The 129,028-nt window shown below is 42.2% G+C and overlaps 2 protein-coding genes across 5 annotated transcripts in view; both read right to left on the reverse strand.

Annotated features, from left to right (window-relative positions):
• The window catches only part of LOC134538061 (leucine-rich repeat protein soc-2 homolog), a 14,732-nt gene extending 2,917 nt beyond the window's left edge, over positions 1–11,815 (reverse strand). Inside the window, exons 1-6 of one of the 2 annotated variants that reach the window (XM_063379046.1) lie at positions 11,751–11,815; positions 9,050–10,342; positions 7,967–8,122; positions 5,426–5,561; positions 3,321–3,408; positions 1,619–1,701 (exon numbers count right to left, since the gene is read on the reverse strand). In XM_063379046.1, the coding sequence (XP_063235116.1) occupies positions 1,619–1,701; positions 3,321–3,408; positions 5,426–5,561; positions 7,967–8,122; positions 9,050–10,327 (1,741 nt within the window). In that variant the 5' untranslated portion in view covers positions 10,328–10,342; positions 11,751–11,815. Of the gene's footprint in view, positions 1–1,618; positions 1,702–3,320; positions 3,409–5,425; positions 5,562–7,966; positions 8,123–9,049; positions 10,343–11,666 lie in introns of both variants that reach the window. The other variant, XM_063379045.1, reaches the window with a different exon arrangement.
• A 2,831-nt stretch (positions 11,816–14,646) lies between these two features.
• Positions 14,647–111,522, reverse strand: LOC134538062 (protein dimmed-like). Of its 3 annotated transcripts, XM_063379048.1 has the most exons (7): positions 111,373–111,522; positions 84,126–84,198; positions 77,739–77,866; positions 24,878–25,060; positions 22,730–22,941; positions 21,711–21,847; positions 14,647–20,995 (listed from the first exon to the last, which is right to left on the reverse strand). In XM_063379048.1, exons 4-7 carry the CDS (start codon positions 25,047–25,049, stop codon positions 20,839–20,841), a joined length of 678 nt encoding a protein of 225 aa, XP_063235118.1. In that variant the 5' UTR covers positions 25,050–25,060; positions 77,739–77,866; positions 84,126–84,198; positions 111,373–111,522; the 3' UTR covers positions 14,647–20,838. The 3 variants fall into 3 exon arrangements, 2 of the variants coding, with proteins under 2 accessions (XP_063235118.1, XP_063235117.1); XM_063379047.1 differs by lacking the exons at positions 77,739–77,866; positions 84,126–84,198; positions 111,373–111,522 and adding an exon at positions 73,828–74,011; XR_010076082.1 differs by lacking the exons at positions 14,647–20,995; positions 21,711–21,847; positions 22,730–22,941; positions 24,878–25,060 and adding an exon at positions 74,004–74,044.
• Positions 111,523–129,028: the final 17,506 nt, after the last annotated feature.

Genomic DNA, 129,028 nt, shown 5'->3' on the forward strand with positions numbered 1-129,028 from the left:
CATATTTACACTTTTACTTCAGGTTATTCACTCCTCTTATACTAATTACAATGGCCCCACACTTACTCTGCAATATTACCAACATAATTACAGCGAATTTCCATTTGATTCCGGCAATTTAAGTCACTTATACGTTTGCAAATATTGCTTCAAGGAGCAAGTCCCAACGTCTAGTGTCGTAGACAAATGCAGAAAGTAAGCTCCTACTGTTAGAACATAGTAGTGGATATTTCGTAACTACAATCTATTAAAACATCATTTTGTCCATTGTACAACATTTCCTTTTTTTTTTTTGGAGTCCATGGTATAATTCAATTTATTTAATTTTTTCTTCTGAAACTGGTAAGTGATACAAAACAAATTAATAGCTGTTTATTACATGTTTAATATGTATAAAATTTGAATTTTCATTTGAGGATGAGATTCATTCCACTACTGTTTGGGGATGTAAGTGAAATAACTTTGATTATTTGGTTTGTGTTTCAAATGCTGAATATACCATTTTTATCTGCCAATGGGTCACACATTTTACTAATATTTTTTTGTTTAGTAAATGTAGTGCGAACCTTATGTGAGTTTTTCATTTTGGGTGAAAAAAAATTAACATTGCACTGTGCGGTTGAATATGTGCTTACATAACTAAGACACAGTGCATTTTATTTTATGAAAATAAACTCTTTTCGAAGTAATATTTTAACTAAATATAAGGGTAATTGAAGTCACTATAGTAACACATGTAGCAAATCATGGCTTTTACCACAAAGAAGTTTTTTCCACATGTTCCACGTGTTTTTATGTTACAATTATATTCAAGAGAAACATTATTCACACAATTACCAACCTTAAACCTTCTTTCTCAAAAAACAGCTACATCAGCCTCACAAAACAATAAAAAAAAGTCTTTTAAATTATTTATACAATGGGGAATTTTGATTTAGTACAATTTCTTGTATATACACCATTGCAGTTTTGCACTGTTTGTCTTGGGTAAAATTCATAAATGCAAAATAAGAAATTAAACAAATAGAAAAAAAAAACCTAAATCAGCTGATGTCAAACATCTGTTTTTCGCAAATGTTCTGCCATAGGAAACCTACGGTGTTCGTCAGTGTTGGTCATCAATGTGTTGTCCATATCTGTTTTGGTCACCATTGTGTTCGTATACTTGCTGTGTTATCCGGTTTTTTTTGTTGTTTGTCTGCATTTACTGTTATTTTAAAACTGCCACGTGTTTGTTAGCCTACTATGTTCGCCTGTGCTGTTATTATTTTTTTCATAATTGAATGTAATCCATGGAATTCTTGTTTAGGTTGAATGTGTTCATCTGTGCTTTCATCGAAGTGTTGACCATAATACCTGTTTAGGTTCATCGTTTAGTTTATCTGTTTGTCATCAGCTGATTTAAGTTTGTTTTCTGTGGGTTTATGTTTCCATTTTTTTCTTTTAATTTTTTTTTCTTGCATTTATAAATTTTCCCCATGACAAACAGTGCAAAACTGCAATGGAGTATGTCCAAGAAATTGTATTAAATTTAAATAATGCTTGGCAACATTTGCCATACTGTTCAACTGTTATAACACCCACACACAATGCTGCGTGTGCATGTGCATTGCTGTACCTAGGAAAACTCTCTCATTGGGATCAAAGTTGTCGTCTGCTTCCGCATCATCGCCCCAGCACGAAGGCTCGCTGCTGTCTTGCCTGGAAAAAATAAAACATGGAGAGCGTGCTTTACTTCATTAGGAATACTGCACTGTAGAAGGAAGGAGCAAACATGCTTACTGTAAGCATATGGAGTGTACAAACAACTTTAGATGTTTTTTACAAACAAAGCTCGAGGTGACAACACAATGTTTGTTAGTTTGAATATCGGGTAAAACCATAGGGTGAAAAGGATACAGTCAACCCTGTTGACTGCTTAAGTTATACTTCTGGTCACATCACCACTGAAAAGCAAGCAAGAACCCAATGAAAGCACTCTCTCTTTTAAAACTTCCATTTCTTTAAAATGCACCGTCAATCTAACAACTATCAAAATTCCAATATACCTAAAACTATTTATTTAGCTGTGCCTTTAATTAAAGTAAATACCATAAAGACAATGGAAAATTATACTATTATATTTTAAAACAGAAAAAATAACTTATAAGTTATAACATGAGATAATATTTTTTATAAATACTTAATGGTTATCAAATCAAGTATAAAATTGTTCAAGATCTAATAAATGGTTTAGCATCCTCCCTAGACAAAACATACATATGCCATTGTGACTTTCCACTAACATCACCTTTGCAGCTGCTCAACACGTGTGTCCTGCAATGTAACTGTACCTCTCATCGCTAGCACTGGAGCTGCTCAGGTTCTTTGCATATTAATATACTTTCATGTTATTTGAATGATTCTTGCAATGATGAAGAATGATTTAACATAATTTCATCGGAAAAAAACCCTTGCTGGTCTACGCTGGTTGTCACAGAAAAACCTGAAGTATGGACATCAAAGATGAACACATCAACCAAGGACAAGCCAATAGCAGCAGACGTCACACGTCTCGTCGTCATCTGTCTACTGTGTACGTCTGATCTATAATTTTTTATGTCTAAATTCCTTCCCCGGAACCACAGGGGCCGTCTAGGCACATAAGACATAACACTTGATATTAGCTGATACTGGCTTGTTCACTAAGTTTAGAATATGTTTTCATTAAGCCTGTGCAAATCTTCAACTTCAACTAAGCAAATCAATCAAAGCTTTTTTTCAAAATTTGATTGGACTTGCCAGGAAATTTGCTATTTGTATTGTGTATGTTTTCTTGAATAAAGTTGGTTACTCAAAATAAAAGAAAAGAAGGCACTCTGTTTGCATTTATGAATGCTCAATATTAATGATATATATGGTTATTTTATAATATTTATTAAATTATGTTAAATATAGGGCCCAATTGGTTAAATCAGTTCAAGCATTACAAATGTTAAATTTTTTTTTACTTCAATCCTATGTTTTATAAAATAGGTGTAAAACAACTTCGACGAGAACAATATTAAAAACTTGATTTGACTTCATGACTATTTTACACATTCAATTTGATATTCGCTTTGCGTAGTATTCATCTTAGCTGTCCGTTCCTGAGGTTTCCCCATGACAACATGGGTAACCCAGCAAAGGCATGATTCCACGAAGCTATTTCAAATCAGTATACAAGGATTAGCAACACGCGAAGTTGCCTACTCTCACCTCCTTGTTAACACCTCTGGACCTACTGGCCACTGTGTACTTGCAGTTCACAAGAGGTATAGAGTTGCTACGTAATGCCGTACCTGATGATAGCTGTAGCAGGAGCAGGATCAGGATCTTGGAACGTCTCTGAACAATCTGAACTTGAAATCCTATCAAAATCTTCATTACCTAAAAAAAATATATATAAATTTTTACAAACCAATTACCTTGCTCACAACATGCTACAGATAATGGAAACTATAAATATCCCAGAATAATTCTTCATTTAACATTAAGTGTTCTGTGAAAAATCCTGACTTAAAATTATGTAAGTTTTTTTAAAACTTGGTTATTAAGATGCAAAACATTTTTTTTTTGTAAATATTTTAAATATTCTGCCCAGATATTTAATAAAAACACAATTATTTGAAAAGATTTAAAAACAGGAAACACTACGGAACTCTCAAAAACAAAAAATGTTTAAATCACAATTTTCTCAAATTCGAACCTCGAGTTCGAATCTCAGAGAATGCCTTGGATAAAACTTCAAAATCTAGATTACATATTTTTTTTAATTAAAAAAAAAATAAAAAATTCTAACCTTTAAATGGTTGTTCCATGAACTAAGTTTCTACAATCAACACATAATTTACTTTTATTTATATAATTACATGTTAAAAACACAATATTTTTAATAAACGGCAATAGGATAAGTATGAAGGAAAAAAATAACAAACTTCAGAGGTTATCAGTGTCAAATTTATTAATTTGCTTTTTTCTTTTAATATGTTTCTTCTAATCTTTTCCCTCGAATATTGAATCCTACGAATACTAAGGATTTGAGGATCTGATTTACCTATCCCTAGTTTAAATCTTTCCCAATTATAAAGCACAGGTAGTTTGAATCATCACAATATGTCAGAGCCAGTAAAGGACATACATAAATACAGGCCTGTTGATATCTGTCTCGTGAGGTGTAACTGTATCGTGAGTGACTCAGCAAATAGCAGGAATCATTTCCCATTCATATTTAGCCTCCTTGTTTATCACTATTCGTATCATACCTATTTTAACACCCTTCATCCTTACAAATAGAGGTCTGGGAGTATTAAAAAAATAATAGATATTCGTAATACATATAATATTCGATATTCATGAATAATTTGAAAATTGATTCAACATTTCAAATTTATATATATATATACACACACACACATATATAAATTTGCTACCAATGTCAAATTTATTTACAAAAAAGGTGATTTATTGAGAAAATTAGATTTATTTCTGCAACATCATTCACACATATTTTTATATTTAACAAATAATAATTATGATTTAAAATTAACAACATTCTTTTTTAAGTATATAACAAGATCAATAAAACAACTTTGGAACTTAAAATTCAAGGTTTAAAAAAATGCAATACCATTTTTATTTTTAAATTTCTTTAATATGTATTACACTTGTTATAGTTCTATGTATATTACTTCCTTTTTTTATTTTACTGTATTTTAGATCTTTTTTCCTTGGACTCCTGTTGTGAAGTGAGAAAAAAAAATTACTATGTTAAAATTTTATTACAAAACAATATTTGTTACTCATGAATACACATGAATATTTTATTCAAAATTTGATTAGAATAAAAACAACAGTATTCTCGGAAGCTTACTTAGGTACAAGTTTTCTAGTTTTTTTTTTTTGTTAACTCCGTATAACCTTTGGCATGATATATCTGCTAATTTTTTTTTTTTAACTTACACCTTAAAACTACTACAGATAGAAATATAGATAGTTTAAACTAAAGCCAATTCATGTCCCTGCCAAATTTAATTTGAGGCTGTATATGCTAAGAGCAGTTAAACTAAATAAATTTTCTGACATGCTAAAACCATAATGTGCTTTATGTGAAAATGAATGCACAAATTAAATTAATGTACATTTAACAATAAAGACTATTATCATAATCAATAACAAGGTTTTAAATTTATTTCTAATTTTTTTTTTTCCTGTCGCTGGCTACATCCTCCAAGAGGCTGCGAACAGACAGACTCTACTGGCTTAAATGATGCCCGTCCAAGAAAACAAAAAGACACTACATAACTGTTTATTACATTTTCATAAATGATTAAGAAAGGTGGTACCACACCACAAAAGTACACAAAATTCAATCAGACAGTACCCTACAATACTAACTCCTACATACCACTGTCATCAAAGCAATCAGGATCATTCTTCTTCAGTTTCGCCCCATCAACTCGGTGCATCAAACTCTTCGAGAGTTTCAATCTGAGGTTGGCTTTCAGCTCTTGGTAATTCCCAAAAATTCTATCAGCAATTGTCTGTAATTTCACATACTTAAGTTTACAAACAGGAAATTCAGCTAAAAAATTCATACAGTACTGCAGTAACTAATCGGTAGGAACAAGATTATACGATGAATTGCAGGTAAAACAGAAATAACACCCAAAAACAAGACAATATAACATGTAGCAAGTTAATACACCATTCAGCACCAAAATGTAACCAAAAACATGAATCAATTAGCAATTTGATATAAATTAACTAAAATTACAAAAAAAAAAAAATATCTTGTATTATGGTTAATCCATTAGATATAATATTATAATTTATGTAACATGAATTTTGTACCAGAATGTATGACCTAAATGGATTGAAAAGAAATTAATTATATTGTTTTATCTTGAAACTCTTACATTAGCCAAACGTTTTTACATTATGACAGCACATGTTTCAAACACACAAAAATTTGCCAATTTATTTCTATTTTTTTGAGTAATTCTGCTCATTATTATTACTATTATCATCATTAATACTAATGATTTCACTGTAGATGTGCATCAGGTGTCAATAAAAATAAGATTATTTTGGTGAAATAAGTATTTAGAAATATTTTATTTTCATATTTCCCTAGTAATTAGTACATGTATGAACACAACAGATATGTGGTCTATCAAAAGTGCATTAATTTTATGTAGATGGCATGCACCACTGTCCTCACAAAGACAACAGATAATTAAAAAGGATAAACTTCTAGCGGCACGCAGTTGGATCACAGAAGTCAATACCACCCTAGCGGTGGTTAGACCCGGGAACGTCTTTCATGGCAAGCCTTATTATTATTAGGTGGCTGAGACCAAAATTATTTTAAGTAAAATTGGACAAATTTGTAAATAAACTATAACAAATTTCTTTAGTGCCAAAGAGCCAAGTGAAATTACATAACCTATAAAATTAATTCAAACTACTGTATACTTATTCTACTTAAAAAAAAGTTTTCAGAAGGTGATTTTAATGCTTATTTAATGAAAACAAGTGGATATCTACATCCATGGTCTTGCAAAACTACCACCACCATAGAAAACAGAAAACTTCACCCGCCCCTTCCCAAAAAAAAATATATTGGATTTATTGACAGTGGGTTGCAAAATCATTAAGTTATATCCACTTTAAGAATTTTTTATTACTATCCAACACATTTTATAGCTTTAACACAATAATTTACTCAAAAATTAAAATAATCTGTGAATAAGTGAGAATTTTTTTCAAGTGCTAGTTGTCTGAAAACACGATAATTATGAATTCTCTGCATCCTATTGCCACTCAGATCAGACTGATGCACTGTAGTAATAACCTTCTGGTGTCAACGTTTGTTTATGTGTTTTTTTTTTTTTTTAAAAAATAAAACCCTCGACTGCATGAAATACTAAAAAACTGTGGCTTTTCGTTAATGAACATGAAAATTTGTGAATAAAATCATTTACAAAGAAAATTTGCAAGCGATTCGTGCGGGTCAAAAACCACGAGATATCATATTTAATCTGCAATAAAAAGTTAGAATTCATTTCCCACCATTTGATAGCGACTGTAATTTGTCGCAGTTTCGAGAGTCGCGATTTTTTTACGGGTCTCCAGTGATAAGTGTCTGAGCTCCTACTTGCATATTAAAACTAATTTAATGAAACAACTTATCATGTGTCACATTTCTGTGCAATTATGTGTATTCTGGTTATTACACCTCCATAATAGACCAGGAAGATTCAAAAAGATTAATTTTATATATTCTACGATATAATCAGGGATAAATTATTTTTAAATTAATAGATAAGAATATTTAATATGCGTGCAACTAACAACATTTATAGATAAGACACTATTCTTTTTTTTTGACGTGACGTCTAATAAATCGATGAACGCTGGCTGCACGCTCGAAAAAGTGTCTCGTTGCGCATTGTCCCGTTACGCTCATTGTACGCTTGCGCCGCATCTATCTCTCTTCCACTCGATTGGAACAACCATCGATTTGACTTTTTCGAGGCACATTAAACTTGAAACACTCCCATTCGTTTCCAACTTATTCTATCATCGTCCTATCCTTAACAGAATAACACAGATTGGAAGAAGTTAAATAGCAAACATGTATAAAAGTTATAGTTAAAATAATCTCTTCGTTAAAGTAATAAACATATTTGAATTAATGAGTGCAAATAAAAGTAAATTTATCAATTAAATTGTAGATTTCATTTTACTCCTTCTTTGTATCCATACAAAATAGTGATAATTCAATAAAAATGATTCAATTTTATTCATTAAAGTATGCAATCATTTCATCAATGTTTTCTTATGACGTCACGTTTAAACTATCGTCCGTAAACCAACTTTACAGACAGCCAATTTTCTAATTTCAAAAATCACCCTCCACACATGGAGACACGCGTGTCCGCACCTCGTCGTCCGTGCTGACGAAGTTCAGCTCCAAGTCGACGGCCCGCAGCGAGGGCAGGTCCCCGAGGCACGCGGGGACCTCGCCCAGGAGGTTGTCGTACAGGTCCAGCAACACGAGCGTCCGCAGGCCGGCGAAGCTCTCCGGCAGCACTCGCAGCTGCAACCACCGTCGCCCACAAGCACACTTCGACACCGGCCACCACCTGCCTCATCCGTGTGCTCATCTGCAGTCGAAGGAAAAACCTTATCTGATAGGCACAACATACACAATCGGGCATGTGTCGTTTTGCCTAAAGGCATTTTGCCTAATTTTAGGCAAAATGCCGTTTAGGCAAAATGCAGTTAGGCAAAACGCAGTTATGCAAATCGCTGTTAGGCAAACCGCTGATAGGCAAAATAACGTTAGGTTAGGTTAGCTTAGGCAAAACGCCGTTAGGTTAGGTTAGCTTAGGCAAAACGCCATTAGGCAAATCGCCATTAGCAAAATGCCATTAGGCACTTCGCCGTTAGGCAAAACGAGGTTTTGTCATCATAGTAACATTTTAGGCAAAACGCAGTTAGGCAAAACGCCGTTAGGCAAATCGCCGTTAGGCAAAATGCCTTTAGGAGAAATGACTTTAGGCAAATCGCCTGTTACTCACACAATCACCATACACCAACAAAACAACAACACAGGACAAAGGACAAACAAGGACAGCACAACCAGCTATCAAATATTACAATGATAAAATTTAAATTAAAACTAAAAACAAGTTATAACTATGTCATATTAAAACAAATCAAAAGAATAAATATAATATAAAAGAGAACGAGTGAATATATATGCAAGTTTATTTTTTCAAGCAAGATAAATAAAAAGTTTATAAAACGCTATAAATCTAAAGCACTGTCAGGTTGGATGAATTAGTAAAAATAACAAACAGAATATAAGTTGTAATAAGATAATGCTTATTCAGTTAATTTCCAGGTTTTTGTAATTATTCCTAACTACACCCTTTGATATAGCCGACTCCTAACTATTCCTTTCTCTGGCCAGAGACTGAAGAGGCACTCGTCTGAACAACGTGGATACAGACATACCAACCTTGTTCCCCTGGAGCCACAACTCCTCAAGGGACGCCAGCGTGCCGATGTCGCCCGGCAGGGAATCCAGCTGATTCCTCGCCAGGACGCACCGCCGGAGGCTCCTCAGCCGGCAGAAGGACGCGGGCAGGAAGGACAGCTCGTTGCCGCCGAGGTCCAACACCTCCAGGGCCACCGCCCCCTTGAGGTCCTCGGGGAACTCGGTGAGCCCCACGTTGCAGATGGCGAGCTGCCTGAGGTTGGTGCTGAGGCCCAGCTGGCCCGGCGGCAGGGCCCAGATGGCGTTCCCGCTCCCGGGCCCCCGCCCCGCGTCGTTGCCCAGGTCCAGCACCTCCAGCCCCCGCAGGCCGTGGAGGAAGGTGAGCGCGGGAGCGGCCAGCCTGCAGCCGCGCAGCCGCAGGGACCTGAGCAGTTGCTTGCGCAGGTACTTGACGCCCGTGTCGAACGACGACGAGGTCCTCGCGCCGGCCTCCATCCCGGGGTTGTGGCTCAGGTCCAGCTCCTGCAGCCACATGCAGTGGTCCTCCAGCAACCAGCCGGGGAACACGGCCAGGCGGTTGCGGCTCAGGTCCAGCCGCACCAGCCTGCTGCAGCACGCCAGCGGCCCGTCGAAGCGGGCCAGGCGGTTTCGCGACAGGCCCAGCCGCACCAGGTTCCTCAGGCCCCGCACGCACTCCGGCAGCTGCCCCAGGCCGTTGCCGGAGACGTCCAGCGTGTGCAACGCTCGCGCCTCCTCCAACGAAGGCGGGAGCGTCTGGAGACCGTTTGTCGACAGATCCAACACTTCCAGAGTCCTGAGCTGACCGACGTCGTCTGGCAATTCGGACAGGCGGTTCTCGGAGACATTTAAAACCCTCAAATGTTTCAGACTGAAAATTGTAGTCGGAAGTTCACTTAGCTTGTTCCCGCTTAAATTTAGAATTCTTAGGCATTGCAATGAGGAAAAAACACTTTCTGATATTGAAGTTAAATTATTACAAGAAACGTTCAGCGTTAGAAGTGTCTGTAAAGCATTTAATTCGGTAGGTAGCTGCTCCAGAGAATTTCCTATTAGGTTCAAATCTGTTACATTTTTTAGTTTAGAATATGTGACTTTTTCTAACGCTTTTAAACCCTCGTTACAGGAACCTCCCGCTCTACTCTGGATCTCTTGTTCACTCCCAAATAGGACTGAAAGCTTTGGTCTTGCTACACCGTTAACAGCTTTTGTTTTGCACAATAACGCTTCATGGCCATCTTCATCAGTCAAGTTCTTGCTCTTATCCATCATCCACTTCATCACAAACAAATTGCACTGAAAAATAAAAGGAAAATACATTAGTTTCGACCTGTAGCATAAGAAAAAAATTAACTCTCTGAAAAAAAAAAATTTTTTTTTAGTGATGTTACAAGAATAAACCGTCTAGCAATAATTTAAAGGTAACAATTTTTTTTGGAATAAAAGTTTTCCTCTCAAATGACTGGGCTGTCTGGACAATCAGAGTGATCTTTTACTTTACTTATTTTGATTTTGGCTTCTTTCGAAAAGAGGGCACCATTTTTGATCAATTTATGTTCAACTTCTCAGTTTATGCTCGAAAGATGTTATAATATTCATACAGCTTCTCGACCGAGTATTTTTTTGCAGAAATATTGGCTATGTTGTTAAACTGCTGCAGCTTTCTGACTTGCCAACATTACCAGCCACAGCTTTTCCGCAACTTATTAATAAAAATCTGAAAATACTTCTGAATATTGAAGGCGTTCCACTATTAACCTTGTAAACAGTGTTTCTATATTCTCACTGTTTTCTGAGAAATTGCCATTTGTGGGTCACATTAGATAGCTATGCAGTGAAGCAGCCATCGCCATGTTGTGCTTTAATAGAGTTGCCAATTATTTTACTACAGAAAAGCTGTGACGTAAGAATATTACACAGTTGTCATGCTGGAGAAGCGTATCTAACCCCCCAAAAATAAATAAATACAAATTTCCCAACTATATTTTTACTTCCTGACTTATTTTCGAGTCATTCTTTAAGAGGGCGTTGTGATACTTCAAATGGTAAAACATTTTAACAATTAGTTTTGTTAAGTATGCTAAAATTAGCATTAAATCATGAGAACAGTTGGTTAGGTAAGGTTAACTACATTTGAAATACCTAACATACCAAATAAAGTCCTCGAATTTTAAAGTATTTTTAATGCAGCTTACCTAGCCTAACCAACCCCTACACTATTTTGAACTATTTTATAAGTAGCTACCGAACAACCATTCACACAGTATCACATTCAAAAAAATAACCTGATATTACATGTTTAAATGGTAAACTATAGTTAAAATACTATAAGAGTCACAACATCCTCAAAAAATGATTAGAAAACATATAAGAAATTTTTTTTTTTTTTTTTTTTTAAATTTCTCTGTAAAAGAAGTCTTTCCTGTAATGCGTAAATTTATATTTAAATTTTAATAAATATTTAATTTTTGCACAGTAAAATTTTTGTATTACGAGTATTTTATGTTTACAAGAGAGCAAGATTAATAAACTAAGGTTATGTACACCTAACATTTGCACAAATTACAGAGTATTCTAAAAATTAAATTGAAATATTACACATAAAATATTTTATACAAACCAATTATTTTTCATTCACGCCTCCTTTTTATTTAAAGGTATGAAACAATATTTCAACATTTCTTAAATAAAACATTCATTTCACCTCAGTTCAAAACATGCTCATGTTCCCATTCCAAATCGTTGTTCGTTGTGTATAACAAGGTTATCCAACATCATTACACAAAATGTTTATATATAATTTTAAAGTTACTTGAGAAAAATTTTTTGCTATATTTTAATATTTTATTTCGTAAGAAAATAGTTTGTCTATGATTTGAAGCTAATGTAAAAGTGGGGCTGTTATTATAATTTGTAATATGTAACTGTATAAAAATAATGGAGAGCTTGCTGTAGAATATTTAACACAAGATGGCGGATGCATTAATTTTCAATTGATTTGAATTATTTTGGACAGGACGTCCAGCCTTTTTCTGCAGTGCTGATGAAACTTTTGTTGTTACTGAGGACGCCAACTAACTTAATATGTGGGCCTGTGAGTTATTCCACAGGTAAAGCACGAACACATACTCTGGGTGTGATGTCGCCACGTGGCCAGCAGACAGCAAGTGTTGGCACGACATAAATACCCCCAGCTGTTATAGCCAATAGGGACGCAATTATAACTGAATGGTTATAACTATTCACTACATAATTACTAATGAATTTATCCTCGTAATATTGTTTTTATTCGCACATACGTCTTTAGTACATGGTGCTGTTCGTTATATGCCTGTTTAATCCTTGAGCTGTGGATCAGCGCTGCATGCTTTACATAGGTACTTGTTATGTGCTTGTTACTATATAGCATCTTTAAATGGTAAACTCGTTGAGGGCCCTATGGCATTAGTTTATGACTAAATTTACAGGTGTCAGTGGCATGCTGCATTGAATGGAAAATTGGTGAGAGATTTAAGTAGAACATTTACTGCGGTGCGTGGCCTGACGAGACATACTGACGCCGACTGCCAATGCTCCCTCTGGTCGCATTGGCCACTGTCCCTTGTCGACGCTCCACCAGGACATGTGTGGCGAACACTCCGTACATGCAGTGTAGTTGAGTGTCTCGAACGGACCGCGTTGCCGATGTGTCGATAGACGCCTACACGACTTCAACTTTAACACCTGTATCACTCCACTGGGTATGGTTGTATCCTTTCGCTTGTATGTAATTTTCAATGTGTTTTAATTAATGTATTTTTTTTACATTTTAATAACAATTTAATACCTAATGAAAGTTTTGTTCATGGTGAGAATACATCTAATGATTGGCCTGATTCGCTTCCTCCACTTTATGCACTTCACGTGCAAAGTGACCCCGGGCGGCGCGTCGGACACGCTCGTGCACCACGGAGTCGCGGTAAATGGTTAGGCGGTGTTCAACCAATTTTTAAGGTAAATGTTATGATATGAAGCCACTAACAGAACCAGCTCCTCTCTGGAAAATGGAAAGGAAGTGAGTCGCTGGAAGTTACAGTAGGTACTGACTTTCAGGAGAATACTCATAGACAGTGCAAAATGCCGTAAGACGCAAAACATACAGCGATAGCTAATATGAAATTAGATTTTACACTCACAATAAAAAAAAACAGAGAAAGAGCAAAATTATGAAACTCCTTCACCCTACTAGGAAATTCACATAACATATGCAATCCCATGCCTAAAGGCCCCTACACACGACCATTAGGGAACATTGATGTAAGCCAGTGGGTTTTCTCGGGGTAGTCTCACTTCTCTGTTAATGGTTCATTCTCATTTAATCATCCTGGGGGAGTGAGAGGTGGAGAGGGATCGGTACAGGTAGGGAGCAATGAAGCTGGTCCTAACTGGTTATTTTTGATGTGAGGGGTCTAGGAAGACTATGTGAGTGGGCACGGGTTGGGAAGGAGTGTAAACTGACAATCCTTTTTGTGTTGGAAAAAATGTACCCAGAACTAATTTGCTCCCCCTACTTACATGGTAATGATGAAACCCAATAATTTATTTCCTTTTTGGGTCAGCTGAACTTCCCTAGATTAACTGACAAGTGCTCAACATGTTGGTCAAAATTATCTAAAGGTATTCAAATATCTTCCAAATAGATAATTTATAATTTATATTTATAATTTATATTGAAAATGTGGAAAATATTGTGAACATAAATTAACACCGAGGGGTACACATAACCATTCCCAAGGGGTGGATGCTGGATACAAAACACATTTATGAAATTATGAATTGAGGTCGAGAATAGATTATTAAAGAACGATGCTTTGCCAGAATTTGCACCACAGTGTCTAACCTTTGTTTTTATTGTTTACCAAAAATCCCAGGTTTGCGTAGTCAGATCTAGAAGAGTTAATAATTTCACTGGTTAATATATTTTAAGTAAATGATTTAAATGCTTCGAGTGGGGACAGAACTCACTTATATAGAGCGAACTAAATAGGACAATCATTTGTGACCCTAACTTGCTGCAGCAAAAAACATACAACAACGGGTGGTTTTGACATATTTATAACTAGACTATCATTTTTTTGAATATATTTTGTAGCTTGTAAAATGTATGGTTCGAACCAAGTATTCCGGATTAGATTACATAGGTGTTTTATCGTCAAATATTTTTACTCAATATTTTATTTTAAATAAATTATTATTATTTTCAAAATTGAGTAATACAATATGGCGGCCGGAACATCACTCAATGTTACGGACCCTAGCTTCAGCTCCACGACCCGGTTCCATTTTAGAACAGGACAAATTTTACTGCTCACGCTCTAAAAGAAGCATACACAGAATTTCATTTCATAAAGTAGCGGGGAGGGGGGGGGGGGGGAGAGAGAGAGAGAGAGAGAGAAGTGATAGAAAAACATTGGCCACTATTTGCTTTCAAATTATTTCCTTTTGTTGATGGAATAAAATATATTTTTTAAGTATTTTTGTGGGGGCTATACCCCCGCCGCCCAACCCCCTTCTGGTACGCCCCTATTCTCTAATTACTTAAACAACAAACCGATTAGTCCTAGAGTCCAGTGTTGGTGTCCGAGCAGGTGTGTTATGGTGTGTTGGTAGAAAAAGGGGGAAGGGAAGGGGGCAAATAAAACTTATTGTATATACTTTGATGTAGAGGTGGTTATACAGAAGTTCCTTCTTAAATTTTGTAAATTTTATGTTCATTTTTTGACTTTGCTGGATTTTATATTAGTAAATTGTATAATCAGGACAATATAATACACGCACACAAAATATTATTTGACAGAACTTAGACGTATCATGTAGGCCCATGAGATACAGAAATATCCTCCCCCCCCCAACTCTTATTCACCAAAACCATCCTCCTTTAACAAATAGTTGAATCTACCACTTCCTTAAACCTCACTTGCTGTTTCACCCTTAAGGCCTGCTCATTAGAGGACCTGACCCTTAAATCTGGACTGCGATATGGTAGATGTGGTTGGATGGTTCTCGTCTGGAATCCATATTTTCAGTTAAGTTATACATTAGTTTTATATCCTGAATTATACATATACATTCATTATAGCCCACGATAAAAAAAAGTTTCACTAACTCTTCCGATTTTGTAAAGCCAAAATTAATTCCAGAACTCTTCAAATTGAGCGGTTCAGTTCGTTCCAACGTCTGGAAAACTTCTTTAGGTGAAATTACAAGAAAAACAGAAAAGTTATTTGGCAATGATTAGTCCAGAATACAGGGAAAGATAGAGGAAGAGGCACACTGGGGAAAGCGTACTGGAAATTAAAACAAATGTTTTTTTTTTCCATATGATTTATTCTTCCCACAATTTAATCATTGTACATGACAGTGATTCATAAATTTTCTCTTCGACTATTTTTTTTTCAACTTAACAAGACCACAACAGTATACAAAAGTACTCAGTACTTACTTCAAATGTAATATATGTTTCTGAGGAATGATTATAATGATATGTATGGTTTTCCTCTTAAAATGATTACGTATTATTCCAAAATATTTAAACTATGAATATAAAATATATTATTATATCATCAACAAGATGTATCTATAAGTTATTGAACAAGACACTTTTTGACTTTCAAGGTAATTGTAACTAAAACTTAGTTTTTGGACTACATAAAATATCACATTCAATACAGTTACTCGATTCTTAGCAAGATTGAAAGAAATCCACAATAACACCACTAACTACAAGCCGTGTTGAGAAATTTCGCTTGAGATAAACAAAGAATTTAGGCGAAAATCCACAGTTTGTGGATTAACGATATTTTGAAAGTATTGTTCCCAAGCTTTTCATGTTTAAATTACTGTTGATACCTATAACAAATACGCCACGCATCCAGCCACGCGATTTACAACTTGACTGCATCCGTCCGTCAGAATCTAAAACTGTTTGAGTAACTCTTCGTGACCTTGAAGCAACGCTTACAGTTAGTTGACACTACAAAAATTTATAACTGGGGCATTCTTTTAATGTACACAATGTATTTTCTCAAAATAAGTGCTGCCAACAATTCATGTTTTTATTTTTTCTCTCGGAGATTCGTATAGATGTTGTTTGCTATTCATGTCTTGCTTTTGCACGTATTGTTTTCAGCATTTCCTCGGAAACTCCAGAGTCGTGATTGAAATTGTTTGGACGTGAGTTTTAAGAACCGCAATGTCATTACACGGGACATCTGGACGACCTGTACAGGCAACACAGGACTCTGTTCTGGTGACAATTGACTGCCGCGGCCAGAAACATGGATGTCATCCCTCCGTCTGCCCGTCAAGAGCTAAGAGCCTGCCAAGCTTCTGACGGACGGGCGGATAGAGATTTTCGGGCCATCTGATTGGCTGCGGGTCACGTGACGGACGGAGACGACGGCGACTAACGTTCTCGATGGCGGCGTAATGTTAAGTCACCACCGCACTTTTTTATTTTAGAGCGAACAAAAATTTAAGTTATCTAACGAGGTTTCCTGGTGTGTGGGTATTAGCGGCGCTAAGCTAAGATTATCTACTCAATGATGCAGTTCCGTCGCAGAAAAATTTTTTCTTCGCGGACTGTTCGTAGCACAAACTATAGTTTATCTGAAGATCGTTAGTGTGATGGTAACCTTGCAGTTCTTGTAGTGTTCACGGCACAGAGACAGTTGTGGAACACTCAAGTTCGAGTCGACTCGATACAGGGTCGTAGCCAGGATTTTTGATAAGGTGCGCTCCGGTACAACAATTGTATCATATTTAATGAGCGAAATTTTATTCATGGTTTAAGTTTAAAAGAAAATTGATTGCCACACAAAAATCTCAGGGACTAGTAGACGATTAGAACTTCAACGTTTACACACACAAATTTAAGTAATGATTTTACTTGAGAAAAGAAAATGAACATTTTATATTTTTGTTTTTATTTAAATGTTTTTAATACTTTGCCGTTCAGCCAATTGATTTATTATTTAATAAAACATTATGTTTAATTTTTAAAAACGTATCTCCAAAATAAGGGCGTTTCAAACTTTTTTTATCGTTTAATATCCTTATATTATGTAGTTGAATAGTTGTTTATTAACGTAAGGCACATTGGAGGGAATTATAATTTTTCACGACGTTACTAATGAGTGACTCATGAAGTTAATAATCGTGTAATCGTGTATGGGAAATTTCAAAAGACTACTTTCGAAAAATGTGAATATTTCTTTATTAAAAAATAAATAAATAATCGACTACTGTAGCGTAAAAAAATACATTTAAATAGATTCAAAACATTTTCAAGCAATCTGAAGATAATAGTCCAACATACTTGGAACTGGTAATATAATTTTCAGTAACTGCCTTAGCTCAAATTTAAAATAGCTATATAGACCAGTACTAATATCAGGAGTATGCTAAGGGATTTTCTGTTCGACGCATTGTCTGTATGATGCATTGCTGTACTTACTGGATTGTTCAGTAAATGTATTTGAAGGGTTGACCCAACATAAAACACAACTATAAATAAATAAATAAAAAGAATCTTTGTTTGCTAACTCCTATGATGGCTATTTTATAATTTTTAACATCGTTTGATACATATTTCTAGAGGTGACTTAATAAAAAAACTAAATTAATGCTTATTTTTGGCGCATTTCACATCCATTCGAGAAAATGAAGAACTTTATTAAAAAGATTTTCAAATTATATTTTAATACATAACATTAAAATTTTAATAAAATGCAAGTTAAATGAATAAATAATTAATCAAAGAAATTTATAGCATGGATGATATTTTTATTACAAAAATAAAAATTTAAAACAAACCAACACAAATATAAATAATTGTTGGAACAAGTACCGAAAACTTAAATAAATTACTTCCTGTGGTATGTATTATAAAAATACATAAATCATTTCATATATCACGCAAGATTCCAGTTAGTACAATTGGGCTTTTAGTATTAGCTTTTCTTGTAATCAAGTAATAGACACATATTTGAAACAGGAGTCCCCTTTTAAAATATGACTTCTGGCAACCTAATTATTGGTACACATCAGTAAAAGTGTTTACAGTGACAGTTCCAAATTATTCTCAAGAAAATAAAGTCAGAACGCATTCCAGAAGCATTTAACACTAAGTGGGACACGTAATTCGAAAATATGTACAGTAATAAATTTTTTTGTGTCAATTTAACTTTTGGAAAAATAACATGTAAAACGTCTATTTTGCTGAAACTGTGTGTTGAGCTTACAAACTATATTTTGAATAAGTACATTTTTAAAGGTCAGGAACACTTTACATTTGAAAATCATTGTTGCTTAGTGATAAAAAATCAAAATAAATTAACACGCAATTATGAAAAGTAGGGCAGCATTAATAGTTGCGTTATGTACCTGTATTGCCTTGCTTGCATACAAACTTTTTTTTTAGTTTTAAATGTGAGATGACTATTTAATCTGAATCATTGTCAACGTTTTCAAATGAAAATTAACATCGTGCAGCACCGTTTGGTATCTTCGCAATTAAGTGACTCACTGCGAAGCAAACTCGTGCTGTGACTATGGAAACTTGCCCGCATCTTGAAGGATGCTCTCTCACACACACTATGTATGGCATCATCAGTTCCCTTGTTAGTTTAGAGGCAGCCACTCGCAACCGTTGGAAGACACAACAGCAACCTAGTCCAACGCTAAACACAATATAAAACGAACACATAATTATAACAAGTATTTAAGTACATTTTTATGCAATGAGAATCAACCTCACGATCCACATATTGACACTGAAATGTGAACTTAAATTGTACGTGGTAACTGTGTAATAGTGTAAATACTGTACAGTAGGCACATAAAATCTTCACAAACATTACAATGTCACACTGTGGGTTTAAACTGAATTACTTCAAAGTAGTTAACCAAACCAGGAGAACCAGTATTTTAAACTTATAAGTTTATAACAGACGTATTCATACCACAAACGAATTGCGTCCTTTATATGTGCAAATGCAAAGTTTTTAAACCTTAAACCGCCCCCGAAAGCAATTATTTCAGCAGAAGGAAGTTAGCTAGCACTCCACTGTGTTGCGTATGAAACATCCAACAAGCCTAAGTATCACGTAGCCTACATGTCTAAAATAAACTTAACGCAGAAAAAAAGGCACTTATGGTAATATATTTTTTAAATGGATGTCCTTTTATGCGCACAGTTTTCTATTTATATAAAAGCAGACTTTATTTAAGTATTCCACATATTAAGTTTTTTTTTTTTTTTTCATAATTTATAGTAAGTCGTCTTGTCAACCATTTCAAACAGGCATTAAAAGAGTTCTGTTGAAAAACGTTTCACCTATCAGGAAAGCACAAGATCATGTCATCAATGTTGTAGTATGTAAAGAGACCTAATGCACGAAGAAATGGAAAAAAATAATCTAAAAGCTTACTCATAATTCCAGATTGAGTGAATGATAATGCGTCATTCTTTGCGTTCAAAAATAGCTGCACGTTATTTTAGGGCTTAAAAAATTGTTTTAGTCCATTATTTAATTTTGGTTTCTTCGTTATAAAAGCTTTCTTCCAGTAGTGTGTCTATGTTTGTAATCTCACTACATGAAATAAAAGTTTTAATATGAGTATTTTGAGTGCATTATTAAAAATTCATTTTAATATGATAGTCCAAAGAAATTTAATTATTTATTTTTAAAATCAGTCTTACTAGTTTAACGCTGTGCAGCCATATTCATACAAATTATTCGGCTCCAACTTCATGTTTCAAATCCTTCAAGGCGGGCACACGCATCACTTCCCAAACACCTGTCCTCATGCAGCGCAGCGACGCGACAGTCGTGAGTAGAATAACACGAGTGTTTCGGGCGCACCGGGCAAGTTGTAACACGCTCACTTCACGGGTCCGAGGAAGAAGCGGCTAACGTCCGACGCTCCAAGTTCTCCTGATACAAGCTGTTGTGTAGCGTAGCGATGAGTCAGCCGTGAGTAGAAGAACACGAGTGTTTCGGGCGCACCAGGCAAGTTGCAAAGCGCTCACTTCACGGGTCCGAGGAAGAAGCGGCTAACGTCCGACGCTCTAAGTTCTCCTGATACAAGCTGTTGTGTAGCGTAGCGATGAGTCAGCCGTGAGTAGAAGAACACGAGTGTTTCGGGCGCACCAGGCAAGTTGCAAAACGTTCACTTCACGGGTCCAAGGAAGCAGCGGCTAACGTCCGACGCTCCAAGTTCTCCTGATACAAGCTGTTTTGTAGCGCAGCGATGAGTCAGCCGTGAGTAGAAGAACACGAGTGTTTCGGGCGCACCAGGCAAGTTGCAAAACGTTCACTTCACGGGTCCAAGGAAGCAGCGGCTAACGTCCGACGCTCCAAGTTCTCCTGATACAAGCTGTTTTGTAGCGCAGCGATGAGTCAGCCGTGAGTAGAAGAATACGAGTGTTTCTGGCGCACCAGGCAAGTTGAAACACGCTCACTACACCGGCCCCAGGAAGAAGCGGCTAACGTCCGACGCTCCATGTTCTCCTGATACAAGCTGTTGCATAGCGCAGCGATGAGTCAGCCGTGAGTAGAAGAATACGAGTGTTTCTGGCACACCAGGCAAGTTGCAACATGCTCACTACACCGGCCCCAGGAAGAAGCGGCTAACGTCCGACGCTCCAAGTTCTCCTGAAAAAAGCTGTTTTGTAGCGCAGCGATGAGTCAGCCGTGAGTAGAAGAACACGAGTGTTTCGGGCGCACCAGGCAAGTCGCGACACCCTCCTCTCACAGGTCCGAGGAAGAAGCGGCTAACGTCCGACGCTCCAGGTTCTCCTGATACAGGTTGTTGTTGTTGGGCTCCAGGTCCTCCTCCGCGCCCTGCTCGCCGCCGCTCAGGTTGCCGCTCGAGCTGGCGTTCGAGCCACAGTCCACGTCCAGGAATCTGCCAGCAACGAGCAGAGAGAAACATGACGACCTTCCACCTTGGCGTTTCAACTACAAAAGTCTTATAGCAAGAATGTTTATTTTTAGTTGAAATTTTGTTGAAAAAGTAAGCATTCATATTGTTTTAAGATAACTTGAAGCATAATATTATTTATCTTACATAATTTTGCTATAAATATTGAATACTTAATATTCGAATACTCTTAATCTTTGCTGTAGAATATACAGATTATTACTAATTTTTTGAACAAGTGTACAAATACACAAACACAAATAATTCATTTATGCTGTAATTGGATGAATTAAGCCTATGCCCAAATGTTTATTAAATAAATTAAGTACTTATTAAAATATAACTATACATTAATTATTCATGCATTGTTTTTGGTATCAAAATTAAAAACTGTCTGCCATTCTAGTGAAAATAATAAGACACAAAGAAAAAGCTGACACAAAGCAAATCAAGCGTGTACCAAATATTGATTATTTTACTTTTCACAGTGTGAAAATTGGTGTCATGGTATGACCATATTATAATTAAATCTGAACCAAAGAGGGAAAATGTCTAGATCATAAGAATTTATAAACTTGCCAAATACCTTGGACCAACAAGGCAAGCCAAGCCACTCGACCAAGTGGTCGGGCCAGGCATCAAAAGGCAAAAGCTACAAAAAGCTAGGCAGTGTTTCCAGTGAAGCTCTCCAGGAACTCACGTGTATGGCTTCTCCTCCCCGCGCATCTCGCATATGACGTTGGTGAGCGCCATGATGTAGTTCTTGGCGAGGGTGAGCGTCTCGATCTTGGACAGCTTGCGCTCCATCTTCACGTGCGGGATCACCTCCCTCAGTTGCTGCATCACAATCATAACTGTCACACATCGACCTTTGTAACGAAAACGTGCCACTAAACGAGGGTATTGTGGACATTAATTACATTTTTAAAAAAAGAGTGTTAAGTTATACCAGATTATAAAAACACTGTTTGGATTTGGTATCAAAATGAGACAGAAGAAAAATTACTTAAAAACAGCTTACTCCACCAATACAATAATTAGCTGATCAGCAAGGTATCTTGAAAACATTAAAAAAATCATAATATTTTAACAGTTATTGTTACATACTAGCTTAAAAAACTAAAACCATCTATTTCTCTACAACAACAAAAAAAAAGTAGCCAGTGAAAATAAATAGAATGAATTAAGACTTGCCTCGAACACATCCTAGAGCAAGTGGACACCATGCAACCCCGTTCATTGCTTTCCAGCCTGTGGCTTTTGGTTGTTGGTGAGGTTAGGATGGTGTTGCACTCACCTCGAATGCATCGTTCAGCGAGTGCAAATCCATGTGACTCTGCTTGTTTTCTCCAGCATATGTAGTTGTGTGGTTGGTGAAATGAGTCAACAGGTGTCAAACTCACCTCGAAAGCATTGTCCGGAGAGTGCATCCTCATGTTCTCCGCTCGTTGCTCTCCATCCTATAAAGGTCATGCTACTGGTGATGCTAGGCAGGTGTTGCACTGACCTCGAATGCATCGTTCAGCGAGTTCATTCCCATGTGCCCTTGCTTGTTTCCTCCAGCATGTGGAGTTGTGTGGTTGGTGAAATGAGACAACAGGTGTCAAACTCACCTCGAAAGCATTGTCCGGAGAGTGCATCCCCATGTTCCCCGCTCGTTGCTCTCCATCCTGTAAAGGTCATGCTGCTGGTGAGGTGAGAATGGTGTTGCACTCTCACCTCGAACGCATCGTTCAGCGAGTGCATCCTCATGCGCTCCCGCTCGTTGCTCTCCAGCCTGCGGAGGTTGCGCTCGCGCGCCGAGACGCCCGACTTGCGGCGGCGACCGCTGCTGGAGCCGCCCCCGCTGCCTCCGCCGCACTTCCTCTTGGCACGTGGCTGCTTGCTGCGTGAGAGCGACGGGCCCTCGCTGCCCGAGCTGTCCGAGCAGTCTGCGACACACAACACACACATTCTACTGTGCCATTCACACATAACACGTGGTCAACTTGATACTTTGTTACAAGTCCACACATTGTCTTATATTATGAACAAAAAGATACTATCTATTTTTATGTCATCTAAAGCCTTATGAAATAATAATATTCATGAACTAAAGCTTATATTGTCTACTAAGTAAATTGTACATTAATAAATTATTATTGTAATAAAAAATTCAACTGTAAGAAGTAAATTGCAAGGTGTTTGTACCAAACATATATGAAGAAACATATTCTTGCAAATACACTTTTTATAGTTTAAAGTAATTGTTTTAGAACAAATTAGGGAACATGCTTAAATACTACAATTTGGCTGTGTCTTTTTTTTGCCTTCATAACTCAAACACAGTCTTCTTTTCTGCTTCCTGACACACCCATGTTAGCCATGGCCTGTGACGTTTTAGAACACTCTTAAATTTGGACTGTTTCTCTATTGGGAGGATTTAGTATTAAAGTTGTTTTTGCAATTTAAAATCCTTTGAGAAAGTTGCTCTATACTGTATAGCCTCCTGACTGAATGCCACACTTGAACTCGGTCGTCGCTTGTGGGATGTGAGGGGGCGAGGTCACGGGCGAGAGGCTCACGCATGCTTGAGGACATTGCTGCGCCTTGCAGTGTCTGCACTTTCTGCCCTAGTCCCTGGAGTACAGAGCATGATAGTAACCAGCATGCTGACAGCTCTTCTTCGCAAGATGACCAAGAGAGCAAGAAGAAATGACGGTCTCACCTTGCAGCACCTTGCAGTGTATGCCCTAGTCCCTGGAGTCCAGAGCGTGATAGTAACCAGCATGCAGACAGCTCTTCAGTTCCACTCGCAAGGTGACAAGCACGGAGTCCAAGAGAGCAAGAGTACATGAAGGATATCACCTTGCTACGCCTTGCAGTGTCTGCCCTAGTCCCTGGAGCTCAGAGCATGATAGTAACCAGCATGCTGACAGTCTTCTTCACAAGATGACCAAGAGAGCAAGAGGAAATGACGGTCTCACCTTGCTATGCCTTGCAGTGTCTGCCCTAGTCCCTGGAGTACAGAGCATGATAGTAACCAGCATGCTGACAGCTCTTCTTCGCAAGATGACCAAGAGATCAAGAGGAAATGATGGTCTCACCTTGCAGCACCTTGAAGTGTATGCCCTAGTCCCTGGAGTCCAGAGCGTGATAGTAACCAGCGTGCTGACAGCTCTTCTTCGCAAGATGACCAAGAGATCAAGAGGAAATGATGGTCTCACCTTGCAGCACCTTGAAGTGTATGCCCTAGTCCCTGGAGTCCAGAGCGTGATAGTAACCAGCGTGCTGACAGATCTTCAGTTACACTCGCAAGGTGACAAGCACGGAGTCCAAGAGAGCAAAAGGACATGACGGTCTCACCTTGCTGCGCCTTGCAGTGACTGCCCTAGTCCCTGGAGCATAGAGCTTGATAGTAACCAGCATGCAGACAGCTCTTCAGTTCCACTCGCAAAGGTGACAAGCACGGAGTCCAAGAGAGCAAGAGGACATGAAGTATATCACCTTGCTACGCCTTGCAGTGTCTGCCCTAGTCCCTGGAGCTCAGAGCATGATAGTAACCAGCATGCTGACAGCTCTTCTTCACAAGATGACCAAGAGAGCAAGAGGAAATGACGGTCTCACCTTGCTACGCCTTGCAGTGTCTGCCCTAGTCCCTGGAGCTCAGAGCATGATAGTAACCAGCATGCTGACAGTCTTCTTCGCAAGATGATCAAGAGAGCAAGAAGAAATGACGGTCTCACCTTGCTACGCCTTGCAGTGTCTGCCCTAGTCCCTGGAGCCCAGAGCCTGATAGTAATGAGTATGTTGACAGCTCTTCATCAGTTCCACTCGCAAGGAGACAAGCAAGGAGTCCAAGAGAGCAAGAGGACATGACGGTCTCACCTTGCTGCGCCTTGCAGTGGCCGCGCTTGCCGCCCGAGTCCTCGGAGCACAGGAGCATGTCATCGACCTCCAGCTCCTCGTCGTCCTCGGGCCAGAAGGCCGACCTGTTGTCCAGGTCGGGGCTGCTGCTGGAGCCCTCCTCCGAGCCCGACATCCTCTCAGTGGAGCGCATCGCCGCGCCGTCTGCAACCACAGTCACCCCTGCTTGCACGGCCCGTGCTACTGCTCTGGATGTACCCTCAACCAGTTCACTGTGGAGGATGTCTTATTTCTGACTTTTGTAACTTGGTATATATTTATTGGAAACCCTTCAATAATGAAAGAAAGAAAAAAAACGGGGTTGTCTGTAAAGTCGGTTTACGGACGATAATTTTACGTGATAACGTCATAAGAAAAATTTGATGAAAAATTGCATACTTTTTAATCTTCAAATATTATTTACAGTTTTTGCAAAATTTAATTTAAATAATTTGTTTGAATATAATCACGAACAATTAGTTTAAAAGCCCGCCTTAACCTGTTTGACATTATAGAATGTTTGCTCGTACGGTGGTTGGCCGGATCTTGCATGCTCGGCTCAGGCGGAACGTGTAAATGAGTCATGCTTTTTTCGTGCTTGCAGCCGGCGTTCATCGATTTATGAGACGTTACCACGCCAAAAAAAAAAGCTTTTATTTAATATGGAAAGTAATCACGATGCTATAAAATATTTAAACATTAACCAAAAAATAACAAGTATTTCATACATTTGAAATATGGATATTTCGCGTGATACGAGATTGTACCACTAGAATAGGTAAAATTTTTGATATGTGTGTAATAATATGATCTGCAAACCTTTTCTTTTTGACGTGACAACGTCTAATAAATAGATGAGCGCCGGCTACACGCACGAAAAAGTGTCCCGCTACGCACATGTTCCGTTACGCTGTGTCCCGTTACGCTCATTGTACGCTTGCGCCGCACCGACAGAAGTGAAAACTTAAAACTTTGTTTATGAATGTGTAATATGAAATAATTTCTACGTCAAATGTACGTAAGAAAATGAATCTGAGTACTAGTATAATTTCAAGTATTTATTCTTTTATTATTAAAAAAAAGTAGCATCTGTTGGTGAGTGCAGTAATAATAGGTTATGTTAGATATTTGATTACAGTTTATTTATATGAAAACTTGTTCATAATTATATTTAAACTTTATAGCTAAACGCGAGTTTTTAAAATTAATTACATGTCATCTACACGTGAACTGTTTCGTCGACTGTTTACAAAGTGAAGTGAAAAGTTAATGTTTTCATAGCTTATGACAACAACAATTTCGGCAATAAAGGTTAATAATTATTATTCTTGCATTTTAAAAATCTGATCACTAGTATAATTCCAAGTATTTATTCTTTTATTATTAAAATAAAAATGATTCAATTTTATTCATAAAAGTATGCAATCATTTCACCAGTGTTTTGTTATGACGTTGTCACGTTAAACTATCGTCCGTAAACCGACTTTACAGACAAACTTTTTTTAAAAATAATACACTAATTATTACTAAGTCTGATTTAAATTTTCGTGCATGAATGCGGTCGAGGCTCGTGGCAGAGATCACGCGCGCGTCTCCATGGCGCAACTGGACACGAGCAGATAGCCGCGCGCCCGTGCGCCGGCTGCCCAGTGTCCACTTCCTGCTCGTGTTACACGCCGTGTTTACCACTCGGCCACATGGAGGCACGTAGCCCGCGACCAGCCGGCCTGCTGACTGCTGCCGCCACCGTCTTACCCAGGCCATAACACTAGGTGGCGTGCCCTTGGCTACTGCCAGGAGTTCATGTCTAACGATTATTCTGAAAAAACACTCGTTCTAGACTTTTGTATACATCGTTAACTATTAAAAGTTATATTGTTTTTATTTTATTTTACATTTTTTTTAAAACCATATAATCACGTGAAGTAGCTTGGCTTCTGGGTTGTAGCCATTTCCTTGGCGAATAATGCATCGACATTGCAGTCGCCATCATCAGGGAGCAGTTACCTGCTGATGATGGCGACTGTTTGGTCAAAACCTATTCGTATTTTCGACTTTCGTTTTTTGTATTAAAATTTTAAATACCGTTATGTGTTTTCAGTTGTTATTGAAATTACAAGGTTAAGGCACAAACTATGTGTGCTGCTACCTTGTGTAAATCGCATCCACCATTTATTTATTTTTTGCCGAATCACAATCGGTTGCAGGGACTCGTGTCGTTCCAACCCCGCCAATAGAAAAGTTTCTCAACTTTCCTCGACACTGCTGCTACCTGTTGTCGCTCTTATGAAAATTCAGTTAAAATAACGAGATACGGATGCAGGACTACTAATCCTCCCTCAACGTGTCATTAGATGCTTTCGTAAACAGACCTCACTCGGGTGTCTCGAGCAGTTTCCAGAGCGCTTTGTTTCCTTGGGGTATCGTCACAGCGAGGTCTCCACAGGCGACGGCGAACAGCGACAAACACAGGAGATACTGGGACAGGAATCGTTCATGCTACAGTGTAGATTGTTGGGAGGTTTCCCCCTTCTTTTGTTTTGTCGACGCAGAGCTCCTGGGAAAACGCCATCTACCGCCCTAAAGGCCCAATGGGCATGGGAGACAGACACGCCGTTTCAGTGCAACCGGGAAAGCCGTCAAGAGACTCCGCTATGACGAAAGGCCGGGGACACCCATCCCAGCATCACCACCACTGGGGTGCCGTCACAACTTAGAAACACACAGCTTAGAAACACATAACTTAGAAACACACAAGATAGTATCTTCTAAGTTATGTCTGTTCTAAGTTGTGTGTTTCTAAGTTATGACGTTTCTAAGTTGTGTGGTTCTGCGTTGCGTGTTAGAAGTTATGACAGTTCTAAGTTGTGAGTTTCTAACTTGTGATAGTCCTAAGTTATACTTTCTAAGTTATGATGTTTCTAAGTTGTGTGATTCTACGTTGTATGTTCCTAAGTTATGCGTTTCTTAGTTATGATCGTTCTAACGTACGACAGTTCTATGTTACGTGGATTTTTTCGAGGTTTATAAGTTATTACTGTTCTATGTTGTGTGTTTCTAAGTTATGTGTGGTTCCCAACACCACTTAGGACACTCTAGCTCCCGCGGCTGACCTGACAGCTGACCGCGTCCTCAGCCCCAAGACCTCGTCAGTGCTGCTGGCGTCCACCCCGATCCACCACGTCACACCCAGGGAGGCTGTCCGCCCTCTCCTAGCCGTCCAGGCCAGCACCGGAGCTGCGGCGTCAGCTCTTCTCTGGTCAGGGAACACTCCACCACTGCCGAGTGCGAGTCCTGACCAATCAGATCCCGCACCGACGAGACTCCGCCCTCTTCAAGGATCACCAACCTGTCCTGGCACCTGCGGCTCGCGGCGGTGGGCATGCGTCGTTTTGCCTAAAGGCGTTTTGCCTAATTTTAGGCAAAACTCCGTTTAGCAAAACGCCGTTAGGCATAACGCCATTGGCCAAATAGGAGTTAGGCAAAACACCGTTAGGCATAACGCCGTTAGGCATAACGCCGTTGGCCAAATAGGAGTTAGGCAAAACGCCGTTAGGAAAAACGCCGTTAAGCAATACGAGGCAATACGTTAAGCATAACGAGGTTTTGTCATCATAGTAACATTTTAGGCAAAACGCCGTTAGCCAAAACGCCGTTTGGCAAATCTTAGTTAGGCAAAACGCCGTTAAACAAATCACCGTTAGGCAGAACTCCGTTAGGGAAAACGTCGTTAGGCAAAACGCCTTTAGGCGAAATAACTTTAGGCAAATCGCCGTAACGAATTCATGTTTAGGCAAACCGCCTTTAGGCAAATCGCCTGTTACTCGCGGCGGTCTGTCTGCTGAAGCAAAGCGACTCCTCGAATGCGAGGCGCACCCCGACTACAGCCATTCCGCGCCCGAAACGGCCGAGGGCGCGCCCGGACCTTCCCTTTGACCTCTGACCTTTGGTCGTTTCCACGGCGAACCAAGGCTTTTGGACCGAAAGGCCCCAAAACCCTCAGAAATAACCCAGAATCGCACCTGCTGCCGCCCTCAATGTCAAAAAAAAATAGTTTGTACTTGGTATCAGGAGCATCTTTGGATAGTCAGTTGCCAACGATATCACTTGTAAAACTGCAAATGGAACAAATGCTCTGCCTTGCAATTATGCAAGTGATGTCGTTGGCGACTGAGTTTCCAAAGACTATCCTTGTGAAAGAACTAAAAAAAATTTTTTTTACAGTGTTCCGATTCAGCCTGTTCACCATTTTCCGGTCCCCATGCCTGGGGCTGGTTCACGCTCGGCTGGGCGCTGTCTCGTGCCACGAGGCAGAGGGACTCTGTGTCTGTGGACCTGTCCGGTCCTGTCTCCGGTACCAGAGCCAGCAGCAGCCCGGCGTGGCCTGGAGAAGGCGCGGGACACTCCAGCCTGGACTCTCCAGGAACCAGCACGTCACACCTCCCGTCACTGGCTTCAACAGCCTGCACGTTAAACAAACATTTCTTGCAACCAAAAGAAGAAAAAAATAGTAATTTTTCTTACACGTTGCAAAAAAAATGAATAAAGGTTACGTGGTGCAAAAAAAGAAAAGATTTACAGTGTGAGTTTTACTAAAAACCCAACATTTCAATTAATTAAACAGTCGTACGACTGTCGCCACTCGGAAGTAAAAGGTTATTCGTCTTCCAGGGAGTTTGTTTTTTGTTCGTGCTGGTCTCCTCACTTCCCGCGCAACAGACAATGGTGGGCAGACACACGGGAGGACTATGTTGCTGTCCGGTGAATCATCGCACCTGGGAAACCCGCCAGAGTGCCTGATCGGGCGGAGTTTTTAGCGAGGCGAATGCACCAATTTTTTTTTTCCAAACCTAACTAACACTAAGTGTATTTTGGAGGGGTCCGGGTTAGGGAGGGACCTAGGTGCGTCTCAGGCGGAAGCCTATACGCCTGGTCATGCTGGGATTAGCCATGCAGGGAGAGGGTCGCATGCATCATGTGCTAGGAGGGGATTGGCCAGCCATGGCAGCGATTGGCGCCATGACTAACTCCCCTCATTCTTAAATCTAGACTATAACTAGAGATAGGTTGGGCCCAGGTAAAACCTGCATAGACACAGGGAAAACCCTGGGCACATTCATGCGGGATGCAAATTGGCATGCATTACGTGTAGGAATTGACAGGAGACAGAGGATGGTCTGGATGAAGTGTTTGACAGAGTAGAAAAGAGTCTACCATGCGGGAATTGGGTACTTGGACTCGTGGTCCGCTTTGCTATTTGTCCAGTACTGGATTTAGTGACCAGGGACGCAAGCGCCCCTGGTGGTGAGTGGTTACAAATGCACCAGGTCCGCGGTAGTGCAGCGAAGTGGGGCGAAGTGGGGCGAAGTGGGGCGAAGTGGGGCGAAGTGGGGCGCGGCACAGATACCGCACCGAGTGCGCGCATTTTCGCGGGTGCTTGCGAAACTCTGAACCGCCTCCAGGGTCTTTTCAGCACAGCACATCAATGTGATGCCATGCCTTGTTATTGATAGTGAAACAAAAGTTGGTGTTTAGCAATGATTTTTTTTTCTGTCAGATTGACTACATCTGTAATAATACTTACTTTCAATAGACACGATTATATGTAATAAAGTTCGCAGGCTTTCACGGCCATTGTCTGAAGTAGCTTGGCTTCTGGGTTGTAGCCGTGTCCTTGGGGAATAATTCACCGACGTTTTGGTGAATTCTAATTATAATATTTATTATTTGATTTATTTTTCCAATTTCGTCATTTCAAATTAACAATTTATTGACATTGATTTGATTTCAGTTTATTTCTATAACTAATTGTTCGTAATTATATGTAAACAAATTATTTAAATTAAATGTGCAAAAACTGTAAATAATATTTAAAAATTAAAAAGTATGCAATTTTCCATCAATGTTTTCTTATGACGTTATCACGTAAAATTATCGTCCGTAAACCGACTTGACAGGAAACCCCTTTTTAAATAATGAAAATGAATATTTATTCTTACTATTATGTTAAATTATTTATTAAATCATATTGTAATAATTTATAATGCAAATAAATATACATAAGGGAACATAACCTCTCTTATTTTAACACATTTGTAAATACACTTGAAAAAGTTTATAAATACAATATATGTCACTAATATTCACAATAAATAAATGATTTTAATTATATGGACCAAATCACTAAATTATATTATTTAAAAGCACATATATAATTTTTAAACTTGTACGCAAGCCTTTATTCATCCTGTGAAAGTTTCGTTGCATGGCGTGCGCGCACCGTAAGAATACGCTCTCGTTTGTTCTGTCATAGCGCACCTGCAGAAGTGTGACTTGAATACAAAGACATGACAGACCAGGAAGTACCCACTCTCTGCGAGACGAAGTAAAGTTAGGAGTGCTGTCATAACTTAGAAACACGCAAATTAGAAACACACAACTTAGAAACACACAACTCAGAAACACACAACTTAGAAACACATAACTTAGAATTTTCTAAGTGATGACGTTTCTAAGTTGTGTGGTTCTGCGTTGCGTGTTTCTAAGTTACGTGTTTCTAAGTTATGATAGTTCTAAGTTGTGTGTTTCTAAGTTGTGACAGTTCTAAGTTGTGACTTTCTAAGTCATGTGGTGTTCCCGTAAAGGTATACCTGGGCCCAACGTGGCCCACGCGAGGGCCAGTCGCTCCCGCCAGCATCCTTCAAGGCCGCCAGCATCGTGCATCTGACCCCCCGCGGAGAAGAACAAACGCTAATTACGTAAAGAGGACAGGGGAAATACCCTCCGCGCAGTCCAATGGCAAGTCAATAACAGTGACGTCTTCTTCCACGGAAACAACAGTTCCAGGTACCTACTGAGGTCGAGCTACAGCACAGCTCTGAGTCTCTAGCGGCTACAGTCATATCACACACACACACACACAAACACACACATACGGTCAGCCTGCGGTTGCTGTTGACGTTGGATGTATCTCGTTTCATCGTAGACTATGGAGGAAAGTTTTGGAAGTTGAAGTTGCACTTTTAGTTGGGAAAAAAAAAACAGAAACAAAGCAACCAAAGATAATATTAACAAAGATAGCTGCTAAGACACTCAGCTGATGGAATGAATGATTGTTTGGACTGGCAGTTCGGACTGGCGAGAGGCTGTTCCCACACACGGCAGTTGGCGAGAGGCTGTTCCCACACACGGCAGTTTGGCGAGAGGCTGTTCCCACACACGGCAGTTTGGCGAGAGGCTGTTCCCACACACGGCAGTTGGCGAGAGGCTGTTCCCACACACGGCAGTTGGCGAGAGGCTGTTCCCACACACGGCAGTTGGCGAGAGGCTGTTCCCACACACGGCAGTTGGCGAGAGGCTGTTCCCACACACGGCAGTTGGCGAGAGGCTGTTCCCACACACGGCAGTTGGCGAGAGGCTGTTCCCACACACGGCAGTTGGCGAGAGGCTGTTCCCACACACGGCAGTTGGCGAGAGGCTGTTCCCACACACGGCAGTTGGCGAGAGGCTGTTCCCACACACGGCAGTTGGCGAGAGGCTGTTCCCACACACGGCAGTTGGCGAGAGGCTGTTCCCACACACGGCAGTTGGCGAGAGGCTGTTCCCACACACGGCAGTTGGCGAGAGGCTGTTCCCACACACGGCAGTTGGCGAGAGGCTGTTCCCACACACGGCAGTTGGCGAGAGGCTGTTCCCACACACGGCAGTTGGCGAGAGGTTGTTCCCACACACGGCAGTTGGCGAGAGGCTGTTCCCACACACGGCAGTTGGCGAGAGGCTGTTCCCACACACGGCAGTTGGCGAGAGGCTGTTCCCACACACGGCAGTTGGCGAGAGGCTGTTCCCACACACGGCAGTTGGCGAGAGGCTGTTCCCACACACGGCAGTTGGCGAGAGGCTGTTCCCACACACGGCAGTTGGCGAGAGGCTGTTCCCACACACGGCAGTTGGCGAGAGGCTGTTCCCACACACGGCAGTTGGCGAGAGGCTGTTCCCACACACGGCAGTTGGCGAGAGGCTGTTCCCACACACGGCAGTTGGCGAGAGGCTGTTCCCACACACGGCAGTTGGCGAGAGGCTGTTCCCACACACGGCAGTTGGCGAGAGGCTGTTCCCACACACGGCAGTTGGCGAGAGGCTGTTCCCACACACGGCAGTTGGCGAGAGGCTGTTCCCACACACGGCAGTTGGCGAGAGGCTGTTCCCACACACGGCAGTTGGCGAGAGGCTGTTCCCACACACGGCAGTTGGCGAGAGGCTGTTCCCACACACGGCAGTTGGCGAGAGGCTGTTCCCACACACGGCAGTTGGCGAGAGGCTGTTCCCACACACGGCAGTTGGCGAGAGGCTGTTCCCACACACGGCAGTTGGCGAGAGGCTGTTCCCACACACGGCAGTTGGCGAGAGGCTGTTCCCACACACGGCAGTTGGCGAGAGGCTGTTCCCACACACGGCAGTTGGCGAGAGGCTGTTCCCACACACGGCAGTTGGCGAGAGGCTGTTCCCACACACGGCAGTTGGCGAGAGGCTGTTCCCACACACGGCAGTTGGCGAGAGGCTGTTCCCACACACGGCAGTTGGCGAGAGGCTGTTCCCACACACGGCAGTTGGCGAGAGGCTGTTCCCACACACGGCAGTTGGCGAGAGGCTGTTCCCACACACGGCAGTTGGCGAGAGGCTGTTCCCACACACGGCAGTTGGCGAGAGGCTGTTCCCACACACGGCAGTTGGCGAGAGGCTGTTCCCACACACGGCAGTTGGCGAGAGGCTGTTCCCACACACGGCAGTTGGCGAGAGGCTGTTCCCACACACGGCAGTTGGCGAGAGGCTGTTCCCACACACGGCAGTTGGCGAGAGGCTGTTCCCACACACGGCAGTTGGCGAGAGGCTGTTCCCACACACGGCAGTTGGCGAGAGGCTGTTCCCACACACGGCAGTTGGCGAGAGGCTGTTCCCACACACGGCAGTTGGCGAGAGGCTGTTCCCACACACGGCAGTTGGCGAGAGGCTGTTCCCACACACGGCAGTTGGCGAGAGGCTGTTCCCACACACGGCAGTTGGCGAGAGGCTGTTCCCACACACGGCAGTTGGCGAGAGGCTGTTCCCACACACGGCAGTTGGCGAGAGGCTGTTCCCACACACGGCAGTTGGCGAGAGGCTGTTCCCACACACGGCAGTTGGCGAGAGGCTGTTCCCACACACGGCAGTTGGCGAGAGGCTGTTCCCACACACGGCAGTTGGCGAGAGGCTGTTCCCACACACGGCAGTTGGCGAGAGGCTGTTCCCACACACGGCAGTTGGCGAGAGGCTGTTCCCACACACGGCAGTTGGCGAGAGGCTGTTCCCACACACGGCAGTTGGCGAGAGGCTGTTCCCACACACGGCAGTTGGCGAGAGGCTGTTCCCACACACGGCAGTTGGCGAGAGGCTGTTCCCACACACGGCAGTTGGCGAGAGGCTGTTCCCACACACGGCAGTTGGCGAGAGGCTGTTCCCACACACGGCAGTTGGCGAGAGGCTGTTCCCACACACGGCAGTTGGCGAGAGGCTGTTCCCACACACGGCAGTTGGCGAGAGGCTGTTCCCACACACGGCAGTTGGCGAGAGGCTGTTCCCACACACGGCAGTTGGCGAGAGGCTGTTCCCACACACGGCAGTTGGCGAGAGGCTGTTCCCACACACGGCAGTTGGCGAGAGGCTGTTCCCACACACGGCAGTTGGCGAGAGGCTGTTCCCACACACGGCAGTTGGCGAGAGGCTGTTCCCACACACGGCAGTTGGCGAGAGGCTGTTCCCACACACGGCAGTTGGCGAGAGGCTGTTCCCACACACGGCAGTTGGCGAGAGGCTGTTCCCACACACGGCAGTTGGCGAGAGGCTGTTCCCACACACGGCAGTTGGCGAGAGGCTGTTCCCACACACGGCAGTTGGCGAGAGGCTGTTCCCACACACGGCAGTTGGCGAGAGGCTGTTCCCACACACGGCAGTTGGCGAGAGGCTGTTCCCACACACGGCAGTTGGCGAGAGGCTGTTCCCACACACGGCAGTTGGCGAGAGGCTGTTCCCACACACGGCAGTTGGCGAGAGGCTGTTCCCACACACGGCAGTTGGCGAGAGGCTGTTCCCACACACGGCAGTTGGCGAGAGGCTGTTCCCACACACGGCAGTTGGCGAGAGGCTGTTCCCACACACGGCAGTTGGCGAGAGGCTGTTCCCACACACGGCAGTTGGCGAGAGGCTGTTCCCACACACGGCAGTTGGCGAGAGGCTGTTCCCACACACGGCAGTTGGCGAGAGGCTGTTCCCACACACGGCAGTTGGCGAGAGGCTGTTCCCACACACGGCAGTTGGCGAGAGGCTGTTCCCACACACGGCAGTTGGCGAGAGGCTGTTCCCACACACGGCAGTTGGCGAGAGGCTGTTCCCACACACGGCAGTTGGCGAGAGGCTGTTCCCACACACGGCAGTTGGCGAGAGGCTGTTCCCACACACGGCAGTTGGCGAGAGGCTGTTCCCACACACGGCAGTTGGCGAGAGGCTGTTCCCACACACGGCAGTTGGCGAGAGGCTGTTCCCACACACGGCAGTTGGCGAGAGGCTGTTCCCACACACGGCAGTTGGCGAGAGGCTGTTCCCACACACGGCAGTTGGCGAGAGGCTGTTCCCACACACGGCAGTTGGCGAGAGGCTGTTCCCACACACGGCAGTTGGCGAGAGGCTGTTCCCACACACGGCAGTTGGCGAGAGGCTGTTCCCACACACGGCAGTTGGCGAGAGGCTGTTCCCACACACGGCAGTTGGCGAGAGGCTGTTCCCACACACGGCAGTTGGCGAGAGGCTGTTCCCACACACGGCAGTTGGCGAGAGGCTGTTCCCACACACGGCAGTTGGCGAGAGGCTGTTCCCACACACGGCAGTTGGCGAGAGGCTGTTCCCACACACGGCAGTTGGCGAGAGGCTGTTCCCACACACGGCAGTTGGCGAGAGGCTGTTCCCACACACGGCAGTTGGCGAGAGGCTGTTCCCACACACGGCAGTTGGCGAGAGGCTGTTCCCACACACGGCAGTTGGCGAGAGGCTGTTCCCACACACGGCAGTTGGCGAGAGGCTGTTCCCACACACGGCAGTTGGCGAGAGGCTGTTCCCACACACGGCAGTTGGCGAGAGGCTGTTCCCACACACGGCAGTTGGCGAGAGGCTGTTCCCACACACGGCAGTTGGCGAGAGGCTGTTCCCACACACGGCAGTTGGCGAGAGGCTGTTCCCACACACGGCAGTTGGCGAGAGGCTGTTCCCACACACGGCAGTTGGCGAGAGGCTGTTCCCACACACGGCAGTTGGCGAGAGGCTGTTCCCACACACGGCAGTTGGCGAGAGGCTGTTCCCACACACGGCAGTTGGCGAGAGGCTGTTCCCACACACGGCAGTTGGCGAGAGGCTGTTCCCACACACGGCAGTTGGCGAGAGGCTGTTCCCACACACGGCAGTTGGCGAGAGGCTGTTCCCACACACGGCAGTTGGCGAGAGGCTGTTCCCACACACGGCAGTTGGCGAGAGGCTGTTCCCACACACGGCAGTTGGCGAGAGGCTGTTCCCACACACGGCAGTTGGCGAGAGGCTGTTCCCACACACGGCAGTTGGCGAGAGGCTGTTCCCACACACGGCAGTTGGCGAGAGGCTGTTCCCACACACGGCAGTTTGGACTGAGGGCTCTCGAGCGCTCAGTCCATATTTAACACAATAATATAACTATACAATTAATATTTACCCCCAGAATGACTCAATAGTGGTTCTTGTAAGTAATAATCAAACATTTACTGCACCCAGATAACCGCATTTTGGTTAAGCGCAGTAAAATAATTCTTAGATAAATGTACTGGTTTCGGTATTTGTAAGGAAATCTTACAATTATCCACCTGATGCATGATTAAAATCTAAGAAAATCGTACGTCGTACTTAAAAATGGCTGATAAACTCGCACAACAGAACGTTTTTATGAAATACAACAGTTTAATTTGTAAATTACCCGCTACAATTGAATGGCCCGCACAGAAAGTGGAATGCAAATAACACAATAGTGCGCGCTACAACTGTACATAGCTGTACATAGCTGTACGCAGCTTTTCATAGCTGTACAAAGCTAGTGTACTGAGATAAAGCACACGATCGGCACTCAGGAATTATGGGAGATCACATAACCCCAGCGCATGCGCCGAGCATACATGCAGCCAACAAGGGCGAGAGCACGCACCTTTATGTCAGTGCACTTCTACAAAGAAGGAAATTTTTTTTTTTATGTGTTCCGATGATTAGGGACCGGAAAAATTCGCGGGTTCAATGACCTGTAGGATGAACTCCATAGTTCTACGTACACTCGGTCAAATGCCACCCACTCATTGACTGCTGTCTTGTGAGACGTTCCAGCGTAGCAGCCTGTGATTCGATAAAGCTTTGATGGTTGGGTGTTTCTCACTGGCCCAGAGTCATCCAGGTGAGTTGTGAACCAATATCAGAGGCAGCGCTGAGGTATAAAGATTTGTATTTTAGCCTATCGCGAAATGAATTCGTGAATTGTTCCGGTTCTACAGATAACTGTCGAGTCCATATCCTTAACTCATCTTTACTGAAAAGACGTACATTCAGCAAAATTCCAAATGGTTCAGATTAGCGAGAATGTATTGTAGCAGTTGTGGACTACAGACTGGCATGTTTCATCATCATTGCCTATCCATATCTTTGTATTGTGGTATTTCATTGGCTAGGGACACAATTTTTTTTTTTCGTGGAATAAAAAAAATCGAATGGCTCATTAGACTGCAATAAAGTATGCCCGCGGCCGTCTGCATGAGAAGACATTGCCCTATTTGAACTGAATTCGCGAATTTTTCCGGTCTCTTAGATATGAGTTATGCCTTGACAGGCCAACAATTGGGATAAGTAGTTGACGAACCCGAGATGGCGGGGCCTGACCCTCCTCAAGAGGATGGGCGAGGGGGAGGGACAGAGGCGCAGAGGTCAGTGCTCGGCTCCGGGAGAGACACTAGTCCAGTAAGAGGGGGAAGGGGGGCTGTCCTTCTCCTCCTCTCCCCACTGATCCTCGGCGTATCCTTTCACCCACACCTCGCTCGGTCTCCGTTCCGCCGGCTCCACCGCGAGCTGTCCCTCCGTGGGACCTTTGAATATATATACTGTATAGAAGTCGCCAGCCCAGGTTAACATTTCTAATACGGTTTTGAGGTAGTTGGTTAATTCACCGCCGCAATCGCCACCATCTCTAGGGCATCGACTTGTGGTGGTCCCTAGCGGACAAGTGTCCAACTCTTCAAACACCCCTTCCACCTCCTGATGAACGACCTTGAGCTGCAGTGAATGATAGGTGGAGGGGGGGGGGGGGTGCGGGGAATGACAGCGGGCGACAGTGCTGCGCTCTTAACGTGTAAATAACAACCTAAGACGATACAGGGCGTTACGGCAGCGCACTGCAGCGGCGAAGTTCCCAAGCTGCTCATCATACGCTTCCGAAAAACGTAGAGTAAATCCTATCCACTCGCGACTTCTATACAGTGTATATATATATATATATATATATATATATATATATATATATATTCAAAGGTGGGACGGACAACTGCCTGTCGGTCAGCAGGCTCGTGGGGGCGCCGTACGCCGTCACTAGTGACAACTGGGGTCGGGCCGGTCGAATACTCGAATACCACCAAAGCCTTGGTATTCGAAGGATTCGATATTCGAGGAAAAAAGATTCCAGGGAAAACATTAGAGGAAATTAAGACCTAAAAAAAAAAAATTAAAACTGATAACTAGAGACCCGGAAATTTCGCGGATTCATTAAGTCGCAAGCTAGAATGCAAACCTCCACACTGTCGCACTGTGTTCATGATTGGACCACAGTTATCTGTACACGACCCTCTACGACCGTGAGCCAACAACGCCCAGCTAGGAGAGAAGTAAGCGAATCAGGTAGAGCCAAATAACAAGGATAAAAATGTTCTAGCTAAGAAATCAACCAATGGGAAAGTTAACATGGGTCGAGCACACCTATAACTTTGAATTCTATCCTGAGGCCAGTTAAATCCGCGAAATTTCCGGGACTCTACTGATAACTAGAGACCTGAAAAATTCGCGGATTCATTCGGTGATGGGCTAGAATTCAAACACATATATACCTCTTAGATAATTTTGCTATTGCCGTACTGTTCATCTGGACGAATCTCAACCAGTTATAAACCCCCCCAACCAAAGAAGGGTCGAATCACAGACAAACCAGCTGAGACGACTTACAAGTCGGCAGCCAATGAACTTGCGGTTTTTTACCGAGTGTACAGGGGTATGTGCAGTCTATCCTGCAGGCCATCGAAACCGCGAATTTTGCAGGACTCTACTGATAACCTCTGAAGTTTACTAGGTTAATTTTATTCTGAATACCTATCCTGTCACAATTCCCCCAGGTATTAATTATACTTTTAACATTTAGTAAAATTTCAATACCTTTTTTTTTATTCTGTAAACTTAACCTGTGAAACATAAATCTAAAGGTAGAATGCTTCAACGCCATAGTTGATTTTTTTTTTCATTTATTGTACATTATTATTTTTTTTTTTTACCCTCGACACCTTGATTCGGATTCGAGGGGTGTATTCGCGGTATTCTTTGGGATTCGAATTTGAGATAAAGATTCGAGAAAATTGGGATATGAACCATCAGTAATCACAATCAGTTTTCTATAATTTTAATTTTACTATATGTTGATTTTTTAAGACCATAAAAATGTGTCTATTGATATCATTATGGCAGTTGTAGTCATTCATAACAACCCCCCCCCCCCCCTACCCTTAACAGTGCTAAAAACCAATTATTATTTCACAGGAGAAACTATTTGTAGTATTCGGTCACTATTAATAAACAAGATATTTCATTAAATTATATAGTATGCTCGAATGGAGGAAAAAATAGATATTAAAAGACATAAAAAATGCGTGGCTTAAACGGCTGAAACCAATATGACGTCTTTCAGTTACGTCTCTTTTAGAAGTAAAAACTGAATACTATCAGATAATGCTTTTAATGAAATACAACAAGAAAATGTATTTCTAAAACTCTAATTCCAATTTTTTTTGCAAAATACAATCTTTCAGATATATTTAAATAAATTTTCATTACATTACTAGATGTGGCAGCCACGCGTCACTGTGGTTCAGTCGGGTTAAATGAAAAAGAAATAAAAGAGGAAGCACACGTTTCTAATATGTTTAATTTCACATTATTGAAGTGAAATTTCTTTGGTCGCGATGAGAATAAAATTTCAATTACAATTTCAAGGCCAAATTTTAATGCATCGTTTTCGTGAAACATTTTTTTTTTTTGAAAAAAAAATTGACGCCAAAGAGATATAAAGCAATCAGTGAACTACTCTCGGAGATTTAAGACTGTGTACAAACATCACAATAGACCAATTTTTTTAATGCAGTCAGATGAACGGGCTAGAAGTTAATGCGATGGAGTGCCATCTAGTGGTGAGTTATAGCACAATGGATATCGCGAAAATATTCTCCGTGTTCAAATATCTATGTATACCAATTTTCTTGGCGATCGGTTGAACGGCATAGAAGTTGATGCGCTGCAGTGCCATCTAGCAGCGAGTTCAAGTAAAATAAATAGCATAAAAACCTCCTCCACGAAAAAAAAAACACTTCGATGTGCCAACTTTCATGGCGATCGGTCAAACGGTTTCGGAGTTTATCTACGTCATGCATAAATATCAACATCCTACTATGTAGATAAAGTTGTGTCTGAAACTGTTGGGCTTTATGGCAGTAAAGCACGCTGAAACAGACAGCGCTAATGGCAGGAACAGTGCGCTGGAAAGAGAGAGTAATGTCCATTCAAACAAAGACTGCCAATTAAGGACGAGACAGCGCATGTCTGCGCCTCGGCGCCGCAGCTCGCGCTGTGCCGAGGATGTCCTAGAGTCCCCCCCTGTGTCGGCGAAGGCGCCCTGCCTTTACGTCCAATCCCTCGACTGTTATAACCATGCGTTACTCGCTCAACGCACTCGCGAATGCAAATGTCCCGTTGGTGAAACCTTTTTTCCTTGAGCGTTAGTGATAGCAACATTTAGTCCCAATTAATTTGTCGATTAGGCATCGAACGAGTGAAAAACCTATGTCAACGAACGGCTAGTGATGATAAGATAATGCGGAGAATACTGTTTCGGACAAAGCAGGAATTATTCTTGCGTAGCTTGGAAAGCTTTTTTTTGTACATAATTAATAATGTTCAACAGCGATCATTCGCTCTGTTGCACAAGATAAAATATATTTCCGATACGCACACTCCATATACACGTGATAACGATGTCACATTTCATAACCTAGATTATTCTTATCAATGTCGTGCGTTTAAGTTAGTTTTGAACATTGAGCGACCACTGGTAATATCAGACGGCGCAACCGGTAGCACGTGTTGCAGATATGCAGAAGCGATTGGGCACTGGAGGAGCACACCGAGAAAACTCACATCCTTCGCCAAGAGTCGCCGAGGCAGGAACGAGTCTGCCGGCAACTCGCTGGGCGAGTGCGGCCCGACTTCCTCTCGCTCGCCTAGCAGTTCACGTGCAGTCGAATCTCGTGCCACAATATGCCATTAAACTCTACAACTGAGGGCACTGAGGCTACGCTATGATACTACAACACAACACTGTTTATACCACAGATAAACGTCCCTCAGGTATCACTTAAAAACATGCAAGAAACTAATTAGGCTTTTCTCTGACTATTTATTTTTTAAATAATTTATCTATGTTGCAATTTTTGAAAAGGATTAAAGAAAATACAGCATAGTGGTCTATTTCACAATTCACTTTCTTAATTTCTTGTTATATTTAACGCAATCTTGCATAATACCGTTTTACAGTGTGTATGGCCATGCACTAATACATCTACAAAAAAAATAAATGCTTTCTCAGTCTTTGGTGTTGGCAGACTGAAGAATGACTTTTTTCAGGATTTAAATAATTTTCCCCCTGACTTTGCCTGACTTTTCCCCGTCTCTCCAGAGTGTGCGGTCACAGGGAGTGTCACGTGACCTCGCTGTCTCGGCACCTGGCGGCGAAAACAGCCTCGTCAGGGCTTATCGCGGTCCGTCAGCCGAGTGGACCGCTGATACAACCTCCGCCGCGCCGCTTTCCCCCGGTCGCGCGTAAACACTGGTCCTTCTGTCCAGGGGCTGGCTGGCAGCCCGGCGGGAAACAACCAGTGCCACCCAAAACAATGCGGACAGCAATGTCCAAGCCCCCAACCCCCCCCCCCCCCCCCCGCATGGTAGACTCTTTTCTACTCTGCCCAACTCTTCTTCCAGATACATCCTTCTGTTCTCCCGTAAGCCTCCTGCTTGATATTAATGCATTAAATTTTGCATCCCGCATGTCAGAGCCCAGGGTTTTCCCTGTGTCTATGCAGGTTTTACTTGGGCCCAACTTATCTAGTTTTAGTCTAGTATAGTCGGTGAGGGGAGTTAGTCATGGCGCCGATCTCTGCCATGGCTGGCCAATCCCCCTCCTAGCACACGGTGCATGCTACCCCTCCTGCATGGCTAATACCCTGTACGTGTAGAGCGATGGAAGCAGCAGACACGATTAGTGAAATGTTCCATGCGATGCGTCTACGTTTACGTGATCCGTCTCCGTTTACGTGCCATTGTAAAACGGGCCTTAGACATATGTGATCTAGTTCCTCTGTTTTCGATTTAAAATAAAACATGCAGGTGAAGTAGAATTATAAACAAAATAAATGCAGCAAATGAACAATAATAACTGTCTTCAGCGCATTGATTAAATTAAGTTATGTTGCGAAATATGTTGTTATAAGTGTGGTTATAATGTGATATATTGTTTTTTTTTTTACAAGTGTACAAACTACACTTGTCACACACAACTGAAACATTTACTTGTTAGTGGCAGGTTTTGAAAACCTATGTAAAATGCCTGTTCGTAATAACTTGAGATTACATGAGATTATTATTTTCACTTGATAATAACATTACTTTTAACTTTGTGAAATAAGCTGCAAGTTGGGACTGGGTTTACGTTAACCACAACAACCACGATATGAGACAAAGCTGTTCGTAGGTTCTGCAACTGAGGCGTACCAACCATAGCAACGTTGAGAACATGAAGGCGTACCAACTATAGCAACGTCGAGACATGAACACAGGTTATCGAACAACCTCTTATTTAATATCAGAGTAACTGTATCCCGGCGTAAGAGCACGAACAGGAAACAAGTTTCGCAGAAAATATTTTTTTCCCCATGAGGTTTGTATCATTTTCAAGGCCATTTCTCTGTTATTTATAGTCTTAAGTGATTAATATTTTTTGAACGTAGGGTTAAGTGGTTCATACATTATGATAATCTAATAAATGTTGCTGTACTGATATCGGAAGCAAGTTTTTCTGCTTCGGCTCGGTGTGATTCGTCACCAAGTCGCTAGGGCGTGGCCAGACGTCGAACTTCCCCGCCATTGGCGCCGATTAGACACAATTCGTTTTGTCGATGTTGTCGTTTATGCAGATAAAAACACTTTCCAAGCACCTCGGTATGCCCATTTTAAATTATGTTATAGGCCCATTTTAAAGTAATCAACAATGTAGGCCTAGTAGTTATTTCAAAACAGTATTTAATTAAATTACTATTTGCCCGTTTACATTTGCCCCCTCCTTTTTTTCAAAACATAGTTATTTATATAGCAAGCTTTTCATATAGCGAGATACACAGCTATTAACTCGGGTCTCTATATTTTGACGCCAACCTGGCCGTTTAAAAATATATTTAAATAAATATAAAAACTCTATTAAAATAACACTATTTGGAACTAAATACATTTTCAAATACCATTTAACTCATTGATAAGATAAAGGTAAAATAAAAGGCTGCCCACTGCAAAACGCTAGTGATGCGCGCATTATTAAAATCAAATACATATTATAGCTGCATCTTGTTCACACATGTAATTTCCTGGAGGTTAAGTGGGCAAATGCTATTTGCAAACCCTTGTACATCTTGCACTAAGTGACGAAATGAACGTTTTTATATGGTCAGTGACTTGCAAGCTTGCTTCCACGACGTCAAACTGGGAAACTTCAAGAAGTATAAATTTAAAAATAATAAATGTGATGGCAATATTGTTTCTTTGGTATTCCAATCGTAATCTACCATTACAAAAATATCCCTGTCTTCTAAAGACGCAGCGACTTGTTAATTTCTGTCCTGACCTGGGTGCATGTGACACGGCTCACAGCAGCAGTGCCCAGCAGCTGACAGCTGACAGATGACAACTGACAGGGCCGCAGAGCAACTGACAGAGCCACGCCACCGGCAGTGCCCAGCAGCTGACAGCTGACAACTGACAGAGCAGCGCCGCCACGGCACTGGGGAAAGCAGGGAAAGTGCGCACTGGACCGCTTCTGAACGAAGGATGGGAGAGAAAAAAATGTATCGCTGCAGAAAACAAAGTGTGGCTTCGCGGAGCGGCGGGCGCGCCGACCGCTTCGTGCGGATGGAAAGCTGCTAGAAACACTGCACCGACTGCTTTCTCTTCATCTTTCTCTTGCACTCGGCGAGTTCCTCCGCCATTTCGACTCCGCCTCCGCATCCCCCACCCCCCTCTCGATTGTCTGCGACGGACGTGATGGAGACTGAAAACTGTATCGCCACCAAGTCATCGCCAGCTGGAAGACATGACTAATCCGCTGTCTGTCACTGTGTTGTTCCCAGGCTGTTCCCTGTTCTTGTTGCAACTGTGTCTGTCTGTGCAGTGATGTTGTTCCGATCCCTCCAACGGATAACTCTCTGCTGTCCATGCATTTAACATTTACGCCTCGGCTGATTCTGGCCTATTTTGTCTGTGTTTGGTTATCGATCTTTTCTTGGTCCGTTCTTAAGTTTTTCTCTATTACTAGAGGCCGGAAAAATTCACGATTTCAAAGACCTGTAGGATTAACTCCATAGTTCTACGTACACTCGGTAAAATGCCACCCACCCACTCATTGGCTGCTGCCTTGTGAGACGTTCCAGCGTAGCAGCCTGTGATTCGATAAAGCTTTGGTTGGGTGTTTTTCATTGGCCCAGAGTCACCCAGGTGAGTGGTGAGCCAATAGCAGAGGCAGCACTGAGGTATAACGATTTGTATTTTAGCCTATCGCGAAATGAATTCGCGAATTTTTCCGGTCTCTATCTATGACATGAAAGCGTATGTCCAAAAGGGTGGTTGTACGTTGTATGCTGTCCTTATTTTGGCCTGCATGCATGCAATAGGCAGAAAACTTTAAAATATACAGAAAGTTTTCCACAATATACGTTTTTGACATGAAACACATTTCACATTCACTCTTTTGCAAGTGCAGGCAGGCTTTCCTTAATGAGGGGCTTCTTAATTAAAAGAGCCCCCCCCCCCCTCCCTTCTCCACCGTATCAACGCCCTAGGCACGAATAATCTAAAGAACGCAGCCATAAAATGTACTAAAGTTGTATTGTAGAGTTTTGATGTTTAAAAATTAGCTATATATATTAAAAAAAGGACGAGATAAATTGACTGGGAACTAATGTTTAGAGTCCCGGAAATTTCGCGGATTCAACTGGCCTCAGGATAGAATTCAAAGTTATAGGTGTGCTCGACCCATGCTTACTTTCCCATTGGTTGATTTCTTAGCGAGAACATTTTTATCCTTGCTATTTGGCACTACCTGATTTTGCTTACTTCTCTCCTAGCTGGACATCGTTGGCTCACGGTCGTAGAGGGGCGTGTCCAGATAACTGCGGTCCAATCATGAACACATTGCGACAGTGTGGAGGTTTGCATTCTAGCTTGCGACTTAATGAATCCGCGAAATTTCCGTGGCTCTACTAATGTTCGCTCGATGCGCGCGTGTGCTGGAGAGAGAACAAGAGGAAGGATTCCACGCGACACAGGAGTGGTGGAGTCGGCGCAGGACGCTGGCCAATCAGAGCGTGCGTGGCGGGGGCGGGCCCAAGGGTTCTATACAGTGTCCCACGCTCAGTGCGCAGTTCGCATCTCCCGCTCACGGTGTCTGCTATAGCGCGCCTCGCAGTCAGATACTCACGCAGCACAGGCGTTTTATACTTAACTTTATGATCTAAAAAAAACATATATTTTAAAAGGAAAATTCGGACTTATTTAATCTAGAGCATACTTTGATAATCTTTAAATATTACTAAACTGAAAGCCTCCACTAGGTTTCATCAGTTTTATAGCATAAAAAATGTTCTATATACTTTAATATTATAAACTTTAACTCTGATGACCAAAGTATTATTGAAATGTATTTTTATATTAGCATTAGCGACCGACTGTCTCACACAGTTTGTCCTGTAATTAAATAAAAAATAGTGTTAATATTTGATATTTTTTTACAGGCTGTAATATTAGTGTTAAAATACACTATTTTATGGTCTAAGAAAATTCTGCAAATAGTAAAATTAAAACCTGTTATAATTATCGATCAATGTGCAATTCAAAAATCAAGGAGTTTTTAAAGATCTCTTTACTTCATCATCTTTACCGCTATCAAGGGGTAGAAAACGATTTGTAATACCACAAAATACATCAAGAAAATAACAATGTTCAATAATTAATGAACAAAAAATATTTCGTGGGTTAGTTCAATGTTTACAGATAAGCCCTTACTGTCTAAAATTTTCTCTGGAGCATAAATCTAACCCAAGCATAGTGTCAATATGAAATTTAAAGCCATAACATTTAATTTTATCACAAATTATATTTACTGTATACGTTCAAATTAAAACAGTAAAACACACATTTTTAGTTGAAAGATGAGCTACAAATATATATAAAAAAATTAATCCAGTTGCCTTAAGTTTTCTAATTGTGTTGTTTGCTGCGACGTAAAAATTAAAATACCTGCTTTTGTCCATTTCTTGCAATTTACCAGTTTTTTTTTTCTGAGGAGCTTTCAAGGAATCTTAGTGAAATTAATTTAAGGACTTTCAAGGGCCCGTGTTTAACGTACGACAAATTAAGGATATTAAGGAGGTGTATGAACCCTGGGGGAATATCCCGGGGGCAGGGGGGCCAGGCCCCTCTGTAACTAACAAGTCCCGCACTGAGGGGGGCACTTGCAAATGCGTGACTTAGAAACGGGTTGAATGACAGAACTATGTCTGCACGGGATGCCTACAGGATGCATGCCGCCCACAACGCGGGTACTCGCCGGTGCTGCTACTGGCGCCCCTGGCGGCCGCAGCGCGAGACACAGCCAGTGGTTGCGACACCCCGGGTGCAGACACAGCTTTCTCTTTGCTCCGTATCGCCGGCGCTACCACGGCCCGGCTGCGGGCTCGCTACTGGACCGGTCTGCATGCGGGCGGCCGCCCCTCCCGCTCGCTACTCGCCGGTAGCTACTCGCTACTCGCTACTCGCTACTGCTGCACCCCGCCAGTCCCCTGTAGTCCGATGCCTCGTCTCATCGACATATCACAACTTTCACCCTTGATTTTATAGTACTTATTCTTGGTATTATCTCTGAAAGATTTGTGCAATGAGAGTGCATGACTTGATATTATAAGCTTATGGACATACGCCATTGCTAAGAACATGTATGTCTGTAGAAGAAAACTACAAAAACCAAAAGAAAAAAAACACAAATTAAGCAAAAATTGCTGTTGTCAACAGGATATATACACCACATAATATTCCATAACAGGAATATGGTCAATAAACAAAGAAAAACAAAGAAAAATGGACTAAGAGTACGAACCCCCCCCCCCTCCCCCCGACGACAAATGAGTAATTAAACCCCCAAAAAAATTCAGCACAACAGTCGAAACGAAACAATAACACAACAAAACGAAAAGCTTACATCAAGTCACTTATTCTTGGTATGTGTAAGCTTTTATAATGCTACTAGATAATGCCCGGCATGCGTTGCAATGCCTCAATCAATTTTTTTAATTTATTAATAATGTAATTTTTTGAACGTATACTAAGCATCTCTCTTTATCTCTCTAATTCTCTATATCTCTCTATATATCTTTCTACATATATATCTCTATATATCTTTCTAGCGGACCCAACAGACATTGTCCTGCCCAAATGTACTTTTTGTGAGATATGTATATGGCGGTATTTCTACGCTGGACATTTTGTATCTTCTCATTATACATACCCCTCCTCTTGGGCACGCCACTGCAGTTACCAAAAACCTTTCCCATGGTTACGCAGAAGGCAACAACAATGCAAAAGCCCGTTGCCATGGAGGCTAATTATCAACAATGCTTAGTTTTTTTGCTTTTAAAGCGTGTTTTTTTAGTTTTTTCTTAACTCAGAATCGAGATAATATCCAATTGTGAATCCAAACCATCCTCGAATCCCCGTGAACTCACACACACAATTTCATCAAAATCGGTCCAGCCGTCTAGGAGGAGTTCAGTGACATACACACGCACACAAGAAATATATATATATATAAAGATTACCTAAAATAAATTTTTTAGCCCCTACCTGCAAAAATAGAATTGTTTTTTTGCTAACATTTACAAAATTATAATATAAAGTAAAAAAAATTTTAACCAATGAACATCTTAAAGATGCTTTTGAGACTAAGAGTCAAATTAAATATCGTTGCCTATAATGGAATACTTATACAGTAAGGGTGTAGAATCGATGTGTTACTATGCACATATTTCCGATTTTTTTTCTTTCGATTGTATCAGAACATAATAAAAGTATAATAAAAATTACCGTACATAAAATAGGTATAGATAGTAAAACATCGATATTTTGTCTGAAAAAAAAATATGTTTCCGATATATATCGATACATCTGCTGGCCGGAGGGCACGCGCCTAGCTATCGATGCGTGGTGAACGACCAGTAGACCACCAAGTAAGGCCCAAGTGCGAAGGCACGACATGAGTTCTTGGGAGTCATTCAGCAACACTGCTCATGTGCAATGTTTCAGAGAGCTTATGCGTCATCAGGCTTATTCCCGACTGCGATCAAGCCAAGCCCCGACAATAGGTGCGTGAAACAGCGACTCGCCTAAGCCAGCGCCGACCTCAAGTCACGTGCGAGCCACTCACCCCTCCCTCATCAACCTCATCTAGTTGTTTTCCTCACGTTTCTCAGATGTATTTAATAACGACTCTGTTTTGCTCTTTTCTTGTCAGTTTCTTTGTGTTCCCGAGTCCCGGTCTTAAGAACTGGAAGGATCCGGCTAACTTCCCCAACTTCCCGCCGCCTCTTGCTGGCGCTGCTACAGTCTCTCTCAGGAATGTGCCCCCACGCGCCAGCTACCGCGAACAATTAATAAAGCAATTGTTTTGCTTTTATATTTTTTTCTTCCAATTAATATTACACATTTATATAAATAATAATTAAATGCTCGTTCAAAATCTTAAACCTCCGAAAGTTCTTCACATATCGCTTTGAAAATTTTGACACAACGTTAGATTTAAAATACACTGGTTCATATGACTGCAGTTTTAAATGCACCACAAGACAACTTAGTGGCGGCATGGGTTCCGTTAGTCATGTGACCATTTTTGAACACGTCAACATCACTCAAAACAGCTGTTTAGACGTTGCCAAGAAAATATTAAATAACTTTATTTCTGAAATCAACAGTTAGACTTTATCTCACCAGAGATGTATTTTCCACCAAAATGTTGTTCAAAATGTTGTGGATATGTTTATACAAAACCCTTTGAAACATTAACGCCAATAAAACCCTGATTTAATGTTTAAATATACATGTCTGCGTTAATATTTGTTATTAAGAGTAGGTAATGGCTAGAGACCGGAAAAATTCGCGCTTTCTATGACCTCTACGATAGACTCCACAACCCTCTACATACTCAGGCAAATGCCACTTGTTTATTGGCTATTGACTCGTGACACTTATCAACTGGGACGCTTGCGATTCGATACTTTTTTGGTTGAAGGTTTCCCATTGGCTAAAAGTCCTTCAGATAAACTGTAAGCCAATCACGGAAGCAATATAAATGTACAGATGTTTTGATTCTAGCATGTCGTGAAATGAATCCGCGAATTTTTCCGGTCTCTAGTAATGGCGCAAACAAGAGTGTTAGCAACAATGATAAATCTCAGCTGAAATGTTGGCACGAAAGCAACGTGGTACTTTGTAACCATGCAATCAGCATTCGTTTCACGACCTGTTGGGGGGAAAAAGGGGTACAAGAGGGCGTAACTGGGGACGCGTTAGCGTCGGAAGTGTTAGTCTGCAATGCTAATGAGCGCCGTGCAGGCGTCTGTGGAGCGGCGAGCGCACGCACCAGCCTCGGGCCGCACGTCACGCGATCCGGAACACGCTGTCGAGGGCCCCACTCGCTCGGTCCACGTCACGTCTGAACGATCAGCAGCGGTGACCAGGGCAGTTTCACTATCATAAAGTTTAGTCTAATGTTCACGAAAGTGACTATACACGGGTTTATGTTTCTACCCGCGGGTCCGCCATCTTTGTGACACATTTCTGTTCATCGAAATCCGTTCCATTTTCACGAACTCACACCTACCGAATGCCGTACTCCGAGAGCTAAGGTGTTTGCGCGTCAGAAAGATAGCAACCATCTCTCGTCTTTCCGGAGAACTGTCACAACTGAAGGAAAAAACTGTAGGAACTGGGCGAAAAACTGAACTGCGGCTACAAACGCTCACTTAAGTCATTAGTAGAGACTGGAAAAATTCGCGAGTTCAATGACCTCCAGGATAGACTCCGCGATCCTCTGCCTACTTGGACAAACGGCGCCTGTTCATTGGGTGCTGAATTTTGAGGCGTCTCAAGTGGGTAACTTGTGATTGGATACTTCATTGATTGATGGTCTCTGATTGGCGTAGAGTCCTACATGTTAACAGTGCAACAAATAGCAGAAGCAGCACAGCGGTATAATTATTTGAATTTTAGCATATCACGAAATGAACCCGCGAATTTTTCCGGTCTCTAGTCATTAGTTCAGTTTATTCTTCGGTTCATGATTTAGGTACCCTGATAAACTGAGCTTGTATGGGACCCTTTATAAACTACAGTTAAATTTATGGATTTTTCAATGAAGAATGAAGCGTTCTTTGTTGCTCAAGACAACCCGTTCTTCGCAGAAACTACACCGAGTTCCGGATGTTTGAGTTCTGAGTTACATCTTCAACAAGTTTTTTTTTTTTTAATAATTTGCAATAAATTGAAATCGTTCATAACCAGGTTTATATCTTTGACTAAGCTATGAATTGATGCAACGTGTCTTTTGAGTTACACATCTTTGAAATAATTTTGAAAATCCCTGCAAGGCGCACCCCTTGTTTATTGGCCTACGATAAGACCAAGATATCAATAAATAAGTGGAAACACGGAAATTTCGCGTATTCTTTTGTTCGCAAGGTAAACTGTAAACATGTTCACATATCTACAGTAATAAACAATATGAGAGTGGAGGATAAATTTAACTGTGAATTTCAGACTGACATCAAATGAATCCACGAAATTTCTGAAAAATTATTTCCAGACCATCTGTGGGTTAAAACTTTGCCGCGTTGTCAGTGCCTCGTGGCTGGCTGGGGTTACTCCTAGCACATGTCTGCTGTCAACCCACCAATCACAGCCAACCTGTGTCCTGAATGGCCCGGCTAGACAGGGCAATTACTTCTCTTGCAATCACAAGGGAACAATCGTTAGCACGGGCATACCTCATTGCAGTCTAATGAGCCATTAGTAGAGACCGGAAAAATTCGCAAAATCATTTCGCGATAGGCTAAAATACAAATAGTTATACCTCAGTGCTGCCTCTGCTATTGGTTCACAATTCACCTGGATGTCTCTGGGCCAATGAGAAACACCCAACCTAAGGCTTTATCGAATCACAGGCTGCTACTTTGGGACGTCTCACAAGACAGCAGCCAATGAGTGGGTGACATTTGACCGAGTGTACGTAGAACTATGGAGTTCATCCTACAGGTCATTGAACCCGCGAATTTTTCCGGTCCCTAGCCATTAGATATTTTTATTCCCCGAAAAATATGTGCCCCTAGCCACTGAAATACCACAATACAAAGATATGGATAGGCAATGTAGTCCACAACTGCTACAATACGTTCTCGCTAATCTGAACCGTTTGGATTTATGGCTGAATGCAGGTGCGTCTTCTCAGTAGAGATGAGTTGAGGATATGGACTCGACAGCCAGGCTGTGTGGTACACGAGTGCTGTCTAGGAGACGGCCGCCAGGAGACGGCCGCCAGGAGACGGCCGCCAGGAGACGGCCGCGCCGGGTGACGCCTGGGATCAACGTCTCGTCGGTCGAGGGCGGAGCCGGGGAGCACGAGGAGGAGGGGTGGGGGTGTATTAGCATGCCGGTCGTGTCGGAATGCCGCGCCGCGATTGGCCGCGCGGAGGCGCCCGAAACCCGGGGCGTGCAGTCACCCCGCGGAGAGAGCGCTGATCGGGGGCGGCGATACGGGAGGCGGCGGGAGGCGGCGGGAGGCGGCGCTGTCACGTGGCGGACTGGGGCAGGCCCAGGGACCACCCCCCCCCCCGGTCCACAGAGCCGCGACCTCGGCGACGCAGCTTCGACTCCCGGCGCGGTAGCAGCGCAGCCGTGGCTCAACACTTGAGTCGCACGGGTTACCCAGCCCGCTCTGACACGCCAACAGCGAGTTTTATTTTAATTTTATGTTTCTTTTTTTTTAATCTACAAAAGTACCGTTTGACCAAGGACCAGTTGTTAATAATCACGCGTCTTTAATACACCTACAAAAATCCTTTTATATCCTAATTATTGATTTATTTAGTACTTACCTAATTTTGATAAACAAACAAGCGAAATTACCACTATTAACATTGATTTCACTCACATTGCACTTCTGGCCTGCGTGCCTGGTGATATGACCGTGATTGTTGGATAACCTCTGACATGCTGTCTTCTGTTCAAGTGGCACGCACATCGTGCAGGCATGCGTCCTGGAGTTCCTGAACTCTGCGCTGAAGGCGCGAGGTGTGCCCGATGAAGGAGGGACGCGCGTTGTTGCCGGCCCCGACCCGGGTCTAGACCCTGAAGGACTTGCCCGCTCCGCGTCTGCCGCCCCATCGCCTGGGCGCGCTCGGGTTACGGTTCTTCTCGTAAGTTGAAGTCTCCGCTCGCACGCAGACAACTGCAGGACCCGCCGGCAGCCTGCGGGCGGCGCTGACACCCGGAACTGTTTCGGCCGCTCTTCGTCGACAGATACACGTCTTCACGATCTTCTACACCTGCGACCCACGACCTGCAGTGTCCGAGAAGTGGTTCATCACTAGTACCAACATTTTGGCGTCTCTGTTGAAAGGTTTCGTGGGCGCACTGAAAACCATTTGTCAGGCGAATACTTACGACGTTTACATCTGCGTGCAGTTTAAACTGCCGTTCATTCACTTACCGATTGTCTCTATAGTCACGAGCCCGAGCTTTTTTTAACGCAATGTTATCAGTATCTTATCTTACTGGGCGGAGTTGTGGCGCAGAACAGTATTATCGAGCCTTGGTAGTGCCTGCAATGCTTTACTGACACTGGTGCATATGTGTCGCTATGTGGCGTTTCGGGACGGATTACTTTCATGTCGCGACGACTTCCGTTTGTGCTTGACGTGACGTACTGCCAAGATCGCAGTGAGTTCCTGACCACTTGTTGACAGACTCCACTGTTCGTGTGTCTTCGGCAGTGAACCGTGTAGGGATGGAACGATGTGTATTCCAGGTTCAGTAGATCGATAACCTGGTATCGATATTTTAGTGCCGATATTTTTTATACAGATATTTTGTTCCACTATCTAATTTGAATAAATTATATTTTTTAAGTAAAAAAATATATTAAAATTATCTGTAGATAAATTTGGCAGAAAAAAAAAATAAAATGTGGACCGAAGGCTTTGGAAAGGACCAATTATATTTAAAATGAGGGGGAAAAGGGAAATATCGAAGTTCATAGGTTGGTAACTTGAAGCATTGCAATGCAGTGACAGGTCGCTGTTGGTCAAGGGCAGTGACGTGGAAGCAGATACGTGGACGTGTGTCTAGTAACTATTTTATATTCGTATATTCCCTTTTGCTAGAAAGAGCTTAACTTGGCATTAGGTAATCCCTTTATATTAGCTTAGATGTGTCAAGAACTCAATATAACATAAGCTTAAATAATAATTTTACAAAGTAAAACATGGGTAAAAGTTTGTATACTATAATAGATCGATATATCGAATATATATTTTTTCAGACCGATATTTTATTAGTATCAATATAATTCGATCAATAAGTTATATCGAAAGACCGAGACATCAATGTGTTGAATAGTTTTACCCTCCCCAGAACTGTGCCGAGCAACGGGCTGAATGCGGGGGGGGGGGGGGGGGGGGAGGGGGGGGGGGGACTTCGAAGCGCGAACCTCGACCTCTGGGGCTAGTCTAACTCGCATGGAAATCAGGAGCAAGGTCACCAACATCTACGACAAAACCTAAGGAGCTGTTGTCACTAAATTACAAACCTGTGCTATTAGTCCATGACCAACAAAAAACATCGATTTCCTTTCCAAAAGTAAAATTTAATCAACAAGCAAACATAACTAAATTTAAGACATCAAAATTAATTTAAAAATAAACAAGGCTGAAATATACAAATTTAACCTTAACTTTAACTTGATCTTAACATATGCATATCAGATTCGTTCTGTTACCTATTCTTTCGAGAGAATACATGTTAGATACAATTAAATCTGCATGATATTGCATTGGTACAAAAGTTTCAAATATAAATACCAAATATGTGACTGCATAGATTAATAAATTAACTACATTTTATACCCACTCATGAACCGATGATTCTAGTTTTTCTACTTGCACATTGCCTTACTGGAAATCCCATAATCTCTACAATTGCACAAAACATCTTTAAAAAAAAAAGGAAGAAGACTACAAAATTTAGAACAATAAAGCATACAACTTTGGTTTTAAGTAATTACGTGTTGAAAACAAAAAGAGGAATATGAAATATATAATAGTGTTATGCAAAACAATAAATGTGACCGCGGGAGTGTTGCGTGCACCGCGCACACACCACAATCACCTTGCAGGTTGGCAACACTGCCTCCGTGGCCGCAGGCATTCCGTCACGCCCTGCCCCTCGCGCAGCTAGGTGCTCCGGGAAGCTGTTCTCGCTGGCGGTATGGCGTGCTCCCGATAAGCAGTGCGCGCGCAGACACGCGCTCATTTGCTCCCCGGAAACCCCGCTCCCCCCCGCGCGCACGCCCAGGAAGCGGTTACTGGCCGTAATCACACGCGTCGCGAGGAAATGAGGAAGGACTTTTGCAACCGTCAAGAGTTGGGCAATGTCAACAATAAACCGTCAACAATTATTACAATGCAGCTCAGCTCACCAATGTCAAACCAACTTGCGCTTGCCAAAATATTAGCAGTATCCAACATATAAGTATCCTGTCAGAGATGACTTATACCTGATAGAGTATCCAACATATAAGCATCCTATCAGAGATGACTTACACCTGACAAAACACACGCGTAAAATCTTGGGCATGGCGGTCGCCCTCCACAACAATTGCAAATCATACAGATTTGAGCCCATGGTTTCTTTAATCGATAAGTTTTAGATAATGTAAATTGTCTAAATCGAAATACAAATTCAATTGGAAAAAAAAAATCACTGTGCGTAAACACATTTCAGAGTTTCCCAAGAAAAATATAGTAAACAAAAATATAAAATTAAAAAAAAAACACCACCAACGAACTAATTTAACCATCTTTCGAAAGAAAAAAAATCCTGACGTACATTTGAGAAAACATTTCTGATCGGACAGCGTGGCGTGTCCCTCGTGATTGGTCGCGCTGCGCCGCGGCGTCCCACGTGATTGGTCAGACTCGCGGTAGTTAGACCTCGCGCGGGCCTCCAGCAGCCTTGGCATTTGCGCCGCGGGGGAACCAGTTTGTGCCGGCCAATGGCTGCAGGGCGGCGCACCGCTAGGCCCTGGCTGGAGGCCTCTGGAGCGGCGAGCAGTCTCCCGGCTCCGGGGGTTTCATGTACCATTCACACTCTTCTCACCCGCGCTCAGCTTTCCGTAAACATGCCCCACTCGGACATCTTGAATCGAGTGATTCAACTCTCGGGAGTGGAGCACTCGATGGCGCGAGAGGGGCGAGAAGAAAGCGGTAATAACTTAAGAGAGTCATAAAATAATGAGTCTCTTGGATGTCTTTTCGTCGTCATGTTTGTTACAATTCTGAACCTCCATTGCGTTCTTTATCGTTTATGGAGGTGCCAAGATTCGCTTCAAACGCGCGCAGCCACTACATACCCCCCCCCCCCCCCCCGCCGCCTTTTTTTAAAAAATTTGATTAGTATTTTCTGAATAGGGGTTTCAAAATTAAGTAATTGCGGCATAAATAGTTTATTTAAAAAAAAATCTACATTGTCTAACCCTTTTTTTGCGTGGAAAGGAAACATGCTTTAGTATTGTTAATGTAACTCATTCTTCTGCGTGCTCAGACTGGAGCGACTTTCACCACGACCAGAAGAAGATGGTAGCACATTCAGTCGATGGTAGCGTCGCTTCCTCATTCACAGAGGGAACGGGGCGAGTCCATGCTCTTTTGAAAACCAGAACTCGCTTTTTTTTCTTTCGAATCACCTTGAAATTAAAAAAAAAATACACATATCTTTGTTTAAAAAATATTTTATAATCTTAGTCGCAATACGCCGTTATGAGCTATAATTAGGTCGACTGTCCACACAACAGCTCAGGGCTGTTTTGACTGTGTAGTTAAGGCTATTACTTCTCTAATCACCCATAATTTAGATACAAGGACGCCTTGTGAATGACCATTTTATTTTTCCTCTGAATAACAGGTGAGGAGATGTCGTCGATACCAGGTGGTGAGGTTGCGGGTTCGAGTCACGCACGGGTGTTCACACAGCTCTGGTCTCGCCGCGGTCTCAGCTGTGTCCGAACACACAGCGCACACAGATCCCTACTCCTCTTGGCACCTGCAGGCACAATGTCAAGGATTGATACTGTTACTGCTAGCACCACCTGTTGACAGTTGGTCGTACTAATGCGCACGCAGCCATTTAGAGTCGTGATATCTACGAATATTCAGCCAAGAGAAAATGACAACGACCAATTAAAATATATTAATGTAGCTTGATTGTTATAAGAGACAGCGATTAAAATAAAAAGTATTGTTATGAATTTCAAAATATTAAAAATACTTCAAATGAGCATTACATAATCCTACAATTCGGTTATTTCTACTGACATTTTTATTTTTCTCTATTTGAGTTATTACTTACAATTATAACATTTTAAACAAATCTCATGCCTAGAGACTGGGAAAATTAGCGGGTTCAGTGACCTCCAGGATAGACTTCAAGATCCTCTGCCAACTTAGGCAGAAGTTGGCTGATGAAGTAATGACACTAATAATAATACTATTCCTATCACATTTATGACAAAGGTTGTTAAATTTTCTTTATGCATAGTATTTAGTGAAATGAGCTGAAATAATTTGCCATGGCGAATCTTTAATCAGCTAACTTGAATGAAAATAAAAGGCTTCCTTGTACTTATTTAGCGATATTAAAAAAAAAAAGTAGGTATTCAAAATGTCCTAACTCACAGTAACAGTCAAGTATTATTTATTATGTTCCGATGTTGGTCGAATTTAGGTGATAAGAAAAGGGTGAATTAAACCTGCCATAAGTCCTCAGCACATTAAGACTGATATCTGTAGCCTCCACGTTTTCTGACTTTGTTTCTGTGAGTGTTCATATTCATGATTTGACTTAAGTGTGTTTCCATGTAACCTAATATTGAGAACAGTTTCTATACATCCAAACACGTTCACTAAGTGGTGTCCTAAAAATATTCTGGCTTACGTAAAAAAGTTTTTTTTTGTGTAGTAAACATGTTTTGAGAATCAACTAAACATTATTTAACCACTAATACAAAATAACATGCAAGATTAATTTTTATAAACCATATTGGTTGAGTTAAAACCCTGATATATTTTTATATGGTTAAATAAAATAATTTATATAATAATAATTTAAAAATTAAGTATAAATGGGAATACTTGGAAATATAAAACAATAAGTTTAAAGTGACATCCAATTCTTTTTAATAAAAAAAAAGGTTTCGGCATTATTGACATTTCTGCAATGTTAATAACTATTGTAACGAGTGAAAAAAAAAAAGGTCCGGAAAGAATAGCCCAATTTATTACTTGCAGTTTTATTTACTACCTATGATCTACACTATCGAATACATTACAACAATTGCACTTTTGTGAGTTCACAGTTTACAGCTCGGTCGACAGTGGCTCTCTCTCTCTACTGCTCGTCTCTTACCGCGCACCTATGTCACAGCACACCGCCTCGTCCGCCGCGCACACAACACCGTCCCTGTGCACCGATACTGTACACCGAGCGGGTCCCTCGCCCTCTTCTCTTCCCCGCTCCCACAAGTCCCACCCTGGAGGTCTCGTCGCCCGCATTGACCCTCGAAGCTCTGAGAACAATGGCGTCCTAGTCACGACACTCCGCGCAGGCGGGGCTCTGGGAAAGTGCCGACCCCTCGAGAGACAAGGAGAGAGGCGTCGCTATTTGTCCGGGAGGTGGGACCTACCCTGGACCGACTACCCCCTGGCCCGCGTGCCTGGCCGACCGGCCTGCCTCGTTGCCTCGCCTCTAGCATCCTCGTAACAACACAATATGTCCGGAAAATTTTATTGTTCATAGCAATTGTATTTGTTAGTGCCCTTTTTTAACTGTGTTAAAATTACCATATGGGAATTTAACTAATAAATAGAAATTTAATATATATATATATATAGCAATGAAAGTAAGTGTTAATTAAAGAACCTAACTGATAACAGAATACAGTTATAAAATTGATAGAAAAACAAAATGTTAATAACTAGGTAAACCTTAATAGAAGCTATAGCCAAGAAAATAAAACCAACTTAAAAATTCAATACAATACAAGATGTCATATATGTGTCATGTTGGTTTAACATTTTTGAGTGCTTTGAACTTTTCAGTACCAGTAGGTCTGCATTTTATATGTCACAACGCACAATCAGTAAAATACACTTCAGTGTGAAATGTCGACTTATTTTCATCTTATCTGTGACCTTGTATTCTTAATGGAAGCGGTAGTATGGCGAGACGAGGAGTCGGCAGAGACAAGTGTGCGCTACACCGCGGGACATAGAACACGAGACACTTACTTAGAAAGGGAGCCGTGCCATTAAATTGCGGCGAGTAACGTTTTACAAATGCGCTTTTATGGAGCGATACAGCAGCGGTCGAAGCAGAATGAGATCTCCAATGTCGCTCATAAAGGTCAGGCGCAATTAGAAATGCAAAAGTGTGCTATTTGATAAAGTATAGGTTAGCCGTTCTAGGAAACAACTAGTTGGAATAAACAGAACATTCGTCAATATAAACAGGTTGTTGTGAAACACACCCTAGAGGTCAGAAATTAATTACTTGTGTAAATGAGGTAGAGTACAATAAAATCAGCCACGAATAGCATATATATTTTGATTATTCGTAATTTTTTTTAGAAATTTTATCTGTGTAAAATATAGGAAACTAATTTAAATAAAAATAAAATTAATGAAAATAGTGTTTTATGATATTGAGTTCTAAGCTCGTTTTTTTTACCAACACTTCAAAAAATAAATGGTTGATGACCTCTTATCGAATACAATATTTCGATCACCGATTTCATAAATGTCTTAAGCTGTTTTATCGAGGAGTATGATCTAATTTTAAAAAAAACTACGCCATTTTTTTTGTCGCATGTGCCAACGGCGCGAAAGTGCCAGTCAGGTAATAACGATTATTGCAGACACACACGAAGCATGTTGAAGCCCAACAGTCGAATTGTTTTCCCGGCGATGAAACTACATTCCGAGCCACGAGAGTGTAGTTCCTCGCCAGCCGCTGAGGCGCCTTCCACCTGCGCGGGCACCGTCAGACACCCGAGGAGAACAGCAACTAACGTGATTTCTTTCAGCAATACAGCTTCAGGAGTTTCTGCCCGTCTGGAGAATGAGATTCAAGACATTTTCGGGAAAATAAAGGCCAAGTCACGCTAACCCGGGTCCCCGGGTCGTCCTGACATCCGGTTGATCCGGACAGAGAAAAAAAAAGTTAAAACTAGGTACATTTTTTTTTAATTTAGTCACTAAGATGTTTGGTTTTGTTAATACCCCACAAACGTTTAGGTCTACGTATACCGTATTATGAACTAAATTCAAGCTATACGAAAAATTTATATATATATATATATATATATATATATATATATATATATAAGTTTAAGGTTAGGAAATTCGGTGTACGTATACCGCAGTATTAACTAAATTCAAGCTATACAAAATGCTGTATTTAGGTATATATTTTTAAAAATATACTAGTATTGTTTGTGCCAGCTAGAACTTGTCTTGCACGGATTCTAAAGCAGTTCCGTATAATCCGGATTTTCGGTGACCCGGAGCGCAGTAGCGCGGAGTAGCGGGACAGTGTCTGGCGCGAGGACTACCCCGCTCCGAGGTGGTGGGGGGGTAAGTAGCCCAGGTGCGCGGCGCTGGCCGCTATCGGGGTCAAGGAGACCAGATCCCCCCCCCCCCCGCCGGAAGCCCGGGCGAATACCACCGCCAGGCCAGAGGCGCTCTGCTACACCCGCACCCCAGGCCACGGTGTAGGGGCATTCGAGTCCAGCCGAGAGTTACAAGTCTTGTGTTCCGTGATTGGGGGAGTTTCTTTCGGAGCACACGCCAACTTTTGTAACACCAATCACTAGAGACCTGCCAAATTCGCGGTTTCGATGGCCTTCAGGATAGACTGCACATTCTCCTGTCCACTGGGCAAATAACGCAAGTTCATTGGCTGCCGACTTGTAAGTCGTCTCAGCTGGTTTGTCTGTGATTCGATCCTTCTTTGCTTGAGGGTTTATAATTGGTCGAGATTCGCCAAGATGAACAGTAAGCCAATAGCAAAATTATCTAAGAGGTATATGTGTTTGAATTCTATATTATCACCGAATGAATCCGCGAATTTTGCAGGTCTCTACCAATCACTAGGGGCAGGCATTTTTCGCGGCAAACTCTGAACGCTTATTTCACTGCAACATGGTATAGGCCTATCCGCATCAGCTGTTTGTTCCTTGTGATTGGCGGCCGTCTGCGAGAGAAGTCGTTGCTTTGTTTTACCGAGTCACTCAAAGCGCGATTACTTCCGCACTGAATTACTGTGATTGGTTTTACTGACAGTAGACATGTACCTGAAAGAAACTATGCCCGATCACGAAACACAGACAATGCTACAGTGTTTTAACTTTCAGCTAGACTCGGAATATTTTCTTCGAAAAGTGCATGCCCCTACCAATCACAGTTCATTCAGTGCGGAAGCCGAGAGGCCCGGCCAATCAGGCAATGGCTTCTCCTGCAGGTGGCCGCCAATCACAAGGAAGTACCTGCTCGTGCGGGGAAACCTCATTGCAGTCTGACGGGTGTTTAGGGTTTTTTCTTTTTTGTTTTCGCGTAACGTAAAATGCTCTTACACACGTTGAAAATACGGAGGTCAGACACGGGTGTTTTGACGTCACACACCACGTTCACTTGTTTAATGCGTGCAACTGCGCAATAATTATATCTTTACGGCAGTTAATAACGTTCGTAGGCTTTCACGGCCATTGTCTGAAGTAGCTTGGCTTCTGGGTTGTAGCCGCGTCCTCGGTGAATAATTCAACCGACGTATCGATCGACATTGCATCATCAGGGAGCAGTTACCTACTGGTACCTACTGGCAAGTAACTGCTCCCTGATGATGGCGACTGCAATGTCGACCGAAACGTTGGTGTTTTTTTTCATGCCAAGGACGCGGCGACAACCCAGAAGCCAAGCTGCTTCTATTGACGGCTGTCTTCTACAGCGCAACTGTTCGGGGAGTACCGCTCGAAACACAACAGTGTTTGCATCGTTTCTTCGCTCGTGTGCTTCTGGCTCTAGGGCGGAGACCGGCACGTGAGCACGTGGGCACGTGAGCACGTGAGCACGTCTCTGCGATGGAGACTGCAGGCGTCTCCGCGTGGCCGCTAGTGTTTTGTCGCCGCAACAGCTCGTTTGTGGGCGTCTAACGACGGCGGTAATTGCAGCTTCCCCCCTCCCCTACCCTAGCTCGTTATCCGAGTTATCTCCCGAGCCAGTAATGAACCAGGCGATCACGGCAATGACTCGCTAATCGCTGCCCGTTGGAAATATTAAAAAAAAAAAAAAAAAAAAAAAAAACATAATCAAGTTTGTTCGGTTATTTAACTAAACGCTCATTCTCAAGTATCCTGATGATGTTTCGAACAGCCGCGCTATCATTAACATGTTAATAAGTCGTGCTTTCATACAAATACATCCTACAGATGACGAGATCTCAAACAAACCAGCGTGCTCTGCTCAAAGCTCTTGCATGACCAGGTTAAATCTCAGACTGACAGACAAAAACCCAGTTCGCAAAAAAAAAGTTAGACGTGTGTAAGTTCTTTGCTTCGCGTGTTAAAAAAAAAAAAAAAATGTAACATTGGCGCAACTTTGCGCTGGAATGACACGTTTGTGGCTTTCAAACAAATATTTAGTGGTTACAACAAAACCGTATACCAGTTGAAAAATTTTTTGCTGTTAACTGAAAAATAATTTTGATATTATTATTACAAAATATTTGGTATTTTGAAGGCCACGAAACCGTTTTTGGAGTGAAACTTCCGTACAATCGGAAGTCAGGTGATGACTCATTAGAGTAACGAAAAGTACAACGCCAAAATGGGCATAAAGTGGAAGGGGGAATATTGAGTGCCCCACTCCCCACCTCTTCGGCAAGCTTTAGTGAAGCGACACTTCAGAGCTGTTTTTCTCTTCAAACATACAATTAAATCGTTTTAGATATGTGAAAAATTTAAACAGACGTTTCCAAAAGTGTTCTTGGTATATTTTGGTAGCCTACGTCTTCGCGAACTTGATTGTTTGGTTTTTTTCGTTCAAGTGAATGACTGGATATTCGGGTTTGTCGTCGAAACGTAACACTTGCAGAGGGAGCCATGGGCGTGGATCCGGAGGGGAGGGGAGGCAGGGGCCATTTGATTTAAGAAGCCTGAACTTGCAGAATCGTGACTGTGAAACCGGGTTGATAAACGTAAGCGTCTAAACTATGTATTTACGTAAAGCTCTCTGTATACTTGTTGCATGCATGCAGGCCACACACGAGCCCCGACTCCGGAGATGACTGGTGTCGGCGCAGCGGGAAGTGTCTGCAGCAGCTGGAGGCTGCCCGAGGACAGCTCCGCGTGAAAGGCGACCGCAGACAGGTCGCCGCGGAGTTCGGGGTCCGCCCAGGCATCCAGGCCAATGTCTGGGCGTGGCCACCGCGAGGCACGACCGCCCGACTGTCTCATCACCCGGAGCGAGCCTGGAGCGAGCCTGGAGCGAGCCTGGAGCGAGGCCGGAGCGAGGCCGGAGCGAGCCCGGAGCGAGCCCGGAGAAGAGCTGACGCCGCAGCTCCGGTGCCGGCCTGGACGGCTAGGAGAGGGCGGACAGGCCTCTCTGGGCGTGACGTGGTGGATCGGGGTGGACGCCAGCAGCACTGATAACGTCTGGCGGTTAAGCATGGTTTAGATACCAGTGGGCCAGAGGGCCAGTCTGCCCTTAGAATTAAGAAGCCCTTCTCTGAGAGGGGGACCTGCCTGCATTTGAAAAAAAAACGAGACTGTGAAACGGTTTCAATGTCGAAGATCACGTCGCATGGAAAAACCTTCTGTACATTTTAAAGCTTCCTGCTTATTGTATGCGTGTAGGCCGAACACAAGCACCGTATCCGAAGATGACGTGCCGTTTAACACTAGGCGCAAAACTCTCGGGGGCCCCACTGGGAATTTCCGTGGGGCCCCTCTTGCGAACCCTAGAGAGTTTGCGCCCCTGGGGCTGAGGACACAGTCAGCTGGCCAACTGACTGTCAGCTGAGTGAGCTGGGGGGTTGTTGGTGGTGACGAGCTGGGATGGGTAGCCGGGGCTCTGACGGCCTACCCGAGTGTTTCTCCGTCTGGACGTGGGCGAGTCATCACCCTCACCCTCCTGTTCCGGACGAGACCAGAACTGGAGGATCTGGGGGCGTGGTGGGGGTGACCAGTACAACGGGTCGGTAGCAGGAACACACCGCTAGGGGCGTGCTTGTTGTCAAGGAAGGACGTTCACAGTGCTTGACTCGAGTCTCTTAAAAAAAAGTGCTTGACTGTGTGGATTGACTACTGTTACCCAGGCTCCACCTGGTGTCGCACATGCTGGGGTACAGTCCTTTTAGTCTCAGCATGATGACATGCCCGTGTTGCCTGATCCTTGAAAGGACCTAACGACCTCGCGAAAAGTTGCTGAACACTCGCCCCCCGAGATACGCCCCTCCTGCACACCTGCGACCACCGCCGGTGCAGGGCAAGAGTCCTTGACGGGCGACCAGTTCAGTGGCCGGACATGTGGTTCTGCCGTACGAGCTGCAGGTACAAGAGGGGAGGAGGCGTGAGGTCTTCAGTCGCGTCCTCACAATGTAGCAACTACACGCCGACTGCGAGCCGAAGTGACGAGTGGATCTTTAACAAAGCTTGCAATGGATTTCACAGATAACAAACCTGAACGCCCATCATAAAAACACACAACTCGGAAACACATAATTTAAAAACACGCACTATAGTATTTTCTACGTACGCCTGTTCTCAGTATGTGAATCTAACTTGCGAAAGTTCTAGGTTATGTGGTTCGGTTTTGTGTCTTATTAGAAATTCTAACGAAGTTCTTACGACGTCGCGGTGTCTCTATTTCGTAAGTATTTTCTTTCGAAATGTTGAAATGCGTACAAACCACCAATTGATATATTTTACAGAAATTTGTTATTTTGATATATATTGTTATGAACGCGAACCGCGACGCGCGCCAGGTTCGGAGCGGAATGGCGGCCACGCACAGCCACTGACGACAAGTGCCGTTAGGCATGCCACGCGTTCCTGGCCGGATTACAAGGGTCCTCGCTACCCCCAACCCCCTCCACGTGGCTACGCGCGCACCGTCACGTCTTGGCCTGTTGCCACCTTTAGCGGCCTGAGAATTCCGGGCTTACAGAGGCCGCTGCGTGGAGTGGCGTGAATGAGCGTCGCTTTTCTGGGTGTTTCGGGCGTCGGGTCGGCTCGGGATGACGAGACTCGTGAAAGCAGCTCTCGTTGGTTCGAGTAGGGTGCCACAGGTATATAGGCAGCGACGCCGGCCTCCGTAAGAGTTCCGAGGGTTCTGGGATTAGGGGAGAGGGTCTCCCCCTCGGGGAGTGATACTGGTGATACACGTGCGATCAGCGAGGGGTGAAGAGGGCAGTGGCCCTTGTTGAGCGAACCGGACCTATCGGGAGGCGATGCCTGCGAGAAGGCCTGGCCAGCCAGTCGGGTGCGACGAGCTGTGGTACTGCATGGGCGAGTGTGTGCTCTGTGGTACTGCATGGGCGAGTGTGCGAAGGAAGCGGACAGAGGCGGACAGAAGAGCGAGCCACTGTCGAGCCAAGCTCCGGTGGAAAGTGTTAGTGTTTCAATGACCAGTGCAACACTAATTGTTTTGGTCAGAAATCTTGAGTGCAGTAATTAAATTTACAGTGCAGACAATAATAATAAATAAATAAAACTGTACAAATTAATTGGGCTATGTCTTACGAAACCAGCTTATTTACTTTGCTTTCTTCTGTTTGGTTTCAAATGAATTCCTTTTGTTGGTGGGAATGATAGTATTTTATAGATATATTTTATGATTGCGAGGAGGGGTTATCTCCCCCCCAATGTGGTGCAGCAAGTGAGACGCACGGCGATCTGCCGCTCCGCGCACGAGCCGCCATGTCCGGGCCAGCCGGGCTGGACAGGCGTGACGTCATGGCGACCGGAAGCCACGCTGCACGCGAGGACGACCGGAAGCAGGCGGGCGCCATGTTCATAACTCACCACCACCGCCCCCCCCCCCTCCTGAAGCTGGGTTCACAGTTATTAAACATGAGCGCCTGTGGGCCCGACCTCAGCCAAGTCGCTCCACAGTCGAGTTCCACCGATGTAACTTCGCGATGTATCCGACATATATCGGCGCCGTTTTAACTATTCTTGTAACTACTCCGCGACAACTGACTTGCAGCCGGCGAACGCTGTTTCCCAACACAAATATATTTTACGTTCTTTAAATGATTCATGCAAATAGGAATTTAGATTTAATACTTTTTTTTTGACATAAGCCTTTGCAGTTTTGCTCTGTTTGTCATGGAAAAATTTCCGAAAATCTGTTCGTGCCTGATGACGGGAACATACGTTATTTCCCGAAACGTCGCAAATGTTGTCACTGGAAATCTTCTGTGTTCGTCAGTGCTATTGTCATTGTGTGTCCATAGTACTTGTGTACATTCATATTTGTGTTGGCATGTGTGCTGCGTTGTCCAGGTTTGTTGTCTGTCTGCATTTACTCTGTCAATGCTAGTGGGTAAACCTGTCCAATGAGGTTAAAGACAATTCTTAAACCATTTTTGCAATCCTTTGAAGAATGTTTTGCATTGTTACGCTCCATAAAAATTGGAACTAAACATTGGCTATTCAATTCGATAAAACTGATTATTTATAATTAATAAATGTTTCTGAAAAGAATCACATTAAAAAATAAATAAAAACAGTAGTAAAACACATAAATTATTATTTATATTATTATCTATTAAAAGTTTTTTTTTTACAGAAATGTGTTACCACCTGATTGCGTCTATAATACCCGAAGAAAATGAAATTAGCAGGCATAATTAAGTCCATAATATAAAAAAAAACACTATTTTTTAAAACGCAAAACCAAACCCTCTAGGGTTTATGAAATCGTGTACAGCATATGGCAAAGGATAGGTTTTATTATTATTATTATTAATACTCTATTATGCCGGTCGAGACTGATAGTTATCCAGAGCCCCCCGTTCAAGCCTAAAAGGAAAGAGAAAAAAAAAACCCGTTGACATTCGATATTTTTTTTTTCAATGAATTACATCGTCACGCACCTTCGATCACGTTACTTCACTTGTGGATTCACAGATGGCGCTGTAGTCGGCGATTGTACGCGGGTGCAGGGAAACACCGCCGAGTTCCCAGTCTTCAAGGCGTGGTCGTTGGTACCGAGTGTGCACTCGTGCACTTCGCGGAGTGCAAGGCGGAGTGACGTCAGACGGGCTCTCGGCTGGCGTATATTTAGCGGCGCCGCGGCGTCTTGGCTGGGGCCTCGGTCGACAGACCTCTCTGCCCCCGCCAGCACCGTCGCACCGCCCCCAGGTGGCGCACAGAGGCCCGCACTCGCCCAGACAGGGTCGTTACCACAACGCCGAAATGCCAAAATTGACCACAACGCCGACAGCTAGAAAACTGCTGTGTACCACGACGCCGAAATAACAAATGAATGAATTTGTGTGTGTTTCTTTAAAATGTACCCTAACGCCGAAATACCACAATCAAACCTAACCTTACCCAACCTAACCTAACCTAACTTAACCTAGCCTATCCTAGCCTAACCTAACCTAGTCTAACCTAACCTAGTCCAACCTAACCTAGTATAACCTAACCTAGTCTAACCTAACCTAGTCTAACCTAACCTAACCTTTGTGGCAGTCCTGCAATGACATTTTTCGGCGTTAGTGTATTTCGTCGTTGTGGTAATTCGGCGTTGTGGTACACAGCAGTTTAGCTGTCGGCGTTGTGGTCAATTTGGCATTTCGGCGCTGTGGCGCGTCCCCGCGCAGACACTGGGGCAGCTCGGCGGGGCTGCGGCGGCAGTCCGGGAGGCAGCGCGGGGCTCGGCGGGCCCCGAGGATTGTGTCGCTGCAAACGAACGCCGTCACCACGCGTGTGCGGACTCAGAAACGAGCCGTCCAGAAACAAGCGCGCACACACAGTCGGCACTGCGCCGGACGCAACCACGGACGCTGTTGTCAGCAGTTCCTCTGCCAGCTGTTCCTGGCGCACTCCGCGGCGCTGTTCCAGAGCGGCTTCGTCCCCGAGGGGTGGATAGTTTCCAAGATAGTGACTGTCATACGTGTCAGAAAGTAAAGTGCAGTAATAGTTCTCATCTGTACATGATAAAAAATTTCTGGAACTACGAGCGTGTGTCATTTACCAAGCGGAGGGTTTTTTTTTGGAAGGTATTTCTTTCCGAATAAACCTAGTGTTCGTGCGCCAGCGGTTTCTGCCTGCGAGAGAAACCATTGCCTTGTTCGGTCCGCCAATCACGACGGCAGGCACTCGACCAATCACGAGGCACAGTGGCCCCAGTGGAGACTGGGCTCCTGACCACGCGGGGGCACCCTCGCTTCCTGAAGGTCGCCACGTGTCAGGCCGCAGAAACACGCCGGGTGGGCTGGGTGAGTGAAGGTGATGGATGCACGAGAGGCATCTCCTGTAGACTGCTGATCGGGGAAAGGAGATCACCCTGGCCAAGTTTGATGGACGAGGAAAGGCAAAAAGATCTAGGTGAAGCCAAGGGCGCAAATCTGTACGATACGTAAGAGTGGGGGGGGGGGGGGGGGGGGGGTTGGAAGGTCCGAGAGTTTAGCGCCAAGTCATCTCTGGACGGGGTGCCTGTGTGTTGTATACTGCCCAAATGTTGGTCTACATGTATGCAATAAGCAAAAAAAAAAGTTTATGATTTACAGAAAGTTTTCCATGAATTATCGTTTTTTACGTTTATCGACCCCGTTCCACAGTCACGACCTTGCAAGCGGGCTACCCCCTGCCCCCCTCCCCACTGGTATTTACGCCCATGAGTTAAGATAAAAAAAATATATTATTCGTATAGGTTTTTCTTGTTAGGGATGAATCAGAATCCCACGACTGCATGTTTATTAAAAAATATATATTTATTGAACACATGTACGACTTGTGGTCTAAAGTGCTTACCAAGGCGGGTTTTATGTACGCCTTTGGAGTTGGGACTAAAAAAATTATTTTAAGTGCATATAATACAGGAGAAAGAACACTTGAGTGCCCGAGCGAGGTTTAGGAAGATATCCCTTCAAATATAGCTGGTGATTACAGCCTGATTTTAAGCTAAAAATATATTTTCGTTTCAGAGGAAAAAGAAATCTCGAATTATATTGTAGAAAATTCACGATTATTGCAATGTATTATTATGTGAGTTATTTAATGCACATGAGGAAAAATTTAATATTATATATATATTTTTTGCGAAGTACTTTTTTTCTTCTTTTTGAGAAAAAAAAAATAGCACGTGCATTATTTGTTTTCCATTGCGGTGTGAGTCGTCTGAAACACCATCTCGAGGACGTACACAGAGCGAGAGAGTTAGTTCTCCAGGACGAGGTCTGACCACACACTCGGATCACTCTGACAGTTTCGAACCCGCCGCGCGCTGCAGGAGTTCGCCAGCCCCGAGCTTCAACGAGCGACCTGGCTGATTGATGGTGAGGGGAGGGAGGGGGGTGGGGGGCAGGGCTTCTAGGAACCAGTCCGCGGACTGGCCCAGGTGCTGCCCAGGTGTGGCCGGGAGAAGGCGCGGGCAAGAGCGGCGCAAGTCCCGCCACGCCCACTAGTCGGGTCTCGCTGCCCAGTCACCAGCGAGGCAATTGTTCCTTATTGCGTGTCCAGTTGTGTCCAACATAACACACGTGTTTTTCATGCAAAGCTGTGTCATTACCTAAATATATTTTATTTTTAAAATATTTACATAACTTCGAGGAACATTGTTCCGGGGAGCAATTGTTCTGAGCAACATATCAAATTGTATTTAACGTAAAAAAAAAAAATAGAATAAAGAATTTGATGTGTTTCTGATTTGAAACTATAATATTAGCAAAATATTTTTTTTTTAATTTCGAATATATGCTTTTATATAAACTGTATTCGCAATGAGGAGCATATTTTCAAATTAATTACAAAAATAAACGCATGCAATTTGAAATTCGAGCCACACGCCAACATTCCAGTTTGATTTCGACTTCGGTCAACACCTTTAATTCATGAGAAAGGGGGGGGAGGGACATTTTTCCTAGGCAGCGTCGCTGCGTGATGCGGTTTGTGGATTGAAACAGACTGGTTTATCCGCTTACAACAGAAACTGATATATTTTCATTTATTATGAAACACGATTTACTACACAATCCGGTGCGCAAGCAACAGCAACCATAGCTCAACTATACGCACGGAGATCCGTTGCTAAATACTGCTGCTATCGCTCGTCTATGCCATAACTGCGTGATGTTGAAGGAAAAAAGATGTCGTGATGTAAGCTTTTGGACATACGCCATTGCTAAGCTCATGTATGTCTGTAGAAGAAAACTACAAAAAACCCAAAAGACAAAAACAAAAACACAAATTAAGCAAAAAATTGTTGTCAATAGGATATAAAAAACACATAATAAGTATTCCATAGCAGGAATATGGTCAACAAACAGCGAAAAACAAAGAAAAATGGACTAATAGAACGAAAAAACCCCCACAAATGATGACAGAACAAAAATATTGAACCCAAAAATTTTTTCAACCCAATATTTTTGTGCTGTCATCATTTGTGGTTTTTTTTTTCGTTCTGTTAGTCAATGTTTCTTTGTTTTTCTTTGTTTGTTGACCATATTCATGTTATGGAATATTATGTGGTGTTTATATCCTATTGACAACAGCAATTTTTTTGTTTAATTTGTGTTTTTGTCTTTTTTTTGTAGTTTTCTTCTACAGACATACATGAGCTTAGCAATGGCGTATGTCCAAAAGCTTACATCAAGTCATGCACTCCCATTGCACAAATTTTTCAAAGATAATGAAAATGGTGTGTTGTTCACAAAAAGAGAACTCCAACTGCCGTGGGACGGACTGTGAGTATCGACACTCTGACTTTGACTGAAGGGCGACATACTATCACTTGTGGCGGTAGGACTACTGCCTTTTGACAAGTGGATATTGTCGCTTCCTTCGTGACTTCAGACAAGCCTTGCTGAACGCCCCATGACCTCGGGGACAGGCTTGTGACGTCAAACCTCATCCTTGGACGTATGTTCAAAAATAATGTTTTCGAAGACAAGCTGATAACCGCTACTCGAAAGGTTCCTACGACGAGATAGTCCGACACCCGCTGTTGCACGACCTTTTTTACTGGTCGCTTGTGTAGCTGTGTTAGTGAGGCGGGAATAGCTGGTGCTTCTAGCGCGGTGTCGCCTCTATGAGCAAGGCTGTGGACTGACGCGCAGTCTTCTCGTACTTGGGCACACACACGGTGCGCAGAGCTTCAGGAAAAAAACTGCGATTTCAAAACTACTCGAGATATTCGAGTGGGGTCTGCTTACGAAAAGCATTTAAGAGTTCGCTGAGGCCAAAAAGTACTTTTTATTTCGGATTAAGTTTTTAAACTGAGTGAAAATGGCTAAAACACGTGTTTTCAGAGTAATTTTTAGACGTAAAACAACCGGTACAGATTCTTGAAAGCACTTAAGGGACTTCCATTACACATTTATCTTCATTTCTCCGCCATGTAATGTTACGGTCACCGCTCAAATTTCACAGTTGTCCTGTGACGACGAGAAGACTGCGCGCCAGTCCAGAGGAGACACCGCGCTAGAAGCACCAGCGAGCGTCGCGCTTATCATCCCGCCTCACTAACACACATACACCCCTGACGAGGCGGGCCACTGAGCGGTAACCATGACATTATATGGAGTATAAATGAAGATAAAGGTGCAATGACACGGCCCTTGAGTGCTTCCAATAATCTGTACCCGGTGTTTAATGTCTTATATATAGAGACCTGCAAAATTCGCGGATTCATTTCGTGATATGCTACAATTCAAACAATTATACCTTAGCGCTGCTTCTGCAATTGGTTCACTGTTAATCTGGAGGACTGAGGGCCAATTAGAGACCCTCACTCATAGAAGTGTCGAATCAAGGCCACCCAGTCGAGACGACTCACAAGTCAGCAGCCATTGAACAGTTGGCATTTGCCCGAGTGTGTGGAGTGTAGTAGAGTATATCCTGGAGGTCATTGAATCCGCGAATTTTGCAGGTCTCTACTTATATATATTCTGAAAATATGCGTTTCAGTCAGTTTCACTCCTATAAAAATACAGTTTACGAAGGAAACACGGAAGCAGAACAACCCGTCCGCCCACACCGTAAACTGACCCCTCTCGGACGCACTGGGCAGTGGCAGTGAACTGGAGTAGTTCTGTCTGAAGCTAGCGTGCACCCAGGTAGGTATAGCTAGAGACCGGAAAAATTCGCGAATTCATTTCGCGATAGGGCTAAAATACAAATAGTTATACCTCAGTGCTGCCTCTGCTATTGGTTCACAACTCACCTGGGTGACTCTGGGCCGATGAGAAACACCCGACCAAAACTTTATCGAATCGCAGGCTGCTACGTTGGAACGTCTCACCAGACAGCAGCCAATGAGAGGGTGGCATTTGACCGAGTGTACGTAGAACTATGGAGTTCATCCTACAGGTCATTGAACCCGCGAATTTTTCCGGTCCCTAGGTATAGCTCGTGCCGACACTGAAGTGAGGCGAGTGTCTGGTCACGAGGCGCACAGGCAGCGCTGTTCATGCCTCGAGCAGCGCAGTAAAGGGGGTCAGTGGCGTAGCCAGGATTTGCCTATGGGGGGTGTTAAGAAGCATGGCCCCCCCGTATTAAGGCGGGGAGTCCGGGGGCCCTCCCCCGGGAAAAATTGGATTTTACGGTGTAAAATAGGGCTATTTTAGCAGTTTTCGGTACTTAAATTTAAATATTGTAATGGTAAAAATTTGGTGCTAAGGGGGGGGGGGGGGGTTAACCCCTAAAACCCCCTCTGTCTACGCCCCTGAAGGGGGTGCCTCCCATTTCAGGTCAAGATTTATTTTTACAGTAGGTAATTACAGATAAACTTGTACACTTTTGAAATTGTTTAACTTTCACGAAATGAAAAACTATATGCAGTGCGTACGTTTTGCATAATTAGCTGCCAAAGTTACATTGTTAACGTTTTTGGGTTGTACAAATAACGAGAATTTAATTTATTGAAAAAATGAAACTTTTATAGGTTTAACTGCAGTGCTACTGGCAACTTCAAGAAATGGTTGGAATTTCTTTCACAAAATTATTGATTAATTTTATCTGGCATTTCAAAATTCTCAAATTTGTTATGATTTTGACAGCCAAGAAACATAAAATAAGTTTTTGTGATAAAAATGCAAACGTTAAAGATGTAACTTTGGCAGCTAATTATGCAAAAAAGTATGCGCTGTATATATTTTTCATTACGTGAAAGTTAAACAATTGGAAAAGTCTACAGGTTTATCTGTAATTACTGTAAATATAAAATCATGAATTGAAATGGGAGGCACCGAGGAACACGTCACATGCTACAGCACTGTTCCCGAGTCTTGCGCAGTTCAGACATCACGATACTCTCCCTCGAACATTTACATTAAAATAAGTCGTTAATGTTCTGTAACAATAAATTAATATCGCTGTAATTGTGTTCGTTCATGCTAGAGGCTACAGGGACCCTGGGCTCTGCGGGGCCCTGGGCCCTGAGGGACCCTGGGCCCTGCGTGAACCTGGGCCCTGCGTGAACCTGGGCCAGTCACTAACAAGGAGATGAAGTGCAACCCGGCGAAGGATGTGACCATGTCGTCGACCAATGAGTAAGACCAAGTAATTTTTTCGCGAAAATATTTACGGACCAGATCTTGTGTTAAACTATTTTTAGGGCATTCTCTGTGTTTCGTGTTTTGCTGTGGTGTATTCCAGGCACCCATGTCTACTGTCAGCTCACCAATCACAGCCATCCAGTGCCCTGAACGACCCGGCCGAACTGTGCAGACGGCCACCAATCACAAGGAAGCAATCGCCAGCACGAAGACTATCCCCCCCCCCCCCCCGAGGGGCACACGTCCCGGCCAATAGGATCTCCACGAGGCGGGTAGTGACTCGGCGCGACGTGCAGTGGCTGGAGGGGGGGGGGGGGGGGGAGCATCGTCCGCCACGTTCACCTGCGAGCACCCGGCGCCCGCATTTTCCTCGGGAAGCCTTCTCTTCACAGACGCCTGATCGTGCATCTTCGGGTTTTTTTGGTTCATTGTAACTCATGATAACTAATGGTCAATAAGTAGAGACCTGTAAAATACGCGAATTCAAATCCCTAAAGGATAGACACCATGATCCTCTATGCACTCGTGCGAATTACATCTGCTGATTGGTTACCGACTCGTAACACCTGTTGACTGGAATGATCGCGTGATTCGCTAATTCTTCTGTTAAAAAAATTTTTTTCATTGGCCCAGAGTCCTTCAGATAAACTGTGGCCCAATCACTGAAGCAAAATAATGTCAAAAGTAGTTATTTGGACTCTATCCTATCGCGAAATGAATCCGCGAATTTTACAGGTCTCTCTATCAATTGGGTTAGGCTAGCCACATTATAAATACTTTAAAACATTGTGGACGGTTGATTTGGTTAGGATAGCTACATTAAAGATACTGTGAAATCAAAGATCAAAAAAAGCGAGCATGAGTTTCAGGGAACACTTCGGGCGTGGCTCTCTCGTCTGTGAAAAGAAGGCCTCCCCTATTGTTCTCGGGGCGGGCTGTAACAGGAGCTGGTCGCGCGGGTTGGTAGCCCTGCCGCGGACAAGCGCGCTATTCCTGGCCGCTGCGCCCGCAAATAGCGACACGTGCTGTTTCTGACCGCCGCGTGTGGCCGGACTGCGCTGCAGCGCCGCGAGCGATGCTCCTGTCATCTATCTCAAGCACACAGCATCTGTCCATCTGCGTGTACCTCCAGGGCCGGATTTAGGGGAGGGCAAACGGGGCCTCCACAAACCTTTGAATATATATACTGTATAGAAGTCGCCAGCCCAGGTTAAAATTTCTAATACGGTTTTGAGGTAGTTGGTTAATTCACCGCCGCAATCGCCACCATCTCTAGGGCATCGACTTGTGGTGGTCCCTAGCGGACAAGTGTCGAACTCTTCAAACACCCCTTCCCCCCTCTTGTTGAACGACCTCGAGCTGCAGTGAATGATAGGTGGGGGGTGCGGGGAATGACAGCGGGCGACAGTGCTGCGCTCTAACGTGTAAATAACAACTAAGACGATACCGGGTGTTACGGCAGCGCACTGCAGCGGTGAAGTTCCCAAGCTGCTCATCATACGCTTCTGAAAAACGTAGAGTAAATCCTATCCACTCGCGACTTCTATACAGTATATATATTCAAAGCCACAAACGGAGGGCCCCCACAATAGAGACTTCGGAAAAAAAAATCTTTCAAATTCCGACAAGTAAACACTAGTAAACATCTTTTCCCTTGATATTCTTTTTTCGCTGTTTTACCTTTACCTACAGTACTTTGTACATACATGATTATATTATTGTTAAATATTAACAGAAATATTCATTAACACAAAAAATTAATTTCATATAATTCTTGTCTCAGATTATATATATGTATGTTTTTTTTTAAATACTAGAGAATCTACTTGATTTCACAATAAATTATTTATTGGAAAACTCGACTGAAAAAAAATTGTTCATTTTATTTGGAAAATAATAATTTTGGGCCAGGGGGCTTCCGCTCCTCTGTTGCCCCGAGGCCTACAGACCTCTAAATCCGGCCCTGTGTACCTCTATATATATATATATATCCTTGGGTATATCTATATCCTCGAGCGATGCTTCTGTCATTTATCTCAAGTACACAGCATCTATCCATCTACAAGTTTGCAGTTTCTGAAATTTCTTTCCTCGGGCATGTTATTTCAAGTAAAGGAGTCACGATTGATCCGGCCCGCACCGAAGCGATTGCTGAATTTCAACCTCCCAAAGACACAAGGGGCATTGCTCGATTCATTGGAATGGCTAATTTCTATGCTAAGTATATCCCTAATTTTGCCGAGCATGCCACACCACTGAATGCTCTTCGAAAGAAAACTGTAAAATTTAATTGGGGTCCCGAACAGGAGAAGGCATTCAATTTTTTTGAAAAATGCTATTGCCAGCCCTCCAGTGCTTCGCATGGCTGATTTTTCTAAATCGTTCATACTGCAAACAGACGCATCTAGTGTATCCTTGGGTATATCTATATGTCTCTATAAATGTCACTCTGTAACAATGGAAGTATTAAAAATCTATGTTTTTACCTGTCACATAGGTGTGACACATTTTTTATAAAAAAAAAACACTCGCGTATTCGAATGCAACGTGGTGTCAAAATTTCAAAGCAAACAGCGGAGAACTTTCGTAGATTTAAGATTTTGAACGAACGAACATTTAAATTAAATGTTTTGCACCTTGGAAATGGAAGTTCACAAATAGATTGATAAGGCAATTAGTCGAGTACACAAATAATTACAACACGTGTAATTATCCGTTCTTTAAAAATATTTGTGCATATTAATTTGATAAGACGATATTCTTATTCAAAAAGTACACAGTAACACACTAAAAAAAAAAACTACTGGAAATGTTTATGAGAATTATAATTTAATTTTTATAGAGAAAACTCTTTGTTGTTTGCAAAGGAACGAAACCAATAATGCATCACTTTAGCGGCTATTCACTAACGCTCTTGCCCGAAAGTGAAGAGTGGGGCGCTTAATGTTTCCCCTCCCTATCTCCGCCATCGAGCTCCACATTCCTGAGATATCGTGAGTCATTGTGTCATTGCCGCAATGGTCGTTGGAGAAGAAACTCCTTTAATGAACCCTTAATTGAACGAGAGGAAATCATCTTTCCTCCACTGCATGAAAACCTGGGCCTTATGAAGCAATTTGTTAAGGCTCTTGATAAGGATGGATCATGATTTGCATTGATAGAGGGTAAAATGCCTTACGTGAGTAAGAAAATAATTAAAGCAGGAATATTTATCAACGCAGAAATAAAAGAAATAATATATTAAGGACCAAGCCTTAGAAAATTCCATTGAATGAGGCTGAGCGAAAATTCAGGACTTCATTTGTTAAAGTTGTCGGAAATTTTCTGGGTCAACGAAAAGCAGAAAACCATGTTGAACTGGAAAAACATATGCTTAAAATTTCAGATCCCTTGGGTGCAACATGAGTATTAAGATGCCACCTGGACCATTTTCCTGAAAATTGAGGAGACAGCTTTGAGGATAAAAGTAAAAGATTTCATCAAGATATTAAAATTATGGAGGACCGCTATCAAGAAATATGGGATACGCACAGATGGCAGATTATTGCCTCAGTTTAAAAAAGGACTGTTCCAAGATATATTCAAGAAGTTCACGAAAAGAAGCTTCCGAAGTGTTGAGTGACTAGTTGGTTCCATCGATGACTTGGTACCATCTTTGTATTTATAATAATATTTGTAAAATATAATAATTGTATAATTTAATAATAAGAATTCCATGTTTAATTGTTGGATTTGATTAATGGATTTAACCTAAAATAACATAAAACGTGCTTTTTACTAAAACGTTAAAATCTGACCACCTGGGCAAAACCTAATGTCATATTTGAATTCAGGGCACCAAAACTATTGTTGGCCTATGTTATATATCCACGAGAAGAAAAATTAAAAAAATTAAAACTCATTATAATTAAGTAACGATGACATGTGCAATGTTAGCCAGCTGGGTTGTACGGCAGGTGGTTGGCACTGCTGCTGTGGACAGGGATATGCAAGGCGCGAGTGTTGGCAGGCCTGGCCGGCGAGGAGGGCCACTCACCGGCCACTCTGCGGGTCTGCTGTCCGGGCCACGCCTAGGAGCAGGCTTCTGGTTTATGCTTCATCTTCTCCCGTGAGCTGGCGGTGCGCTGTCTCCCGTCTGCGCCCGTGCTCGGCCAGCGTCCTCAGCTGCAACACACGACAACTGCTGTCAGGCAGCTGCGCCCAGTGGTTCGGAAGCCACCGGGATCTGGTCTGCTGCCGTCCTGCTCGCTGCTGAACGAGCTGGAACTTGTCAGATCCCAGTATTCTCGAATCATAATCTCCAATTCGAATCCCAGACAGCACCTCGAACACACCTCTAGAATCCGAAGGCTCCAAAATAAAGTACAAGAAATGAAAACTATTAACTATGGTGTTGAAACATTACCCCTTAAATGATTTATTCGTGAACTAAGTTTCCAAAATCAATACATATTGCAATTTGATATACATAATAACACGTTAAAAGTACAATATCTTGGGAAACGATAACAGGACAAGTATAAAGAAAAATATCTACCTAGTAAACTTCAGAGGATATCAGTGTTGATTTTTTTTTTTTTTTTTTAACTTATTTCCTCTAATATTTTTCCTTTGAACCTGAGGATTTGATTGGCCCATTCCTTCTTAAAAATCAAACACCTGACGTTACTCGTGACCTGTAAGGGAACACAAGATAAAACCATTAATAAATGTTATGTTCATATTAAGCTTCTGTGTGCAGTTTTTATACTGATTTTCGATGTATAAGATGTCTAAATGTTGCACTTTTTGTCAAGTACATACGCATGAATGGATCCAGTCATTTATACAGGTAGGGAGGAGTTGGAGCTTAAATATCACATACACGTTAATTTTTTTTTTGTTTACATACACATACATGCCTTTGTATGTTCTAATGTGTGAATGTTTGTATACACACATACGTAACCTAACGAATCGTATTTAATGTGTGTATACATTGCCATTAAAACTAGTTGCGAGAGCATCAATTAAGACAGCTGTGAATCAGAATGTTAGTTTTCATGAGGAGCACTCAAGTTAAGTATAGTCTGCACGTCGCAATAACAAGCATAGCGGCAGTCACGGCCAGCAGACGCCGTGTTTGTGTCGTCGGCGCCTGGTGGCATGTCTTGCGCGAAGTGCGTGACAGGTCATGACAGCGTGACAGATAGTCAAACAGGTGTCCTCAAACATTCACACGGATCATGTCACACATCGCAAGGTGTCATCCTTCCTCTTCTGATTTAATGAAAATTTTGGTCACGTTTGGAATCACCAAATTGACGATTTAAGTTTTTGGTTGTTCAAGATGTGCGAAATATGATGTAATTATCTTCTTTAACCTCATATCTGTATACATCTGAATCTTCAGTTGTGCTCTCTATCTAGAAGTATTTGAGATATCGCGTCTTATCTGCTTCGCTCGTGTGTATCTAAATGTTGCCAAGCACAGAAAAAGCTGTTAAAGCGACAAGATTATTTTGGACTGGTATGATATGTCGTTTAAGATAAACCTTCTGTTATTCGGTCAATACGTTAAGAAAATTATTAATTTGTCAATTCTTCGTTACATATTGAATACTTAATAACGGCGACTGAATATGTGGCTGTTGTGGTACTTGAAACCTTAAACTTTATTTCATAGTCCCCGATATGATGAAGGTTGGGGAGGGGGGGGGGGGAGAGAGTTGAAAGACCCCTAAAGTGACGGCAACAACTGGCGACTGCAGGAGGCGGTAAGGGCGACACTGCCTCATGCGGCGGCCGCCTCGTCGCCTCTACTCTCGCTTCACGCGCAGATTGTCTGCAGTGGCAGGTGCTGTGACAGCACACGAAGATAACGGGACCGCCGCGCGGCTGCTGTCAGTGTGCTGTCAGCGGGGAGTCGCGTGACAGGCTCATCTGCATGCAGCGTGGCAGCTCGGCGCATGCGGGCGTCCGTGACAGCGTGGCTCCGTGTGCCGACTGCAACCAGCCAGCCAGTTCTAGGTGGAGAGTGTAGGCCAGTGCTCATTATTAGCACCTGGTTGGTCATTTAATACACCTCGCTTGGCTATTGTAAGAAACATTACTAAAACCGTATATTGATAATTAATTTGCCGCTTTAGTATTGTTAACAACATATATTTTAAACATTTATAGATTGAAACAGAGGAATTTTTTTTAGAAATTTCAGATGTGTATAGGTACGTCTTATCTCTCGTTAGACGGCTATTGGTCGGATAAACTTCGTGAACACGGAACGGAAGTCTACTGGGACGGAAATGTGGGACAAATATGGCGGATACACGCGTAGCAACACAAACCAGTGTATAGCGGGGTTTTTTTTTTTTTTTTTTTTTTTTCGTATTGGTGAAATCTGGGCGGCCGAATTCACACGTCGCGTGCTACACCAAGCATACCTCAGATGCGTTACGAACCACATACAGCCCCCCCCCCCCCTTCCCTTATCTAGTCGCGTGCCCCGAACAAGCTGGAGTGCTGTGAGAGGAAGAGAACGAGAGAAGAGAGCAAGAGAAAGAGATGGTGCGAGAGAGAAAGAGAAATAGAGAGAGAAAAAGAGAAACACGTGGTAAGAGAGAGAGATAAATAACGAGAGAAATATAAAGTGAGTACACGAAAGAAAGAAAAGAGAAAAGAAGAGACGCGGATGAAACTGAAAAAGAGAAAGAACGAGCAACGGAGAGAGAAGAAAATAAAAGACAAAGAAGGAGGGAAAGAGATGACGAGAGAAGGATCTGTAGGTGTAGAGAGAGACGCCTACAGAACAGCTAAGCAGTCGGATAGCCGGGTGTCAGGTGTCAGTAAGCGATGTTCGTCGCTAGTCGTCGCGTCGGTCCACTACTCTGGACGCCACGGGCGGGATGCGAGCCACAGAGTCCACGGTCCACGGTCCACGGTCCACAGCAGCTCTGCAGAGGCGGCGAGGGGCGGGGGAAGTAGAGCGGCGCGCTTATGAAAGCACTGTACCTCCCACCGGTCGCCGTCAGCCCAGTTCGTGACTCGTTATGAAAACCTAACCAGCAGCCTTCCTGCTTCCCCTCCCTCCCCCCCCCCCCCCCAACAGTACGGGCGAGAGCGACGCACAGTCCCCGCGCCGATCAAACATACAATCCACTCTGCGAACATCATTCTTCCCTTCTCTCTCTTCCTCAAATCTTCGCTGTCGCGCACAGAAAACAGATTCCGTGCATCTGATAATGTTAAACAGCTGGAACACCAGGAACGTTCATTTTAATGATATTTGCAATGAAGAAGATTGGTTAAAAAAGTTATTTTTTTTTTGCATGCGCCATTGCTTGTTAAAATGTATCTCATAAATAAACCTCAATAGTGGACAAAGACACTAGAGCGAAGAATTACTTGCAGGCATCTTGAAGAGCGATTTATTTCTTCCAGAACACGCGGTTACCTCCACGGACAGTGTGTTAAAAGATTAATCTTATTTACGAAATAATTTTTTTTGGAGTGAAAATTTCTTTAGCCGCGTTGAGCGTTTTTTGGTAGAGGCAAAACTTGGTTCGCGTCACCGACATGCTAGTGACGTGTCGCGCCAGACTGGCGAATCGCAGCGGCCTGTGTACATGTATACGCATATATACACTAATACATTGTGTATACTCGAATGTATCATGTGCGTGTTGGACTCTTTTTGGATGGGTAAAATCTTGTGAGTTCGCATCACCGACATGCTGTAGTAGCAGTAAGTGAAGTTAATTTGACCGGGTGAATACATGACCTAGGTCTGACATCACTGGTAAGTCATAGCTAGGTAATGAATTTTTACGTAATTTTGACATACCACTGACATATGTTGTGACTAAAAAAATGATGTAAGGATAAATTATATCATGCTGACATCATACTGACATTTATAGAAATCGAGGTATAGAGAGATCTGAGGAAATCAGTATGAAATCTTCTGAAGCTCCTGCCCGATAAAATAGAAATCAAGAATTTCCATTTTCTTAGTTTAAAAGTACCACTTGTTTACAATAATCTTCCGAAACGTAAAACAATATAATATAATATAAATGCGTACATAATAATTTTACACGTGTTCGTGATCTTTTATCCTTTCTCCCTTAAATATTCGACAGAATACGTTGTCATTTGTAGAGGCGTGGTTTACGACTTATTACTTACTAAAAATGCCTGGATGTAAATCGGTTGAGTAGCGTTGCGGATAGCACATTAGGTTGGTGAGCGTTAAGTTTTAGGTTCGGATACCAAGTTCTGCGATTTTTCGTTTGTTATTTTGTATTTGAGTCTCATTGAATTATCTTATTACATATTTATAATTTAATAATAATTATGATTTCATTAATAATCATCACTATAACAATACTCTAGTCCTTTTTCATTTAGTTTTTTATTATAATTATTAATTAATTAAAAAATATCCGAATGGGATTCGAACCTGAATAGATAGGCATTTAAAAATATTATTATTCGACGCCTGGTTTAATCGATAAAATTGAGTATCACTACTCTGCCATAGGTATATAAAATCCACTTAAGGGATATCATAATGATTTCAGACTAACATCATCATTATGTCATTAATGTTATGTGGCCCCCAGGCCACATTTATGTAATTTATTTATTTTACTCATTATTGATTTTATGAATTATTTCTTTTTTTAAATGATTTCTGTTTCTTAAATTTTATTTAGTGTTATTTTGGTTAATTATTTAATTATTGTAACCTTTTTCTTTTATAGTTTTATTCTGATTTGGTGTCTTTCTAGTGTTATTGTTATTCTGTATATACATATCGATTGTGTTTTCATGGCCGGCTACTGGGAGCGCGGATGCGATGCATCGATGACGTCATGAGCGGTCGTGTGCCGGCGGAGGCGGACGGAACTTTGCGCCGCGGTCGGTTGGTTTTTGGGAGTCGCCGCGACTGGACGTGTGTTGCGAGGCAGGAGACACGGCTTTTCGACTCTGCACCGGCAAGTCCTCACCGGGGCCTGCTGAGATGGTGCCTTGCCTGACCGAGAGGCGTCTTCAGCGGCAAGATATTCGCAACCTACGCTAAGGTAAAGAGGCGACACTTAGCTTTGGCAGTAGCGGGTTGTGGATCAAGATTTGTTATTCAAAAGAAGCATAGTTTTGTGAGGCGAACATTTATATGAACTGCGTATAACGGTGCAAGCGTATGGATTAGACTTTGCCGTTGTATAAAATGGATCAATGCTCCTTGGCTGGACTATGATAAGGTGGAGTGTAGAATTTGATGTTATGCCCTGAAGAGATTTATTTTTTTTAAATTACGTCTACCTGCGAGATATGCCCTCTGAAGTAAAAAAACATTTTTACTGCAACCGCCTCTTTGCGATTGAGTGACTTTTTTGCCTGGCGCACTTGACTGAACTAATGCTACGTATTTTCTGAAGGTCACGCGCATCAGCTGTTTGATTCTTGGAAAGCAAGACCTGCAGATATTAATGATTGTGCACGTAAATAAACCCGGCTCCCAGTAGGACTCTTTTTGGAACTTTAATTATTAATTTTATTTATTTTTATAGTATTTTTATAGTATTTGTATTTTCAGATTATATAGGTATTTTGGATGTTTTGAAGATGGAAATAATAATAAAATGTTGATTGTTGAAATGAGCCAAAGTCTTGCTATATATTTTTGTAGTATTTACGCCTTTTTTCTTAGCTCGACCGCCCGGGTGCGTCTTTGTGTGAATTACCTTTTTTCGTTTTTGGTATTGATAGTTACCCAGGGTGAGTCGGGGACGGGACCTCCCTTCCAATTTGACCGGAAGGCGGGTTTCAGTTACGTCAGTATGTAATGTAAATAAGAGCGAAATTATGACTCAGTCATGAGTCACATCTTATGTAAAGCATGATATTTAATGATGTTCAGACTATAATAAATTTTAAAAAATTAAAAAATAGAACAAAGTTATTCCAAAGTTTAAAGTTTTCACTTCTGCCGGCAGTCCCCATGACTGTTTTAGTTATTTGTTTATAACTAGCACCCAACAACTTTCCAGGCTATATTTTTTTGATCTTCGGAGTGAATTCAAGAATAATTTTCACGTTATCTAGAAAAAATATCCATGAAAATTTAACGTGCCTGATACTATAAACATCTGCCACACAAAAATAAAACTGTGACAGTGTGACCAACCCTCGAATAGTTTTATATATTCTCACATAATTTTGATACGCTGAAATTAAATAACTTTATAACCATCAAATGTTTAAAATGCAAAAGAAAGATTTTTAGGTTATCGGAAAACAATTATTTTCGCTCGAATGCAAAGCAAACCTCTAAATCATCCGGGTAGGTGCAGTATTTCTAGTTGGTGACAGCGCGGGGACTGCCTTCAGATAAGAACCTGGTGGTCCCTGAGTGGTGTCGGCACTCAGTGCCACTCACCATGTATGCTCGCACTGCCTGCTGGGACGCCAGGCTACAACGCACCAGCGCTCCCCGCGGCAGAGTGGCGCATCTGCAACAGTCACCAACATTCACCAATACAACACTGCAACAGCACCAGTATGTTGATAACACTGTGACACGTGTTGTGCGTACAACAAAGTGGCGACATCACTGTTCATTTGGGAAAAAAACACAAAAACTCTGATTATATGAGTAATATAATACATAAATATATTAAAAAATATAAATGTTTTAAAAATTGTAATTACTAAAACGAGCAGACGCGAGTCAACCGAAAAAAAATTTTTGTCGGTATGCATTTTTTTTTAAAAAATAGAATAGTTGTTTTCTGTATTTGGATGGACACTTTTAGCTGCAAATGGAATTCTTGGGAAGACCAAGTTGTATAAATTTTATCATATTTAGTTCAACTTGGCGTATGAGTTTTGCAATAGACTTTTCAAGATCATTATAAGTTTGTTAAACCATAAAAACAAATTTTAGACATAATAACAATCGCGCAGCAGGGCTACCATTTAAAAATTGTGTACCATGTTTATGTATTTTTTCTTTGATCGCCATCAGTATTAGGGTTAAATATTTAGTCGAATAGTAATCATAATAATGTACATCAGGCATTTTGGGTAATTACCTGAAAATAGACCTAAGTAAACGGATTAACACTTGCGTTTGTCACAAAACACGTCAGCGCAAGTTGTCATCAGATTAATGAAATAATTATAACCCTAAATGCAAAAGTAGGAAGGTCTGTGAAACGTCATCAGTAGCACATGTCTAGAAAAGATAACAATATAAACAGTTTTTTAAATATCGTGTGGTGCGTGGTAGGTTGCAAGATGCTGCAATAATTGTGAATGCTATCCTAGCTTGCTGTCCTTCCAAGGTCCTTCACCGGCTGTGGCCGGAAACAGGAAACACACAGTTAGGTATTCGTCTTCATCGCCGGGGGCTCTATACGGGAGTCTCACTTCGGGCAATCACCACTCTGCAACTCTCTGGCGATCACTCCCACCATGCACCGCAGACAGGAACATCCTGCCAACCGCGACACCAACTTTCACTCGCCTCAGAAGCGCCGCTCACCAACCAACAGCTGATTGTTGTTACGAGCGCTTTACGGCCGAACGACCGTACGTCGTCTGCCTGCAAGGAGGGTAGGGGGGGGGGGGCATTAGCAGAGCTTCGGCTCGTGGTTGATCGTAAGAGAACTGCTGGAAAAAAAAAATGCACATTTCAAAGTTGGCAGCAAAAGACCTATCAATCATCATACTGAAGCCACTCGTGAAGTACGACACGAATGTACTGTGTCTAAACATTAAAACCTCGTAAAACCTGTCGTGGGACCACGTGAAGGACTACTGGAAGACTGCACGGCTTGCCCGTAGAGGCGCTGCTGCATCACAAGCACCGGCGATTGTCGCCCCTAGCGTCGTGCCTTACTAGAGCATGTCTCATCCTTGGATTGCAGCGTGCATTCAGCTACTCTCTCTTTCCAGTGCACGATTCCTGTTATTAGCGCTGTCCTTGTTCGGTGTGCTCTGTTGCCAGATGTACGCCATAGAGCACAACATTTTAAGACACAACTTTATAATGCAATGAAACATTTTTAAAACTGTATCTGAAAAATTGTTTTTTGTGATGGAAAATTTGGAATGAGAAATTTTGGAGTACGTTTTCTTGTATTTCATTAAGAGAATAATTTGATAATATTCATTTGTTACTTCCAAAGAGACCTAACTTAAAGACGCCATCTTGGATTCGACTGTTTTTGTAAACAATTTTTTATACATCATTTAATATTAATTTAATATTAATATTAATTTATTAGCTCTGTTATCAACAGTGACCGACTGCCACAAATAGTTTCTCCCGTGAAATAATTGTTGTTTAGTTGTTATGCTAACAAGCTGGGTGGTATCAATCTGGGAGCAGTGTGCGCCATTTGCTCTGTACCGCAGACTAAGCGTGGGACACTCTATAGCACTGGCTTCCTGCCGGCGCCTGGGCTTCTGCAGTAGTTTCCCGGTGACCAGAACACTGCAGTGAGCCTAGATCGAAGTATACTACTAGCATGTGCATTGCATCTCGTTGTCACCAATGTAAGAGGCCTAACTATACTCACCAATCATGAGCCACTGGGAAGATGCCAGGACACAAACAGGATGATTCCGTCATCACACTGGGCGAAATAAACTTAATATTTTAGTTATATTTTAAACTTATGGGGCAATCGGCAAAGATTTATATATAATCTGCAGACAATAATGATCTCAGAGATAACAAATAGAATAAATTCAAAATATTCTCAATCTATATTTTAAAAAAAAGGGGGGGGGGTTGTCTGTAAAGTCAGTTTACGGACGATAATTTTACGTGATAACGTCATAAGAAAACATTGACGAAAAATTGCATACTTTTTAATTTTCAAATATTATTCACAGTTTTTGCAAATTTAATTTAAATATTTTTTTTTAATATAATCACGAACAATTAGTTAAAAAGCCCGTCTTAACCTGTTTGATATTACAGAAGATTTTCTCGCACGGTGGTTGGCCGGTTCTCGCACGCTCGGCTCAGGCGGAACGTGACACTGTTTTCGTGCGTGCAGCCGGCGTTCATCGATTTATAAGACTTTATCACGTCAAAATAAGTTATATGGAAACAATTATTTTCTTATTCGTTTAATAACATATTTTTTTTACATCTCCAATGATAACGTTTAAATTTCATCTGCTGAAACATAACTAAACAATCTACCTGCAATATGTCCTGATAAGATACATTCTCCTAATTGACATAAGCTTCCACTGCCAGCACTTCGCCGATGAGACGGTGTCACCAGTGAGCAGGCTGACTGAGCTTGTTCCGTGCGAAGCGGAAACACTCGCCTCACAGTTCCTCACAGTCAGCCATTGTTCTGCCCATACCTGCCGAGCGCATTTTCTTCTCCTGGCTTGTGCGAGGCGCTCTACTTCTCTTCGTCTCCCAGCAAACGACGCAAATTATTTAAACTTTCATTTTGCTTTTAAGGATGACTTTTTTTCTTCCTTGAAAAAAAAAAGCAGCTCGGTTCCGTCTAGTCAGGTGGTTATCTATGTCAGTGAGGCGGGATGATAAGCGCGACGCTCGCTGGTGCTTCTAGCGCGGTGTCTCCTCTGGACTGGCGCGCAGTCTTCTCTTGCATGAGGTTAAATATGAGATTTGAACGTTGACCATAACATCATCATAAGGCGAAGAAATGAAGATAAAAGTACAATGAAAGTTCCTCGAGTTTGTTTTAAAGAAATTGCAATGGATGTTCCATGCATAATTTGTTTTCCCCTGAAAACGCGAGTTCCGGCTTTTTTTTTTTTAATAGTTTAAAAATACAGTTTAAAAACGAAATATGGTAGGTAACTGAACTACTCATACGCCCTCAGCGTGTTCTTGAATACTGTTCGTCAACATGCACCACTCTGTTTTCTTGATCAGTTTTATTCTGAATCTCTGCACACCGTGTAGGCGGGGCTCTTCAAATGCCATGAAATCATTGGCAAGATATATTATTTTCTAAGTCAAGTCAGGAGTGTGTCCAGACTCGCACGAATGCACTAAATGACAGACATGCAGATGTGAAGTTGATCGAGTGCGTGGCTCGTGAATGCCTCGCTCCAGTTCGTGGTCGGGCGAGACAGACCCTGGCCGGGAGCCAGGTGTGCCGTTAGCTCGAGCGGCGGGTGGCCTTCGGACCGCCGCGGCAGCCACGGCGTCGGTACGCCCTTCTGGTCGGCTGGCGCGCCCGCAACCACACGGACACGGATCACACGGACACGGAGACGGATCTCACGGAAGGGTGTCCACAACAGCGCGCAGACTGCCCCGCGCGGATCACCTCGGCAATGCCGAGCTCTTTCGTTACCGTTGCTCCGTGCGACCAACAGTATTTGGCTGCGTGACAGCCAGGTTCGCGACAGCCTGGCTCGTGACAGCCTTGATAGTGACAGCCTGGCTCGTGACAGCCTGGATATGGACAGCCTTGATAGTGACAGCCTGGCTCGTGCCAGCCTTGATAGTGACAGCAGCCCGTGGAGCAGCGTAGTGTGTGCACTTCTGTTTGAACATTCCTTCAAACGTTCGTACACACAATAAATAATCAATTTTAAATAAAGTGAATTAATCCAAGTAATATTTAGTTATTAAAATAAGTTTACTCAATGTTTTATAGAAAAGTTTTAGTGAGGTAATGTATTTATAGTCGTTAAAATTGTAAAAAAATGGAAGCTATGATGTTATGATTTATATTTTGCGAAGGAACGCGTTTGCTCGCACAGCGTACGGATTCTTCAGCAGACGTGACGCAATTGTCTAGCGTGCAGGATTCCTGGCATGAACTCCCAGAGAGAGCTACAGCGAGAGGTTGAGGAAACATCTCCTCCTACTGACCTGAGTAGGCAATGGAACATCGACCTTATGTGATGAGACATAGCGTCGCTGGCGCTCTCCAAGAGTAAACAGCAGAAACAATGCTGTCGATATCCAAGATGGCGGCCTCCATCGGAACAGAATAAAACCAAGATGGTGGATGTGTCATGCTCCAAGATGGCGACCCCAACTCCCTGGTACACCGCGTGTCGGGGACTGCACACACGTGGCTCGGGCCGGGAGTGGAGTGTGCTGGCGGTCCTGCTCTCCCGCGCCGCGCGAGCCAGCGTGAAGGACACGCGGCGCACTCGCGGCTAATTGGCACGAGCAGACTGTGACCACTCCCCCGAGCCAGCCACTGACCTGCGCCGCGGCGCTCTGCAGTCTGCTGCCTTCACTCCAGTCCTTCCCGCATGAAGCATGTTCCAGACCCTCCTCCGCGTCCAACCCCGAGTCCGACTGTCTCCAGCCAGACCGACTCTACTCGCACTTCAAACAATTGCTTAAAACTCCCAGTGCGATCTAGCTTCTGGGTTTGTTTTAGATTTGCGGGAATAATTATCGCAGGTACATAATACCTAAGACGAAATACGACTGCAAATCTGGAATACTAAAATATCTGAAGGAAATGTTTTTGAAACCTGCTTTGCCATAGTATGGACAGTGTTAAATTATTCGTGTGGTTCCTATGCTTGTTACGGTACGCAACCAACTCGCGTCTTTCCCTTGGTTCCAAATATCTCAGGCACTTTAAGAAGTTGTACAAATATTGCCAGTCATTACAAATTTTTAAAACAGGAAGATTATCACGTATAGACGATATTGTGATCTTTACGTATGCAGAATATAACAAATTATCTCTTATATAATTATAGCAATTTTGCGAAGCGAGATGCCACAAATTCAGCAGTTTAAACAGCTTCTTCACAAACTGAAAAACAAATCAAGTATAGTGCACGAGTCACAAGTACCCACAAATACCCCGTCCGAGCCTTACATCACCAGCTGAGAGTCCAAGTACCCAGGAGATGCGACAACCAGCATCCTCCAGGAGTCGAGATGCGCACATTCCTCTCTTGCGGCCTCCAGGAGGCGATGGAAACAACAATAACGGCCGAACAGGAGCGATATGGATAATATCTTATCTCGTACAAACATCACCTATCACGGCGCACATGATTATGTTAGTGATTGTAAGAAGTATCACAAAGTAGCGCCTTCGCTGTTCCCACTGTTACTTCAGCTCATTTCCCTGAGTTTACCCTGTTTACTCTGTCTCAAATACCATTTTTCCTGTCTTATCGGTCTATGTGGCCAAATTACAGACAAACTAAAGTAAAAACAATTGCTATCCAGACATATTTTGCCAAAAATGCGTATCAATAAAATTTGAATATAAAATGTGTTCCTGCAAAATATACAGTTTTCACGTCAGTCTAATAAAGACAAATACATTTGTTTGATAAGCTTTGATTTGTAAGGCACCAGGAAACGATGGCATTCAGTCAGTGGTCTTTAAGAAATTGCCTGCCTAAGTCTGTCAAAAGTAGCAGAATACATAATTCTGAAGCGACTAAATACATCAGGGATAATAAGATACGGCCAAATGAACAATTTTATTTTCGCAGCGCGCATTCAACCACACATCAGTTGATCCGTATGACGGAACAGATTATAACTGCGTTTGCTCTAAATAGATATAACCTAGTAGGGTTTTTGGACATAGAAAAAGCCTTTGACAGAGTATTTTATACCGGCTTAATTTATAAATTATATCAAACTGGCTTCCCCGACAGTTATGTTAAATTACTGGCCTCGTATTTAGAAAATCGATCGTTTAGAGTCATGGCCGAAGAGGCACAGTCTGATTTAAAAATAATTAAAGCAGGAGTCCCAAAATGAAGCATTTTAGGGCCGGTTGTATTCAATATTTATATCCATGATATGCCTAAACCCGCACACCAATAAGTCCAGTTTGGCTGCTACGCAGACGATACTGTATTGTTTAGCAGCTCTTGGGATTTTAAAATTCGCAGCAGACAGGCTGCAAACCGCTTGAAATTCCAATAGAACAGTGGTGTTAAAAATGGCGAATATAGGTAAATCCTTCTAAATCAGAAGCTATAGTATTTACACGTAAACATCTTCCGTCCCTCGATGATAGGCCACGACTAACACTAATCAAAATGAACAAATTCCTCACAAAAATTTTGTTAAATATCTCTATGCGCTCATGGATATGAAACTGCTATGGCGCGATCACACAAACGCGAAAAGAAAAGCAGCTTTCACTAGGCTCATGAACCTTTACCCCGTCATGAGTAGACGATTAGGTAGCTGTGTTGGAAATGGTATAATTTATAACGCGCTAATAAAACCAATAATAACGTACGCATCGCCAGTGTGGGCGATAGCAGCCGAAACGTTGCAGAGAATACAGAACAAGAGCCTTCATATCGCGGCAGACGCGCCTGTGTATTTCACAGAGAGCTTAACTCCAACTCCTGAAGGATTATTACATCAGAACTGCTCAGTAATTTTATGATAAATGTGAGTGTGTTTTGCAGACTCCGAAACTAGGCTAGCCCGTGGGGGTACAAGGTCATGCATACGTGTCCCTAACAGTTAGCAATCATTCCCTCGAAAAAGGCCTCATTAAATGAGATTTTAAATAAAGGTCACCATTGGCACCAAACAAGCAGAAAAAGAAATTACTCTATTACTTCACCCATGGGAGGGTATTAGTCAATTTGTGGGTATCTATTCTGATGTCGAAGTAAACTTGTTAATAATTGGTAAGAAAAACCAAACGTAGCTGATGCTAGATAGGCTTGAAGGAAACTCGCTACGTTACCTCTTACCGCCATTATTTCAACTAACTCAAAGTCGTAAAAAAAAATTATTTACAGTTACAAAAAAAAATAACAATTCTGGCAAACTAACACCAGTATCAGTATCGAAAACTGGACATATGTGTCCAGAGAGAGAGAGAGAGAGAGAGTTCTTCAGCAGTTAGTTGTTCGACTTCTTCACGTGACCTTCAGTTTTCCCTGAGTCTCTACAAACAAGCAGTCGGCGCGTAATCTCGGCTCTCGAGCCTATGAATGTAATCTACGAATAATCTGCGTGATAAGGCTAATGTTGCCATCACGAACACCAAAAATCTTTCCCAGGCCATTTATTTTTCTTGACAGAACAAACCTCTTTACGTTTGTTGTGTTCCAACTTTTTTCGTTCGCAGCGGAGTATGCGATTCAAATAGGAATCCTATTCCGAAAGTGTTCATACCAGCATGTGCAACCCGAAAGAATGTTAATCATATTATGTATGCATTTGTTTCCGCGTAGCTTGGACATTTTCCGCGAATTTGCATGTTATTTCCGATATTCAGTGACATGTGCATTTTATTAAACCCGTGGAGAAGTATAAAATTAGTAGTTTCGTTTATTTTATTTCATTTAATTTCCGATGATCCATTTCAGGTCAAGCTGCCTTCTCTTCCACTGAAATATCCACTGGGAATACACAAGAAATCTAGTACAGTTGGCACAATAAATGAATGGTTGCAACGATCTAAACATTACACGAAAACTAACTAAAATATATTCCCCAATTAAAACACATTCAAATGTGCCATGTCAACATACTTGACTAAATAATGTTTGTACAATGACTGCGACGGAAGAACTTAGAGCTCAGCTTGACCTCCCGACTTCAGCTTCAGGAGTAATACTCTATGGAGCGACGGTTCCAGACTTTGCAAGGCTCTAGGCCTTTTTACTTTTACGGAGGCCCTGTCCCGGAAAATTTGAAAAATTAATTCTTTTAAACAAAATTTTAAGCCAACCTGGAACATAAATTTTGACGATGGTTTAGCTAATTTATCTTAAGAAATGTTGATATTCTTTCCTGATAAATTGTCCTCGGGTAAGTTTTATAAATGCTTACTATTAAATTCCGGTGTAATCGCGTAATTTTACGCTGCAAAAAAAATTTTTTTAAACATTTTACTGTTACGAAATCATTAATTGAAATTTATATTGACCAGCGCTTAATTTAAATGCTAATAAAAATTTTAATTTTCCCTTTAATGTATGTATTTCCAACAGAACAATATACAAACATGTAAAATCAACATGAAAAATATCGGTCCGGTTTGCCCTGGCCTATGCCTGGCTCTATGCTCTATGCTCTATGCTCGCTGGAAATTTCGTTTCGTTAGGTTGGACACCCCCACAGCTCCGACCCGTTCGTTTCTTCTGAAGTGTTCGACTGTTTGTTTGCAACATAATATATATTAATACATTTCTGTTGAGAAAGTTGCGCGGTGTCTCGCTGCCCGACAGGAAGCTGGCAGCCACAAGAGAGAGAGAGAGAGAGAGAGAGAGAGACAGCCGGATAGTAATTCACTCCGTCGCTAGGGCGGGCGAGTGGAGCCGGGGTTGCGAAACTGCTCGGCTATAAGGCGAGCGAGTAACGACCGACGATTACGTCACGCCTCGGAACCGCGGGCCAATGGCGTGCTCGCTCCTTGGTGGAGGGGGGGGGGGGACAGGAACCGAGAGACGCCATGTAAGTTTCGACATTTCTTATGACATAACAATTTTCATCGGTTAATATCGAAATTTTTCCACAGTTCAATTAGAGATAACAATGTAAAATTTTTCCATGACCATAACATAAACACCCATAATTAACATCATTATTGCAGTTGTCATTTACAAACAAAAATTTAAAAAATGGCAATTTTACAACATTAATTTATAGCAGTCAGTCACTATTAAGTTAATTACATTAAATTATATAATATAAATTGATTAGGTTGAAGTTTGAAATTTAAATCATATTAATATTGTTACCTATGACCTAAAAAAAGAGGCTGAAACTAAGATGGCGTCTTTTTATTCCTATATCTCCCATTTAATTACATACAGAAACAAACGGATAATGTTTTTTTTTCCAAACGTGCATGATTCAATGTTTCCTTCTCTCTGCCTTGTGGAGGTCAACACCGGGCAGGTCCGTGCAACTGCGCTTGGCTACTTCATCGACTCACTCGATATAAAGACTTATTTGTAGGGACCGGAAAAATTCGCGGGTTCAATGACCTGCAGGATGAACTCTATAGTTCTACGTACACTCGGTCAAATGCCACCCACTCATTGGCTGCTGTCTTGTGAGACGTCCCAACGTAGCAGCCTGTGATTCGATAAAGCTTTGGTCGGGTGAATCTCATTGGGCCCAGGGTCATCCAGGTGAGTTGTGAACCAATAGCAGAGGCAGCGCTGAGGTACAACGATTTGTATTCTAGCCTATCGCGAAATGAATTCGCGAATTTTTCCGGTCTCTAGTTATTTGGATTCACGAAGTTCATGTGAACGAGCGAGTGAAACCCCTCCCGGATAAACAAGACCCCGATCGGCGCCCGGCGCGCCGCCGTGTGAGGCCTTGGCACGAGGTCACAGGTGACCCCTGACCTCCGGGTCAGCGCTGCGCCCGGCAGGTCGGGCGAGTCGAGAGCTGAATGCACGAGAGACGACGAACCTCTCTTCTTCAAAATGATTCATCGCGATGGCGTAGAGACCGGAAAAAATTCGCGAATTCATTTCGCGATAGGCTAAAATACAAATCGTTGTACCTCAGTGCTGTCTCTGTTATTGGCTCACAACTCACCTGGATGACTCTGGGCCAATGAGAAACACCCGACCAAAGCTTTATCGAATCACAGGCTGCTACGCTGGAACGTCTCACAAGACAGCAGCCAATGAGTGGGTGGCATTTGACCGAGTGTACGTAGAACTATGGAGTTCATCCTACAGGTCATCGAACCCGCGAATTTTTCCGGTCCCTAGCAATGGGGAATTTTGATTTAATACAATTTCTTGGACATTCACCACTGCTGTTTATGTCATGGGAAAAAAAAATAGCCAGTCATGGGGGACTGTCAACAGAAGTGAAAACTTAAAACTTTGTTTTTAAATGTGTAAATGACATCATTTTTGTGTAAAATGTACGTAAGAAAATGATTTTGGTATTATATCAGTACGGTGACGGCATGATATCGTTTATCCTTACATCATTTTTTTAGTCACAACAGATGTCAGAGGTATGTAAAAATTACGTAAAAATTCATTACCAAGCTATGACTTACTAGTGATGTCAGACCTAGGTCATGTATTCACGTGTTCAAATTAACTTCACGTACTGCCGGTGACGCGAACTCACAAGATTTTACCCATCCAAGAAGAGTCCAACACCCACACGATACAGTCGAGTATATACAATGTATTAGTGTATATATGCGTATACATGTACACAGGCCGCTGCGATTCGCCAGTCTGGCGCAACACGTCACTAGCATGTCGGTGACGCGAACCCATAAGTTTTGCCCCTACCAAAACTCGCTCAACACGGCTAAAGAAGTTTTCACTTCAAAAATTCATGAACACAAATTAAGAAATAAAAATTAAAACATAAATCCACAGTGAACAAGCCTAAATCAGCTGGTGTCAAACAGATGAACCTAATGATGAACCTAAACAGGTAGGTATTACGGACAGCAGGCGAAGGTGACACAGTACTAAAGTGTGACTATAAGACAGTCACGTCACGGGCGATCAGTGACAGTGACAGAATGCTACACGCGAGTTATGATAATGCGAGTCTAGAGGAAGGGCCATGATCCAGGCTGTGTACTTACCGATGCAACCAGTCCGTCAGGAATAAGAAGCGATGAATGTTGTCTGTAGTTTGCGCAACACCAGCTCCCGACTCCGCTGTGTTCATAAGTGACCATCGACTACATTTGTTATTGTGGCGAGTCTGGATTAACGTGTTCTTTCTTTACCTCGGGGTTTTATTTCTTATTTTGATTATATCCTTGAATTTTTCTCATGTCAAACAGTGCAAAATTGCAATGGCGTACGTCCAAAAAACTGTACTAAATCAGCATTTATTAGGTACTTGGCATTATAATGAACACACAGCGAACAAAAAACCTGTTTCTTTTAACAAATATGGAGATTCCACCTGGGGTCCACTTCACGCCTCACTATTCCACTCTGGCATATCGCGTAGCCGCGATAATATTTCGTTTAAATTCGATATGTAGGCTATTTTAGAAAAAAAATTAATTATTCAAGTACAAGTAACACTGATCCCATTAATCACCCTTCTTGCGATATTTTAATATAAATACGTTTCCATGGGTTCCATTAATTATTGTAACTATTTTATTATTTATAAACACCAGTTAGAGAAACATATATAGTGTTACCATTAATTACGAGAATATCATACTATTTTATCGTTCACATTTAATTATACACAGGTTGTTATACAAAGACGAAATTTTGTTTAGTACTGTCCGTTTGCGATCGGCGCTTTTCAAAGGCCGAACACACGAATTAATTTTTGTAGACTGCTAACAAACCATTTATTAGCATTTCATATGTTTTATTATAGAATGAATAAATCTTATTAAAGTCCCATAACTAGTTGCGCACTAACTCACATTGCCTTTAAAAAAAAAAAAAAAAAATCGAAAAAAAAAATTTTGTTCTACATATTTACTGTGCTCTGGTTACTAGAAATCAGTACTTTTGAACATCTCAATTGTAGACAGGGCAATTTTCCGTGCGACAGTGTGACGTCATTCACATTAGGACCGCCCACAGGTTGGGAATGTTGTATAAGAGACTTTATAATCCTCGACTCGTCAATCAACTAATAAGCAAGAAGCACCTAATACTTCATTCATAATCAACAAGTCTCCGTTTGACTTGTCGCTTTCTAGACGCATTAAAGCGCACAATTTGAAAAGTATATTTGTAGAAGCTTTAATACTATGTCCGCCCACACGTACTGCGTTTGTTGAATATTGCATATTGCATTTATTGCTTCAGGGGACTGTTATCGTGATAAATATTGTATTCAGGGTTTCAGACATTGTTTGGATTATTTCTCGTGTACCAAGGGTTATGGTTACGTGAATTATAATAACCATAAGAACGTTATTCACTGGTTTCCCCATGTCTTTACTGGTCTTGCCTAGGATTTTTTTATAGCCATTGCAGCTACAGCTACAGCGGCGAACGGCTAAGTGCAAGATTAAGAAGTACTTAGTTGTTGCGGGTGGTCCTAGGTTCAGCTCCCAAATACAGCTACAGGAGACATGCTTCAACTACATAAAACTATGTCACAACATACTGACCCCTTACAAATTTATAAATTAATGTAACAAGCACTGTAACTATATTCTTTCTCGCGATGACATCCGGACGCATCAGCATGTTACAATTATGTGCCGGAAGTAGGTGTAAAAAAGATGTAAGAAAAAAAGTAAATCAAATGCTGCGTAATTAAGTATCATTAAAGTAGCGCTCAATTTTCCTTTTCACGTTTGGAAATGCGGGTGCTGAAACTTCATTAATTTAGGCCGCGCCAAATAATTACCGACTGCGGCCAGACGGATCCCGCTTCTTTAACGCCACGTTTTAATTCTCATCTCAAGGCCGTCATGCATTTTCACACAAAAGCACAAGTGCAAGCCAAGTAAAAATTTTATACAGTCTACTTTAAATAATAGTGTTTGCCTGATATTTTTTTTTTTTTTTTGCAAATGTGGCACTCGGAAAATATTTTGTTACATAAGCAGTCTCAGCTGAATCTGTGCACGAACAAGACATTAATTATTAATTACTGTATGATAACGGAATATAACAGCCGCCAAACATGTGTTTGATTAAAAACAGTAAGTTAGTAAGCTTATTTATGTTTGTCAAACTCTGTATAATTTTTTTTTCAAAATTAAAATACATAATATTATAAATTTTAAGTGTAGCCTGCCACTTCGAAAATAAGTAAAAATCAAAAGTCTCTGAAGGTTTTATTAATCTAGCCTAACCACCGTTGCTTCGGGCATTATTTAATCTCAACTTTGCGTCGTACCTAATCAGGAACTGACACTAGAGTAGATAAATTCCATAACCACGGTTGCAATTAAATACGATGAAAGGTCTTCTAATTAAGCATTCAGTGATTCGGAACATTCTGTAATCCGACACTAATCGAGTAGCTTGGGTGCATTCCGACAGTTGATTGGCCCACCAGGTCGCAGCACTGCGCTACCGGATGCTATAGTTCTCTCAGGGTTTATCCTTCCTGTCGGTTTACATTCCAGTGGAGTGATTCCTGTTCTATAGCGGGTGGCGTTTCACACGTATATTTCCGTAGATTTTTTTTCTGGAAGACTTATACGCCCATAAGTGTTTTTTTCCCAACACAGCAGCTTAACTGCAGATTGCTTTAAATACCATTTTACTGTATATAATTTTTTCTTTGGAATTTCAGTAAAAACTATATTAACGTTCATAAACCAGCCAAATCACCATACGGCATGGCCATGGTCCCGAAGGTAATTAACTGTACTCTCTAGAACTGTAGCGCTGCTAGTCAGGTGTGTGTCGGTAGGACAGGACTAGCTGGTGCTTCTAGCGCGGTGACGCCTCTAAGCTGGCGCGCAGTCTTCTCGTCGTGCACAGGGAAACTGTGAGATCTGAGCGGTGACATTAACATAAAGACATGCAAATAAAGGTGTAACGAGCGCATATCCATGGAGTGCTTTAAAGAATATGTACCGGCTGTTTCATGCCTAAAGATACAGTTTAAAAACGAAATCCGGGAACAGAAGCTACTCGTCCGCCCTTAGCATAATCTTAAATGATTTTAGTAAACAAACACCTTTCGGACTTGTGGGGGCAGTTTTCAATTCGCGTTATTTTTAATAGAAGCTCTGCCCATCGCAAGTGTGCCCGAACACGTGCCATGACACGAGGAACATGAGGCATGCTTCCAGGATGCCTGCACGTGTCTCTGCCGGGCTCGCTTGCAGCTTGCAGCTTGCAGCTTGCAGCTTGCGGCTTGCAGCTTGCAGCTCTCAGCAGCTCCCGGCGATAGGCTGGCTGGCAGTCCGGCGGGAAACGACTAAAGTCGCCCCCGAAACAACCAGTGCCACCCAAACCAATGCGGACAGCAATGTCCAAGGCCCCCCCCCCCCCCAACCCCCCGCATGATAGACTTTTTTCTACTCTGTCCAACTCTTCTTCCAGATCCATCCTTCTGTTCTCCCGTAAGCCTCCTGCTTGATATTAATGCATGAAATTTTTGCATCCCGCATGTCAGAGGCCAGGGTTTTCCACGTGTCTATGCAGGTTTTACCTGGGCCCAACTTATCTAGTTTTAGTCTAGTATAGTCGGTGAGGGGAGTTAGTCATGGCGCCGATCTCTGCCACGGCTGGCCAATCCCCCTCCTAGCACACGATGCACGCTACCCCTCCTGCATGGCTAACACCCTGCATGGTTAGAGCGTATGGGCTTCGGCCACTTAGTCTCCCTCCCTAACACCTTTGAATATATATACTGTATAGAAGTCGCCAGCCCAGGTTAAAATTTCTAATACGGTTTTGAGGTAGTTGGTTAATTCACCGCCGCAATCGCCACCATCTCTAGGGCATCGACTTGTGGCGGTCCCTAGCGGACAAGTGTCGAACTCTTCAAACACCCCTTCCCCCTCCCGTTGAACGAACTTGAGCTGCAGTGAATGATAGGTGGGGGGTGCGGGGAATGACAACGGGTGACAGTGCTGCGCTCTAACGTGTAAATAACAACTGAGACGATACAGGGCGTTACGGCAGCGCACTGCAGCCGGTGAAGTTCCCAAGCTGCTCATCATACGCTTCTGAAAAACGTAGAGTAAATCCTATCCACTCGCGACTTCTATACAGTATATATATTCAAAGCTAACACTTAGTTATTAGTTAGGTTAGGAAACAACAAACGGGACTCGCTGCAGCAGCCGACTGCGGGAGGCAGAGCAGCAGCAGTCGTCTTCCGGGAGAGACTCAGCTTTCACTTCTCCGCGAGCCCCGCTGCTAGCCTCGCCGCTATAAGACCCTACAATGCGCTACTGTGAATCAGCGGGTTCAAAATGTTGGCGGTCGAATCCTGTGCGCACGACCTACTATCGCTGTTATTGCTAAAAATTTTTTATCCAATTGCAGCTTGAGCTTTTCTAACTGGCCTCGACGTTAGCGGCGGCACTGTCGATAGGTCGATCTCGACACCGTCGATAGGTCGATACGCGGCGCGACTCTAGGCTCCTCCAAGGCCGCCCGCCAGGGTCCCGTTACTGCCAGTCCGGCCGGTACCGTGCCCCCCCCCCCCCCCCCGCCATGGTCAAGGGTGGGGGGGGGGGGGGGGGGGGGCTAGGTCAAGATCCCCGCGCGCCGCTGTTACTGTCCCGGCTCGCACGCCTGCATTCAATGACAGAAGGTGGCAATTTCTCTAACTGACCGACTGCCTTTTGCTGGCAACAGGTCGACCTGAAGCTATGTCACCATTCTGGAGTCTGGCTCGATGCCCTGCTCGCGACCGCAGCTCACACAGCGTAGTACTGCAGCTAGGACTTTTCAATGACAGATGGTGGCAATTTCTCTAACTGACCGACAGCCTTTTACTGGCGACAGGTCGACCTGAAGCTATGTCACCACTCTGGAGTCTAGTCCGACGCCACAGTTCGCGACCGCCCCACTTACACGATCATATTACACAGCCACAATGAGTGCTAACTGGCAGCACGACGGGAAACGGCATAAGCCGCCCCCAAAATGACCAGACCTGACCAAACCAATGCGGACTAAAAGTCCAAGTGCCCCACCCCTTGCATAGTAGAACTTCTACCACGCCCCACTCTTCTTCCAGGAGCATCCTTCTATTCCTGTAATCCACCTGCTTGTAATAATGCATGACCTTTGCATCCCGCATGTATGTGCCCAGGGTTTTCCCTCTGTCTATGGAGGTTTTACCTGGGCCCAACTTATCTAGTTTTAGTCTAGAATTAAGAGTGAGGGGAGTTAGTCATGGCGAAAACGTCTGCCATGGCTGGCCAATCCCCTCCTAGCACATGATGCACGTGACCTTTTCTGCATGGTTAAAAACCCGCATGTTTAGAGCGTATAGGGCTTGCCCTGAGACGCACTTAGAGTCTTCCCTACCTAGACCCCTCCCTTACACACTTAGTTTTAACTTAGGTTAGGAAAAAAAAAAACACGCCTGCAACTGTGAGCCTCGCCCGGAACAATCTTTGTGCCCAGTAGCGGATCCAGAGGGGGGGGGGGGCTAAGGGGCTCAAGCCCCCTCCAAAAGCATCTGGGTCCACTATTGTTTTAGTGTTTGCCTTGATAAAGCCTAGCCTCAGCTGGGTCAAGCCCTTCCCAAACCAAAATCCTGTATCCGCCACTGTTTGTGCCCCCCCTCCTCGAACACTCCTCCGAGCTGGGAGAGCACTGTTGGCCATACAAGCTCCACGCCTGCGACAATTGTGTGGGGAGACTACTGCTGCCTCTGTGGCACATTGGGCTGGTTCAGGAGCCTTGTGTGGCCCGAGGTAATCTGGTCGGTCTGCCAAACAGACACTTCTCTGCAGGAGACAAACCGAAGGCAGCGATATGGGTCGGATACCAATCATTAACAGCGCTTTATATAGTAAGCTTAAGCAATGAACATCATATATGCTTAAGTCTGGAACTGGTTGTTGGGACTGTTTCCTGGTGTCCTATTATTTTCAGTTTTCTGATACAACTGGAGCAGTGGAACGAAATAATGCTGGAGTTGAGACAACAACGGATCATCATTGGAGGGGATGTTTAATGCCGAGTCACCCCTATGGGGGGAGTCTTTTTTAATAATTTCGTGACAACCAGTTAGAGTTGGGTGGTTCTAGGTGAACATGGGTAATCGCCAGATTCAAATTTGATTTTAAAGGTTTTTCGGAATTTACCCTGCAACCTTGGGTAATGTTAGTGTTGACCCGGGTAAGCCTAGGTTCAAATGTTCCTCCAGGATCACTCGTGACACCTACACACTCAGCCCGTGTTGGGCTGCGGAGTATGCCGGACCTGCGAGGAGTTCACTCAGCTGGTTTCCCAACGAGGCGAGCACTTAGCCGACCTTTCCTCGCGTGGCGGACCGGGTGTGCACTACCGCCTCGTTAACCTTTCCGCCGCCAGCTTGGTCCAGTCTGCCGGCGGTGGGCCCTCCTCCAGAGAGGCGCTGCTGTGTCTCTCTGCACCACTGCAGCGAGGATACCGCACTCTTCCAGCAGCGCCGTCCTGAATCTCACCGTCGGCTACCTGGATTCCAATTGTGCTATCGTATTTCAGTCCTTTTTATCTCATACCGTGTTTTGTTTTACTATCTCCCTCAAAACAATCTTGGCTAGCAGAACTATAGCTTGGCGAACAAATCTTTTGTGTTCGGCTGTAAAAAAAAAATATATTGTCGCAAACAATTTGCAAGAACAGACGCTTGAAGAAGTGCAAAGGATCTGCTGCGTGGCAGGAAGTAAACGTTTCTCCACAACAGCACTAAGCTGATGCACTTAAGAGTGCGCCGGGGATGAATATAACAGCAGTAACATCAGTACCTGGCTCGGAACTGGATGGTTCGTCGACAACGACTGGAACGGCGGTTGAGTATTGAGATTTCTTTAAATGCACGAGTTTTCACTGAGAGTGGAGGAAAATAACACGTCTATTGCTAACATGATTCATTATAAACATGAAAAGTTATCCGATACGTCATTAGATTTATTTTAATTTCGGGCATGTGAGCAATAAATTAGACAGTAAGTAAAGGAGAGGGGAATCCCACAGAAATATCTTCCCCTGGGCCATTAGTTTGTCTTTGCGGTCCTGTCGTTCCGTAATCATTGAGCGTCAGACACTTTAGAGAAGTAAACACACGGCCTTCACTCATGCATTTCTGGCAATCAGTAGCTTAATGGTTAGCAAAAATGTCCTTAAAAGGAACCTACACTTTTTGAACAATGACACATCTTAAATTTGCCTTTTTTTTGCGAGTGAAAAGAGTCTAGAAGGTAATTAGACATAAAATAATCTCCATCATCTGTTTCAATGATGTAGTGAAGTTTGCAAAGTGCGCTCGGCCTAGGCTGGAAGAGGTCTGAATAAGTGACTAATTTCTCTTTGAAGTCGTTGCGGATTCCTAGGTCTTATTTCATTCAGGAACGGCGAGTCTACAATCAACTACTGCCGAAGGGAGAACTACGGTGCGTAAAAGGAAATGGTGCGCTCGATACATATAAACACAAATAGTCACTGCTGAGCCACAAGTGGATGCTAGCGACATCTGCAGCCCGCCCTGGCATGTGATTGGATGCCAGCAAACGTCTCCTCAGCTGTACCAGGAGTCACCTCTCTGTCAGAAACCAAACTTAGGTGGATTGTATCAAATTTTGTTTATCGAATAAAAAATATATTGAGCAGGGAAAGTTGTATTTATATATTTGATTCCTTTGTTGGTACATAAAGTAGATTATTTATTAGATTCAGGTCACTCTTTTGATGGATTGGATTCAGTTTTCAGAAGGCAAGTTTCCCATGAGTACTTGTAATGATAAATTTTTATCGCTGGAAAATACCCAAAGTTTGAGGGAATTCCAGTGTATTCCCACCACGTCTACAGTGACAATACGACAGCGTATCTTCTGCTACATTAGGCGATTACTTGATAAAATTTGGTTTGGTATAAAAATTCAAGGCTTGAGTTTTTTTAATCTTATCTTGATAAGTTTATCAATACTCTATGTATATTGATGGTTTCCATTTTTAAAATCTAAACCATACAGCGTTCACCAAACTTCCTTCAGTTCCATATCTTTGTGTCACATCTATTTTCGTAAGGGACAGTTAGTTGATGTCGCAGCCTCTAGGAGCGGTGCTCGAGGCTGCTGTGGGAGCACCCCGGGGTAACCCCCAGGCCTGGAGGGACGTGGAGGTGAGGGAGAAGTGAGACAACACAGGCTCCACGAATGTAGGCCTAGCTAAAACTGTTGCTGATATAAAAGAGAGAATAAACAGAAGCGCAAGTGTGATAGATTAGAAAGATTTTATGCAATGTAAACAAAACTAACAGAAAACAAAGCGTGCAGAATTAAATGAGAAACAAATACATTATACGAAGTAATACAAATTATTTGTTCTAGCTGGGTAAGAACGGACGCAGTTTGTCATCAAAGGTAAAAGATTTTATGCTGTGTGTAAGGCAAGACACCAACTTTAATTGGCGTCAATGTAAAGCCCCGAAATGATACAAAAAATTGGATAAAAAAAGAAATACTAATATGTCCATACACAAAAAGGGTTAAAACAGCCCTTAAATAAAAGTTATGACAAATTAAGAAAAAGTCAGTCCGGAGTGTGAGACCGTGCCTAAGTGAGCGCGCGGAGTCAAGAGCTTCAAGGATAGCCACGTGATTTGGAAACTGCCCAAGAATCCGATCAGTGCTTTTACGAAAATCAATTAAGAATGCTATAAGGGCGGACGAGTGGTTCTGTTCGCGTATTTCGTTTTTAAAGCGTATTTTTGTAATAGTGAAAACAGTTAAAACAGGTGGTTTTCAAAGTAATTTTTAGTCATGAAGCGCCTGGTGCAGATTCTTGAAAGCACTCATTTATGATGTTTTCTTTCCCTCTCCACCATGTAATATTATGGTTAAACACTCAACATAGATGCCGTATGCACGACAAGAAGACTGCGCGCCAGTCCAGAGGCGACACCGCGATATGCGTCTCACTTGTCAACCCCCCAGCTAACACACACAGGGAACCACACATAACTTAGAAACACACAACTTATAACAGTCATAACTTAGAAACTTCGAAAAAATCCACGTAACTTAGAACTGTCATAAGTTAGAACGATCATAACTTAGAAACACGTAACTTAGAAACACACAATGCCGAACCACATAACTTAGAACTATCATAACATAGAAACACACAACTTAGAACAAGCATAACTTAGAAGATTCTATTTGGTGTGTTTCTAAGTTGTGATAGCACCCCACAAACACACACCCTTACTGCGCCTGTGCTGCATACCTTCCAGGCAGTAGCACTCGTTCCAAAAGTCTTTTCACATTTCTCAAAAACTTGCTTGGGAGAGAGTTTTCACGGGAACATATCAGCTCGGGTCTGGATGAACGACTGTCGCAGACGTGCCAGAGGCCTCGTGTCTGCAAGGCGTTGTATCCAGACACGAATCCTTTTAACAGTTCTGGCTATCCAACTCTCGTTCCTCAGACCTGTTTCCAAGGACGCTTACCTTAACGAGAAACACTCTACACTCTCGTCCACTTTTTGACACTGTTCCACGCCGGGAGATGTCAGATGTAGCCAAACTATAATGCCTGCACGTACAGATACCCGGGATTCTCTTCCACCCCAAGAGCTGTTCTTGCAGCCTGAAATTAATAAACCAATCGAGCGGGCTTACTGTACGTAGTTGTTTATTATTGTTTCTAAACAAGGGCGTCGCCAGGGGGGTATGGGCGCAGTTGCCCCCCCCCCTAGAGCCCTAGAGATTCAAAAATGTGTAGCCAAATGCAAAAAAATACATACTTTTCCCACAACTTCCCCCCCCCCCCCCAGCCCATCGGCTGGCGATCGGCTGGCGACGCCCTTGCTTCCAAATGTCTGGTCTTGGACTCTAAGCCCAGCCACATCTCTGGTGACGAGCCAGGGTGGCTTGGAACAAACTGTAGTCCTGGTGTCGTGTCGCGCGGTTGCGAGCGTATCCATGTGACATGGAGCATGACATTAGCGTCGACATGCTCGAGCGTAGCTGTGTGCCACCGGGACAGATAGCACAGCAAGCAGGAGACCAAGTCACGTCGTGGGTTCTAATGTTTCCAGATACAGCTGGCACAACAAGCTCACGACCAAAATTAAGTTTTTGTTCAGAGACCACTGATAATAACGATCACTTTTAATATTTAAACGCTAAACATTATAGAACTGAGTTTATTGATGAATGTATTTTACTCGTAACAAAACAAAAGATAATGGATTATTGTATGCATTCAAGTAAAGATAAGTCTTAAATAATTTTTAAAATAAATTTAAAATAATTAAAGCATACTTTCACAGATGTTATTTGTCCATTTGAATAAATATTTGTAACAAAGTTGTATAAATTATGAATTTATATATCAACATCATATATAATTATACTGTAGCGTAAACCACGCATTAATGATTATATATATATATATTCCGAGTACTAAGCAAAACATATTCTGGTACTGCATAGTCAATTTAACAAAAAGTGACAGCTAAGAAGATGAATTTGTCTGAGTTTGACTATTAGAGATTGTCTTATAGTACAATCCGTGTACACAGCGATGTAGTTATAGAATTAATTTATTCCCTATCACACCTTTCACAGCTCATCATAATACAATGGAATTTCATCCCTATTCTACGAATTTAGCAGAAGTAATATTTTTCTCCATAATATCTTTGGTAAAAAGCCCCGGAAACTAATTTATTAACATTGAAATGATAAGACTGCACCAGAACATAATCTTAAAACAATTCAACAGTTCGGAGGAGCAAACTCAAGATAACACACGAACATCTTATCGTTGTCTTATATTATCTGAGAAATGCCAATATTTCTGACTCCCATCAGACATTTAAAAAATATCACAATATGCGCGGGGGTATTCCAATGTGATACCGGTTTATTTATCGCGCATTATAACTTTTGTAGAACAGTATAACTCACGTCTCAGAGAGATTTCTTAACAGGAATTTAGAATGAAGTTTACACTTGCCTTAATGTCCCTCATGATTCTTTTTTCACTGTTATATATTTGTGTATTGCATTTTAAGTGTGAATTTTTTAAACTACTTCTTCACTGTTAGAAATTTTAGTAAATTCAAAGAAGATTTCACCTCAAATAAATTGTAAGTTCTTCGTAATTTCATCTGACTAGGTCTTCGTAAAAACTACGGTGTATTTCAACTTAAGAATTCTGTTTTTTTTTTTTTCCGTACTACAAGGGGAAACACTTGTATAAGTGTGTTTTTGCATGGGTCTTTATCAGTTTTTTAATGTTTTTTTTTTTAATTTTAAGATTAATCTGGTGGGTTCATGCTCAAAGTAAGTGAACTTTGGACCCGTAAATTTACGAAAAATCCCTGGATAATTTGTAACCAGCCTTCTTAGTAAATTTAAGGTAACAATTTTTAACAGTGTACTAGAGAGAGACTATAGTGAATTTTACTACACAAGTGAAGGAACTTAATTTAAATATTGAATGGGATTTAACTTCGATAGTACTCGGAATAAGGGGGAGGTCTGTTATTCATATTGGCAATACGTGACTAAAGTCACATCACACTGTAATATGTTCCCTCCACTCTATCGATATACGACATTCGTGCGACAATCCAGTCCACTGTGCGCACGAGTTATGGAATCAAATATTTCATTTTAAACTTTAAAATTATTAAAATTTACTGTTGAAAATTTAAATAATATTACAATATTTTCCATTCTTTGTTTCGTTTTTAATTATTCGTAACAATGTTTAGGCAAAAAGAGAATATAAATTGACCATTTATGAATAGGGAATAAAAAAATGATAATAAATCGTTTCAATGTCAATATTAAACGTATTAAAGGTGAAAACTTGAAGAATAAAATTGGAGAAAATTATTGTTTGGTTCTAGAGGTTAAATGACAAAAACAGAGTAAAATCACGCGCAAAGTAACGTTTCAGAGGACTGGAGGTGAGTGTAAAGGTTACTACCAGAGATAATAACTGAGATCAATGACGGTCCGTGTCCGAATTGTAGGTTTCGATGTGTAACATCTTAGCCCATCTTATACGGCATTAGGCGGGAGTAATTTCGTGAATCCGACGGAAGTTAAGGAACGGAAATGTGTAAAAACACGATGCTGCCATCTGTGGCGGAAGGAACGAACCATAGTTCACAAATACAAAAGGGAAAATTTACAGTATTAACAGTTTCGTGAACTTTTAACAAGATCAGCAGCATTTTAATAAAAATTCCTTATCGATAGGGGCAGGCATTTTTCGCGAAAAAAAAAAAAAAAAACCGTGAACGTCTACTAGAATGCAACAAGATATACCCGCACCAGCGGTTTCTTCCTTGTGATTGGCGGCCGTCTGCGAGAGAAGTCGTTGCCTTGTTTTACCGAGCCACTCAGGACGAGTTTGATTCCGCTCCGACTTCATGTGATTGGTGGTGTCACAATCGACATGTACCTTAAAGAAACCCACCAAATAACGGAACACAGTCGGTGCTACATTGTTATGACTTTCAGCTGGTCTCGGAATCTTTTCGCGAAATGTGCATGCCCCTACTTATCGAAAATCAGGCCCGAACCCGGGGTTTGGTGCTTTAGTAGCTCTCTAGAGTAAACAAGAGTATCCGAGACGGCGCACCTCACCCCAGCAGCGAGGCAAGCGCTGACCACGTGGTGGTGCAGACTCGCCACGTGGGAGACACGTGGCGAGGTCTAGCGGCGTCAGAGATAAGCACGCTCGCCTGTTGTTTCATTTCTCGTGTTAGAGTCGTTAAGAACGACTAACTTGGGCGCCACGCTCGTTAGCAGTGAAACTTCACAGATAAAGGGACAGGAAATTTGTAGGTTACATAAAAACATACTGAAAACACACCAACGGCATTGGCGATACCAATACACATTTTCACGATTATTGTAGACTTTGAGTAAATTTTTAAAGAGAAAACTCTTTAAGGTTCCCAGCGTAACGAAAAATGAAGCACTGAAGTAGCGCCGCTTTCTAACGCTTGCCCTAGAGTGAGGAGTGGGGCGCTCAATGTTCCCCCTACCCTCCCAGCCTTCACTTCCGTGCGTTGCACTTCTCGTTACGCTCTGATGAGTCATCGTCTCTTCTTGCACTGCCGGCTGTAAATAAGTTTCCCTTCAAAACATAATTCGTTCTCTTACAATCCTGTTCCATTGTAATATTATTTTTTGCATTTTTTTCTTTTTAAATTGAAGATAGCTTAAGATTTTGGATTGCCTCGTCACCTGATCCAGTTCCTTCCAGAGCCCGCTACTCGTGGATGCAAATGATCTTGATATACAGTTGGACGAATTTACGGGGACCTTAAGCATAGAGTTGCTTAGGACATGTAACACGCTAGGTCGTCAAACCTTTGGGGGGGGGGGGGGGGGAGAGTGCGATGGTTCGGAAGTGGGCATTGTCAACCCATACTTAGTCAGGTGGAGGCAAAGATTATTTATGAGTACATGACTTCTCCGTTAGGTAAATAGCACAGGCTTTCAGCTAATTACCACAAAAAAATGTTATCCCTCAGTTCTCTACGGTGTACTTCCGTCAGCACTATAAACTAATTGAGTCTGGTGGTCATTTCACAGATGAAGTTTACCTTGTTTCCATACGTGCCGAATTAGTTTCATTCGTTATTTTAATTTATTTAAAGTGAAATAATGTTGCCCCCCCCCCCCCCCCTTTTCCTGATTCGGACAGCGCCACTGCTGCCGTGTGTTGTAGGGTGTGTGCTCGTGAGCTGGTTGAAACGAACAAAAAGTTCTAAAATTCTATTTTTTAGTTTTGTAAAATCCCTCGATAATTATGCAAAACGATATTGCAGTATTTCAAGGGGGGGGGGGGGGGTAGTATTTTCCTGTTTGGACGGTTGGTTATATAAGCTGTAAAATACTAATCCCTGTTTTGTGAGCTCATATAATTCTAATATTTACATTTCTACGGTGGCCAGGGGCCAACATGAAAAGGGCGAAGGGGATTTTGGGGGGGGGGGGGGGGGGGAATCAGGGCTCAGACTAAGTCAATTTTTGAGAATTTTTTTATTGATGCGTGAGTTTACCTTGCAAGTAGGACGCTATTGCAAGTCTATTGCTAAAACACGTAATTCACCGGAAACCTTACAATCGCATATCACGTTTACAGTTATGACCACCGTAACGTGTACAGGATTTTTTTAACTGTGCTGGTGGAAAAGTTGCACATTACGTAATGGGGGAAGAGTACGAAAAAAAAAATATTTGCACCCGGGCCTTAAGACATCTGGATGTCCCTCCCAGTGACGTCACTCACGTCCAAGTGTAGCAAAGAACTCGCTACGCCTGGCATGGGTCTCGTGTTGAGATGTTCTACATATGGGTCTCATGGGGTCGTCACCACAACGCAGAAATACCATAACGCCGAATGTCAAAATTGACCACAACGCCGACAGCAAGAAAACTGCTGTGTACCACAACGCCGAAATAACAACTGAATGAATTTGTGTGTGTTTCTTAAATGTACCTTAACGCCGAAATACCACAATCAAACCTAACCATACCTAACCTAACCTAGCCTAATATAACCTAACCTAACTTTGCCTATCCTAGCCTATCCTAACCTAACCTAGCCTAACCTAACCTAGTCTAACCTAACCTAGTCTAACCTAACCTTTGTGGCAGTCCTGCAATGACATTTTTCGGCGTTAGTGTATTTCGGCGTTGTGGTGCGTCCCCGGCCTCATGTTGAGATGTTATACATGGCCGCAGTGTATATTGGAAAGAGTGCATACGGAATGTTATATTTAAAATAATCCTACTAGAAACGAAATTCGCATACGACGAACTGAAATGATAAGCACAGAAAATTCTTCATGCGAGTGAAAAATATTTTTAATGTTCCCATGATTAAAAGGTTCCCGATAAACATGTCATATTCATCGAATCTCTTCCAATGTTCGTCACCCTCGTCAGGCAAATGACTTAATTTAGGTCTCTTGAGTCACGCTCTCATTTGATATCATCTTCTGTTGATGATCCGTACGTCAACCCCATTTCAAAATTAAATCCACTATGAGTGTAATAAGTAGACACACTCGAATTAAGCGTATAACTATACTGTTTATTAGACTTTGACCCATTTTGCTAAGGATGTAGTAATCAAAATTAGTTTCTTCAAATATTTGGTGTTTCTACACATGATTTTAAATAACTTCATAATATAACCACATTTAAATGTTTACAAAAGGGTTTTTCTACGAAACAAGTCCATATTTAATGGTTTTTAACTTAAAGGCAAATTGTTATGCCAGCCCTAGCACGTGCTGAGCATGGAATCACGTGGTGTACAGTTTTATATTGACCATTCGTACGTAGCCTTCATCCTTAAACGCTTTGCGTTTAGTATATCATTTATAAATCTGTAAAAATTAGGTTAACCCAAAACCATGAAAAAATTGTTATTTATTTAATGGATAATGCATTAAAAGAAAGTTTTAATTTAAACGTCTCATAAGGATGATTAATCTAAAAATGTACACCGCATTATTTCAGTTCATACATGCTAGAATTGACATAAAATTTGCCATTAGTTAAAAAAAATATTAAAAATTTATTTAATAGAAAAAACTTGCATAAACAATTGAATACGGTTATATAATTAATTTATTTAAAAACACGAAATAATAAAAGCCGAATAATTTAGATTAACTGTCCCTTTAATGATGCATGTGCTCAGTTACTAGTCTTATTTACCGCACTTATAAACTGGACCATCACTTCAAACATCATTCTACAAACCACAGTAGTAGGGAAAAGCTACAGTGTTTTGAGAAACATCTTGACGCGAAATCCTTTCGCAGGATACGTCGGCCACATTATACACTACAAAAAAAAGTCAATATGTAAATCTAACCACCACGCAAACAACACCGGTTTTCAGTAACAACTAAATTTTAACACTGAATTATTTTAGTCGGAGGGAGAGAGACACCGCTACAGTACAGTTTTCAGGTAAGAAATTTTTTAAGAATGTCTGAACTCAAAACAGTCTAGATTCCTGCGAAGGGGAAACATGTTCAAGTTATTACCGAAGTAACGAGGCTAACTTTGCGACGTGGCCGCTATAACTACTCACCGCCGGGGCTCGAAGCGGCGACAAGGACTCCAAGCAGCGACAAGGGCTCCAAGCAGCGACAGGTCTTCGCTGCTGGGGTGTCGCACTCACTACACGTGTGGCCTCCGACACGAGGCTGCTAGGCTGCGCGCGCACAGTACCGCGTCGTGGTCGCGACTGAGCGCGTGAACTCGTGGCAGCCTCCCCTCCACCGCCCCTCCTCTACCCCCTCCACCGCCCCTCCGCGGCTACCCCCTCCACTCCTCCTGATCACGGCCGAGCGCGTAGCCCGCGGCGGACCCACATTCGGGTTTTCAGACTCGGCGTAGGTGTGGCGAGGGGGGAATGACCGGGGGGATTTTCATTTGTACTCGTACTTCTTTAGGGCGCGTTATGAAAAAAGAAAATTTACGAGAGTGAATTTTTTTTCATGATGAGCGCGCACCACCCAACGAAATTTAAACAGGATGGAAAAAAAAAAATTAAGGCGAAATACAAATAAAAATTATATATATGTGCTTTTAAATCTTATACTTTAGTATATACTTTCATATTCTGAATATTAGTGATTGAGATTGTGTCATATAACTGCACTTGAAAACGTTTATAAAGTCAGGTTATGTTCCCGTATGTATAATTTATTTGAATTGTAAATTAAAAAGTATTGCATTATTACTTAATAAATAAAATTAATAAGTCAGAATATAAAAACAGCATATTTATTGAAACTCATGATTCATTAATTTTTATCTCGATTATTAAATTAAATTTAATAATTAATTTTATATACGTGAATATAATAATATTTAAAATGCGTATTTATTAAAAAAATTGTTTGATTTACGTTATACTTCACAAACCGTATTTATAATATCACTCAGGTCCTTTTTATTATGTTTTATATTAATTATCTGCATGCAAAATAAAGTTAGTATTTATTACGTCAAGTAAGTATAAATTTTAAGGTGCATACGTAATAAATACACGAACCCTTTTTTTCTTATGCCAGTGTCGTTACACTGTGGGGTGTAGAGAAATCTCAATAATGCACAAAAAAGATGACTACTCAAATACACGAAAAACAAGCCACTATATTTGCCGAAGATTGAATTGAATTATTGTATTAAATAAAATACAAACGACTGTAATAACCATAGAAGTATAAACCTATATAGTCCACACAAGCGTCCTTTTTCAGTGACCTTAATTTAGTAACTACGCCATTACCGGCAAACACTGTTGACACATTTGATTGAGGACTTAGAAAATGATTTGTCTGTGATCGAAAGCCTAGAGAAAAAAGGAAAGAGGAGGGGGGGTTAGAAAGATCATTCAAAAAAGGGGGTTGTCTGTAAAGTCGGTTTACGGACGATAATTTTACGTGATAACGTCATAAGTAGAGACTGGAAAAATTCGCGAATTCATTTCTCGATAGGCTAAAATATAAATCGTTATACCTCAGTGCTGCCTCTGCTATTGGTTCACAACTCACCTGGATGACTCTGGGCCAATGAGAAACACCTGACCAAAACTTTATCGAATCACAGGCTGCTACGCTGGAACGTCTCACAAGCCAGCAACCAATGAGTGGGTGGCATTTGACCGAGTGTACGTAGAACTATGGAGTTCATCCTACAGGTCATTGAACCTGCGAATTTTTCCAGTCCCTAGTCATAAGAAAACATTAATGAAACATTGTATACTTTTTAATTTTCAAATATTATTTACAGTTTTTGCAAATTTAATCTAAATAATTTGTTTAAATATAATCACGAACAATTAGTTAAAAAGCCCGCCTTAACCTGTTTGATATTATAGAAGATTTTGTCGCACGGAGGTTGGCCGGTTCTTGCACGCTCGGCTCAGGCGGAACGTGACCATTTTTCGTGCGCACAGCCGGCGTTCATCGATGTATAAGATGTTATCACGTCAATAAGTTTCAAAGATGATATTTACTGGTCGGGCAAATCATGGAGTGACGTGAAAGAATCTATTCCGAATAAAAGTTGGAAAAAAAATCACCGGGCCTAATGACATCGAAGACGGTCCGAGCTGTTCCGAGGTGGTGGCAGTGTCCACATCAACTCCCGTGTACTTCCACAAGGCAATATTGATGTGAAAATATTTTGGGAGTCCTAATCTAGAAAGTTAAAAAAAAAAAATTGGTTGTCTGTAAAGTCGGTTTACGGACGATAGTTTAACGTGACAACGTCATAACAAAACATTGATGAAATGATTGCATTCTTTTATGAATAAAATTGAATCATTTTTATTGAATTATTACTATTTAGTATGGATACAAAGAAGGAGTGAAATTAAATCTACAATGTAATTGATAAATTTACTTTTATTTGCACTCATTAATTCAAATATGTTTATTATTTTAACTAACAGATTATTTTAACTATAACTTTTATACATGTTTGATATTTAACTTCTTCCAATCTGTGTTATTCTGTTAAGGATTGGACGATGATAGGAAAAGTAGGAAACGAATGGGAGTGTTTCAAGTTTAATGTGCCTCGAAAAAGTCAAATCGATGGTGTTTCCAATCGAGTGAAAGAGAGATAGATGCGGTGCAAGTTTACAATGATCGTAACGGGACACTTTTTCGTGCGTGCAGCCGGCGTTCATCGATTTATTAGACGTTGTCACGTCAAAAAATATTTAATTAAACACGTGTCTTTTACTTGTTAGCCTTGCCAGCGGGTCTCCGACGGAGGACTGTGCGTGAGCGGTGGACCTGGGCCGCATGTTTTTAAACTCCCGGGAGCGAAGGAGAGTTCCGTAACGGAGTCCAGCGACGACTGGTGCGCGGCGACATGCTCTGAGGTCCTCTAAGTCCACGAACCACTCGCTGGTGGACTGAACACGAGACCTCGGCGTCTCACAAACACACCCGCGACATCTGGTGTGCATTCCTCGGGCAGCGCGAACAATACAAGTTTTCAAAACAAAAAGACAAGACAACCGGGGGGGGGGGGGGGGGGGGGGCCAGGACAGCTGTGGCCTACTTTGGGCGGGTGTTTGGCGAATCCGCGGACGCGCGAGCGATGTTTGGATCACCAGCCACGTCTGTTCGTGGACTCAGCGCGATTTGTGTTTACAATTCGCTTCCGCCGTCTCTATTGCGTCCTGCTTGTTGATTGGAGCGCGCTTACCTGGCAGAAGGCTGCACCCAACCCTGGAATGCAAACAACAGTCAGTACCTATGCCTTCTGACGATCTGCAAGCTGCGTGCGTACGTTCGTTCTTGCTACAATAGTCAAATAGACGTGTGACTGAGGCTTTTTACCATATTTTCTAGTCACATGCCGTTTTATGCTTATGTTCGTGTGTTCGTGTCTTCCCTATTTATTTGATGACCGCTGATAGCACGCCGCAGGGCCGGATTCAGGGGAGGGCAGCCGGGGCGAATGCCCCGGGGCCTCCACAAACGGAGGGCCCCCACAAATTGGATTTCAGCGAAATCATCAACGATTTTTTGGCGAAAAAAAACTCGGAAGGTTCCGTTCATTAACACTCAAAATTTAATTTCATATAATTCTTGTCTCCGATTATATTTATGTATGTTTTTTTTTAATACTAACAGAATCTACTTGATTTCACAATAAATTATTTATTGGAAAACTCGACTGAAATTTTTTTTTCATTATTTGTAAAATAATTTGGGGCCAGGGGGCCTCCGCTCCTCTGTTGTCCCGAGGCCTCCAGACCTCTAAATCCGGCCCTGGCACTCAGTAAACTAGTATTTAAAGAATTTTAAGTAATATTTATTATAATTTTGAGAATGTTGTTTTTTTTATTGGCTTACGAATGCTGTTCTCTGAGTATATGAATTCAACTACAACGTTACACTTAAAACATCTTTGATCTCTCATATTAACAAAGCTAAAACCATCTCTAGTCCGAAACTCAGACGATTTACATAAAAAGAGGTATTTAATTTTACTCGCGCAAACTATACATCTTCCTACTGGAAATCACATGAAAAATTACTTACTAATTACATAACTCTTAAAACAATTAATTTGTATTTCGAGCGATGATCATAATTAATGATTTAAGAATAAAGCTTAATGTAACCTGCACTAATAAAACAAAGCAAATTTAAAAAAAATAAATACATCTTAGTTCTGGCTACTCACTTCTCAGCATAATTCAAGAAGTTTTTCTTGTTCATTAGCGGAGAATATAAGTACGGGTTTTACAACAAGTTTCTTGAAGTAGTATCTAATGAGTTTATAAAAACATATTTAAATGTGTTGCAAAACACTAAGTAAAACAGTTTTACATCTTTTTAGTCTACAGATGAGCCCTTATAGAGTTACATTTTAGTATTTATTTTTTGTTTTTACTTTTTACAATGTTCCTAATTATATGACCAATTTTTTGAATTTCAGAATAAGTAATTTTCATTTTCACGTAATCCTGTTTATCGTTTTACGTAATTACTTTTACCTGAATTCTATCCACCTGAAATTGGGTGAGAAATAAGCTTAAAAATTTTATGGAAAATGCATTGGTGACCTATTATGCTACACAACAGCAAATAACCATTTTAAGTAATAAATTACTTGAAGAAAACTATAAATATGTAGTTATCTATTCTGAATATAGTGTTTGATAAAGACTAAACCATTTCCACAAATACAAATCGGACTATTAGTTTTTGAAAGAGTAAAGAGTTCTAATAAAGAAAAAGAAAAATAAAAACCTTGTACTTCATAACAATACAGGTCATGCCACTCTCTTCGCTGGATCGCGCCACTCAGGTCTGTTGTCGTCTTGAAGCAGCGACACTCGCGGTGCTCAGCGAAGAAGAGAAACTCGACTTCGAAACGAATCCAATTGGAACGGCTTCAAGTTGGCGCGGGGAAAATGGGCGAGTTAAGGAAACGAACAACCACTCTCCTGCCATCTTAATTCAGCGGCCAACCAGCATTCTGATAGAGACTGCAGTCCTGGCAAGCCTTTAGACACAAGCCTGTACGCACAATCCAGCAAACACAAGGAAACACATAGTTACAGAAACAGCAAAATACAATTTCTGATTTGTATCATGTTCATAATCAGGGTTTTGTGTAGAATGAAAGCTGAGTCAACATGAAACTCAGTTTATATGTGTGCTTTAAGGGGGCAAGATAGGATCTGTAATTCGCCGTATTGATTTTAACAAATTTTTTGCCATAACACTTTTGTATCGTTTGATAGAGAAATTTTACGTTTTTCAAAGCTACTCACTTCTTGGCATAATTCGAAAAGTAATTCTTGTTCATTCACGGAAAATGTATGTACGTGGTTTTACAACAATTATTGTGAAGTAATATCTAATGAGTTTTCCACACGCCATTTTTAATGTATTGCAGAACACTAAATAAAATTATTTTACATGCTTTTAGCCCATTATGAACATTTATAGAGATAGAAAATACGATGATGCAGTGTCAATTTAAAGTCTAACTACATTTGTAGTTTTCCATACCAAATAATGTCAATACTTAAGGCCAGTAATGTCAAAGGAGAAACTACTTGTATCAGCCAGTTACTATTATCTTCAGGCATTCTACCAAAATTACATACTTTGCTTTAATGAAGTCTTATTTAAAAAATTATAAGCAACCCAAATTTAATAGCTTGAAATCTGTTGAAGCCAAACTTTTCGTCTATCACAAACCGTTAAAACTTCATGGGTATGAATCACCTGAATGCATGCACTTCATGGGTATGAATCACCTGAATGCATGCACTTCATGGGTATGAATCACCTGAATGCATGCACTTCATGGGTATGAATCACCTGAATGCATGCATTTCATGGGTATGAATCACCTGAATGCATGCACTTCATGGGTATGAATCACCTGAATGCATGCACTTCATGGGTATGAATCACCTGAATGCATGCACTTCATGGGTATGAATCACCTGAATGCATGCACTTCATGGGTATGAATCACCTGAATGCATGCACTTCATGGGTATGAATCACCTGAATGCATGCACTTCATGGGTATGAATCACCTGAATGCATGCACTTCAAGGGTATGAACCACCTGAATGTATGCACTTCAAGGGTATGAACCACCTGAATGTATGCACTTCATGGGTATGAACCACCTGAATGCATGCACTTCATGGGTATGAATCACATGAATGCATGCACTTCAAGGGTATGAATCACCTGAATGCATGCACTTCATGGGTATGAATCACATGAATGCATGCACTTCAAGGGTATGAATCACCTGAATGCATGCGCATGGCCCGCGCCTGGTCGGACACTCACTGAAGCCACCATACGGTGCAAGAACACACTACTCCCTAGACATACATGGACCTGCGGTGTATCAAGCCCAGACTCTGAAACTGGCTGTCTCGGTGGTCTCAGACTTGTCGACACCTGAGTGGCTTCGAGGGCAGCTTGTAAACTCACCGACAGGTATCACAAGCTGGGAGCTCAGAGGAAAGTGATGTTCCAGAGTGTGTAAATCACGCAGCTCCAATGGACGAAAGTTATTTATGGCCCGGCTGTATTCGCAAGCCAAGCAGTGCGGTTCTGTGTTGGAGAGGTAGGAGGAATGAAGAGAATTGAAAACATATTTTCTTTAAGAGACCAACACTTTTTCCAGTCCTTTCATGGTTTAAATTTAGTTTTTTTTCCCCCTGTCCAGACCACCCTTACCAAAATTTATTACGACTTTCCTTTATTACAGTTCGCATGACTTGATGTAAGCTTTCGGACTTACGCCATTGCTAAGCTTAGCAATGGCGTATGTCCAAAAGCTTACATCAAGTCATGCACTCCCATTGCACAAATCTTTCAAAGATAATATACAGTTTGCATGTAGTTTAAAAATGGCTCGCATCCTATGAATTTAAAGAACTTAACTAATGTTACGAGATCTACGTTCGAAACAGTTTCATTGGCTGATATTCTGGCAACGTGGATTATTGCAAATAAATAAGCCTTCCATATAGCAAAAAAAAATTAAAATCTTAGAAACCCACGCTTATGCGCGTGTTATATAATGTGTGTTTGTGCCTCCGTATTGACTTTCCCTTGCTTGACTGAGAGATTTTGTGTCATTATTTCTAATTTCATGTATTTGGTAAACTCTGGCTTGATCAAAAGATTTTTAATTCGACATTAAATAGCATCCTCCACAATTACTCTATGATATAAATGAAAATATTAACAATAATTTGAAAGGTATCAGATTTTTTAATAACAGCATAATATTCTTATGATTTGTGTGTGCCCAGGCACATGTGGAGTTGGTTATGTCATGTCCTCGTCATTGCTCTTAATTAAGGAATATATTCCTGTAAATACATCTCTATAGTTCTCTCGCGTTTGAAGTCTGGTTACGAATTTCCTCACCAGATATTGACCGAAAGTTATTTTCCAGTTGCAACAAAAGGTCACATATTCGTTATTAATTACGTTCGCTTGCGTGAGGTTACACCGCTACTTCACATCCGCTGACAGAATACTGGGATGCAACACAAACTGCAACAGTGCCCTGGGGCAGTATGGGTGAGTGCACAGAGAATGGCGTGAGAAATGAAAGTCGCGCCAGCGCCGGCAGCCAACAGGTACGGGGCAAGCCTTCATTTCACAGACGAGAGAGCCACACCCGAAGTTCATGCTCGCTTTTTTTCCCCCCGTTCTATCTCATTGTATAAACCGGCGTGGCATTAAATTTTGCGGTCGATTAGGATAGGTTAGCTACATTATAAATACTTTAAAACATTGTGGGTGGTTGGTTATATTAGGTAAGTATAGCTACAATAAAAATACTGTAAAATCATTTTATGGTTGCTTAGCAAATAACTTTTTAATATGTAGCCATCCAGGGCTAGGAAACCGTTTACATGATTTCACAGTATCTTTAATGTAGCTATCCTAACCAAATCAACCTGCCCACAATGTTTTAAAGTATTTATAATGTAGCTAACCTAACCTAATTGACCATTAGTTATCAGGAGTTACATTGAACAAAAAAAAAATCCCGAAGATGCACGATCGGGCGTTTGGCTCTCTCGTCTGTGAAAAGAAGGCTTCGGCTCAAACCCCCCCCCCCCCCGGCAGACCCCGGGAATGACGTCACTGTAACTGTACCTGCCCCACCCCGATGCCCAAGGTCGTGCCCCGGCCTTGTGTGTCGGGTCAGTCCCGCCATAGAACACACGAGCGTGACTCCTGCAGTGCCAGCTGACACCACGCTCTGCCCGACACGTGGCGCTATCTGTTGGGCGGGCCCATTACTACTACAAAAAAAAGGGGTGGGTTTGTCTGTAAAGTCGGTTTATGGACGATAATTTTACGTGATAACGTCATAAGAAAACATTGATGAGAATTCGCATACTTTTTAATTTTCAAATATCATTTACAGTTTTTGCAAATTTAATTTAAATAATTTGTTTAAATATAATCACGAATAATTAGTTAAAAAGCCCGCCTTAACCTGTTTGATATTATAGAAGATTTTCTCGCACGGTGGTTGGCCGGTTCTTGCACGCTCGGCTCAGGCGGAACGTGACAATTTTTTCGTGCGTGCAGCCGGCGTTCATCGATTTACAAGACGTTATCACGTCAAAAAAAACGGGATGGGAGGTTCAATTCTTTTCTTTTTTTAAGGCGGGGTTCCCTTGCGGAAAGAGCCATCTTTTATTACATGGACACATGCAGAGGTACACAATTCACTGAACATGGGCACGAAGGCCTCCGACGCCAGAGGTCGTTGAGGGTCCGGCTACTTGTTGGTCCGGCGTGCAAGTGCTCAGACTGTTTGCTTAGTCAGACAACACCGCGACACAGTGTACTGTCATCACAGCTACTGCGGGCCTCGTGGTCCGTGTGCCAGAACCCAGCATCGAACCAAGGACCCTGTGAGGAGTTCCAGGCTGCGGAGTGCCGCCCACCGCCTCTTGCTGTGGAATAGAGTTCATGTGCGGATGTCTGTGGAGAAGATGATACTGGGTTACTTACAAGGCGGTGTTAAAATTTGTTTCTCTAGCGGGATCGCGGTAGGGACTCGAACCCACAAGCTTCTGTAGGCACTGCGACGAATAAAGATAGAAGTCACTTCTTCTCCTTGAGCTATCTGCAACCGATGTGGGCGATTTCTTGTGGACATGAGTGAGATGACACACTAGTGGCGGGTCAGGGTCAGTAGCCGGTGAGGGGTCAGCACGGAGGTCGAGGAGGAGGATCATGGAGTCTGAGGAGTGGAGTCAAGGATGAGGACTCCAAGCTCCTCCGAGGGAGAGAGCGGTCAGGGTTCGATACAGTCGGGCGAACTGGAGGAGCTCCTCCAACATGGAGGCGATGGATGCGTAGTCGGAAGCTGTGCCGGAGATGGGATTTACTAAATTATAATTATATATATATATATATATTTTAATTGCGAGCAACCGAACACATAAATGGTTGTACAGAATATATAAATTACAAGGTTGTTGGTTGATATGACTCGCATGTTGTCTCGACTGTTTTCGAGGAACTGGAATAGTAGTTCACGAACTTAACATAAAACAATACAACGGCTAGTCGTTTCCGTCCGCCACGGAAAATAAACCGACAATTCAATAAAATAAAAAAAGGCATGTTGTTGTTGATTTCTATGGGTTTATTGATTTTGTCCCTTCTTCAGAAATGCACGTGTGTTTGCTATCGTCGGTGTTTCTGACTTGCTTTTTTCGCCTTGTGCTTGGTTCTTCTGCGACGGAAGCACGCCCTGCTACGACCATGCCCACCGTCTCTGCAGCTTGCCAAGAAGTGCAGTGACTGGCTTGGTACGATAAGGGGGAGGGGGACACATCACATCCACTCCACCGCCCCGCCTTTCACCGCCTTTCACCGCCCCTCGCCGCCCCTCGCCGCCTCTGGTCCTCACACCGCGCTTTTTGCGGGTCCAGTGGCCTACAATGGCCACTTCCTGGCCCACGAGCGACCAACATTCCTCTCAGTTCGCCACTGACAGAGTGTATTACTATTGACGTGACAACGTCTAATAAATCGATGAACGCCGGCTGCACGCACGAAAATGTTTCCCGTAACGCACATTGTTTCGTTTCGCTGTGTCCCGTTACACTCATTGTACGCTTGCGCCGCATCTATCTCTCTTCCACTCGATTAGAACAACCATCGATTTGACTTTTTCGAGGCACATTAAACTTGAAAAACTCCCATTCGTTTCCTACTTTTCCTATCATCGTCTTATCCTTAACAGAATAAAGTTAAATAGCATACATGTATAAAAGTTATAGTTAAAATAATCTCTTCGTTAAAGTAATAAATATATTTGAATTAATGAGTGCAAATAAAAGTAAATTTATCAATTAAATTGTATATTTTATTTCACTCCTTCTTTGTATCGATACAAAATAGTGATAATTCAATAAAAATGATTCAATTTTATTCATAAAAGTATGCAATAATTTCATCAATGTTTTGTTATGACGTTGTCACGTTAAACAATCGTCCGTAAACCGACTTTACAGACAACCGATTTTTTTATACACTTATCTCAGCCAAAACTAACACAATTATCCGACGCCTACGATTAATTCATTTGACCAGATATTTACACATAATCAAATTTTTTAAAATTTTTGTACAAAACGAAATGAATTTTTATTTTTACCATTGAACACTTAATACAGTTAAATGACGACTGTGCCAGGAAACATGACTACTGAGAAACACCCAGAGCGACAGGGCACCGTCTGCACTTGCTGGTGCGGCGCTGTTGATGACTGTGGCACGTCCTCAGCTTTGTCTGGTTTGTTTGTACTTTGTGTGTGCGTTTTCTGTTTGTTTTGGAAAACTGGTCACCACAGTTCATTTCAGTTTACTTATATGCCTTTGTATTTCATATTTTATCCATCTGGTTATCAAATGTTAAATAAAAAATTTTTTTGTGTTACTTCTGTGTTAATTTTTACTGCGTGAAATGTCATGATCACAACCAGTTAAAAAAATATATGTCTTAAAAACTTTTATAACATCACGAGTTTAATAATTGTGTTAAATGATTTGTTTTCAATTATGAACCGTTGTGTTTGGTTGCAAAATAGTTATCTACATTCTGTGATACGGTACAATGTTAATCCTAAACTTTCCATCTTTAGCCTTTTTGTCATCTTCAGTCATTTTTTTTTATTCCATGAACACCATGACGTAGGCTGAAAAAAATTTCTTCGTGTTAGTATTAATTTAATATCATGTGTTGATAATATTTTGAGTTTTATTTTTTGCTTATCGGTCTGTGTAGCTTGTAGGCGACACCATCTAATTACACCTCGTCTGACCCGTCTTATGAGTTCTCGTGCCACGCAAATCATTACAATGAATTTAATGTCTGAGCTAGAAATATTCCGGTTCTTCAAAATCTAATATCCAATATTGACAAGATAAATTTTTTTTGTTGCCATGGCCCAGAGTAAAGAACCATGGGAGATGTGCCAGGAATTAGTGTTTCACCCATCTTCTTTCACTGCGATACACAGAGACTCACTTCAAATGTGAATGCTCAGGTAAACCTTTTTTTGATAGAAATTGTAACGAAATCTTAATCAGAATAATCCTTATTGTGCGATATGGCCATGGATCAAATGTATGACCAGCTGTCATTTTTCAAACTTCGCATCTATAACCCCGTTGTTGTGTTTTAACCGAGTCTTCGACCCTATCAAAACCAGTACCTACACCACACCTTATGTACTTCTGTTCCGGTTGCAAAACCTAGAGAACTCTACTTCCACTCGACTACCATTCTAAATGTTAGTGTTGATTTTAGTGTGCTTCAGTTGTTCCACAAAGAATTTTTTTTCCACCTGTATCTGGCAAGTATACTCGCCAACGTTAGAGGAGGTTGAAAGATTATACAACCACTTAATACCTACATGTAGCCAAATATTTTTATTTTTGAAAATTTTGCATCAGAGAAATATGTTACATGAAATTGAAATTCATGAGTTTATCTATAACCTTTCATGAATTGTGTCTTAGCGAGCGGGAACAACTAGCCAATTCATAAGACCTGTCGTTTGAATTTCGTCATCAGAATATTGAAAAAATTTGATCTTTACTGGATTGTCCGAAAAACCCTGGCGAGTCATTGTCAGCGTAATTCAACAGCACCAAATTACTACTGCGTTGGGAGTAAGGAAACAAAATGTAATAATTTCAAAATTTGGGCTGGTTTTTTAACAGAAATGATATTAATTTAGGCTCGTTTATTCAAGTAGACCTTCCTCTTTTGCTGATTTGGGCAGACTGTGTATCCATTTTCAAACATGTGCTATGCAGATCAACACAAAACCTATCGGTTTCCAGGAAACGTACATGGATAATTAATGCTCATCAGTAGTTTTTCTTCCTGTGGAGCAACTACAGTAATGTTCGATAATCCAGAACGGCAGTGGTTCTGCACGCGCTGGTTTAAATATCAGTCCCCGTAGTAACAAAGCATCAGTTGAAGGAGACTCCAGCGACTGCTAGTAACAAGATAGCATCTAGGCGCTAGGCGCCGGCAGCTCTAAGCATGGACCGGAGGTATAGTCGACCTTCTGCGCCAGCTGCCAAGGTCGTGACGCCCGCCTACGCCAATAGTAGCGCCACGACCTGGGGAACAGGATGTGTCGCTTGGCGCGCTGTTGCCCGCAGGCGGCTGGTTGCGTGTGTGTGCGTGCCCCGTGATCCGCTTACACCTTCTACCGCCTCTATGGCGGACACTCCTTCCACGATCAACGATCCCCCTACTCTCCTGGCCCGCGGCACCCTGACCGCCACTCCCCTCCTCCGGACATTAGCATGCATGTGGAGCGGCGGCGCCTCAGAGTCGAGCACGTGTAGACGTGTCCCTCGCCATTGGTGTATGGATAATTGGCTGGTTACCTTGGTTACGAACTCAGAAAAAGCACGTGACATATTTTTTTATATAACCATGTTCTACAACGTCTATTATATTTTCAGGTTCTAATCATTTGTACGTGTACACATTGATATCGACTATTTATATTGTAGTTACCTTGTCATGATTTCATTTTTTTAAGTAATTTATTTACAAACAGTTTAACACCAATAACAACATTCGAATTCATTCAAGTCAAACTTCCGTCTGTGCAAATACGGGAGACTTAAAAACCTCGGTATAAACAGAAACTAAGTCCTACAGAGACTACAGTTGTTGGTTGCAGGGAGTGAGAGCATGACACACGTGGTTGCACCCGGGAGTGCACTAACCAGGAGATGCCCAGGTCTGCTGGGGAGTGTACCTCCCACAGGAACATTAGCTGAAGGAGACGTGAAACATATTTTTGAATTAATCACTATTTCATTTATATAATATACTATGTTCAGTCGATTATTGTATGTTATGAACTCGTTTATCATAAGCTTGACCCTGTCAAAGGGAATGGTCTCTGTCCCCCCCCCCCTCCCTGTTTGTATCCCCCACTGATTCTTGTCTCCTCGCTAAAACGTATAAAAGGAGGTGGCGAGACGAAAACTCTTTCTCTAGATCTTGTGCCACTGCTTCTGTCCAAGACCTCCGGCCTCGGATGTCAACTTACCAAAACAATATATATTATTATTAAATTGTATTCATAAATACGCGCATGTGCGATCACAAGGTGTTTTACTCGATGTCTCTTTTTGATATTTAACCTTTCGGAGCGCCCTTGCGCGTTCTGCTTGTCGCAAGCAATATGGCGGATGGCCGTTCCACTTGAGGGACTGTGCGCTCAGGTCACTCAGTTCACTCAGTTCACTCAGTTCACTTAGTTCACTTTGGTCACTCTGGTCACTTTGGTCACTTTTTTCGCTCTCGTCACTCATGTCACTCAGGTCTCTGATTACTTTTGTCACTCTGGCCACTTATCTCACATTGGTCACTCGTGTCACTCTTGTAACTCAGGTCACTCTGGTCACTCAGGTAACTCAGGTAACTCAGGTAACTCATGCCACTGGTCACTCAGGTCACTCAGGTAACTCATGTCACTCATGTCACTCGTCACTCGGGTCACTCAGGCCACTCTGGTCACTCAGGTCTTGTGTCTGCGCCGACTGGTCGGGCGCGGCCAGGTGTCTGACAGCGAGGGCCGCAACTGGGTCAGCTCCTCGGGTGGACAATACCCCTGAGGTCGCCGCGCGGCAGTTGTCCGGCAGTTCATCTGGGTCACAAGAAACACAAGCTGCCACAAGCTGCCGCGTGACAGGCCGATCAAGCTTTCTCTTCGAAATGCCGGACAAGATCACGCCGTCGATAGTGACGGGGAAAAGGACCTTGTCCAATTAATTCTTGACAAGTCTGACTGACAAGCACTCACCGACACACACAGGTAACAAACGTGGTGACCAATATTTGGGTCGATTCACAAAAGCCCCAAAAAATTACTTTGTTTATGAAATAAATACCCACCAATAATTTGTAACGGAAATTAAACGAAAGTGTTGTAACAGATACAATAAAAATTTACCGTTAAACAACTCGTTAAAAGATTATCCGAACTCTCCCAGAGTATCTCGTGGGGGTATGCGGGTACTGGGTACCTGTGGGTACACTTGTATGTCAACTGACAGCTAGATGTATCGATCTGTCTCATTGCAAGTGTTGACGCATCGATACAGAAAAAAAAAATGAAATGACTCATGGTGGGTACCAAAAATAATAATAATAATTCACACGAATGATTGCGAAGAAAAGTCGCATATTAATATCAAACTTAACCATAGAGATTTCTCACGCCGCCGATCCATCATATTGCCATCCGGGGCAGTAAGCGTGGGCGAGGCCAGAAACCGAAGTTTCTATAACTCGCCAAGTGCATAGTAGTTCAGGTGCACCCCACACTGGTGAAGAATCATTTGAATCGACGACGGGGGCGCGTTTCTTGTGGGATAGGTTTGGCACACGGGCCTGTGTGTGCGCTGGCAGGTTGTGTGATGCTATAAAAGAGTTACGTGTACCTATAATTCGGCGGGGGAGAGAAGCTCCCCACCAGCTAGATCGGCTAGCTGGCGTGATGTAGTGTCGTGTTGGTGTGCAATAGAGGCTTGTCTGTGTGCTGTAATTTCAAGTGACCTAGTTAAATTCGGGTGTGGCGTGTAGTGTAAAGCTGTGCGAGCCGCTCCTACGAACCCCTGGGAACACAGAACATGCAAGGGTAGTTAGCCCATTAGTGCATGTAACCGGTAGTTCAGGCCGACACTCGCGCAGACATATAATCGTGATATCTCACGAAGTTCTTAAACTGTTTATATTAAGGAAATTCATGTGAACGACAGGAGATAGTAATACCAAAACTATGGTTGCTATGGGGGAAATGTGGGTGAGGATAGTGATGCACTACAACTGAAGGAAACGCATCCACCGGGAGTGTACAGACCGCTCCAGGAACAAGGAACAGGCGGAGAACTGGAAACCAGGTGAGCGAGGTGATCGACTCAGCTTCACCCACACCCACGTCCAGATCAATGTTGAAAGTTCACTTTTTTTTTTGCGCAACATTAATTGCAGAAACACGGCGCGCTAGAAAGCGGTCCGCGGTTCGTAACCTGTTCGGGTCAGCGGCAACCGCGGCAGCCGAAGGAACAGCCACTCGGGGTTTCGCAAAGGCTGGCGGGTCGTGTTGGGCCCCGGGCGCGCCTATCGCAACTCGCGGCAGCACACGCGCGCCGAGTTATAGTCATCTCCTGCGCCGCGTGAACACGGCTCAGTGCCCGCTCGCCACTGATACCAACACACGTGGAGCTACGCTCGCCACACTGCAGGAAGAAATTTCTTTATGATAAGATTAAATCGGACAATAAAATCCATCAGCTCTTACCCGAAGTTATTACAAGATTTTTTTAAAAAAAAAGGGGGGGGGGGGGGGTTTGTCTGTAAAGTCTGTTTACGGACGATAATTTTACGTGATAACGTCATAAGAAAAACATTGACGAAAAATTCAATACTTTTTTTAATTTTCAAATATTATTTACAGTTTTTGCAAAATTTAATTTAAATTATTTGGTTAAATATAATCACGAACAATTAGTTAAAAAGCCAACCTTAACCTGTTTTACATTATAGAAGATTTTCTCACACGGTGGTTGGCCGGTTCTTGAACGCTCGGCTCAGGCGGAACGTGACACTTTTTCGTGCGTGCAGCCGGCGGTAATCAATTTATAAGACGTTATCACGTCAAAAAATAGTTCAATAATTTCACTTTATAGACACATAAATATGAAATTATTATACAAATAGTTATTAATTTAATGGCTAACTCACCAACACTAATTTTAATAGTGAGTTAAGAGTTGCAATGAACTGCCTTGTCCCGCTCAAATTTATTAGGTGTATAACACCAAGCAAAAAAATTCTTTCGCTCTCAGAAATGCAGTATTGCACAGTGAACTTAAAATACTTTAATCAGACTGACTACATCCCCTAAGTTGGTTTGTTTTTATGTAAGAGATGCATTTTGCAATTACTTTTGTTCTCGTTAGTAAAGTAATTTAATTAATATAATATTGAATTCAAATAAAAACTATTTATTATTTATTTGTATGGACTTGTTTTCCTTTCGTTAAAATTTAACTGTATTATCTTAAAAGGAGAAAACAACAAAATTGGTTAAAAACGTAGCATTTTCATAGAATAAAATATGTGCCCAGGTAACACGCGACTTTGTTAGTATAAATACCTTAAAGCTATTTGATTCAATACAAAGGTCTAGAATTAAAGTTAAATTTTGTGTAAGAAAATGATTCTTTCGTATATGCTCTAAACGGTAACAATCATTATTAAGACTACTAAATAATCTTCCAGACTAAAATAGTGTATTTTAGCTGAAAAAAAAATTTATTTGGGCTGTCTAGGGACAATTTACTAAAACATAATGTTACTTTATCAGATTATTTATTTTCTAAGCAATATCTTTGTTATTATAATTGCTAAATCTATTGACAGAACAGTAATAAACAATGTTCTTTATGCCTATGTTCACATTAATATATTTACATACAACTGTAATACAAAATATGCTATTACTCTAATTGTAATTCATTATAAAATACGTTTTGATTGTTCACACTACAATAAAGTTAAAAAATATTGTTTTTTGTTACATTAATTAATACATATTTTAGTATATTTTACTATCATTAATATTTAAAATTTCCAAACTTACAAATATGTTTTAACATATGTAGGCCTTAATTAAGAAATGTATGATGAATTATCTTGGCACTATGGGCTTCTCTAACAATTGGTGATACCAACTGAACAAATGCAGATTTTCAGGATTAAAGAAAACTGAGCAGCATTTTGAGTAAGGTTTTATACCAAAGTATTGAAATAATGGTAGGCTCTAGGGCCAAAACATGTCATCGCATTATTTTTTCAGGAAATTCTTTGCAATTAGTAATGCATTTCACCCCTGTTTTGGCATTTGTAAACACTAGCAGACAATTTAACTCATTTTATGTTACTATAAATAAAATAAGTATATAATATTAAATTTATATTAAATTGTACTAAAATAGGGGGGTTTTCCAGCCCTTGTAGATATATATTTTTTTCAATTTGTGTAAAGGCAAAAGCAAAAAAAAAAAATCGATTGACTTACTAAAGGTTGCTTGAATAATTTATACATCAAAATTGTTAAAAAATATTATGTTATT

The sequence above is a fragment of the Bacillus rossius genome, chromosome 13 (genome assembly GCF_032445375.1).
Source record: "Bacillus rossius redtenbacheri isolate Brsri chromosome 13, Brsri_v3, whole genome shotgun sequence".
Lineage (NCBI taxonomy): Eukaryota > Metazoa > Arthropoda > Insecta > Phasmatodea > Bacillidae > Bacillus > Bacillus rossius.

Coding starts and splice junctions, on each gene's coding strand:
- LOC134538062 (XM_063379047.1), bottom strand. Junction 22,942..24,877: donor CCACTGCAAGGCGCAGCAAG/GTGAGACCGTCA, acceptor TGTGTGTCGCAG/ACTGCTCGGACAGCTCGGGC. Junction 21,848..22,729: donor CGCTGAACGATGCGTTCGAG/GTGAGAGTGCAA, acceptor ATTGTGATGCAG/CAACTGAGGGAGGTGATCCC.